The 144,179-nt window shown below is 37.8% G+C and overlaps 4 protein-coding genes and 2 pseudogenes across 9 annotated transcripts; 3 read left to right on the top strand and 3 right to left on the bottom strand.

The window, feature by feature from the left end:
* Window positions 1-1,618: 1,618 nt before the first annotated feature.
* LOC143691491 (large ribosomal subunit protein eL14 pseudogene) lies at window positions 1,619-2,301 on the top strand (annotated as a pseudogene).
* Window positions 2,302-12,873: 10,572 nt separating this feature from the next.
* GABARAPL1 (GABA type A receptor associated protein like 1) lies at window positions 12,874-21,616 on the bottom strand. Its single transcript, XM_077170016.1, has 4 exons — window positions 21,261-21,616; window positions 17,343-17,421; window positions 15,993-16,111; window positions 12,874-14,222 (listed from the first exon to the last, which is right to left on the bottom strand). Exons 1-4 carry the CDS (start codon window positions 21,348-21,350, stop codon window positions 14,157-14,159), a joined length of 354 nt encoding a protein of 117 aa, XP_077026131.1. The 5' UTR covers window positions 21,351-21,616; the 3' UTR covers window positions 12,874-14,156.
* A 14,539-nt stretch (window positions 21,617-36,155) lies between these two features.
* Window positions 36,156-41,072, bottom strand: TMEM52B (transmembrane protein 52B). Of its 2 annotated transcripts, XM_077167919.1 has the most exons (5): window positions 40,989-41,072; window positions 40,108-40,151; window positions 38,382-38,420; window positions 37,677-37,846; window positions 36,156-36,400 (listed from the first exon to the last, which is right to left on the bottom strand). In XM_077167919.1, exons 1-5 carry the CDS (start codon window positions 41,070-41,072, stop codon window positions 36,156-36,158), a joined length of 582 nt encoding a protein of 193 aa, XP_077024034.1. The 2 variants fall into 2 exon arrangements, with proteins under 2 accessions (XP_077024034.1, XP_077024036.1); XM_077167921.1 differs by lacking the exon at window positions 38,382-38,420 and having other exon boundaries at window positions 40,989-41,042.
* A 15,554-nt stretch (window positions 41,073-56,626) lies between these two features.
* On the top strand, window positions 56,627-108,409 carry OLR1 (oxidized low density lipoprotein receptor 1). Of its 3 annotated transcripts, none has more exons than XM_077170008.1 (6): window positions 56,627-56,739; window positions 59,238-59,336; window positions 60,495-60,740; window positions 64,237-64,376; window positions 104,769-104,884; window positions 105,121-108,409. In XM_077170008.1, the coding sequence occupies exons 1-6, from the start codon at window positions 56,652-56,654 to the stop codon at window positions 105,263-105,265; spliced, it is 834 nt and encodes a 277-aa protein (XP_077026123.1). In that variant the 5' UTR covers window positions 56,627-56,651; the 3' UTR covers window positions 105,266-108,409. The 3 variants fall into 3 exon arrangements, with proteins under 3 accessions (XP_077026123.1, XP_077026121.1, XP_077026124.1); XM_077170006.1 differs by lacking the exons at window positions 104,769-104,884; window positions 105,121-108,409 and adding exons at window positions 64,703-64,818; window positions 65,055-65,733; XM_077170009.1 differs by lacking the exons at window positions 56,627-56,739; window positions 59,238-59,336; window positions 60,495-60,740; window positions 64,237-64,376 and adding exons at window positions 98,582-98,739; window positions 100,812-100,910; window positions 101,804-101,962; window positions 104,288-104,445.
* LOC143691489 (small ribosomal subunit protein uS17m pseudogene) lies at window positions 107,262-107,654 on the bottom strand (annotated as a pseudogene).
* Window positions 108,410-133,239: 24,830 nt separating the features above from the next.
* On the top strand, window positions 133,240-143,905 carry CLEC7A (C-type lectin domain containing 7A). Of its 3 annotated transcripts, XM_077170010.1 has the most exons (6): window positions 133,240-133,536; window positions 135,627-135,722; window positions 136,811-136,960; window positions 138,059-138,210; window positions 139,523-139,641; window positions 142,570-143,905. In XM_077170010.1, exons 1-6 carry the CDS (start codon window positions 133,434-133,436, stop codon window positions 142,697-142,699), a joined length of 750 nt encoding a protein of 249 aa, XP_077026125.1. In that variant the 5' UTR covers window positions 133,240-133,433; the 3' UTR covers window positions 142,700-143,905. The 3 variants fall into 3 exon arrangements, with proteins under 3 accessions (XP_077026125.1, XP_077026127.1, XP_077026126.1); XM_077170011.1 differs by lacking the exon at window positions 136,811-136,960 and having other exon boundaries at window positions 133,288-133,536; XM_077170012.1 differs by lacking the exons at window positions 136,811-136,960; window positions 139,523-139,641 and having other exon boundaries at window positions 133,242-133,536; window positions 142,570-142,681.
* Window positions 143,906-144,179: the final 274 nt, after the last annotated feature.

Genomic DNA, 144,179 nt, shown 5'->3' with positions numbered 1-144,179 from the left:
AAAATTCTGGGAATAAAAGGAAGCATATTGGCATAAAGATTGTTAACCATTTGCCCAAAGACAAATATTAGGTATATGACAACAAACCATGAATTTTGCCAGCTATTCCCTCCTAGAACAAAGAAGATATCTAGTATTTGATGATTACTATGGAAACCTGCTACCTACAAAATTTTCCTATAAAACAAGCTGGCCCACTCCACTCAAAGTCTGTCCCTTTAAAATGTACTCTCTCTTTTAAATAAACTCTTTTTTTAGTTAACTTCACTACCTATTCCTACTGGCCCTCTTATTCTCTAAATTCTTTTAGATTCAAGACTCTTGAACCTGGATTGGGGCTCCACTGGCAACAGTCAGATGGGCACCAGTTACAGGAGTGGGGCCTTGACATCAGTATTTTTTTATTAGTTCACCACTGATATTAATATTTTTATTAATTCAGCCAGAATCAGAAACTACAACATAGTTTAACCCAGTTCATTAGATTGGATGATCAATTTAAACAGACTATAGCTATAAAGACACAAACTATTTTGTTCAAGAATAAACAAAATCCCCTTTATTATAGCAGTCATATGCAGATAATGAAAAACAATATTATCCAAGTTAAGAAAAATTATTAGAAGATCAAAAGAAAATGAAAATATTATTTTAAAAATGTTCCATTGATAGGCCCTGCTAAATCTGTTCTACAAAAAGTTATAACCCAATTGTGGGGTCTATGGACCTCATTCCTATTTAGGCCTAGCTATATTGTACTGTAGACTTATTTTTATACTGATTGCTATTTCTGTCACTTTTTTTGCAAGTTTATCAGCTTCCCTGCTGGTTCTCAAGATTCCATCTGCATACATAAAACCTTGTTTCAAATAAAAGTTTCTCTGTCCTCAGAAATTCACATTTAGTAAGTCTGGGGTGGGCAGTAGAAATCTCCCTTATTTAATAAGCAATCTCAATGAATCTGATGCAGGTGGTTTAATGCATCTCATTTTGAGAGACACCGCTAAGTCATATTGCTGCTTGATAATTCACTTTGAGTTATAGGGAGATATTGGGTAAGGGCTGTTCTAATATTTATTTGCGGCTACTGTGGTTTTTGAAATATGATTCCTAGATCAGCAGCAGCAGCAATAGCAGCAGCACTTTTACTGAATAAAAGAGGTGGGTTCTCTGCAAATTGTTCAAATGACTAATTCCTGAGACACTGGTGTTTCAAAGAGAGAAAGAATTTATTACTGGGCATGAAGCAGATCAGACAGCCTATGGGCCTAAATATCTGTCTCTCCAAGCCTAAGGGGCTCAAAATTTTTATGGATTTAGGCAAGGGGAGATGGAGTTGTTACCAAATCAATAACACAAGTATAAGCAGCTACAATTTACAAATATAAGGGAGTGAAGATAGGCTAGAACTAAGCTAACCATTGCAAGAACAAGTCAGTGGTTAGTTTTTAGCTGATTTAAGTCCCTTCATTAACATTAGGGGTTGCCTTTTGTTTGTTAAAACTCTAGAGTTGAAAAACCCCATAAAGGGGTGTCAGTCACAAGGTTTTACAATCACAAGGTCACAAGAAAAACAATCACTATCAAAGATCAAGGCTTCTTGCTGGACGTCGCCAACATGGTGTTCAGGAGCTTTGTGGAGGTTGGCCAGGTGGCCTATGTCTCCTTTGGGCCTCATGCCAGGCAGCTAGTCGCGATTGTAGATGTGATTGATCTGAACAGGGCTTTAGTCGATGGACCTTGCACTCAAGTAAGGAGACAGGCCATGCCTTTCAAATGCATGCAGCTAACTGACTTCATCCTCAAGTTCCCACACAGTGCCCGCCAGAAGTATGTCCGACAAGCCTGGCAGAAGGCAGATAGTAGTACAAAATGGGCAGCCACAAGATGGGCCAAGAAGATTGAAGCCAGAGAAAGGAAAGCCAAGATGACAGACTTTGATCGTTTTAAAGTCATGAAGGCAAAGAAAATGAGAAACAGAATAATTAAGCATGAAGTTAAGAAGCTTCAGAAGGCAGCTCTCTTGAAAGCCTCTCTGAAAAAAGCAGCTGCTGCTAAGGGAACTGCGGCACCTGCAGCAGCTGCTGCTAAAGTTCCAGCAAAAAAGCTGACTACTGTGGGCAAGAAGGCTTCAGCCCAGAAAGTTCCTGCTCAAAAAGCCTCAGGCCAGAAGGCAGGGGCTCCAAAAGCTCAGAAGGGTCTGAAAGCTCCAGCTCAGAAAGCACCTGCTCCAAAAAGCATCCGGCAAGAAAGCATAAGAGGCTGTTATAACAGTAATAAAGATTGTTTTTGACAAAAAAAAAAAAAGATCAAGGCAACTGGATTATAGTTCAACACAGGTATTTCCTTCTGGCTATTCTAATACACTAGAAAGTTTAAAGAAGTATCTATAAGATACCGTAATCATAATAATTTATATTCTAACTTCTCTATTACAGCATCACCTAGGAACTTTGAATTCTGCTCCCCAGACTGCAGTAGTTTTACAGAATCAAAAGATGGACAGGTTTTAGGATAAAGAGCACAGTGGCCCCAGATGATGTGATCAGAGGTGATTTAATTATTGAACATGTGCAGGTTGATTACATGCTTAATCACAGAATGCATGTAAGAAAATGGCGGCCTTAATAAAATGATGAACGTGATTTTTAGTGTTTTAAGCTACGGTGCATGTCAGATGGTCCTGTTTTGATTAAAACCAGCTTCAGTTATCAAGATAACTTTGGACTTGGGATGGGTTAGTTCTGGATTGAACCAGGACCCTTCATTAATTAGGGTCTGTCTTTAGTGATCACAGCTCTAAAGTCAAAAAAATGGATAAAGGGGTACAAGTGAAGGTTAGTCACACGGTTTTTACAGTCACAAGGACACACAAGATAAAGGCTATACACCCATTATCAGAAATGAAGACAGCTGGATTACAATTCAAAGATTTAGGGTGTTCTTTAAATGATTATAATCATATAATGATTCAGTAATTAAAATCATCCCTTAAATCCTAATTTCTCAGTTACTTGGGTGGATTTCCACATCTGCCACTTGCTAAGAAAAAAAATCATGTGTGAATATTTTCACCCTCTTCGCCTGTTTCCTCATTTAAAACGAGAAATCGTCAGTATCTAGGTCAAGAATTTTGCTTAAGTTTTCTATTGTCCCATCCCATCCGATCACTACCATCTCCCTGGGGTTGGCATTACTTATGGTTTACAGTTGAGAAGACAGACACAGGGAAGACTCAGAATGGTGAAGAAGCTCTGCTGACCCTGATGAATTGGGCACAAACTCTTTGACAGTTTTTCCTTATCTGCAAAGTGAAGACAATAGCTCTACGAATTTGTTGAGATTAAATAAGGCTATGGAGTTTAAACCGTAATCACTGTTTGCATTTATTTATTGTCTTAGGGGTCTGGTGGGTTGTTTGGAATCAGCACCCACAAAACTGCAGCTGAGGAAAATCAGCTGGTGAGGGAAGAAAAGGCTCCTTTCCAGCGATTTGATAACTACAGAGATCCCCACCCCGCTCCCTCTGGAGGGGGCCTAGGTGAGCCAGGGTGGAGTGGGTGCGCTCTGCCGGCCAAAGGGCATGCGCAGAGGCTTCCGTCCCTGGAGAGGAGCACAAAGACACACGGTTTCTAGTGCCTGAGGGACGGGCTTCAATTACCAGTACTTAAAAGGAAGGCTTTGAATTTCCAGATCAGCCATGCTGATAAAAATCCTACAGCCCTTTACTGGAAAAAAGAGAGAGAGCAGGTTCTGCTACCCCTTCAGCTGAATTCCCGGGGGCAATTCTGAGAAGCTGGAGCAGACGTCACTCAGCTCTGCAAGTCTTGCCTGATGTGTGACTTCTGCGGCCCTACGGCCGCCGCGACAGCGACCACAGCGCTGGGAGCAGCGCCTGCAGACGTGGCTCGCCAGATCAGCCAAACAGCGTCTCCTGCGGTCTAGGAGAAACTGCTCAGCCGCGCAGGTTACTTCCTGAAATAGGTGTTCTATTGTAAATATAATGCTTTAAAAAAAAAAAAAAATCTCGTCTTTTCCCTCCCATTAGATATACCCAGATTTGATTCTCTTGCTAAATAATTGCATTTCTCTTTTATCAAAACGGGTTAAAAATTGTGTATGTTTCAAGAAAAGACGGGTGAGTAAAACCTGAAGATAGAACCATCCACTGCAAGTATTTGAACTGTTCCTCTTTGTCTATTTGGGACAAGTTATGAGGAATAATAGACAGAGTAGGCACTTATAGCTTATAAAGAAATTATGTATGTGGAGTAAATGTCATGCGTGGGTAATGTTCTTTTTTACATAAACTAGTTAGATGAATTTTCAAACTATATATTTTCACGTTAATTTTTCTATATTAAGGCATTAATATAAGGCATTCTCAATACATTAAATATTAAGGCAGTTTTCTGAAATACTAAGGTTACACGTCAATATTCACAAAAATAAGGGAGTAGTTCTGTTGAAAAAGATAAAAATTAAAATTGAAAACTTGCATCTGAATTATGAGATAGATTATGGCTCTAGAATTCTTTGTCCATGAAACAATTACTAGACCAAATTTATATTAATGGTTAATTGGGGGATTAAAAATAAAACAGTAAACAAACCAAATAGGGCCATGCTAGAAATTGAACATGGTTTCTGAAAATTCTTCATGAAGACCACCCTTATTATCAGAATTTAAGATGGACTGTGGGTGACAAATGGTGGTGTCAGGTCCTCTTACTTGAAGGTTAGCTATCTTGAGATCTTGTGTGTAATGGGTTGTATATACTTGATGATATAGACGAGTGAGATTTTTCTGGTTTTTTTGATCTCTTGAGTGGACTGCCTGTGTACTAATACATTCTACTTATTCAGTAATAAAACTGTTCTCTTACTCTTCTACACTTGAAGACAGGTTGTCTGGATTGGGAGAAGATTTTCATTTTCATTAAATTTCTTCAACAAATATAGAAAGAGTCATTTAAAAAATGACTTTTTTTAGTATATATATATTTTTTTATGAAAATTAACATATATGCAAGAGGCAATACATTTCAAAGCACAGAGCAATTAGTTTTTACATCTAGCTGCTCTAAGATACTGGAGACTAAAAGAAATATCAATATAATGATTCAGCAATCATACTCATTTGTTAAACCCTACCTTCTCTATATAACTCCACCATCGCCTTTGATCTTTATCCCACTCTTTAGGGGTATCTGGGCTATGCCCATTTTAATTTTTCATGTTGGAAGGGACTATCGATAATATGAGATAGGGGCATGGAACTAGCTGATGTTCTGGAGAGGCTGGGTCCTCTGCATTTCAGGACTTATCTGGTCCAGGGACCCATCTGGAGATTGTAGGTTTCTGGAAAGTTACCTTAGTGCATGGAACCTTTGTAGACTCTTATATAGTGCCCTAGGTGTTCTTTAGGATTCAAATCCCTTGTATAAAAAAAAAGTATCATAATAGATATTCAAAGTACCAATTCCACCCATCTTGATTCTTTTTTTAACCAAAGTGGGCGGCGGGGAGGGGAGCAGTGCAATTAGCCTTAAAACTCATGAAAATGACTCAGTCTCTTTTATTATTCTAATAATAAATTTACCATGGTTAATTTTTGTTTTTGTATGCTATATGGCAGGAGTCACATTTCATTCTTTTTCCATGTGGGTATCCCATTATTGCAGTAGTGGTTTTGGTTGGGATTTAGCCAGTTATGGTAGGTAGCAATGTCTAACTGAAGCTTGCGTAAGTGTGATCTCCAGAGTAGCCTCTTGACTCTATTTGAATTCTCTTAGCCACTAATAACTTATTTCTTACACTTCTTTTCCCCCTTTTGGTCTGGATGGCTTTGTTGATCCCAGTGTCAGGGCCAGAGTCATCCCTGAGAGTCATCTCCCATGCTGCCAGGGAGACTTTAACCCCTGGATGTCATGTCCCACGTAGAGGGGAGAAGAATTTCACTTGCAGAGTTGAGCTTCGAGAGAGAGGCCACATCTGAGCAACAAAAGAGGTCCTCCGGAAGTAGGCTAAGTAAAAAGAACTGCTGTGAATGTGTTCACAAAGAATAAATATACCAAAATAGGTTGAAAATTATTAAAACTGGAAGCATTATGCAAGTCATTTGACCTGTTTCAAATCCCTTATATAAAAGAAAAGTATCATAATAGATATTCAAAGCACCAATTCCAGCCATCTTATGCTTTCTTTTTTTAACCAAAGTGGGGGAGGGGAGCAGTGCAATTAGCCTAAAAATTCATGAAAATAACTCAGTCTCTTTTATTATTCTAATAATAAATTTACCATGGTAATTTTTGTTTGTTTCTGTATGCTATATGGCAAGAGTCACATTTCATTATTTTTCCATGTGGGTATACCATTATTGCAGCACCATTTGTTGAATTTTTGTTTGGTTTTTTTGTTTGTTTGTTTTTTGGGGGAGGTGAATGGGCTGGTACCATGGTAATTTAAGAATAGTAATGCTGTTTATTCTAAGAAACCACATATAAACATTTATTTATAATTGTATTACAATGATTCCACATTTTAAACTCATTTTATGGTGTTTCCCCTATACTTTAATGAAAATCATTTCACTGATGACAGAGGGATTCCTTCCAGCCAGAATAATTTATATTAAGTTGAAGAGCTGAGGAGAAATATTTGAGTTAGAAGTAAATCTCATCTTTTAGTACCAGGCATCCATATACTTATTTACTCATTCCTTCATTGAACAATTAGCTTCTAGGCTCCTGCTGGCTACTGAAACAAATGAGGTAGACCTTGCCCTCAAGAAACCAAAATACAATTTGGCACTAAAGATATGTTAAAAACATAATACAAAAAAACAAAACAAAACAAAACAAAAAAGGGCACAATAAAATATGGATGTTTTAACAGAAGTGATACAGGATACAGTAGGTGTACAATTATGTTGTTAAATTTGTATGAATGTTGGAAGAAATATTAGTAAATGGGTCATATAAGGAGCATCCATTATCCCTTGCATCCACAGTAACAACAATTTCAACCAGGCATAATGGCCACCCAGAATAAAGGCTAGATTATCCAGCACCACTTCTAGCTAGATGTGGCCATGTTACTAAGATCTGGCCCAGAAATAAGTGTAAGTCTTGAGTGGCTTCAGGGAATCTTCCTTAAAAGACGGCTGATCTGCACCCTTTGCCTTCTTCTCCTTGACTTCTTCATTGCAGGGAACAGAGATGTTTGCCTTTTACCATGAGGATGAGGGCCATGTCCAGTTGATAGGGAGCAGAGAGCAGGAGAAGCCTAGGTCTCAAGGGGCAGAGCTGTCATACCAAAACTGGACTTTTACATGGCAGTGTAATCAACTATCTTGTTTAAGACACTGATATTTTAAGGGTTTTTTGCTTTTTTTTTCTTTTTGTCACTTGCAGTCAAAGCCCAAATGATGTGCTTCTGGGGAGAGCTCACTAGGCAGGGAGGATAGTGAAGGGAATTTCAGATACAGAGAGCAATGTAAGCAGAGACCCTGAGGTGTAGCATAACCTGATGCATTCAGTAAACAGCAAAGAGAAGCAACCCTAAATCATAATCAGTGATAGAACAAAGAAATATCACAAACCAAAATTGAAATGATACAGGTTCCATCATTTCTCCCATTAAAAATATATGGAATCATGGGTGGGCCATGGTGGCTGAGCAGGCAGAGTTCTTACCTGCCATGCCCAAGATCTGGGTTTGACTCCTGGTGCCTGCCCATGCAAAAAAAAAAACACACACACACACACACACACACACACACACACACACACACACATTTAATATATATAGAACCATTTGAAGGCCCTACTTTGCTTTGACCATTGTGAGAACACATGCATGAGATTGGGAAAAGAACCTGAGTTTGTATCTAGCTGCATAGCTCTACATTATTAGCTATCTGATCTTCAAAAAAATTATTCTCCCTCATACTGCAATCAAACCGAATTAACATATTCACCCTACAGTATATTTTTTAAAGATTCAGAGAGAACATTTAAATATCTGGCACAGAGATTTACCCATAATTGGCCAATAAAAGGCTTGTGCCCTTTCTCCTTTAATTTCTCTTTTGCTCACTAGTGGGTAATTAAGAATAATGGGCCCTTGAAGGATTTGGCCATGTAGGGATTATAAAGTTGATTAAAAGAGGACAAAAAGAAAGGACTGATTCATAAATTGCCATTCCATAACAAGCTCAGCTCATTCCCCAGCACTGGGCAGCACGCAGGGCAAAGTGCTTTTAGAGCCCTAGGGAAGCAGCTCCAGGCTGCAGAGGACACTAGAACCACAGGTATCTCTTTGGAAGTCAGCAATTTATACAGCCATTCTGCTCTGGTAATATAAAAATGAAGGGAAAGGAGGTGGTTTTATCTGTTAATGTGTGAACAGTGGGATGAATATTTGTCTAGATGTTTTATAATTAGCACCTCCAAAATGTCAAAGTATGGTAAAAAAAAAAAAAAAGATTTGTGGTCTTGATTCCGCCTGATAGGACTAAAGTGTTCTGTCAACATGTGTCCCATGTCTAGGTTTTACCTACTGCTGTGGAAAAGGACACATATAGTACCATCTTTGCAGATAGATGGTAGCTATAGCCATCTAGAGACAATCAGTTGCAAAGGAGATGGTTTGACCGGACCTCACTACTGAACGTAATGTCAATGCCTGAGCTCTGGCTTTTGGGGCATCAGTTCAGCATGTTCCAGGGTGCATACTGTGTCCTGCATTTGCTATTACCAATGAATAAAAGAAAACAGCCTGAAATAAGATTCCTGATAGCTAGCCTGTTATTTGCCATTTTAGTTTTAAAGGAAATGTATTCTTAACATGGAATAATGCTGTTTAATTGTTGGCTAAGGATAGTAATATTCACAACAACCTGGGATAGAATTATATTTTAACAGGAAGGGAATTCAGAATTTGTACAGAAAATGCTTCCAGTTGTACAGAGAGTAAATTCCAGGTCACAGAGCTGGTTGGTAGAACTGAAATTTGAGCTCTATTTCCAGCCTTCACATTTTCTTTCCACTGAGATCCTTGGTGTTTCCTGAAGTTCTTATTCAGTCCACCTCCCCCTTTGTAGTTTGTGATTATCTGGAAAGTTTAATTTTTACCCAAAATACCTCTTCCTTGAACTGAAAGCTTCAGTTCTCAGCAGAAGCTATTATTCTTTCAATATTTTGGGAGCACCAACTATGTCAGGTACAGTTCTGGCCAGTTTGCATAAATCAAAACGGTTTCTGCTTTTATGGAGCTTACACTTTAGTGGCAGCAGACAGACAATAAAAGTATTAATAAATGTATTTTGCTAAGCAAAACAGTACAGTGGAGCAGGGCAAGGATGGTTGAGGAGGCTGGGAGTGGGTAGAGGTTGCTGAATTAAAGAGAGTGCCAGAGCAGAAGTCACTGAGATGACACCTCAGCAAATGCTTGGATGTTAGGAGTTAGCCAATGATAGGACATAAAATATGGCTTATTGTTACTTTTGTCTTTGTGTACCACGTCTATCTTGCTTAAATCATGCAGTAAGCAATCTACATGCCTTAACTTAATGTGAGGTGCCTCTGAATCTCCAAATAATCTAGCAACTGAAAATGTGTTTCAACCCCCCATCCAAGGGTTCAGGATCACTTTACAGTTTTACCTGCTAAGCCACTTAAGTCACTAGGGTCTTAAACACAGTCATGTTGAGAAAACAACTGCCAAAATGGTTGGTCAACGTTGCAGAACACAGGCCAGAGTGGCTTAAGCCTTTTGCTAGGCACTGCTGAAATATATACATACCTGTACAATGGCATGTTGAAAGGGTGGCCGTTTCCTGCTAACTGCAAACTTTGAAAATAATCTAGCCCACATCTATGTTCAAAATGTCGGACAGAGTGCTCATAACCATAAGAATAAAAGAAAATTAAGAAGGGAAAAAATGCAGGCTATGGCACTCAGACACAACAGGACAACTGAGTGGACACCATAACATTTCCTCGCAAGTTGTGGGACAGGGACTCCAAATTTGCGTCTTCTATTTGTTTTGAGTGGTGTGTGTAAATAGATGAGAAAAACAAGCGCCTAAGCCCTGCATCACCCACAGGATAGTAAGTCATAGGCTGCCACTCACTGACTGAATCTCATACTGCAAAATGCAAAGGGGTGGGGTGGGGAGGTGGGTCAGCAAGCAGAGCCAGGGAAGGAAACACTTGATCACTATGGGCTGCGTAGAGGCGGCAGCCTGAACACAGGGCCACTCAAGAACAAAATGACCAGTTTCTGGAAGTATTTAGAGGTTTCATGAAACTTAAAAAAAATAAATAAATAAAAAAAAAAAAAGACGTGCTTGGAGCTTGTTCAAATGTCAGTTAAAAAAATAAAGTAGGGTGCACAGATGGTTCAGTGGTAGAATGCTCGCCTTCCACGCAGAGACCTGGGTTTGATTCCCGGACCACGCACCCACCCCACCCTCCTAAAAAAGAAAACAATAATAATAATAATAAAAATAAAAAAAGCAAACAGCCAGAAATAGTTGATTACAAGGTTTTGTCTAGAGTAAAAACTAGATCAAATGAATTTGTCAACTAGTTGGTTTTCCAGGAATGACTGAGATTTCTCCTTATTACACTGTATCAGCAGCCAAGCGGACATGTATGTGTCTACACGTTCACATACACGCAATCTTGTCATTTCATACCTATATTTGATGGTTAATGACCCAAATATTGTGTCAAATTTCTAAGTTTAGTTACTGTAACATTTCTCAGGCAATTGGCAACAGCTAACAATGGTGTCCAAAAGACCACTGCAGCAGCATTTAGACAGAGCACCAAACAGCTCCCTGGAATTTACTATTTACATTATGCTATGATCTGAATGGGGACCGCTGGAGTTGTTCAAGACAATGGACCTGTCTGCCTAGTTAACACTGTACATTAGTTTACTTTCATTTGTTTTGTTCTTTCGGAATCTTGTATCTAATTTCACAATATGATTTTTTAAGTGTACATGTTTCAAGGAAGAAAAGCAATTCAACATGGGGGTGGGGGGATGGAATAAAGTAGAAGAGCCTTTTTTTCATCTAGACCCAGAGTAAGAAACATCTTGGGGGATGCTGGATCCAGATGGCTCAAACATTGCATATCTCTTGATGAAGGGAGCCACCTTCAATTTTTATACTAAATGAATGTAGTGTGACCAAGCCTAAATATATGTCCACCCTATATATAAATATGTGAGTTCTTTCTTAGACTTGCTTAAGTCAGATATTGATGCATACTGGCCTCCAAGGGAGAGAATGAGCTGATTTGATACATTCAAACTTGTTCCAGAAATAAGCATGGAGGTAAACTGGTTTATCTTACATGGGAAATGGGACCCAGATCAGCCAAAGGACATTTCCTAAGCTGCTTGCAGTTCAAGACATACCTCATAATGGCCTGAATATAAAAATAAATTGTAAAGGGCTAGCAGGAAATAGGAGGGTGATACTGAGACAGCCCCATCCCAACTCTACTGTAGAGTTAAGGAAAGAGCACTGTAGCCAAATCAAATCATTGTGATTCCTGCCTTGCCTTTTACTCTGAATTTAGTTAAGTTACTTAAACTTTACAGATCTGTAAAATCCAAGCGCTGGTCTAATGGATAAAATTTTTCCACCAGGAAAGCCCAGAAGAGAAAAAATAAATAAATAAGCAAAGATTTTTAGTTAAAAAACTAAAAAAATGGGCTATTTCAGATGTGTACAGAGGGCTGGGATCTGCCATGTTCGTTTTTTTATCATTCAATCTCATTCCTAGGTAGTGGGTTAGTCTGTTTCAGGATACAGTTCAAATCTTAACAATTCACTATTACCTTCCATTTGGTTTTATCAGGTAACAGCAGCCCGCCATCTTTCTGTCTGACAGTTGCTCATTTTTAATGCTTCCTGACACCATCAAAGGTCCTTGGGGTTTTCACAGTTTTCTGCTTCTGGTGCTGGCAGGCTTGAGCGTCTTTCTTTCCTCTCAATTCTGTCTTAGCGTTTTCAGTTGCTAAACTGGGCATGGTTTAGTGGCTGGCAGAAGATGTATGTACTTCCTTTTTGTTGACTCTATATTTTATAAAACCTTACAGAGGAAGATATCACTTGAGGATGTAGCTGCCCAGGATTAAAGAGGATTAGAGATGGGTTTTAAGGTTCTCTAAGAATGGAGTTTCAATAATCTTCTTTTCACAATCTAAAATAACTTGTGCCCCCACCATACACCCACATATTAGCTCCTGACTGACTTTTTTATGGTGAGAAGACACCAAGCTTGTCTGCCCCCAGAAGCCTTACCTAGGTGCCATTTCCTTCTTTGGGATATAGTAGCCTCATACTAACCAAGATGTAGCAGACAGAAAAAGCATGGTTGAGACATGCAAAACCAGCTGTACCGAGCAGTGATCTCAAACTTCAGTGTTAAGCAGAATCACACTGTTAAAAATGCAGACACCTACGCTGAGATTCTGAGTCAGCTAAATCTGGGACAAGGCTTAGGTGTCTCCATTTTTAATAAGCATCCTCCCCTTTCTCCATCTCAGATATTCTAACGTGGGCATCCTTCCATCTTCAGCTTTGAGAAATACATAAAGCAGTGACAGAGCATTTTATCTGAAAAGGAGAAAACCACACATACCACCAATGCACCAGCTCCACAGCATTCACCTTCGGATAGTAACTCCTGCTCATAAAAGAGCTGAGGAAATATGCATGCATCTGACCATATGTGAGCATTCACTGCTAACAACCACCTCTACTCAAAATTCTCTTGCTTCAGAGAAGACACATGCTATCTACTTTAATACATACTAAATAAAGGCAACATTTCTGAACCCATGGTGGATTTTCAGGTATACAATTATTTTATTTCCTTGGCCTGACAGCATACACTTCATTATACAAGAACCTGCAGCTGACAGAACTGACACAGATTTCCCCTTTTCATTAGCTGAGATGAATTGAAATGTTTAAGTACAATTCTGGCTCCCCAACCCCACCCCACACAATAAACCCTAAAGTGAAAAATAATCATTATCAATAAAATCCCATAAATTACTAAAGCCAATCCTCCCAAACTTGTCAAACTAGCAGCTGCAGTGGATGAAACCCTAAGGAGGGAAGTCGTTGGCCATAGCTTAGCATTCATGTGTGTGTGTGACTGGAGGGACAGTAGATTAGCAAGCAGTAGGGAGCAAGAATTCTGTATGAGTGGGAGGTGTAGATAATCTATTTCACCTCATACCTGCCCCTTTCATACATAAGACATCTCTGACCCTATAAGTGGAAGAAGTTTGGAAAATGCTAGAGGGGTAGTTTCAGCCTGTGACTGGAAATGGCTCAGGCTCTAAGGTAGTCTAAGGTAGACATGGTGGCATCAGAGAAAGAGCAGGTTAGACAGAGATGCTCAATGCACAGTCAATTCCAGTTTAATGCTATCAATTCTATCTTGGTAATCATAACCACCTCATGTCTGATCTGTTTTCCAAAAGAGAGCTCCATTTACAATTCTGTATCTGGTGTCCATCATCACCACCAGCATGTCCTGTAATATTCGTGTCTGAGATTATGATTGAGATGAGAGGGAGAAGGTGTGGAGATATGACAGCAATCAGCAGTCACAATGCTTTAATTACAGTGGATATTTCTTTTGGTCCCCAGGCATGGTCCACTATCATGGTCCTAAAACATTCCTGATCCACTTTCCCCACCTATCTTGTGCAAATATCAAAAACAGAATCTCCACCACAAGAGAAGGAAGAACAGGAAGTTGCTACTGGATTGAAGTTATCTCTGGCCCCAACTTGCCTACTTCCTGACCCTTGGGTGAATTTGTACATAAAAATCCCCAGCGATGCTGTGAAATTATGCCATTCCAAATACTCTATCGAAGCCAATCCAACAGCTCTGCCCTGACATGCTTTCTCCCTAGGCCAAGGAAGCAGCAAAAAACATCAATTGAACACGTGAAAATATGATGAAAATGTGTGCAGTAGAGTGTTTCCAGATGTCTTCCCCTTCTTTCTCCTCCATGGTGGGAGCCCTCCCTCTTTTACTCAAAGTCCCCCACATACCCCTCCCCCTAGTCCCCAAGTCCAGGTGCTCCCATCTGCTGGGCTGCCACCACTCACTTCCCATAGACACTCTCATCACTGTAGGCCACATATAGAAAATAGTCTTCCTCATGGTTGTCCTAGGGGAAGAGATAAGATGACAGTTTAGAAAACACATTCCCATTAATTATCTCTAGGACTCTGAGCTTCACATAAACTTGTAATAGGTCTAAAATGTCTCTTTAGTCCCAATTAAAAAGGGGGACAAAGAATAAGTGTAAGCACTTAGAATTAAAGTTTGCACTGAGTTCACAAACAGAAAACCTCACAGAACCTAATACACATAGGTACCACGGATGTGAGAAACTATCCTAGGGCATACATAGTCCTTAACGACAAGAGGCTCATTCCAGCAAGGAGAACAAAGATACAACAAAACAGAGATTCTGAATCATACATGTTTAGGGAATAGATGCTACTAGGGAAACACATGCTATGGAATAAAAGTTAGCTGAGAGATTATTCGAAGTTTATATAGCTCACTAACAGTGCACTATGGGAAGGCAACATCTTATACAAAATCCCTTAAGAAATAATTGTTAGTCTCAGGTTAGAATTATAGCATGATAAGTCTTTTACTATATAGCCTTATATTAAATTCCAACAAGTTACTAATTAAACCAAATAAAATCATATAAATTATTCTCTCTGAGCTTCTCTATTAAAACAAATGAATCAATTCTACAGACTTTGCCTTAATTTTAAATTTTGTTTCATATGATTCACTAGTGCGCAGATGATGGGGAATCTGCATCAGTCTTAGTTCTGTCTTTAGAAAAAAATATACCTTTGTTTGAGTATACATAGTTGTTTTTAAGCCTAAACCTCAGTTTACAGAGGGAACTAAATTTTAAGCCAAATCTCTAGTTAGAAGAGGTTAGCTTCAGAATTAGAAGGAACTAGTTTTACTATTTTGGGGGGAATAAAAAAATGATTTGGGATATCAATAAGTTTGTTTATAAATTATGTTACCAATAAGAATGAGAGAAACTGCAGTGGAAAGTGCCTTCACGTTTTTTGTAAGAATCATTTCCTGTTTCAGTAAAGGTGATTGTGCCAGTTTGAATCTGTTGTGAACCTCAGAAAAGCCAAGTTACTTAATCCTCCTTCAGTATTGCCGGATGGGAGCTTTTTGATTGTTTCAATGGGGATCGGACCCACCCAATTGTGGGTAGTAACTTTTGATTAGACTGGTTCCATGGAGATGTGTCTCCACCTATTCAAGGTGGGGCTGCTTACTGGAGCCCTATAAGAGGGAACCGTTTTAGAAAAAGCGTTAGAGCGCATACAGTCAGAGACCTTTGGAGATGAAGAAGGAAAACACCCTTGGGGGAGCTTCATAAAATAAGAAGCCTGGAGAAAAAGCTAGCAGATGTAGCCATGTACTTTTCTAGTTGAGAGAGTAACCCTGAACATCATCGGTCTTCTTGAACCAAGGTATCTTTCCCTGGATGCCCTAGATCGAACATTTCTATAGCTTTGCTTGAATTTAGACATTTTCACAGCCTCAGGACATGTAAACTTGCAACTTAATAAATTCCCCTTTTTAAAAGCCATTCCGTTTCTGGTATATCACACATTCTAGCAGCTTGCAAACTACAACAGTGATCCAAAATTAAAGCATCACAGTAAGGCAGGACTGAGAATTAAAAAGAACTGAACCTAGTTAGGTGCTCAATTCCTAGAGGACAACTGGTATTTAATCTCCCTGAGCCTTACACTGCCATGCATAAGAGGATCCTGATAAAAAACACCTCTTGCCCCACTTCCCAGGTGTGTCATCAACACACACTGAAACAAAAGCTAGAGGACACCAGACCACATGGTTTAGTGGTGACTGAGACCATTACCTCATACAGCTGGCCCATGGTAGCACTAGTGGGAGGGATAGTGTTGTTGACAAAGAAGAATAAGGCGTCCTCAGGTCGCAGGTGAATCCTCTTCCGGATTAAGAAGTAGAACTGGCCAACTAGATGAAGGAAGTAGGTTTTAGAAAAGTAAAGCAAGAAGGGAAGACAACGGATTAATAGAAGGGTAAATCCCAGAAAAAAATTCTATTGTACCTACTACCTTTGGCATTAAGTACTACTCTTATAAACGATCTAAGTAGAGTCAAATACTTTTCTAGAGCTTTAGAAATCAAACTCAAACTGGCCTGTGCTTTCTCTTACTTGCCATCACGGAGTTTACTCTTCAGTTCTTTTCTCCCATCAATGTATTTCACACCTAATGTAAGCAAGTCACTGAAGTCTGAGTACTACTTTGAGGGGATACCAGGCCAAAACATCGCCATCATTGTTGAAATCTGACCTGAAATACACCTCTATCACTGCCTCCATCCCTTAAGATAAATTGCAAAGATGGAAAGAGGTCCATTGGCTCTCAGCAGTCTTAACATAGGGCATTTATCCCAGTGTCAGTGCAATGAGTTGGGCTCAATGCTTTATCTTTTCTTGGGAATATTGAAAAATTTGCTGAAGTTTGAAAGTCAAATCCCATAACCCTATAGGAAACATATCTACAAAGTCTCCTGGATGCTGTGGGTATTCCAAAGAATTCAAGATGAAGTATGAACAAATATTCTTCAAGAATCTTTAAAATGTGATCATCCCAAGAAACCAGTCTGGTTTTCCTTTGAATAAACTGCTATCACAATAACAAAGCTGAGTTTTAAAAGTGATTTAAAAAAAGGATACCTGGTATTAAGTGTTCAAGTATGATATATACAACCTACACTCAAGTGTTCATAAAATGGATTGATAGACAGGGACAGCCAGTCAGATGGATTGACAGACTGATAGCTGGATACTTTGAATGATATGGCAAATGTGGCAAAATGTTAAAATGCGGGGTGGGGTGAATAGGGGTAAGTTGAAGTTCTCTGTATGGGGTTTGTATTATTTTTTAACTTTCCTGTAAGTAGGAAAGTATTTCAAAATAAAAGTATAAAAAAATAAAATGAAAATCTGACTTTTTCTTTTAACTTTGCAGTAGCCAAAACAAAACACTGTACAGGAAATGCTTAAGGGAACTGGTGGTGGGAGAAGAACTGCCATTTATTTTTAAATCAGCTCTCTGGAGAATCCCAATCACTTTCTTCAACTCTGCACTTTCTCTCAATCTCAAAACCTTAGGCATGAAATAAGGACTGAAAATGTGTCACCATGGAAGGAAGGGCCAGGGGAGGAGGAGAGCATTACCAGTGAGGTCAGACGGCACTAGGTACTTCCTCTTGTCCAGATCAGGCACCCTGGCTTTAGGAGCCTTCTCCACAATTACCTGGGAGAAGAGAAGAAAAGAGAGGGAATGAGAGCTACAGAATCCAATATCGTATTTTAACTTCCATATTTTACAATTACCCTATTTGAAGTAACGAGGCCTGGTATGACTTTTCCATTTCCCGTTCCCCCAACTCCTTACAAAATGTATAGGAAGACAAGACTTCTTTATGAGGTCATTGTTTCATTTCTGGAGTTAAGAGGATAGAGAAAGTTGTGATGAAAAGTAAAGATAACCTTGATTTTAAGAATTGCAAGTTACCCGTAAGGTATACTATAGGACAGATACCTTCACGTATTTAGTGTTATGAAGAGTGTCTGCATGTTCTTAGGTGATCCTGAATACCTCCTAGTTTTATTTTTTCTTATAAATGCTATTTATATATTAAAGGTACAGAAAACATGGCTTACATATTTTTCAAACTTTCTGAGAATGAGTTCCAAAGAAATATGTTCAAGATACTACTGTCTTAAGTGAGATAAAGCAAGAACTATAACAGTTCATTATAGTATAACATTTTATAAATAGTGTCAGCACAACAACCTATATACCAATGTTGATTCTGTTAGGTCTTTGTAAGGGATTTTCAATGTCTACATTCAAGATTTCTATAATACTTTGAGTTTTATAGACATCATATATTTCTGTAAAAGAGAAAAAATGAAGGTGTATAAACATTTAAAACACTTAAATGCAAATTTATAAAATAGGAAAGTATGCACTATAAAATCATGAGCTTTAGATTTTTAGCTTAGAAAGTATGATCACTATAGTAAACAATATTGGGAGTTAAATGAAGAAGCAGAAACAAATGTTGGGCAAGAACCTCTATTAGCTGTGTGATCTTCCACAGGCCACAAACTCTCAGCTTCGGCATTCCAATGAGCAAAAGGAAGATGAAAACGCTCCAGTACATCTTTTACAAAGTCATGGAATAGATATCTATTCTGTAATCCTCAAAACTTTATGTGAAAATGGATTTGGAAATTATTGAAAAATTATATAAACATGAAGATTAACTGGGAGGGAGGGATTTGAAGCTTTTAAATTAAATGGACAGATTAAAATAGTGAGAAACTTATTTTATGCTTAGAGAAATATAGAATCCTGTACTAGGAATATCCAAAGGACATAATTATACTTTATATTTAAATATTTTGGAGAATGTTGTGAGTCCAAAATTAAAAGGAAAAAGTAGGAACAGCTTCATGGAGAGATCAGTGAAAGGCCAACAAATGAGATGGACATAAGACAGCAGAGTTAATAAAATCAAAGGGGGACAGCGAGACTGGTATTGTGTCTCCCCCAAACTCTTGAGCTCCTATCAATAAGAGGTGACCACAAAGGAAGGAAGGCAAAAAAATAGAGCAGCCTGCAAAGGCAGGGCAGGAAATCATTAAGGCCTTGATTTAGAGTAAAAGAGTTTAGGTTTGCAGGAATCCCAACTTATTTCTCACTTACAGTGGACCCTCAGGCTTAGAAGCTTTGCTTCTTTAGCCTCATCTATTAAAGATAGCTAATATTCCATTGGGTTGTTAACAAATTAAAAAAAGACACATTCTGCAGGCTCTTAGTTTCCTGTTGTCACAGGTTTGCAATACACTGTAGCTATAAAGGCAATTTCAAGATCCCATGAGCTCCTTCCTTCCAAGGTATAAGCACACCTATTCTTCTCAATGGTAGCTATAAAAAGATAGTGACCGGGTCTAAATCCAGGTTATGCGAGCAGCCAGGGAATGAGATTACTCGAGTAACACCTATGGTCCAGCTGGGAAGGGCTTTAGAAATCATTTACTGGAACCCTACTTTCCCATAAATAGGGTCACTTGAGCACAGTGAGATTTAGGGTGTTGACTGAGAATACAGGGAATTCCTGTAAAGCCAGAACTACAACCCAAATCACAGTATTAAGAAAGCATATAGCTCTTCTCCCTGCGTCACAACTGCAGGAAAGAGGGCCATCCACTGAACCGGTAACAAGCGGTAGAGGTCTGGCACCGGTTAAAACATAACTAGAAGAAGCCAGAGAGCTGAGCCAGGTCCATGGTGACTTATTTATTATCACAAAGTAAAACATTTACAGAATAAGAACAGGTGATCATATGAAACATGAGGGGTAGATGATTGAAATGGGGAGGGCTTAATTTTGAAAAATTATAGGGGGATTTTAACTAGCTTTAGGAAAAGGTACATTTTAGAGTTTGTAACTTAGGCAAAACTATTGGCATAGAGCCTCGTATTTAGTGACCCCTGAAAAATTGGCATTCTGTTTACCGGCTTACTTTACCAGCACCATACTACCTTGTGAGCTCTGGAAGGTACAATGTGAGACACACAGTGTGCACTTAATTCTAGTTAACAGAACTGTATTAGAAATTGAGAAACAATTGGAATGGAATCCTGACCAGTAACAGACCAGCAATTTGCAAGCTTCCTAAGTTACTTCATTTCTCTGATTGATCTGTAGAATGGTGGTTATACCACTGTGAGGACTAACTGAATATAGAGAGCACTTAGAAGACAGCCGGGTAAGAGATAAGCCATCAATAAAGGTGAACTGTCATTTTTTAATACTTCTATCAAAGACGGAGATTAGAATTAGGAGAAGCTTTTAAAACAGTCCCCCCAAGGTCCAGACAGCAGGAAAGTGATTTGTGAAGGACTCTTTCCTGAGTTATTACTCAGTAGCACCCAATTTCTGGGAATGGAAAGGCCTTAAGGGCGCCTCTTCCTGATAGGAAAAGGACTACCAGGGGTTTCTACTGTTGGGCTAGCTAAGGCCCAACTCACCTCTGGTAACTGTAAAACAATGAAATTGAGGTTAGGACTGTAGACTAGGTTTAAGGAGAACATGCAGGTCAAGAAAGGACATCAGATAATTGCAATTCCTTTACTTATACATTACATGTAAAACGTCTCCCACTGTCCCTGCCTGAAGGTGGCAGGTAAAGAGCACAACCTTAAGGTCGCTGCTCCTCCATCTCCAAAATCTACCACTCTTCTTCCTCCTTCCATTCCGGCTGCGCAGCCTGTATTCGAGAAAAAAAAAACAGGCAAGTGGGCGGGGGAGGGGGGAAACGGGAAAAACACCCGGATGCTGAGGGATGCCTTAGTATTTCTCTTCCTCCTCACCGATCGCATTACTTTTAACTCCACATGCCAGGTTCCGCAACAGAGAAAAAGAGGCTTCGGTCCCGCTTTGTTGTGTCCAGGTACAGTCTGATCAGAATTAAGTAGCGGAGGGAAGGCTGGCCTTTCCCCACACAAGCCCCTGGAGCCAAGAATAATGAAGCAAGAGGGCTGCTGCGCAGAGAACGTGACCTTGTTTTCCCCGCCACGTCCGCCTGGTGGTGCGCTCCCCTTACCGCCCCCTTTCCTAATGATAAAACACAAGAAAGAATCCACTGGCTTCCCATTCTTTCCTTCCCAAGCCGGATAAAACGAAGGTTAAAGCCAACTTCGCTGCTCCCGTAACAATATCCCTGCGCTTCTAAAGGCTGGAAATCAAGGGCCCCAACCTAATCACTCTCGCATACAGGACCATATTTTGTGCACATGTCGGCCTTCGTATCTGAATAATGCTGAGTCACTCGAGACGTAGGCTCGGCTCCAAAGATGCGATCAGCTGTAAAGATGGAAACGGGCCCTGGGGATATAGGTTTTAAAAGGTCGGCAGTCTGAGTGTCCACTGGCTCCGAGACCAGCGAACGGCGTCGAGGGTTAGTGATTTACAGGGACCTCGCGTCTCCCTCCTCGGCCTGGGGCAGCGACGCTTCACCACAGCCACGCTCGCCCCGGGAGCTTCCCAGTCCCCTCCCCCCCGCTCCCATGACACTCACTGGGACCCTGTCCGGATATTTCTTCCGGATCTTTTCGCCTTCCTTTTTCCGATACTCGAAGGGATGGTCCTCCTTATACTGGAACTTCATGATGGACCGCAGGGTTTCTGAGATCCCCGCTCGGGCCCTGCCTCCCTGGCTGATGGTCGCGTCTCTCGAGAATCGTTTCCCTGTGCCAAATTTCACTATAAATCAGGATCGCTTCGGAGACGCCAGCTCCCGCCGCAACACTTGGCAGAGCGATCGGAAGGGATCTATGCTCCCTTCGCCTGGAGCTAGGGGACCGCCAGAACAGAAATCCCGGCGGCTTTCCCGAAGGGCACGGGACGCAAAACAACTCTGCGGCGCGTCGGTATTGCGACGTCACGAAGTCCCGCCTCTCACCCCGCCCCAGCGTCCCGGACCTCCAGGAATAGGGGTGGACATAAGAATTGTCTGTTTTAGTGTATTTTTTTCCATCTAAATTTTTCCTATCTGGATTACATAGCGTAGCTAAGACAGTTTTTCTTATTGTTTTATTGTGACTCTCATACTGACCGTCGTTTTAAGACGAAACGAAAAGTGTGTTCTAAAGATGACTTCTTCCCTTCCCCCCGCTGCCTCTTGGTAGGGCCCCAAAACGAATAGAAAGGGCTAAAATCCAGCCTTTTCCAGCGAGCTGGAGTCAGGAAAAAGAGGGAGGGAGGGCCTGGCATCCCATTGGCCAGTGCAGATGTGTCCCGGGTTTGCCTTTTGCCCTTTGCCCATTTAATTGGACCTGCCTGCGTGCTAGGTTGGCTTCCTCCCACCAGGGCCTCTCCTCCCTCAGGTTCGCTTCAGTTTTGATTGGATGAATGCCACAACTTGCTCCTAGAGTGGCGACAGAAACAGAGCGTGACTCAGGAATTTGAGATGTGTAAGATGAAGGGCATGAAGTACAACCTAAATCCAGGGAAGAGGTGATGCCGGCAATAACTACTAAGGGCTGCACGCATGCCCCAATACAAAAGTGATGCACTTTCTCTTACAACCCAGAATTGGGCCCGGCTTCAAGAAAAGAAAATTTCAGCCAATTTAAATTATTCGTTTAGTGGCTCTCGAACATTTCTTTTTTCCTTCTGCGAAAATTCATTTAAAGGATAGTACGGGTTATTTGTGTTTCAGGGGAATAGGATGAGACAGGAGGAAGGATGGTGGAAGACTGGGCTGTGAGGCAGATGCGAGTGGCGTCTCCAGAGGGAGAACCAAAGGCCTAAGACTTTTCCACCTGCTAGTGAAGGCGGCTATTCCTGGGATCCGTCGCACCGGTGGGGGGGTGGAGGAAGGCGGTGGTACTTGCAAAAGATAAGGAGTGAGGAAAGTATGCTTTTCTCTGAAAGAGTCTAATGAGTTATATTTTTAAAGTTATTTACAACGGCAGTGTAAGGAAGAAGTTAAGGTGAGAGCATGACTGATTACTGAATCATTATATAGATATTCCTTTTTACTTGCTAGTGTATTAGAATAGACAAAGGGAAATACCTGAAATCTCTGAACTGTAATCCAATTGCCTTAATTTCTGATAACGATTTATTTTATGACTAAAAACCTTGTGACTGACCTTCCCTTATACACCCTTATCCTGTGTTTCAACTTTAGAGCCTTATGATCACTAAAGATAGCCCCTAATGTTTATCAGTGGAACTAACCCGCCCAATTCCAAGGCTGTCTTGATAAATAGAGCTGAATCTAAGCAGCCTATACCTCAGAATACTAAAAATCACACCCATCAACGTATTAAGGCAGCCATTTTCTTACATAAATTCTGTGACTAAGCATGTAAGCAATCTGTGCATGCTCTATAACTAGATCATCTCCAGTCACGTGCTCATTATCTTAAAACCAGCTCATCATTTGACACTATAAAACGATCAGAATTACTGCAGCTCAGGGAGACCAAGTTTTTAGGCCCCCAGCCCATCTGATCTCCTGCTTCCTGCCTAGCAATAAACCCTCTCTTTGAAACTCAGGACTTGGTCATTTGAGTGCTTGGGGCAGAGAACTCACTGCTTTTGATGGCTTTATCATCTATATTCTGTTATCAGGGTTCCAATGTCTCTGATTTTAAAAAACAAACAAAACTAAATTTTATCATAGAAACAAGGAAAATGAATTGGAGCCCTGTAATTAAAAATTTAGGATTTAAGGAATGATTTTGACTACTGAATGGTTACATAGATATTCCCTTTTGGGGGGGGAGGGGGTGCTTCAGAACAATTGGAAAAGGTCTTTGCTTTTTTTCCTAGAGGCAGCCCTTTGGCAATTTTCTGGGGCCTTAGGGAAATTCCAAGGGCGGTTTCTTTCAGATGGCCAGGTTTGCTTATAGTAATTACAAAACTAAGATTTTGAATTTTGCAGTTCAGAGAATTTTTTCTCCTTATTTACTGTTTTTTTCTTTCTACTTCAGAAGAGTATTGATTTATATAAAATATGTTTAAAAACTACTTATTTCTTAAGCATTTCCAGTAGAGCTTTCTTAAAAAAAAAGTTTTGTTACTTTTTTTTTACATTTCAAGTTATAAAATAATGCAATGAACAGGCAGACAGACACAAATAGAAAATTAGTTACACAAGAAACAGAAACACAGAAATACATTTGAGAAGGCCAAATAAAGACAAGATAGAGCAAAGAAAGCAGGGTTAAAGCTTGCTATACCTTCAGAATTCTAAGGAAAATGAATTCCAGCCTAGAATTTCATACCAAGATATATTATCATTTAAGTGTGAGAGTAGCATAATGCATTTTTAGCCTTGCAAGCTCTCCTAAAATTTACTTCTTGTGTGCATATTTTCAGTAAGCATGTCCAAAATGAGGGAAAAAAACAAGGAGAAGACACAAGGTATATGAAACAGGATTTAACAGAAGATAGGTCAAGGTAATCAACAAGATAAAAATGGTTACCACTTATTAAATACTACATGCTTTACATACGTATGTGTTAGCGCCCATAATCCTCAATAATATGAGATAGATGTACTCATTTTACAGATGAGAAAATTGAGGCACAGACTAAATCAAGATTGGAAAGATAATATGGGGCAGAGCCATTCTTTTAAGCCATAAAGCCTTATTTCAAACTCTTGTTAGTGCCCTCTTTCCTGCTTCCCATAATACTAATATAATCAAAATTATGATGTAACTATATTTAGAAGCTGGAAAAGGGGAACAAGAAATGCTCAGAAGTTTGATGGTAACAAAGGTGAGGTGGTGGTGATAAAAAAAAATTAAAAGGCTGAATTCTCAACTTTTAACAATGGAATGTCAATAGTTTATGCCCCAAATAACTGAAAATAAAAATCTAGAATTGAAACATATGCATAGAATCTGTAGAAGTGTCCATTAAATAAATCAGCTAAAAAGTAGGGGGCAGAAAATATGTGTGTGTGGTGAGAAAGTGCTATTTTTCTTCACAAGCCATATAGAGCTACTTAACTTTATAAAATCACACATTTGATTAAAAAGAATAAAAATTAAATTGACTGAGAAAAACCCTAGAATGAGCTGAGAATTAACATCAAGGGATTGAGAGAACCTTCTCGGCCAAAAGGGGGAAGAATGAAATGAGACTAAGTATCAATGGCTGAGAGATTCCAAGCAGAGTCCAGAGGTTATCCTGGAGGTTATTCTTACGCATTAAGTAGATACCACCTTGTTGTTCAAGATGTAGTGGAGAGGCTGGAGGGAACTGCCTGAAAATGTAGAGCTGGTTCCAGTAGCCATGTTTCTTGATGATGATTGAACAATGATATAGCTTTCACAATGTGACTGTGATTGTGAAAACCTTGTGTCTGATGTTCCTTTTATCTAGCATATCAGCAGAAGAGTAGAACATATGGAATAAAAATAAATAATAGAAGGAACAAATGTTAAAATAAATTTAGTTTGAAATGCTAGTGGTAAATGAAAGTGAGGGGTAAGGGGTATGGTATGTATAATCTTTTTTTTCTGTTACCATTTTATTTCTTTTTCTGTCTTTTTATTTCTTTTTCTAAATTGATGCAAATGTTCTAAGAAATGATGAATATGCAACTATGTGATGATATTAAGAATTATTGATTATATTTGTAGAATGGAATGATATCTTAATGTTTTGTTTGTTGTTAATTTTTTAATTAATAAAAAAATGAAAAAAATTAAATTGAAAAATAAAAGGGTTTTTCAGTTTGGTGTTTGAGGTGAGGAAATTGACTTTAGAACGTAGCCCAGTCACTCAGCTCTGGGCAGGTTATATTACTTCCTTGAAGCTCGGGGAACAGAGTTTGCAGAATTAAATTAGGTAATATACCAGATGCATAGTAGCCATTCAAAAGGTTGTGATTACTCATCCATTATTTGAATCTTGATGAGCTTTCATCCTCTTTGAATTGATCTGCTTTGGTATTTACTGAGGAAAACATAATCAGTTGAAAGGTGACTACACAGATGCTGAAATACATGCTTTAAATTTAGTCTGCCTTATTTCGTAATGTTGCCTAGAACTGGGTTTTTATCCTAAACATTATAGAATTGTTGTCAGAGGGGATGGTTCAGTAACTCTAATGGTCTCGCTGTCTGCTGTCTTTTTCTCCTTTTATTCATCTAGTGATATCCAAGGTATTTTTCAAGATACATCACATCATCTCCTTTCCCCCTTGAAACACTTGCAGTGCTTTAATTGAATGTAGGATAAAGTCCAAACTACTTAATCTTACACATAAGCCCTTCCATAAAAATACACCAACCTATATTTCCATGTTCATTCCTATTATATCACTCTTGGAATTTTTACCCTTCTCCATGAGGCGCATTGTCTTTTTTCCCTATCTTCACTCATAGAAAGAATACCCTTTTATTGTGTCTTTGGCTTTTAAAAGTCCATCATCCTTTAGGGTTCAATTCCAACATTGACCATTTTCATGACAATGTGTCCAAAATATTAAAGTTATAAAGAATTTTGAGGTGGGAAATAGTGCGACTCTGGGTTAACCAAGGTGAAGGAGCCAAGGGAATATTGGCCAAGGTTACTCAGAGAGAGAATGTCAAATATTTTCCACAGTTGAAATCCCAGTGCATCTTGGACAATCCATAAATCACTGAAATTGTTTTCCAGTCAGTCTGCTCAAGGGCAGACTGCCCATCCTGGTCTTTTATTACCTTTCAGCCAATCTGCTTACCCAAGGGAAAGAGAGCAAACCTCCTTGTTCCCAGACTTTGCAGTGTTTCTCCTCCTGCCTTTTCATTAGGAAAAAAAAAAGAAAGAAATCCTACTTTTGCTCTATTTCCAAGTTCTCATAAACAAGGAAACTCTTAGCATGCTAATTAATCAGAATGTCTAGTAAGGATCTTATAATCACACCTATAAGGCCAATCAATAAGAATTTATGCTGCAGTTCCTGACCTAGAACTGAAACGGAAACAGGGGACACTGTACTGTTCTATTTGCCTCAGAACCACAGATGGAACCAGTCATCACAGCTCAATCAACCTTCTTTCACATCCTGCTTTCACTCCCAAAGAGAGCCTGCTTTGTACTTGTGTCAATTAAAATATGCTTATCTTTCAGGTCTCCACTACAAATTAGGAGCTGACCAGGGTCATTTCCTCCTGTCATTGCACATAGTACTGAACACTTGTCCATTTGCCTCCACACCTCCTTTCAGATATTGGCATCACACTAGGCACAGCCCTGATTGTTTCCAGAAGCTTTAGATTTGGCAAGCGAGAACAATGGAGATTGTGGGTTTTTTTTTTTTTTTGCCCAGTGCAATCACCTCAGGAAACCAGTGTTGAAGATGGGAGCACACCTTCACTGCCAGGCTGCAAGGGAATAGTCATATTTTTGCTTTCTAGGTATGAGACAGAGGTGCCTACTTAAAATCAGAGGAAAGGCGTAGTGAACATTTGTCCTCTAACCACTTGCGTTTGAGCACAGCTTAGATTTCTGCAACATGGATCGAATGGTGGCCCTTCCAAGACGTGTCCACATCCCAGTCCCTGGACCTGTAAATGTTACATACTTGGAAAAAGTGTCCTAGTAGATGGAATTATGTTCAAGATCTTGTGATAATGAGCTCATGCTAGACAATTTCGATGGAACTTAAATCCTGTAGCATGTCTCCTTTCAGTAGAGGGAGATTGGAGACAGAAAAGAGGACATATACACAAAGATCAAAAGGTGACATGAAGACCCAGGCAAATAAAGAACTGATGTGGCCATAAGCCAAGGAAGCTGGTCATAATGTGACTATAGACTAGGCCATGAGCATGTTCTGTCCTAGGCCCTTCTGATCTCCACAGGTGATAATGATAATGAAGAATAGATAATGTCTTTCTATTATTTCACACCACTGGGTTCATGCTGATTTGTTACTGCAGCCCCAGTAAACTGATACCTTCAGTCAAAGACTTTTCCACAGGACTCAAAACTTTTACTGCACAAACCTGTCTGACCTACTCAAAATAATCTTCAACCTGTTTAGGCCGAACATCCCGACACACTGAAAGACCCAGACACAAGTCCACCCTCCCTGGAAGCATTGAATGCATTTCAAAATGGACATTTTACACCCCGTAAACTACTCCTTTTGATTCCTTGATGTTCCCAGATAATACACCAGAGACTGGGGCCTCTTAATGGCCTTCTGCTATGCACAACATCATTGTTTCATCCCGATTTGGAAGGAGTTCGGAAATACAGCAACAGGGTGACAGTGGAGGCCAAATTACCCCTTTCCTTTTTGGAAACCTTGGCTCAGAAACTTACATTCCTGTGACAGTCCAGGTGTCATAACTGAACCCTGGAAATGGTCAGATTTAAGAACTAGCAATTCACAAGTAGTGTGAAATAATAGAAAGACATTATCTATTCTTCATTATCATTATCACCTGTGGAGATCAGAAGGGCCTAGGACAGAACATGCTCATGGCCTAGTCTATAGTCACATTATGACCAGCTTCCTTGGCTTATGGCCACATCAGTTCATTATTTGCCTGGGTCTTCATGTCACCTTTTGATCTTTGTGTCTATGTCCTCTTTTCTGTCTCCAATCTCCCTCTACTGAAAGGAGACATGCTACAGGATTTAAGTTCCATCGAAATTGTCTAGCATGAGCTCATTATCACAAGATCTTGAACATAATTCCATCTACTAGGATGCTTTTTCCAAGTATGTAACATTTACAGGTCCAGGGACTGGGATGTGGACACGTCTTGGAAGGGCCACCATTCGATCCATGTTGCTAGCGCATCGACACTGGCCGATGACTGCGTGTGTTTCCATGTGTTGACTTCCTGATGGGTCGAGTAAGTACTTCTATACTCCCTCTCAAATGGGCATCGCTGTTTGAGTTGCTTGGTAAAAACACTGAAAGCATGACAGCCCTAGGAATTCACTTGTTGAGCATACATATCTGTCTGTCTAAGTGAATTTCTTCTCTGAAATGTGTGCTCTTTGAAACTACCCTAGGCTCTGCAGGCAGGGAAAATGAACAAACTTCTCTCTACACAATGTTTCCTTGGCACTTTGTACTTCCATATACTAAAATGCAATTTCAAACAAATATATATGAAAGGGAAAATGCTAACTATCTACTAGCATTATAGTAGAGGTCAGAGAAAGAAAAAGGAGGAGAACAAGAACAGGGACCAGGTCATCTTATTTATGCCCACCTGTGTATAAATTTTAAATTAATGACTTCCAAATTTATATCCCCCAATCCGGACCCCAGAGTCCCGGATGGGCGTGTATCAGATAGTCTCTGTGCCATCTCCAGTGCATGTCTTATAAACATTGTCAATTTTGAAGGTGCAGTATGGAACTTCTTTTTCTTTTCTTTTTTTTACAATTTGAAGGTTTTCTTACTCAATCTCAAGGAAACTCACTTCTCTCATTGGCACATCTGAGTTTTTCTTGCTGTTTAATGCAGTAGGCCTTGTTGTAGATTAACTTGGTATCTGTTTCATCATCAAATGTCTTTTCTCCTCTTTTAGAAATCACCGTCTTAAATTTCCCCTTTGTCTGGTCTTCCCTTAGTCTTCACTATCCTAAATTAGTGACATCACTTTCCATATGTTGGCTGAAGTCAGTGTTCTAAGAGTCATTCTTGTACCTTTCCTTTGTTTTTCCCTAATCAATCCATCAACAAGTCCTGGAAATTCTACTAATATATATCTCAAATCCCTATATTTATATCTATTTCCACCTCTGTTTTCACTATCCTAGCTCTACCTACGATTGTCTCTTTTGTCCTATTCTTCAGTAGCCTCCCACCTGGTCCTCGGGCTTTCCCAGTCCATTCGCCATGTAACATTAAGAGTCATTATCTTAAAATTCAAGGTATATCAACTCACTCACTGTTTAAAATCTTTCAGTTGCTTGCCAATGCATATGAACTATAACCTAGACTCTTTATCCTAAAGCCCCTTCTTCCTCTCTGATCACATTTCCTGAAGTTTTCCCCTTTGCTTCACTGGTCTTTTTTCAGTTCTTCCAATTAACCAAACCTTTTCCATCTTTCAAAATGTGTTTTCCTCTCTTAGTCTTTCCTATTCTCCACCCAACCACCTGCTGTTCTCTGTCTTAACCTTTGTCTGTTTTCTTGAACTTTCTTTTTAGTAGGATTTTTTTTACAGTAGGTTTAGGTTTACAGAAAGCTTATGCAGGGAATAGAGAGTTCTCATCTATTATCCCCACCCTAACCTCATATAGTTTCCCCTATTATTAATATATTGCATTAATGTGGTATTTTTGTTACAATTGGTGAACCCATATTGATGCATTAATATAAACTAAAGTACATAGCTTGTATCAGGGTTCACTGACTGTCTTGTACAGTTCTGTAGGTTTTGACACATGGTTAATGTCATGTACCTACCATTACAGTATCATGCAGAATAGTTTTGCTGCCTGTTTTGTTTTGCTAATGCTGCTGGAATGGAATGTATCAGGGATGGAATGCTTTTAAAAAGGGAATTTATTAAGTTACAAGTTTACAGTTCTAAGGCCATTAAAATATCTAAACTAAGGCATCCAGGAAAAATACCTAGAATCAAGAAAGACTAATGGGTCCAGAATACCTCTGTCAGCTGAGAAGGCATGTGGCTGGCATCTGCTGGTCCGTTTTGGCTTCTGGTTTTAAACAGCTCCCCTGTTTTCTTTCTGCATCACCAAATGTCTGTTTATATGTTGGCTCTCTCTGTCAGCTCTGTTGCTTTAGAGCTCTCTCCTAAATGTTTCCCCGTTTAAAGAATTCCAGTAAACTCATGAAGACCCACCTTAAATGGGCAGAGTCACATTTGCATCTAATCAAAGGATCACACCCACAATTCGGTGTGTCACAATTTGTGGAAACAATCCAAAGTTTCCCACCCTAAACAATAATTCTAGCCCCACAAGATTGAATCAGGACTAAAACATGGCTTTTCTGGGGTACATAATAGTTTTAAACCAGCACACTGCCCTAAAAAGGTCCTTCCTTCCACCTATTCCTCTCTCCTCTCCCTCTCCGTGGCAACCACTGATTTTTATACTGTCTCATTATTTTTGCCTTTTCCATAATGTCATATTGTTGGAATCATATAGTATTCAGCCTTTCAGCCTGCATTTTTTTCACTTAGATATATCCATTTAAGGTTCCTCAGTGTCTTTTCATGACCTGATAGCTCATTTCTTTTTTTATAACTGAATAATATTCCATTGCATGGATGTACCATTGTTTATCCATTTGTCTATTGAAGGATGTTTTGTTTGCTTCCAGTTGTTGGCAATGATGAATAAAGCTGCTATAATATTTATATACAGTTTTTTTTCTTTTGTGGACATCCAATTTCAATTGATTTGAACAAAATACCTACGAGTTTGCATGGCAGGCCTATGTTTAATTTTGTAAGAAATGCCAACTTTCTTCCAAAGTGGTGGTACCATTTTGCATTCCCACCAGCAATGAACAAGAGTTCTGTTGTTCCATATCCTTCCCAGTGCTTAATGTCATTACTGTTTTGGATTTTAGCCATTCTAAGAGGATTGCAACAGTATATTATTTTAATTTTAATTTGAAATTCCCTAATGACATGTAACATTGACCACATTTTCATATATTTATTTTCCTTCTGTGTATCTTTTTTGGTGAGATGTCTGTACAGATCTTTTGGTCATTTGGATTGTTTGTGTTCTTATTCTGTTTTAGGAGTTCTTTGTATATTTTGGACACCACAAATCTTTTATCAGATATTTGTTTTGCCAGTAGTCTCTCCTAATCTGTGACTTGACTTTTCATTCTCTTTAAAGTCTCTCTTACAAAGCACAAGTTTTTAATTTTAATGAAGCTAAACTTATCAATTTTGTCTTTCATAGACCATGATTTCGATGTTGGATATAAAACATCATCATGAAACCCACGATTCCTTAGATTTTCTCCAATAAAATTGTGCTGGATTGAAACTATTATGTACCCCAGAAGAGTCATGTTTTAATCTTGATTCAATCTTATGGGGGCAGCCATTTCTTTTAACCCTAATTCAATGTTGTTGGGCAGAAACTTTAGATTAGATGATATTCAGGGAGTCCAATTGTGGGTATGGCCTTTTGATTAGATGGAGATGTGACTTCATCCATTCAATGTGAGTCTTGATTAGTTTGCTGGAGTCCTTTAAAAAAGGGAAATATTCTGAAGAAACCTCAGATGCAGACTCTTGGAAAACAGCTGCTTCAGAGCTGACAGAGACACAGATGTTTGGAGTGCTGACAAAGACAGCAGACACCTAGACACAGGGAGAAACCAGCAAACCTCACCATGTTCCTTCCCAAGGACGCTTAAAGAGGAAACCACTGGCATCAGAAGCTGGAAGCAACGGAACTGGGAACCAAGACCAGTAGACACTAGCCACATGCCTTCTCATGTGACAGACATTGGCCTTTCTTGAGTCAAGTATCTTTTCCTGGATGCTTTAATTTATGTGTTTTTCTGGCCTTACAACTATAAAGTTGTACTAAATTTCCTTTATAAAAGCCATTCCATTTTTGGTGTGTTGCATTTCCAACAGCTTCAGTAAACCAAAAAATTATCTTCTGGAAATTTTATAGTTTTATGTTTTACATTTGGGTCTTTGATCCGTTTTCAGTTAATATTTGTGAAAACATAAGGCCTGTACTTAAATTCTTTTTTTTTTTTTTGACTTGTGGGTGTCCAGTTGCTACAGTACCATTAGTTGAAAAGACTCCTTTCTCCATGTCTCCTTTGTCAAATTTCAGTTGACTATACTTGTTTGGGCTTTCTATTTTGCCCCATTGATCTATTTGTCTACTCTTTCAGCAACACCGCATTGTCTTGATCATTGTAGCTTTATAGTAAGTCTTGAAGTTAAGTGGTATTGGTTCTTCACCTTTTTCCTCCTGAGTATTATGCTGGCTGTTCTAGGTCTTTTGCTTTTCCATATGAACTTTAAAATCAGTTTGTTGATATCCATAAAATAACTTGATGGGCTTTTGATTGGGATTGTGTTGAATCTATAGATAAAATTGGGAAGAACTGATCTCTTAATAATACTGAGTCTTCCTATCAATGAACGTGGAACATCTTCTCACTTATTTAGAGCTTCCTCGATTTCTTTCATCAGAATTATGTAGTTCTCCTTATAGAGAGCTTGTTAGATTCATACCCAATATTTCTTTCTTTTTTTTTTTTTGGTGCTAATGTAAATGGTGTTATGCTTTTCATCTCAAATTCCAATTGTTCATCACTGGTATATAGAAAAGTAATTGACCTTTGTATATTAGTCATGTGCCCCTCAACTTTTTCATAGTTGTTTTTTATTTTCAGGAGTGTTTTCCTTGATTCTTAGTAACTTTATATACCAATTTTTAATTTTTATTTATTTATTTGTTTTTGCATGAGCAGGCACCAGGAATCAAACCCAGGTCTATGGAATGGCAGGCACGAACGCTGCCTGCTGAGCTACCTTGGCCCGCCTTATATACCAATTTTAATACTATCCATGAACAAAGTTTTATTTCTTCCTTCCCAATATGTATACCTTTTTATTTTTCTTTTATCTTATTGCATTAGCTAGACCTTCCATTAAAATATTGATTAAGAGTTGTGAAATATCTTTGCACTTTTATCATTTTATTTTTGTTGTCATTTCATTTTTGCTTTTCCCTAATCTTTTTTACCCTAATTTCAATGGAATCTCTATGAATGCAGAAAGTCATAGACCCTGTTTGTTCTGCATACATTTGTCCCAGCTTTCCCTGCAGTACCCTTGGTGCATAATTTCTTAAAGAATATTTGTGGAACAAAGAAACTATTGAATCAATGTAATGCAAAGCACAATTAGAAGTATTATTATTGAGAATTGAGAGTGACATCTATTGCAATGAGACAACACAGAAGAAGGAAAGATAGGTACAGACCTCTAGAGGTCTACAACCTTTGGGCAGGAAGTTCTCTGAAGGCTTTGATTTACTCTCTACACTAAAAGGCCCGCTCCCCTGGCAGGATTAATGAGCAGATGATAGAGTGTGACATTTGAAGAGAGATCTTGAAATTTGCATATGAGGTAAAAGGATTAGAAAAATTATTAGGGGAAATCTAGAAACAATGCTGAACATTTCAACTGTTTTTGAAGTCCATGAACTTGTAATGACCTCAATCAGTGGAGCTGAGAGTTTTTCTCTAGCACTGCTCAGCAGTGTAGGTGTTGAGAAGAAATGAGTTAACTTCAATGAACTAGTATTTAAAGTTTGAAGGATAGATGTGAGGAAAGTTAAAAAGTTTTAAAAATGTTGATAGCAATAGCAAAAGCAACTGAAGTGCTTAACAGATATCTTAGATTGCATAGGGAAAGAATTGAAGCCAGATCGATGTCCATAGCTTGTTACAAAATGAGAGGGTTAAAAAAGGGGAAGACTTGAGAAGGCCATGTAATAATACTAAGATTGTACACATGAAGTGGATCATGACACGATTCACTGAACATTGAAGATGTAGGAGAGAATGCTAGATGGATGAATGTGTTAAAATGGATGAACCTGTTTCCATATTTTAAATAAGGAGCAGGATGGGTGGAGATCTCTTTCAAATAAAATCCTTATGGACAGGATTAATCTTTTCAAGATCTTTCTATGCTTTTCAACATTTTAACTTCTTCAAGACTGTGGCGTCTTGGTGGATGAAATATCCTAGACTATTTTATGGTATGTATGATGATGAAGTGATTCATCTGGCAATGGTAAAAAAAGGCCACCTTGGGTGCTGTTAAAAATTCATGCATCTCAACAATTTCCAGAGGCATTTGATAAATGACTCAGGATAAATGCACATCACCAGCAGGTTGTACTCAGAGCCATTTTCTCCTCTAGGCTGAGTGAGCATCCCAGGAATATGTTTAATGGAGTGTTGCACTAATCACCCACTCCCTATGTCTGAATTGCCTTACAAAGTATTGGAATTAATTGCCTAACAAACAACACATTCTCTTAAATATTCCTTACTGCTATGCAGAACATAATTAAAGGAATCATCACATATCTTTAGTTAAGCTCAATCAACAAATATTTATTGATGAAATAACACCACATCAGGTGTGACTTGGAAACAACATACAAGCTAGCAAAAGGACAGGTCATTATGTAGTTGTCAGGAGAATTATAGCAGGCAGGTGAAAACTAGATGTCGGTAATAAGAATAACTAGTACATGTGCCTAATTTCTTAAAAATCATGTCACGTATGTATAGCTTATTTGATTCTCACAAGAACCCATCAAAGTGTTAATTTCTTTTACACATGAGAAAACAGTTTTAAAGATTTTGGTGACTTATATAAAAGTTTGAGTTACTACCCATCTTTTTATGTGGAACAATGTTTAGATGCCATCCTAAACCTTTTGAAAGTTTTTAGATAAGTAGCTTTTCCTCCAATACACCTCACCTCCTCAGTTTTCCAATAACAGTACTTTGAGGTAGGAGCATTTTATGTGGACTACTTAGTACTGCATAGTAAGATGGCGTCAAGGGAATGAGCCAATGTTCAGTTAGTGCTCCAAGAATTGGAGAGGTGTGCATTTGTCAAAGGGGAGAGTGAAGTTTCCACATATGACCACTAGGTGGCAGTAAGGGCCACCACTAGAGACTAACGTGTATTACTGTGGACATCTTGTGGTTTTAAGTGGTCAAGCAGGAAGGAGGAAAGAAGCAAAGCCACGCTATTCTTTTAGAGTTGTCATATAATTAAGTTAGAAAAAGGTGTGCATGTGTGTGTGTGTTTGTTTGCAGGGCAGAGGAGCTGAAAACCTAACAGAACTCTTATTGTCTTCTATGCAGTTTCTTGCACTGCTTGGGGGTAGAGTCAGAGTGAAAGAGCTTGATATTTCATACTGTGTTCCCTTAACCCACACTGGCCATCCCAAAATTGGATTCTCAATGTCTAGTTGGGTATTATATAATGGCTAAGATGATCATTCTCATTCAGTACAAAATTGAATGTTCTCTAAGGAGGAAGGATGTGTGGGTTTGCTGCATTGATATTCATGTTTGAATTCATCTTCCAGAGAGAAAAGCACTTTGCAGTATTATATGGGTAAAGGAATGTTATATGCACTCAATAATTGAAGGCATGAGACACCTTGGATGTTTTCCTGGTGAGTAGCAATCAGCACGTCTAACGGTTAGCTGCCAATTTTTGCCATTATATAAAGAACAAGAGTTCCTGTTCAGAGCACTCCATATCAGAAAATATATGTGACTGGGAGCGAAGAGTTACTACCCATTTTTTCTATGGAGCAATGTTTAGATGCCATCCTAAACATTTTGAAAGATAGAAAAGGAAATGTTCCATATGTCCGTGGATCTCTTTGGAATCTGGGAACACCTCTTACCCCATTTATATTATCAGCATTCCCATCAATTTGAAGAGTGTTCTATTCGAGGAGACCCCTTCTCCTTTGGAGGCAGCTGCTTTTCTTCTGGCACCGGAGGTAGGTCAGGTGCTTTCTGCCCACACCTTGCTACGGTGAAGCGACTCATGTGAAGAGCTTCTTCATACCCTGGGAGGGTGTCCAAAGAGGAGGGAAATTGGCTGAGGTTGCTGTGGGAGTGAGCCACAGCCAGGATTCTTCGAGCTGCGGGGCCAAATACTGATTGCAGGGCTGGCGGAGAAAGAAGGAATAGAGTGAAAGTAAACCTGGCATCCTTGGAAATTAGACACATTGCACTAATGTCTCTTTGTTTTTAACAAGTATCCAAACTCATTTTCACTCTGCTACAAATTTTATGAAAATTCTCTGGAGCTTGTTTAGAAACCAGTTTCACTCTCTGCTAGAAGACCCATCTACTACAGTATCCTCAAATAGTCTAAATTTCATTTCAGTAACTCTGTATCCACTTAAAACCTGATGGTATTGTAGATTCCTCAGGAATATTTATTTATGCTTTTTATTTTCTCCAAGAAAGCAATGAGAAAAGTGGGAGAGAAAAGATGAACTATAGTTATATTATTCTTTCTTCAAAAGAAATATTAAGAATATATTGGTAACTGATGCTCTGCCTGGTATTTATTCCCCACATTTTAGGAAGGAATAAAAGAGAAAAAGAACGTGTCTTGTGATCAAGAGGATATTGGGAATAAAATTTAGTGTATCAATACTTGAATAATAAAATACTAGAAGTACACACCACTAATTTCTCTAAAGATCTAAAATAGTATAAAATATGCTATAGGTATAAAATAGAATATCTAATTGAATACTTTCAGAATATACTGTTCAAAGAATGAAATAGGGCATATTGGTTTTCACAAAATCCAAGACATTTTGGAAAAGAGATAGGCTCAGGGCTTAAAATAATTTCAGCAAAACAATGTATAAACTGGACAATTCATGTACAGAACTCACTATCCCAGATGTAGCAAGAAATCTTAAAAATTCATAATAGGTTCAAAAAGATCATGATAGTACAATGATTAAAAAATGGTAGAACTGTTGCGATTTCAGGTTATAAGATTAATCTTTATAGGCTGATTTAAATGAGAAGAATCATTATTATAGAGAACATTTTAGGGTAAACAAGCCACAATTTGAGCTTCACTTATAAAACATTTCCAGAAATATTGTGTTGCCGTGCTCAGAGCCCTATCTCCATGTAAACCTTTTGCTCCTCTTCACTTCCACACACAGACCCTTGCCTAAGATTCCAGCTGATGAACTGCAACTTGTCTCCAGTGTTTCCCTTCTTTTGCTCACTCTATCATCATCATCCAGATAAATGACTGAGATAAGAATACAGTATGAGCTAAGATCACTGTGCAGTTAAGCTTCTGGAAACCAAAACTACCCAGATTTCTCGAGTTGCTAATACAATTAAGCCAATCTTTCTAGTCTTTGTACCCTCCTAGACCTTCCCTTGCTGGGACATCTGTGCACTCACAAGTGATAGTGCTCTGGAGAGTGCTGTCATGTTCGAAGGCAATGACTGTGACTTCATAGGGTGGTGGGCCTCCATCTTCCCCATTTTGCTGGTGACCGAGACAGCAGCACCGGAAGCACATGGATGCCAGGCCGCACAGGAGAAGCAGCCCTCCAATTGCCACGAGCAACCTGCAAGGAGTCCAGGGAGCAAGTGAGAGCTCTGTGATTTGACTTGTTACCCAACTCTGTCATAATCAGTCTTAAAGGGGTGCATTTTGAATTCTTGTTTGAATGTTTTACAGAGAGATCATAAGATTTTAATTCTAAGGCTGGCACTTCACGTTTATACCTCTATACTGATGAGAACTATTGATAAGATACTTGAAGGTGATTTGCAGGGGCTGTTTTTTCACTTCATTGAAGTAATCTCTTCCCTTCTAGTAAAGAAATTGCTACAACAGACTCTGACGGAAGGAAAGAATAATCTTTTGATATTGGCCAAGGAGATGGTATTGAAATAGGAAATCCTGGCATATTGTCACATAGCTTAGTGATGAGGAAAAGAAACTTTATGAGATGCTATGTAAGTAGACAGGATGTCTCAAATATTTTCTTTATGCTGACAAAGTATTTAAAAAGTTAAAAAAAAAAAGAAATAGCAGCTCTAAGAAAATAGAGTACCTTTTGAGTCCTCTAGGTACTGGATGTTAGAGCTGAAGCTTACCATATATACCAGAGGTGCACCCAGTCTGTGGTTAGGCAACTAGGAAGAAAAAATGAAGTTTTTTTTAACAATAAAAATTCAGTCAATGAATTCCAGAATTCCAGAAATAATATGACACTTTGTTATCAGAAAAGCATGTACTCTTCATCATAGTTTATAGTATTTAAGCTTCACTGTAACCAGCTGACTCTATTATGAAATAGGATTTCTTAAACAATACTTTTACACTGTAAACAGCATTGTGCCAATCCTTTTGTGAATCACTGTAAGACAAACTAATGACTATTAACATAGTGTTAATAGTCAAAATGTAACCATGATGATTATAAATAGTTATGATGGTAATTATCAAGAAAGACCTTGGAATGCAATTTTAGAAAGAGTGGCTTTGAAAATGGATATGAAAGCTAAGTTTTGTATATATCTGCATTAAAAAAAGAAGTAAAGAAAATTTCAGTTATAAGCATGAAATCTATGCATTTAAGTTTGTAATTCATGTTTTGCAAGCTGTTGCGACACTCCCACCATAAAAAGGGCCCTAAACTTTCACATCCAGGATTAAAACTGATGTGCATACCTCCAGAGACCGAGTCAGAAGGGGTAGGGTGGGGGTAGAAACCAACTTCACCTGGATGAAAGATAACTAAATATTCTGAATTAATTATGGCAAGTATAAAAAATTTTTCTCTGTAGGGATGAAAAAAATAGAGAAGGAGTACCTGTTTAGAACAGAGGCTGGAGGGGAAGGGGAAAGGAGCTATTTGTGTATCTTTGAAGATGAGAAGATTTTGTCATTCAGTAACACTTTCTGATACATAGAGCTACTGAAATTTATTGAAATCTGTTTCTACTTTCTACGAGCACATGCTCGTAGAAAATATAGTTTGCTTTTTCACTGAACAATATCACCTCCAGGTATTTTCCTAATCCTCATTAGTTCAAGGCCTCTTCTAGTTCCACAATTTTAGGATTCTGATTCTATAGGAGAGAACCCTTTCTGTGGTGAAAGGCGGCTAAAACCTCAGCATGTGTTAAGTAACTAAGGCCCAATGTGCACGTGACAGGTAACCAAGGCCATCACCATTTCCCCTGGGTTTAACAGACTTGTCTATTGGGAAACCCTTCCCATGGCTAAATATGTCTTTTCCTTCAGCCAGAACAAGTCTATTATTCAAACTGTCTGTCACTGCTCTTTTTATAGTTTGCCTCCAAGTGGAATGAATCTCCTGCCCTTTATGTCCTTTTGGTTCTGCATAAAATGTAGGTTAGGGGATAACTACATCAAAGTGATAGCTAAGTCAAGTGTGCAATAAAAATTACCATGCTCTAAAAACTGTAACATGCCTTTTGGGCTTGAAGTGGTGAAGCTACTTTGGAAATCATCCAGATATGGATGTGACTAGATATTGAATCCAGCCTGTCTTGATGAGTCACAGAGAAGCATGGGTAAGAAAGTCTTTTCACAAGTTTCGCTGACTATGTAAATAGAGACTAATTCTGTCACTTCCATGGGAAGGTTGACTTTGAGAAAAATGCTGTCAGCAGTGTTATTTTGAATAGCTAGGATGACACAATTAGAGGTCTTTATTTGGGGGTAACCCGTCTGTGATATTAGTAGGTTGATATCCGTTTAAGTAAAAATGAATAAAGGGCAGTGGCAGATATTGGATATTGATGTTTTTTGTCTGTCTTTCCCTCCTCCCGGCTGGGATTCTAGCATACTTACTGTTCAGTGTTGACACAGTTTTCTTCACATCTTGCCCCAGGAAGCTGTAGGAAGGGAAACAGGCTCAGACAGGGAAATAGTCTGATCTGCTGTGCTCAGCAGCCCATCAGTCATCTGTTGTGGTTGGGTTTGTTACGTGAGTTGGTGAGAGCAGCGTAGAGATGAGGGCAAGGTCACAGAGTCAGTCCATGTTTCAGACTGTTTGTTTTCACCCCTCCCATGCTTGCCCACTATAGTACCTGAGGGAGAAGGACATGGAAAAAACATCCAACTCATGTGTTTTTGGTGGTGAACGAGCAACATCACATTTGTGAATAAAGGGCAGCCATAAATATCACTTTGTCCTAGAAATTTCCTGATCTGTGCCTCAGGATATTGTTATTGACTGGCAATTCCAGCCCCATTGCAAATTAAATTCTATCCCCTTGCCCCTTTCATTCCTTCAGCATCACATCATTAATTCATCATATAAGAGAAGAAGTGGAAAGGGAAACACAAAACAATTTATGCATAGAATACCTACTACTTTCCAGTTAGACTGCTAAGTATTTTAAATATTTTATAACATTGAATCATGATAACCTTGTAAGTGGGTCTAGGGTATATTTAGTTGGATACATTGAGCCATATTTTTAAAGGTTAAGGGATTAGGGCCCAGATGTTTAAGTAACTTGACCAAATCCACACACCTGTAGATGTAGCCAGAATTCAAATCAAACTCTATCATAAATTAGTATACATGCATCAGTGTAATCCCATAATATTAAGGACACATTCTGCTTATTCATCTCCCCACTTACCCCTTAAATGTCTCTCCATCTCACCCCATTTACCACCACATTCTTAAAAGCTTTGTCCAGTCTTTTCACAATTGAACTTACCAGGATGAAAAACACAAGGACAGAGGTGGTCAAGGCATGGGGTTGGACTCCCATTGGGCTGAACTCCTGTTTCTCCAGGATCATACACCGAGGTTTTCTTGCTTCTTTTCCATGTTCTGTGCCATGTCTGACTTCTTGACCTAGAGGACTTAAGGAAGAAATTTTCTTAGTAATAAATCAGCTTTTCCTTTCTCTTTTTCTCCCTCTCTGTCTCCCTTACTCCTTTTAGCTTTTATTTTCTGTGGTCTTTCTCTCCTCTTTCCTCCTTGTTTCCTTCTCTACTTCTATTTATTTTTTTATGGTATCCTCCATATTTGCTTCCATTTGCTTTCTTTCCTTCCCTTCCATTATTCCTTCTTTTTGTATTTCTTTGGTTTTCTTTTTCTCACTGCCCCCAAAAGGAAGACACTCAGGAAAGTCACATCTGTCCTCTGAACTGGTTGTCTTTCTAGGCAGCAATGAGGAATCTGGCTTTGAAGAGGTCAAACGCAGATGACTGGGGACCACGTATTCGCTTTCCCGTTAGAGAATGAATAGATTTCTTGGACCTTCACCACAGCACTCTTAGGTGACTGTTGAAGGCTGAACGTCACCCTGCCAGTCTCCACTCACCCGCACCCCCACCCCATGCTATTAGCCCCCCTCTCTTGCTCTGTGTAATCTAGACCCTCCCCTTTGCTATGTTGTTAATCAACTCCCCTGGTTCTGGGTCATTTCTTTCTAGCCATTGTGGGAGGGCTGACAGGTTGTCAAATGAACTGGAAAGCCATTCCATTTTTGGAGAAAACAGTATTGAAGTTTAGAATTTCCAGATGCTCTTGATGACATCCCCCTTAAGGCTGACTTCAATTCCCATTGAAACAGACAAGTCAGAGACGCAATATATTGCTTGTTTTTGTTTTAAAATTGGGTTCCAAGATCTACTGTTGTCTTTCTTTCTTCCTTCCTTCCTTTCTCCTCTCACCTACCTTCTTTCTTTATTTCCTTCTTTCCTTTCCAGTAAAGTGTCTTTGCTATTGAGAAATACATCTTGTCACCCAAGAAAATGAAGCCTAAGGTGGGAGTAAAAGTTCACATGGAAAGAGTATCAAATATTTGGAAAGAAATATAATCTACAGAGGCAAATGAGTACTGTATAAATGCTTGCATGTAAGAAGGTAATCTGTTACTTAATGCAAAGTATTTCATGAGAAAATTTTAACGACTGATCATAAAATGGATATCAGCTATCATAGCACTTTGCACAAAGGCTAGTTTGAGCTTGTCAAAGGTGATACTTTACAGGGATGTAGCTGTCTCATAATTATTGAACAAAACCATCTTTCAGATAATTTCTCACTCTGAAAGTCTAAAAACACCAGTGATTTTTAAGGGGAGATGTGTAGAATGGATCCCACTCTAAGCATCCTTGCACAGATGAAAATATGATGTGAGAAGGGAGAATATGAAATTTTTATTTTCTCAATTAAGGAAATCAAATAGTAGGAGAGTAGCCTGTTAGGATTCTGGTGATTCAAACTCTGTCAGCTACACAACTAGATAAGTGCTTGTATTCTTCTCAAAAAAGTAAAGTAGTTAGGGTTAGGGTAAAGAGTGTTTTACAAATTTTAGCAGAGAGCTTGATAAAATGGAAGATATTTAAAGGACAAGAAGAGCAGAACTCTAGTCTTGGTCCACCATTAAATTATTATAGAAGCACTCCAGCCCTAAAATTTCCCATTCATAAAACAGGAGCAGGAAATACCCCTTGACCTGCCTTTGATGTTGTTTTGAAGAGAAAATACAATCAGAGGCTTGGAAGTGCTTTGAATAGAATGTTTCTATTCAGAATTCTATGTACATAAGAAGCATCATTAATTTTTCCTTTCTCTTTCTCTTTCTCTTCTCAACCAGATAGTAGACCATCAAGTCCAAGACTAGCTAGGTTGCCTGGGTTTAAATACCTTCTTTGTCACTTAACTCTGTGATCTTGAGTAAGATATTACATTTCTTTGTTGGCTCAATTTCATCTTATATAATATGGGGTGTAAATATTCAATAAGTTAATATGTGTGAAAAAGCATATCATTTCCCTGATATTATAGCAAGTACTTTTTAAGTGTTAGATTATCCTGATTTCCACTCAATTTTACCAGTGACCTTCACCTCCAATATGCTTCATAACAGATGGCCCTTGACATGTTGGTTTTATACCAATGCCCCCTCCAGATATTTTAGTTTTCCAATATTCCAACTCTTGAATATTTTCCCATGCTAGCCTGGATTTTTCTCTCAGTCAAGCCAGCCCTTACCTGCACGAACAGGTTTGCCAATTAACAAGAGTTCATTTTCTTCATTGCATTTCCCTGTCTTGTGATCACCATCATTGTTTGCTCTCCAGCTTCCTGAAAGGTTTGAACAAAATAAAATTCTTTCACTGACCTCTTTGTGATTTCTTTATTAAAGAATTAGTATTTTCACATTCCCCCCCCCCCCACCAGATTATTCTCTTGGGAAATGAAGGCTAGGGTAATGTAACTTCTTTTCCTAATGGAAGTGAGTATGTCTTGTGGCAGTTTGCATTCAAGCTCAGTTCCTATCAAAGCCTCCATGTAGGATATAATGAGACAGGAAAGAAGATTCCAGTGGAAAGACTGAGGAGGGTCTACCATTTAGCTCATGGACAGATGGTAGAAATGGGCAGGTAGTAGGGTAGTGGGGAAGGATCTCATTATAATCCTACACAATTCTGTTGCAATTCCATTAAACTTGTGAATCATTAGCTTACACCCAGGTTGTTAAGGACTTGGAGTGGAACGGATGGAAGTGCATGTACACAGACCTTTTCACCTATAGCTTCAGGGAATTGTTATACAACAGCTATAACAAGGTTAAATAATTGCTTATTTTTGGTTCCTTTGATTATCCTCTTTTTGACCTTGCATAGGTCATGTGACCCACCTTGGTTTTCCTTCCTCTCTGCATCTCAATGAAATAAAGGTCAAGATATTATCACTCTGAGGCATCAAGTTCCAGCTTCAAAGAGCTAAGCAAGTAAGGTGGGCCACAATTATGGCTTCAAAAATAGAAAACATGGTGAAAGAAGCTAGATCCATCTTGCAACTACTGGAAATGTCTCTGTCTTATGAACCAAGTAGTGGCAACTGCAGAGTCATTGAAAGTACAGTAAGATGATTTGATTTAAGGAATTTTTATAAGACAAGGGGATTAAGTTTAATCACAGGGCTATTTATATACTGTATATATATATATACAGTATATATATATATATATATATATATATATACTATATATATATATACTATATATACTATATAAAAAAATACCTGTGGCCATATAAGGCAACACATATTAATTATTTCACAGTTTCTGTGGATCAGGAATCTGGGCACAGCTTAATTAGGATCTGATGATCCCTTGCTTAGGATCTGATGAGGTTTCACCTAAGGTGTCTGCTGGGCTGCATTTCACCTGATGACTCAACTGGGGAAAGATCTGCTTCTAAGCTGCCACAGGTTGTTAGCACAAAGAATCCATTTCTTTGTGGCTACAGGATCATTACAGCTTGCTTCTTTAAAGCCAGCAAGAGATAGAGAAAGAGAGAGAGATTCTGACAAGATGGGTGCTGCATCCTTATGTAATCACATTTATGTGATCACATACATTTCACCAGCTTTCTCAGATAACACTGGTTAGCAGCACATCACAGATCCCGTGCACACTTAACAGGAGAAGGTTACACAAAACTGTGAGACAAGGATGATGGAAGCAATGCAATGATTATAGAAACCATGCCCATGCATCTTTAAAAACAGGAGCAGGAACCCATGTGCTTCTATTAGGTTTGGCTAGAGAAAGGCAGAAAATGTCAATGCTGAGGGGCTAGTCACACAGAAGATGGTGATTTCTCTGGCTTCCAAACTCTCCATTCTGTGGTTCCTAAATATGAACTTCTGTTTTGAGGAAAAGTGAAGATGAAATTTAAGGGTAGTCCTGATGTGGGTGTTCTCTGCCTCACTTTGTACTTTTAAAGTCTATTATGAAGTGAATACTCTCCACCTTGGTGATCCACGAAGTCTCTCATTGAATCCTTTACAGAGAGACTCATTACTGCAATTAAAATATCTCTTAGAAGATGCTACCTATGTTTTTTATTATAACTGAGTTCATGTCTGGCACCAGATAGAAAAACGATGGTCAGCAAACCCCTTAAATATTTCAGGCTCTTGTTCCACTTTCTCAAAATGAAAGATAAGATAAAGTGTCCTTAAATTTCTTTGTATTTTAAAAATTGAATGTAGACTGTAAGGTGATGTCATCATAGCCAAGAAACTCAAGTATCATAAGAGATTACTGTTTGTAGAGTATTACACTATTTATATGGTAGGGCACGGTTGGTAGGAAAAAGCCTCATCAGATCCTTTTTAGAAGGAGATACATCCTTTTCTTTTTCTTTATATGCTGTATGCTGGGGGTCACATTTCATCTTTTATCCATGTGACCATCCTGTTATTGCAGAACCGTTTGTTGAATTTTTGGCGGGGGAAGTGAATGGGCCAGGAGTGGAACCTTGGGTCTCCTACATGGTGGGTGAGAATTCTACCATTGAACTACCCTCACACCCCATCCTTATTTTTAAGTGTTTTTTTAATCTAGTTGAATTGCAAAACAACAATTTGCACTGTTAAAGTATGTAAATGAAGAGCAGAAGAAAAAAATGATGGCAATCCTAGGTGTAGATGTTGAGTAGAAAGGAGTTTTTTAAGGAAAAATAAAAAAGAACTATATTTGAAGAGAATGGGGGGATAGTTAGGGCTCATCATCACATTTTGGATCGCTTAGTGAGCATTCTGTGCTCCAAAGGACAATGGATGATCCTGCTCTCTTTGGTCTCTTGAGTGAATGGGAGGTAGGTTTCAGAAGTCTGAGAAATCTAGCTTAAATTGTAAGCCTTATCTAAAGAGTGCAGTTCTTTCTGGTGCTGTCTATATATTTGGTGTGTTTTAACTATATAGTCACGTATAACCTTCTCAGGCACTTCTTCCTACAACAAACTGAAAAAGATACTAGGATGTGACATGCTCACATGAAATATATACCATGTCCATTTCATCAGTTGTATCTAAATGTCTCATCTTTAAAAATTTTTTTTGTTAGAGAGGTTGTAGTATTGCAGAAAAATCATCCAGAAAATACAGTTATCACATACCCTCCACCCCCCACCCCATAAGGGTCTCATCTTAATCCACTGGAATATTGAGGTCTGTGGTAGTTATATTCAGTTGTCAACTTGGCTAGGTGGTGGTACCTAGTTCTGTTGCTGTGGACATGAGTCAATGGTATGTGAACCTCATCTGCTCATTACATCTGCAGTCAGCTAAGAGGTGTGCTTGCTGTAATGAATGATGTTTGATTTAATTGGCTAATGCTTAAATGAGAGAGAGCAACGTAGCACAGCCCAGGCAGCTCAGCATACCTCATCTCAACACTGGCAGCTCAGCCCAGGCCTTTGGAGATGCAGAAAGGAATCACCCCGGGGAAAGTTGTTGGAACCCAGAGACCTGGAGAGAAGGCCAGCAGAGATTACCCTGTGCCTTCCTACATAAGAAAGAACCTCAGTTGAAAGTTAGCTGCCTTTCCTCTGAAGAACTAATGAAATAAATCCCCTTTTATTAAAAGCCAATCCATCTCTGGTGTGTTGTATTCTGGCAGCTAGCAAACTAGAACGGGGTCTGAAATAACAGCATCACTGTGGGAGATTTTGGGGTGTCATTTTCATTAATGACATTAATTTGATATTAATTCAGTATTTGTATCAAAATATAAGTTTTGATATTAATTCAGTATTCATTGTTGAAATGATTTTATGAGATCTAATTTCTGTGCAGAAATACAGGTCACTGTGCAGAATACAGAAATGTATCCAAACAAGTTCATGCTTCTCACAATTAGGGGAGGTAGGTGGGACTTGAGCAATTAAAGTGACACTGATTTGCTACAAGCTGATTTGACTAGGATATTTGCTCTAGATTGCCTGGTTTCTATTTCTTTGTTTTAACTATGTGATTGGAATAAAATTTTAAATGTCAGAAAGACTATTTCCAGTTTGTTCTTAGATAACCTACACAGAAGATAAGAACACAGGAAACAGGGAGGAAGAGGGAAATGAAATCCTAATCAAACTGTCAATATTGGTGACTTTTTTCTAATAGTTTCTTAGATATTTTATTTATTTTAATTTTTCAGTCCCATTTCCAGCTTTATTTTTGTAGTAGTTTAAAGTAAATCGCAGAATCATATCATTTTACCTATAGCTACTTCAGCAGGTATTGCTAACAGATAAGGATTAAAAGGAAAAAAAAAGTTTAACTGCAAAGAGACATTTCTTTTCTGTTTAAAAGAGTGTGGAGATGGTGAAGGGAAAATAGGTGAGGATTCTGTCAGTAAATACATATAGATATACTCATGGGAACCTCTAGAAGAGACTTTGTGATTTCAGACAATCATAGATTAGGACTTAAATGTATGCTTTGTTGGGCAATTTAATTGCATTGTATATAAGTACTGCCAACAGTAATAACTATTACTTGTTGAGTTTTTATGACATTTTGGCTATTGTTACTGGACAAAGATGGTGGATTCTTTTGCCTGTGCACTCAAAAGATCAATTCCTGAGACACCAGGGTTTCAAAGAGAGAAAGGGTTTATTGCTAGGCATGAAAGGAGATCACATGGGCTATTAGCCCCAAATCTGTCCCCTTGAACTGCAGTAATTCTAATAGCTTTATAGCATTGAAAGATGGGCAGGTTTTAGCATAATAAGCACAATGGCCCCAGATGATGCAATTACAGGTGTTTAATTATTGAGCATGCACAGATTGATTATACGCTTAATTACAGAACATATCTAAGAAAATGGGGGCCTTAATATGATGATGGGCATGATTTTTAATGTATAATGAGGCATAAGTGACTTGTAGGTTAAAGTTTAAGCCACTGTGCATGTCAGGCAGGCCCATTTGGGTTAGATTCAGCTTCAGTTATCAAGATGACCTTGAACTTGGGATGGAGGGTTAGTTTTGGGCTGACCCCAAGACCCTTCATTAATAAACATTAGGGGCTGTCTTTAGTGATCACAAGACTCTAAAACACTGGATAAATGGGCACAAATGAAGGTCAGCCACAAGATTTTTATAATCACAACGGCACAAGATAAAGGTTATACTATCATCAAAGATCAGGGCAACCAGATTATAGTGGATTAAATGGATATAGATGAGGGTTAGTCGTAAGGTTTTGCAATTACAAGGACACAAGATAAATATCATATAATCATTATCAGAGATCAAAGCAGCTGGGTTACAGGTCAGACACTTCATGTATTTCACTCTGTCTATTATTTTAATACACTTTAGAAAGTAAAAGGAAATGTCTATATAATGATTTAATAATCATAATCATTGTTAATTCCTAACTTCTCAGTTTCAACTCCTCCCTATCATTTGACCATCCCCCAATCTTGTGAATATCTTGGATAGGGACCACTGTGGCTACTTCCAGCTGACAGAGGAGTATCAACCCTAAGGGTTGGGGGAATGGAACTTCTTAGATTGCAGTTGCACTAATTCTTTAATTTCATGCTTTTTTTCTGGAGTATTAAGGCTTTTCCTATATTTCAATTATGGCAGGACTGGGATAAGAGACAGAGACATGTTTTAAAGATCAGCATGCTTGCAATTTTTAGTAGTATCATTAGTCCTGCTCATAATACCAAACAAAACCAGGATCCTATTCTTGAAGGAAGTCAGCTAAATAAATCAAATATGCTGAAGGAGGTGGAGCTAGTGTCTATGGCATTAATTTGATTTTTTGTATGTTTTAACACTTTAGTTACATTATCAGATTCATCAGGTATATAGGTACACATTTAGTTTTTATTATAGCACATACCCCTCCTTGCAAAGCTGTCAAGACATCTAAAGCCGTTTAATTTTGTAGTACTGCTTTATGCATTAGGGTCACTTCAATATTTAAAAGAAATAAACTGTTGAGGCTGTCATTCAAGGCTTGTGCAAATTATTCAGTGCCTCTATCCCAAGTATAACAACTTCTGTGCCTAGCGAAGGCAGAAATATAGCAGCTAGGTGAGCATGTTGATGAAATACTGATCAGGCCCATCGAGCTTTTTATAATGATAGATTTGCTCTTGATGGTAGAGATTTATGAATACCTCCTTGAACCCAGGTTAATCCTAAACTGCATCTGCCTACCCAACCGGGAGGCAACCATTGAGTGCTTGGAGCTACTCAGCAAACATCAGGCCTGTTAACCCAATCTGTCCCAAACCGGTCACCTTCTGTAGTATTTGGTTTGGAAACATTGCTCTGGAGCCAACCATCCCATTTTCCTTGTACTGAAAGGATTGTGTTGTAAGTAGCTCTGCTGTAACTAACAGAGTGGGGCTCTCTGCCTTAATCTACCATACCTAGCATTAAGATGGAATCACAGAAGCTGCTTAGGAGTGTGCCCATTGTAAGAAAATAATGTTTGATAATATATCAGCTCCTTGGGCTATGCTGTAGCATAGATAAAAAAACAGGGATATGCCAAAAGTACATGTCAGGAGAAATCTGATGATTCTGTATAGTAATCTATCTATTTGGCTATAAAAGAAGATGTTTTGGGCAGGCCACAGTGACTCAGCAGGCAGAGTTCTCGCCCGCCATGCTGGGGACCTGGGTTCAATTTCCAGTGCCTAAACAAAACAAACAAACAAACAAACAAAAAGAAGATGTTTTATCCTTTCGGCAGCACACACATTTATAAAGTTTTTTTAATATACTTCCTAGTGCTCAGATGAAAATCAATATGTTAATATTTATAATTTCTTATCTGTTTTTCTGAAGATGTATTTTAAGTCTTCTAGGGCTATGTATTGATTTCTGCCTCCCAGAAATTTGTCAGTTTCCTCTCCTTCTTCAGGATTCTCAGCAGTCTTTTTCTCAATAGTTGCCCTGTGAGAGAGGCCAGGAGAGAAAAACTTGTTAGAGGGTGCTATTTTTATCCTACCATGATGTACCCATGGTTTCACTCCATCAATTTGACAGAAGAAGAAGTTGTAAATATGATTTCATAGAGACCTTCCCATTATGGTTCCAATTGGTCTTGATATACAGGAACATTTATAGGAAAAGAGAGCTGATTTCAGGCATAGCAGTGAATCGCTTTTAATCAGTCCAGGTGCACACACCACCTTGTTTTAGGCATGGTCTCCAGAATACTATTTCATATGGGCTCAAAAGGAGCCTGCTTCTGGGTGCTACCCTCACCCACATCAGAGCTACTGGGAGTACCTTGTCCCATGAGAGATTAGTCTCTTTGCAGAGTTTTATTACCATGTCCTTCAGGATATGATTCATCTTCTGTATTTTCCCAGTAGATTGTAGTCTCTAAGACATGTGTAATTTCCAAAGTATGCAGTCCTTCTGACAGTTCCTGTGAAATTTTTGATGTAAAAGCAACCCCCCTGCTCTGCCTTATCATGTTGTTTTAAAAATGGGAGTCAACCATGGGATTATTTCCTTCAGGAGTGCCTTAGTCATTTTTGAGGCTCATTCTGTCCTGCATGGAAAGGCCTCTATCACCCTGTAAATGTATCTACAAAAACATGAAGATATGGAGGCCCAGGTTTAGGACTGTTTTTAGTGCAAGTTAAGCAGTTTTTTCCTATTTTCTGAAAATTTTTTTTTTGTTGCATCTTTGATTCTATACTACAATTTTTTAGCCACTTGATGCATGACATCCTTCCAGAGTAAGTGCTTTGATGTAAATAAGTAAGAACTCTTTCCATTAAGTGTTTGGAAATAAGAATTATTCCATATTCATTATAAATCCATCCTTCCTCTGTTCTTTTGTGTGGGATGTTTCATTGAGAATTAGCATTTATTTCTTTATAGTCAAAGCCCCACACTTTTGCTCTCAACAAATTGTGGGCTGAATACTGAGGAGAAAAGATTTTTAGCTTCATATATCTGGTATCAGAGAAAGTACCAACAATGAGGATGGAGGTTTTAATTTGCCTGCTGCTCTTGTTTCAGAATCCTGCCATCAATTGCCTCTTACAGAGTCCGTGTCTCCTTTCTGATAACTCGCAATGTATTATGGCAACCTCTTTAGGCATCATCACTGCTTCTAATAATGCTAAGATCATGTCTGCATGTTTAATTTTTTTTTTAACTAGATGTTAAGAGTCCTCTTTCCTTCCAGATGGCTCCATGAGCATGAACTGTATGAAAAGCATGCTTAGAATCTATGTATATGTTTATCTGCTGTCCCTTTCCCACATGTAGAGCTCGGGTGAGTGCAATAAGTCCTGCCCATTCTGCAGACATACCTGGTGAAAGGGTCCCTCTCTCTAGAACCGTTTGTAGAGTTACCTCCGCAAACCTGGCTTTTCAAAGTCCTCTTTCCATGAAGCTGCTTCCATCAATGTACATCTCAATGTCTGTATGATCTAAAGGTTGATTACTAAATCCGGGTGGCTGGAATAGACTTCATCAATTATTTACAAGCAATCATGCATCGATTCCCCTTCTTATTTTGAAGTAAGGTAGCTAGGCATAAATTTTATGAAGATTTTAGTTTGATATTAGGATTATGTAGTAGAATTGCTTGGTATTTACCTAACTGTCCAGTGGTGAGCCAATATCGACCTTTCTGTTCTAACAATGACAATACATATATGGTGTATGCACAGTGATGGGTTGCCCTAAAGTGAATTTTTCAGCTTCTTTGAGAATGTCATAGGTGGCTGCTATAGCCCTTAGCCAGACTGGCCATCCTTGGATAGTACTGTCTAACTGTTTAGAAAAATAGGCCACAGGACATCTGTCTAGCATTAGGAAATACTGGAGCAAGCTGCTAATTTTGAGTAAGCACTCCTAATCTAATCCTTTAACGTATGAAAAGGTCAAAGTATTTTCTTGGGTCTTGGAGGCCTAGAGCTGGGGCTGTTGTAAGTTCTCTTTTTATTTTCTGGAAGGCATTTTTACATTCAGCAGTCCAATTTAGAGGTTCTTGCTCAGATCCTGTCAAGGATTTAAAAGGGTTTCGTTAGGAGTCCAGAATTAGGTATCTAGATTCTACAGAATCCTGTCTTCCCTAAGACCCCTTGAAGCTGCTTTTTTGCAAGTGGCTGGGCTTCTCAGGCTAAGGCTTCTCTCTGTTCTGGCAACAGATTTCTTTGTCCTCGGGATAATTCAAAACCTAAATATTTCACTGATTCTTGTGAAAATTAGGCTTTTCTCTTTGAGGCTTTGCAACCTTGATCTGCTAAGAAATTCAGAATTTGAATAGTGTTCTTATCTGATGCCTTTTGGGGATGACTTGCAATTGATATCATCTATATAGTGTAGTAATGCTCCTTCTTGTAAGTGTAATTCCTTAAAACTTGAACACTTCTCCAAATATTGTGGGAACATTTTTAAACACTTGTTGGAGAAGAGTGCAACAATATTGTTGTTTTATATTAATAATGCAATCTTCCTATTCAAAAGCAAAAAGTTCTTGAGATTCTGGATCAAGGGGTCTGCAGTAAAAGACACTTTTCAAACCTGAGGCAGTGAACCAACAGAGCTCTCCAGATAATGTAGTAAGTAAGGTGTGTGGATTTGGCATCACAGGGTCAGTGTTTTCTGCAATGTGATTAATAGCATGGAGATCTTGCACAAACCAGTATTCATTTAGGATGCCTGGTGTGGGAGCCCAGGGGCCAAGCAGTTACCTTAGTCTTTGCGAAACTCTAAAGCATGCAGCTACGTGCATGACCTGGGTCAGTTAATATTTAAGCTAACCTTCTTACAAAGGAAGAATGTACAGATGATCAATGTATGCAAGAAACCAGATCCTTCTCTGCGTAAAAATGTTAATCTATACCCTACTCTCCCTTCCTGGAATCATGCTCTCTGTTAATTTATAATCTCTCTTTGTCTTGTGCCCCTATAACTGGCCCTGTTGATTCCTGCCTAATTGTGGAACACTTTCACCCTGGCCTCTGTATTGGTCACCACCATCAGAGCAGTTTGATTCCCTGACTGACTTCCTTCTTTCACTTAAGTAAATTCTTATAATAAAGTTCATGTCTCAGTCCATACCTGTGCTTTCTTTGGTCTAGTTGCATTTACGTGGGGAGGACAACAATGGACATTCACTATGCTACCTCAGAGGTACCTTCACACAGTTCCACTGTTTGCCATGGACTTGTGGCACAAGATCTAAAAGCATGGAACACCCCCCCCCAAAAAATGTGACCCTGTTTCATTACATTAATGATGTCATGCTAACCATTAATTCTCTTCCAGAACTAGAAACTGCCTCTAGCACAGTGGTGACCCACCTTGAAAGCTGGGGATGGGCAGCAAACGGAGACAAATTACAGGGGCCTGGATGCTCTGTCAAATTGTTGGGTGTTGTCTGGTCGGGTAAGACTAAAGCTATTCCTTCTTCTGTGGCTGACAAAGTACAGAATTATCCCACCACCTATACTCACAAACAATTAATGGCATTCCTGGGTTTGTTAGATTATTGGAGACTGTTCATACCACACTTAGTACAATACAGAAAAAATTCTCTGGTGTGGAGAATGGGGTATGCACATGCATACATCTTCTTGGGCCTCCTGTTTGTCTACTCCAGAGGGATAGAAGTTTTTCCCAGAGCTCTGCTGCTGATTTTAGAGAGCAGCCCCAGCTGAATTGACTACTCTGACAGGTATGGGAGGGGAAGGCTGTTTCTATTCCAGGCTCTTTTCCCTCTAAGTAAGGGAGATACTGAAGAGGATGAGGAAGAGATAGGAGATCTTCCTCCTTTCCTGATCTGTTGGTCCCTTTGTTATACCGTGGACGTGGAACAGATGATGGAGTTAATAAAGCTTCTTGTGACTCCTCCAGACTTGAATCAGGGAGAACATTTTTCTTTTCTCCACTTACCTTTACAGATAAAATGTTACCTTTTCCCATCAACATCAATTGCTGGGAGAGACAAATAAAGGATTGAACATACACCATCTCACCCCATTTCTTATCTCTTTTGCAGAGCAGCTCTAACTGTAATATAATACTCTTTTCTATGGAGCCATTCTCAGGTCATTTCTCTCCTGATTCTAAATTAAATTGGGGCCAGACTGTGTTACAGAAATAAACTAAGTTTTGTTTTTTTCATAGGCTTATAACTAAAATGTCCCCAATTATTCAAGTTGCAGTCCAGAAGGCTATACTCAGGAATGCTATTAGAATTATAACTTCCCATTTTAAAGAGCTTTCATAGTCAATAACCAGTTAGAACATTTGGGTAGTGTAAATGTGATAGCACACCAATTTACACTTGCTATATTTGAGTAACACACACCAAACACGTTAATTAATAAACAGACATTAAATGCTTAAAACACTGATTAACAACTAAACAAGCATTAAACACTCACTATACCTAAGTAACACACCAGCTAGCACTTAAACAGGTGCACTTAATTTCATTAAATACCAATTAATTGTTGGATTACTATTTTCTAGGAGTGTACTAAACAGACAAATTTAGAAAAGGGCTTCAAACTGCGTACAGCATAGTACCTAGAAAACAGAAAGGTATAGAGGTCAGAGTAAAGGTGGAAAAAAAATTTGGAAGGAGGATTGGACCTTAAAGCCAGGTCCAGGGGACTCAAACCACCCAGTTAATACTCCAGTCCACTTCTACCTTGATGACCCAGTCACCTAGTCAGATGTCCAGACATGGAACTAGAAGCCATTTCTCTCTTCGATGCTTCTCAAGGTCCCAGCAGAGTGTGGAATGCTGGCAGAACAGAGAAAACCTGGCTGCTGAGCATCCAGACTAACAGCCACGAAAGGCTTGGTCTCTGCACTTACCTGTTCTTCCAGGGCCTGAGAGCCTCAGACATAAGGCTTTCTTGCTTCTGAGGACCTTTTGGTCCCACCGAGTTGTCACATTGTTTTTAGACAAAGGCAGTGGATTCTTTTGTCTGTGCACTCAAATGACCAGTCAAGACACCAGGATTTCAAAGAGAGGGAAAAGTTTATTGCTGGGCATGAGCAGGAGATCAGATAGGCTACTGGCCCCAAATCTGTCCCCTGCAAACTGCAGTAGTTCTGAAAGTTTTATAGCATTGAAAGATGGGCAGGTTTTAGGATAATGAACCCAATGGCTCCAGATGATGTGATTAGAGATGATTTAATGATTAAACATGGATAGATTGATTATATGCCTAGTCACAGAAAGTATGTAAGAAAATGGTGGCCTTAATACTATGATGGGCATAATTTTTAATATTTTGGTGAGGTACAGGTGACTTGTAGGTTACAGTCTAAACTACTGCACATGTCAGGCGGCCCATTTGGGTTAGCTTCAGCTTCAGTTATCAAGATAACTTTGAACTTGGGGGGTGGTTAGTTTTGGGCTGACCTTCATTAATAAACATAAGGGGCTGTCTTCACTGATCACAAGACTCTAAGGTCCTAAAAGTCTTAAAATTAGATAAATGGGTACAAATGAGGGTCAGCCACAAGGTTTTTATAATCACAAGGGCACAAGATAAAGGCTATACCAATCATTATCAGAGATCAAGGCAGATGAAATACAGTTCAGAGATTTCAGGTATTTCCCTGTCCATTTTAATACACTTAGAAAGTAAAAGGAAATGTCTATATAATAATTTAATAGTCATAATCATTTGTTAATTCCCAACTTCTTAGTTACAATATGGTGCTAATCTTATTTTATGGTCAATATTTCTTTTGAATTCCCATAGGGACATTATCAAGTGGGCATTATTCCCAATTTTATAGACAAGAACATAGGCTCAGAGTGTTTACTAGTCCCCCCAAATTATAGGTGAAGGGAATAACAAAGGAAAGATTTAAAACTAGCTCTATTTGGCTGCAAAATGTTCTCTGCTCCTATATTAATAGTACCACCAACTAAGTTTTAAATTATCAACATGTTATGGCTGGAAATAAGAGTCATATGTGACTCACCCCAAATTTCCTAAGTCTATTGATGATTATTCCAGTCAAAACAAATTTTTAGGGTGGGCCACGGTGGCTCAGCAGACAGAGTTCTTGCCTACCATGCCAGAGACCCGGGTTCGATTCCCGGTGCCTGCCCATGCGAAAAAATAAATAAATAAAAAATAAAAATTAAAAAAAATTTTTTTTTAAATGTGTGACTCATGGAAGACATCATATCAAGACAGTCTTTTCTATAGTGAAACAAATAAACACTGGCATTATAAAATCTATCTAGTCTACCGGCACTCTTCCACCTATTTGAATGACTATGATTTATTCTCTTTGAATTTATGTTTCCTTATGTAAAGAGTGGGTAAAATATCTCTCATCTCATTGTTATAGAAAATACTTTCCCTTTCATAAATTGCTTAGTGAAATATCCTGAAATACTCAGAAGCACCACTTTCCTCACCTGCAACAGACAAGAATTTGTGTCAGCTAGTTTCCCAGTATGAAGCAAAACCTCCCCTTCCTCATACCAATGACTGAGTCATTCTTCTAGATAACAGCGACTATTGAAATACTCCAGCTGAAGCTCACACATTGCTAGTTTGTTGAAGTCCTTGACTGCTTCACTTTCCTTGGCATGAATTTGGAAATGACTTGTGATGATTGCAAGATCAAGACCATGAAGGATCAGCCTGATCAGAAGCTGGATGGAGAGAAATCTAAAGGTATTTACAGGTAGATAAATGTGTACAGGGAAAGAATCCCATTGGTAGCTTAAGCATGTAAATTCATTTAATAATGGGATTAAAAGGCCTAAAGAGGGCGGGCAGCGGTGGCTCAGCGGCAGCGTTCTCAGCTGCCATGCCGGAGACCCGGTTTTGATTCCCGGAGACTGCCCATGCAAAAAAAAAAAAGACCTAAAGACCTAAGAATGGGAAAATGTTATAGAATTAATAACCTTTACTTAAAAGAAACATAAGTAGAATATAATGACGATGATGATGAATGGATTAACTTGATATGATTGATGATGTTAGAGATGATGAAGATTAACTTTTATTGAGAATTTGGTTGAGGCTACGCTCTTTGCTTTTCACTTTATAAGCGTTATCTCTGTGAATGTTCACAATAACATTTTGAAATCTGTACTATTATTATATCCTTTTTATAAAGAGAAGACTGAGGAGCAGGAGGATTAATTTAATTACCCAATGTCATGCAGCTAGTAAGTGATGGAGCTACAATTGCACCACAAACTCCGGTCCATCCAGAATCCAATCCACCCAAGTCTCAGTAAAACTTGAATCCACCCAGTGTATAATGATACTTTTTAGAATAGAGGTCTATGAGGCATTTCAAAAACCTGAAATATCATTTGAATTATGCAAAGCAGAGTAAGTGATATTCAGAATGGTTTAGCAAAAATTATACTTCATTGTGTGCCATTTCCCTGAAAAATAAAATAATTTCTGCTTTACGTATATAACTTAAACTGCCTGAGTATAAATTATAATGCTAATTCCACAGGCAATTTTAATAAATTGCCTTTTGTGATATATCCATTCTCAGAAAAAGGAGCAAAACACAAGAAGGGGAAGACAGACGTCTATTGTCAGGAATTTGTATAAAAGAATTCCAGACTATGTTTCCTTAAACAAGAAAGAAATTTCTCTCCTTAGGGAAAATAAATGTGAGCATCATATGATTTAACATTTGAGCTGATGAACTAAGGTGAGATGAAAACAGTGTTGGCATTTATAGGGCTGCAAGTTGACACTGGCCATTTGGCTAGTCATTCTTCATTCATGCAGTAAATATTGAGGACCAGATTTTTACTTCACATATGAAATTTTCCCTCAGAGCCCTGGTTGAATCAGTTACCTATTGCAAAGTATGTGATTGCTTTCTTATTAGACAAACATTAATGGGAGTGAGGGGGTCAGTTGGATTAATGGTCTCTGTCTAGCAAGGAGACAGAACAAACAACAGCCTGTAAAAAACAGGAACAGGGACCTTCCCTCCCCAGGTGTGGGTCCTGTAGGTTTCTTCTAAAGATTTAGGAGTTTCATAACTCAAGAGTGGCAGGCATATCTAGTCTTTTCTATTGCAGGATGAATACTGTCCAGAGGGAAATATTGTTAAAAGATTTATACAGTGACCTTTGTCCCCAAGGCCAGGATTAAATAATTATTAGCAAAAGATACAACTATAGCTCTATTTCTGTACCAACTTTAGGAGTTCAATAACTTTCTTGAATCCGAACTTCATTCACATTGGGAATTTTCTGAGGCAATGTTCCAAATTATGCAGTTTCTGATAATTGGGTCTAAGTCTTGGGTTTGGATGTTAGCTCTCATGTCATCTTAGGCAAGTCACTGAACCATTCAGTGTCTTCCTTTACATCAGAAGGATAACAGCATCAACACCTTACTTTGCTTTTCTCACAAGAAGGGGAGTCTAAATACATTGGATGAGGTGTTTTCTACTGACCCAGTGGTATCTAGGCTTTTTAAGTGGTGGGACACATAATTAGATATTCATATACCTGTGAGCTATATGATTTATTTGTTTTTATAACAATGGTGACATTATCTGTTCTTTTTGTAGCAGCAAGGTCAAAGTTGGTGTGAAACTATCTCTATGGTCAATAATCCCTGTTACAAGATGCAATTTTAGTGAATAAAAACTGAGTAACACATAATTATATTTATGATTTTTTAAGGCAATTTCAGTTGATTAACTAGCTAAAATTTACTTACCTGACATCTGACATTAGTTTATGGTATCTTATTTATAAAACACAAGAAGTGTGTGTGTGTGTGTGTGTGTATGCATGTGGTATGTACTAAACACAGTAGACTCTACACTCTGGATGAAGTTGACCCAGACAAGCTGGATTGAGCATTTCTTAAAGAATAATTATAATGAAAGCAAAGTACATGTTTTAGAATCAGTTATTTAGAGCCAGGTATCTAATATTGAGTCCAGGTTCTTAAATTTAGCAGTTGTGTGGCTTTGGGCAAATTACTTAAATTCTTTAGCTGTCCATATTTTTCACCTGTAAAAGCGGACAATGAATTATTTGCAGAGCCATTGGGAGGACGAGAGGAAAGGAATGCAAATCACAAATTACAGGCAGGATCCAAAGAATCGTTTGATGAATAGAGGAAATCTTTTATTCCATCTTTTGCTGTCTTTCTGACTCTATCCTCTGTCACTCTAGGTTATCATCTTCCTTCTCGGTTCTGGCACCCTGCAGCTGTGTTTCTAGGGATCATTTGCTTGGCATTATTGACCACCGTTGTATTGATGGGAGTGCGATGTAAGTGCTGAAATAGACAAACGACTGGAACAAGCATGAGGGTTTATAAATGTGGTTGATAAGTTGGTTTCATAATAACTATAAATTTATAATATGGCTGGTTAGGAAAAGGGGGAATATTAAAAGTGAAAGGAGAGGTGCAAAGAAGGACAAGATGGTGTTATCATCCTTCTCATTTGGCTATATATTTAGGTTACAGATATGAGTTATTTCAGCTGTACAGGACCCAGGTTATTAAGGCTTTGGAGTGTCATTTAGCTTCTCAATTGTTGTTCAAGGTTACAAACCTTTTTTTTTTTCTTTAATAGGCAAACACCTAAGATCTTTCCTAATGATTGGGAGAAATACCTTCACCTCAGGTAGTTTTTAGAATAGGCCTGGATCAGCTTTCAACAGGGTCACATTTAATCTTCAAGCTATGAGACTGCTTTATACTGTCTCATCAAGTGTCTAGAACTGAGATATTAGACCCTTAAAATTTTTTGCTTCCCTGATTTCACAACCTTTATTTCAACTCCACCCTTCCTAAAATGTGCTGTGGCAAAAAAAAAAAAAAAAGCTTGAGACTCTTGTGACACAGCCACTTACAATATTTCTGTGGGTGGGTTTCTCACAAAAGGGGAAAGTGTCACAGTTCTCAAATAAAATTAGGAAGTCTGAGGAGGAGAGATGAAAGAGGAATTAAGACATGAAGAGAGACCGAATCACTAATGATAATTCCTATTAATAATTACTGGGTCTGTTTGATTTCTATTTTAGATTATCTATAATTTATTTATGCCCCAGATATACTACTTATATTGTGATTACTTTTTTTTTCACTTTTCTAGGGTACATAAATCCTTTCAAACTGGCACATTCCACCCTATTGTGATTACTTTTAAAACTGGTGTGTAACTCTCAATAAAAAAAGTAAAATCCTGGAATTTACTTTTTAGATCACAAGCATATGTGAAGTTCCTGATATGAAAAGAAAAATATTGCAGTAATGTTGAATAACTTTCAAAATTCTCATTTCTGAGAAAATTAAGTCAATGTCCAGGCAGTTGGTCTGTTGTCATAACAGATGATTTGATTCTGTTCTTTGATTTCCTCACATTTCAACGGGGAGACTTTTATTGGAGATTTGAATGGAATTTTGATTCAGTTCTGATTTAGGGTCCCAGGTATCTGCACTCCTAAAGCAACAGCGAACCAACCTTACTCACCAGGAAGACGTAGTGGAGGGACAGCTCTCAGCCCAGCGGCAGGTGGGAGAAGCTTCCCAGGAGTCACAGAGGGAACTTGAGGAAATGATAGAAATCCTTGCCAAGAGGCTGGAGGAGAACTCCGAGAAGCAAATGGAGCTTCAACAGCAGAACCTGAATCTCCGAGAAGCGCTGAAGAGAGCAGCAAACTTTTCAGGTACAGCAGGAAGGTTGTAGAATGTCAAATGTCTAAAGGCACAAAATTGGCATATTGATATCCATATCATTATTCATTCATCATGTTCTATACCAGCAGTACTTAATCTCTGCCTGCCCCATTCCACACCCCCCTACTCCAAATCCTTAAGATAAATGATTTTATTAAGTGCACATTTAGGTGGCTTTTATTTAAGTTTTTCTTCCTCAGTTTCTTTCTTTTTCACATTCTAGTTTTGAGATTTTTCTAAAGGAACCCTCCTACCCTCAACACTGGCCACAAGCCCTTAACCCTTTCTACTCCAACATATCTTAAACTTTGGATTTATTTTCCTAAGGGGTCTCCTTTATCCTTGGGAGTCTCTACCTCTGCCTCCATCATTTGCTTTGTTCTGCGATACTATTTTCCTTAAGTATGCTCCTACATCAATTTATATTGAATCAATGGAAGTCGACTAGCTTGAAAGGGGTAGGTCTGTCCTTCAGTTTAGACAACAATGTGGTGGTCCAGGAAGTCAATTTATGTGAGAAGAATTGGGCTGGTCTCAGCTGTGTAAGTGGAACCAGAATCTAGGAGGCAGGCAGAAATGGTAGAATCTGTAAGAAGGAGATGACAATACGAATTCTGATATTATTAAGAAATCTATTTCTATTATTTAGTTGTATCTATAGTGTATATTTGAGTCAGGTATATACTTTTAGCTATAGGGAGGGTGGGAGAGTGTGAGATGGAATTACAATACTAATATTCACTTTCAGAGGGACGTTCCTTCCTTGGAGGTGCCAGGATGAATGACCAATTCTCAGCATTATTAACTGCCATTAAGAAGCAGAAATTTCTCCAGCTTCTTTGCTTGTACAGTTCACTTACTCTCAATTATTTGTCTCTTTGAAAAAATATAAAATTTCACAAGTACCGTCCTTTCATTTATCATTTTATAGATGAAAAATTTGAGATCTAGGTAAGTTAAATAATAATTATAGGTAGTTTTGTTTTGTATAAAGTTTTGCAGCTTATAAATCCTTTCAATATTCATAGGGCCTTTTGCATTTCCAAAAGAACCAGAACTTTTTAGACTAATTTTTAGCACCTGAACATATATTTAATCTCTTTAAGGAGGGAGTTAGCAAGGAACTAAAAGAATATACCATTTTAAAGAACACTAAAAGGAAGGACACATATTCCCAAGGACGAGAATATTTATATAAGCAGACATGGCTATATACCAAACTGTGGTTTATTTCACAGGCAGAGCTGTAAAACAATTATGTCTTTATTTATTATATGAACTTAAATCTACATCATGACCATTCAGAGCCATCTCACGGAGATGCCAGGTGTAGATAACTAATAAAAAATAATAAGCAATATGTCTGTTGCTGAAGCATGTACCAGGAAATGTGTTCCATTCTTTGATAGTATCAGATGAAGGCCAGTTAGCAAAGAAAACAAATAAAGTTCTGTTTTTCATCTAGCTGCTTAGAGAAGAGTATCAAAAAAACCCCTCAATTATAATAAAATTATATATGGCCAATATATGCCAATAAATGCCAATATTCCAAAGTTTGAGACATATTTTATCTTTCTTGTAACAGGTCTGTTGCCCTCAATGTATAGATATGAAGAAAGAATCTCCGAGAAGTTACCATGTGTGGTTTGCTTAAGGTCATCCAGCTAGTAAGATGTGAGGTGTTCACAGTAACCCATTGTACGTTTAGTGCTGGAATTAGTGGCTCTCGACCTTTAGAGTACATTGATATCACCCAAGTAGCTTAAAGTAGCTGGTTCCAGACTAAGTCCAAGATTCTTAATCAAACTGTCCAGAGGAGCACAGAGAAATCTGCCTTTTAAACATTTTCCTCAAATGCCTTTAACTTAGCACTCTGAGAGGTAGAGTGACTGGGTGCAAATTCCCAATTCCTCTGTCAAATGCAAAATAAAAAATAATGAAACATCTTACAGGATTGTTATGAAGATTAGATGAGTTAATATGTGTTTAAAGCACTTAAAACAGTTCCTGGCTCATAGTAAACAATTACAAAAAAACACAATAACAATTAATGCAGATAATTTGAATACCACATTTTGAGATGTGTCTTTCTTGCTTTGTCATAGTTTGGAAAACCTGCCTAGACTCTCCTTTTAGTCCAAGAAAATGTATATATATTTTCTATTTACATAATGTCATAGGTCTAGGCAGATTAAGAAGTAGCTTGCATTCAGTACATTCAACCAAGCCTCTGTATCCCTTTGATCATTCATTTCTTTCATGGTTCAGTGTCCTCCTACTTTCTTCCCTGTGATAAAACCTACACTTATAAAAGTATATAATTGTTTTACACCACAATTATAATTGAAATTAAAATGTAGCCTTTTAAAGGATTTTCACCTTTTAGTCACAGTGTATAGACTAAAGGGCTTTGTTTCCCAATAAAGAGATTCCAAGTGTGACTAGCACATGGAAGAAATGCTGATGGTGTTGATGATGATGATGATGATGATATAATGATTTGGGGGGTGTTATAAGACATCTGTAAACATATGGACCTTGGCACATTTTGCCCATTGCCTAAGCCCAGATTTGGGTTTATTGAACTTCTTGTGAATTTTCCTTGCAAAAATTTCTCACTATTTTTCTGAATTCTTATAGAAACAGTGATCCTTACTTAGTATCACTATATTGTTCTCCCTAGAACAATGAAAGAAAATATAATATGAGCCACATACGTAATGATACATATTTTTAAATGATAACCCCATTTAAAAAGGGTAAGGGAACAGGTGAAATTAAAATTAATAAATTTCATTTAAGTGAATATACTCCAAATATTATTTCAACACTGTAACCAGTATGAAGTTATCAATAGGATGCTTTACACTCCTTTTTTGAGTTACATTATATTTTTCACAATAAGTTTTCAGCATATCTCAATGTAGAGCCACATGTAAAGTGCTTGAGAGCTACACGTGGCTCTTGACAACCAGATTGGACAATGCGCATCTAGAAGCAGGAGTCTTAGTATTTAAGCCTAAAGTCCATTATTCAAAGATCTTGAAATTTTTAAATGCACCAGCATCACATTTGATAATAGAATGGTTATTAAATATCCATTCACTAAAATCTTGCTTCTACTAATATAAACATAACTTTAAGAAATAGATCAGATTCTAAAATTACTTTCCAGCTCTAGTCCTGCTTTTCATCAGGGGAAGTGAAAATAATAAATGAGAAGTAAGTTTAGTTACAAAAATCAGAGTGCTTTATTTGCTTTTCTTCAAACAATGCAGAAATAAAGACTCTGAGACTTTATTTAGGCATTGGATTTAATTTTAATTTAATTATTGGGTCTAATTCTTATTTAGATATTGGGTCCAATTCTAATTAAGGAGAGATGGTATGCATATGAGAGGATGAGAGAAGAATTGATTTAAGAATAGCAGATTTTCTTTTTTAGCTCAGACATAACTTACTTATTAGATATGTTTCACTTCCTAGTTCCTTGTCCCCAAGACTGGATCTGGCACGAAGAAAACTGTTACCAGTTTTCCTCTGGCCCATTCGACTGGGAAAAGAGCCAAGAACACTGCAGATCTTTGGATGCCCAGTTGCTGAAAATAAGTAGCTCAGCTGATCTGGTGAGTTTATTTTTTGGATCTGGGTTTGGCTAGAGTATTGGTTTATAAGGAAATAAATCTGGTTTAGACCCTCGGTGGAGGAGCACTCATTTGAGAGTGAGAATACCTGTTTTCTAGTCTAGCCTTGCACTAACTGTGTGCATAACCTTGGATGACAGTTTATATAGTATATTTGAGCCTCAGTAAATCTTTCTGTAAAACCATCTTCAGGATACCCCAAATCCCTTTTGGTTCTTTAGTTTTGTAAATCTAATGCTAACCAACCTTCAGAATCTGAATTCACTACATTGGCTCTACTAACAGTTTAGACATGTTATTCCCCATAGGAATTCATCCAGCAAGCCAGTGCCCATTCCAGTTTCCCATTCTGGATGGGGCTGTCTCTGAGGAAACCCAACGACTCATGGCTCTGGGAGGATGGTTCTCCTTGGAAGCCCAGCTTGTAAGTTTCCAATTCTCTGTGAAACCTACCAATGAAGCTACTGCCATATTCCATACCATGTCCTTTTTCAGTAGAGCATTTCCTCACCCTTCTTACTCAGGGATATTCCCACTTACTTATTCAGAGCTTCTCTTGAATTTTCCTTCCTTCGTGTATTACTGATTTGAAGTTTTAAGGTAAGGATAAGCTCCTGGCACAGAGCTGCAGTAAATTTAACCTTTTTCTTCCACTGGCAGGTTTAGACTCCGGGGAGCTGTTACCCAGACGTACCCTACAGGCACCTGTGCATATATACAAAAGAGCATCGCTTTTGCTGAGAACTGCATTTTAGCTGCATTCAGTATTTGTCAGAAGAAGGCGAATCTTTTGAGAGTACAGTGAAGCTAAAGGTGCTGGAGAAAGAGGAGGAGAAGGTCTTAAATTCCATCTGGGATGTAAGCTATTCCTTGTCAGTCAGGCATAAATCACAAGAGTCCTTGTAACTAGTGTCTGTTTTCGCTGGTTGCCGAGCTCTTTAGCAGAGACTGGGGCTCCACCTGCCTGACACCTGTGTATTACCTAGCATTTTTCACCTAGTGTTTCCTAAGTTTTGATGACAGGCTTCAATTCCTCATTCCTTTTCTATTTTAAAATTCAACTCCTCTCCAAGTCATTCAAACCCTCTGAACTCAATCCATTCTACCTCACTGCTATCATCCCCTCATCCTCCTAAAATTGCCTAGGAGAGAGAAGATGAACAACTTGCCCAACTATAGGAAGAGTGTAAAAAAGGGGATATACATACAGAAAAAAGTGCACATGAAGAAATAGAAGATAGGAAAGGTCACACTGAAATCAAGAAATCCATGCTGTCATATTTAAAAGCCACCTCTTGTTGGTTTTTCTAATTGTTGCCTATCTCCAAACTCCAACACACACACAATTCATATTTTGTTGACAATTGGGGAGTTCTAGGAAGTGCTTGGATGATCTTTTCTGTGAACTAGTCTACAACCCATTATCAGTTCTTGAATCAACTATTATTTCTTCATTTTTTTTCTGTATCAAATAACAGCTTGGCACTATGTGTGTTTGTACCTGGAATGATATAGCATTGTTATTTTAATTTGCATTTACCAGATGACAGTGCTCTTGAGCCTATTTTCATGTGTTTACCACCTGTATATTTTCTTTGATAAAGTATATGTTTATATCATCTGGCATTTTTTAATTGAGTTATTTGTTTTCTTGAGTTTCGGGAATTCCTTATATATTCTGGATAAAAGTACTGTACCAGGTAAATGTTCTGAGAACAAGTTATTTCAATCTGTGGACTATTTTTCCAATTCCTGAAAGGTATCTTCAGAAAAGCAGAAGTTTAAAATTTTTATTAGGTGATTAAATCCATTTCTATGTTTTTATTGTCATTTCTAAGAAGTCTTTGCTTAACCCAAGGTCATGAAAATTTTCTGTTTTCTTTTCAAGTGTTACTTGAGGCCTATGCTTATTTTGGTTTTACTTTTTGCATATAATTATCAGTGCAGATTAAAGTTGTTCTTGTTTTACACAGTGATATCCAATTGTTTTAATATCATTCTTTAAAGGCTATTATTCTTTCTTGCATTGTTTTTACTTTTATAAATACATATATATGGAGAATTGTGTATGTGTGGGTCTCTTTCTGGACTCTCTGTTCTGTTCCATTGATCTATTTGACTGTTTTTATACCACCACTACACTATTTTGGATATTGTAGTTTTTTAAAACATCTTGTTATCAGTAATGTTATGCCTTTGACTTTATTTTTATTTTTAAAAATTGTTTTGACTACTCTATGCCTTTGCATTTATGCATTAGCTTTAGCATCAGCTTCTCAGTTTTTATAAAGAATCCCTGTTGCGCCATTGATTGTAATTGCATTGAATCTATTGGTCAATTTGGGAAAAATTGACATCTTAAAAATATTGCTGCCTGACACATGTGCAATATATATCTCTCCACTAAGTTAACTTAATTTAATTTTTGCCGCAATGCATTGCAGTTTTCTGTGTACAGGTATTTTACATCTTTTGCTATGTTATCATAGAATATTTCATGCTACTGTAAATATATTATCTATTTTTAATTTTATCTCCAAATGTTTATTGCTAATATGGAGAATTGTAATTGACTTTTTTATATCGACCTTCTAACCTGCAACCTCACTAAACTCATTTATTCTAGTAAAGTTGTGTAGATTCTTTTGAATTTTCTATGTAGATAACCATGTCATATACTAAAATAGACAGTTTTACTACTTCCTTTCCAGTTTGGATTTCCTTCTTTTTCTTTTTTTTTTTTGCTTTTAAAATTTCCTTTACTGGCCTGATTTCACAGAATAATGAGAGTGTTTATCAAGAATAGATGTTGGGGGCCGTGTGACGGTGGCTCAGTGGCAGGGTCCTCACCTGCCATGCTGAAGACCCGCATTTGATTCCAGGTACCTGCTCATGCAAAAGCAAAAAAAGAATAGACGTTCGATTTTGTCTAATACTTTTTCTACATCTATTGAGAGAGTTATATAGTTTTCCTCTTTTAAATTTTTTAATATGATGAATTGCATTGATTACAGAAGGTTAAACCAACCTTGCATCCCTGGGGTTAATATATCAGCAGATTAGATATTCTTAATTTGAATTAGAATGTTTTTATCTGTGTTTATAAAGGTTATTAACATGTGGTTTTCTTTTCTTGTAATAGCCTTGCCTAATTTAGTCACCAGGGTAATGCTGGACTCATAAAATGAGTTGGAAAATATGCCCTTTTCTCAATTTTCTGGAACAGTGTGCTTATCAGTGGTAGTCTTTGTTTCTTAAATGTTTGGTACAATTTGCCCTTTGAAAGTCACCTGGGAATCAGGTTTACTTTGTGGCAAGGTTTTAAAACTACAGATTCTTTGATAGATATGGTGCTATTCAAATGGTTCCTCCCTGTATAAGCTTTGGTGGTTCATGACTTTCAAGGAATTTGTCCACTTCATTTAAGTTGTAAGCTGTTTAATTTATTGGCATAAAGTTATTCTTTATATGTGTTACTATCTTTAAATATCTGTAAAATCTATAGTGACAGAATTTATCTTCTTCCTGATACTGATAATTTGTGTCTTCTCTTTTTTCCTGCTTACTCTGCAAGGTCAGTTTCATTGATGTTCTCAAAGCACTTTTCTGTTTCATTGAATTTACCTATTGTTTCTATTTCATTAACTTAGTTTTGATCATTATTATTCCCTTTCTTCTGCTTAGTTTTGTTTTAATTTCTTCTTTTTTTAGTTTTTAAAGGTGGAAGTTAAGTTTCTGATTAAAGAATTTTTTTTTTGTCTTTGAATGCGGCCAAACAGTGGTATAAAATTTCCCCAAATACAGCTTTTGGAGCATCCAACAAATTCCCATATATATTTTTTCATATTTATTCATTCAAAATATAATTTCCTTTTTAATTTCTTCTTAGTCCTGGGTTATTTATAAGCATTTATTTGATTCAAAATATTTGGTGATTTTACAAAAATAATTATGCTACTGGTTTCTAGTTTAATTTCATCATTGTCATAAAGCATACTTTTAAAAATAACAGCTTTATTGAGATAAAATTCATGAACTGTTCAATCTACCCATTCAAATATACAATTCAATGATTTTTAGTATATTCATAGAGTTGTATAAATAATACTTTTTAACAATCTGAATATTTTAAATCTGTTGAAACTTATTACATAACTTACAGTATGGTCCATTTTGGTAAATATTCCATGTACACCCAGGAAGAGTTTGCATTCTGTTGTTGTTGGGTGATGTGTTCTAAAAATGTCCATCAATTAAGTTGGTTGATAATTTGGTACAAGTTTAATAGGTTGACAGATTTTCTTTCTGTACTTTGGAGACATGCCACTCTCTTCTTGCTTGAATTATTATTATTATTATTTGAGAAATCTGCTGTCACCCTTATCTTTGTTTCTCTATATATGACTTTTTGCTTCTAGAGGTTTTATAACTTCCTATTTATCACAGATTTTGTGCACTTTTGATTATGGCTTGCATTAGTGTAGTTTTCTTCCTGTTACCTGTATTTAGAGTTTTTTTAACTCCTCGGATCTTTTGATTAATGCTTTTAATAACATTTGGAAATTTGGGGGTCATTATCTCTTCAAAAATTTTTCTAACCACCTCCCCTCAAACTATTCAGGGTCTTCAAGTACATATACATAAAGCCACTCAATGTTATCCGACAGTACCCAAAGCTTTTCTCCCTTCCTCCCTCCCTCTGTCCTTCCTTCCTTCCTTCCTTCCTTCCTTCCTTCCTTCCTTCCTTCCTTCTTTCCTCTCTTTCTTTCTCTTCACCCCTCTCTCTTTCCTTCTGTTTTTAATTCTTATCCCTCAGTGTTTCCTTTTCAATAATTTCTGTCATGTCTCCAACTACACTAATCCTTTCTTCTACAGTATCTAATCTGCCAATAATACCATACTTAGTATTTTTCATCTTGCACATTATAGTTTTCATCTCTTCATCTCTAGATGTGCACTTCTAAAAACTTCTATGTCTCTACTTCACTTTTTAAATAAATGAACATGTTTTGAATATATTAAGTATTTTAATGTCCATGTCTTCTAGTGCTAACCTCTGTGTCAGTTATGAGTCAGATTTGATTGATTATGCTCCTCATTATGGGTCTTATTTTTATGACTGTCAATCTTTGAATACAAGGCATTAGTTTCACTTTGGTTGATGCTAAATATTTTTGTATTCCTATATATTCCTAAGCTTTATTATGGGACATACTTAAATTGCTTAGAAATGGCTTGATGTCTTTGGTTATTGTTCCTATGCTGGTTAGTGGTACCAAAGAAGTGCTAGGTCTAAAACTAATTATCTTCCCCCTTATGAGTCAAAATTTCGTGAGCATTCTGTACAATGCCCCATTAATTTTGAGCTGTTCTGGTTTGTGGTTGGGAAAAGGCACTGTTCAAAGCCATTTGCGACTACTGGGTATTGTTTCTTTTATTCCTCTGAGATAGTTTTTTCTCTGGTCTCTCTGGTCTCTCTGGTAGTTTCCTTATACTCATGTTCTGATCTGTATTCTTCTGAATACTTAAGGAGGACCCACTGCAGGTATCTGAGGATCTCTATCCATGCAGCTCTGGGACTTTTCTGTGAACTCTTGATGCCTTTGTATCTCCAGACTCTCACCTCTATTTCTCCAATCCAGGAAGTTTGTTGATCTCCTCCTCAGTTCCCCCTCACTGCACCATGGTCTGAATCTCTCCAAACATGGTAAGCTGTGACAATCATGGAGTGAGCCTTATTTGTTTCTTATCTTTCAGGTGTCACTGTCCTTTGTTTTCTGACATCCCATGTTCTTAACACTGGTTTTTATGCGTGGCCTGTGCCGACCCTATTTCTCCATCTTGTTTTAGGCACATTTCAAGATAAGTGTTTTTGTAATTAATAAGTTCTTAAGACTCTCTTTCTTTGGAGCTACTGATATCATTGAACAAAGAAATGGTGAGCTGAAAGGATCCCTGGAGAAAATCTAGTCCAAGACTGGAAGGTGAATTTCTTGCCTCTGTGCCTGGCACACTATAGATTTCAAGGCTTCTGACAAGCTTCTTGGTTATCTTCTTTAACCAAGCAAACTGGAAGAGCTTGTGAGGCATTGCCCATTCACACTGATTATCATTGTTTCCAGTCCTTACAGACATTGATGTGTTATCTCTTTAAACCTTAAATTTAGAGGCAATTACACTAATCTGATTTATCTGAGGGAAATCTTTATTTGTTTAAAAAAGAGGTTCTTACTCCCAAAACATACATCCTCCTGTCCTTGTCATAATTTAAATCAGGGCCACAACCACAGTTCTTGGCTTGTAGCCTGCTTTTATAAGTCCTATAAGACAGGTTTATACACTTTTAACAAGTTATACTAAAACATGTGCAACAGAGACTATGCAATATTTACTCTCTTGTTCAAAAAGTTTGCTGACACCTTGTGCATATTTCTTTAATGAGAAATAAGCACGGTGGTTTTGCATGAGTAGTTGAAGTATATGAGTTCAAATCCATTTATGTCACATTCTCAGTGATCTGAGGTGTTCTAGTTTGCTAGCTACTGGAATGCAACACACCAGAGTCAGACTGGCTGTTAATAAAAGGGAATTAATTTCATTAGTTCTTCAGAAGAAAGGCAGCTAACTTTCATATGAGGTTCTTTCTTACATGGGAAGGCTCAGGGTAATCTCTGCTGGCCTTCTCTCCAGGCCTCTGGGTTCCAACAACTTTCCCCCGGGGTGATTCCTTTCTGTATCTCCAAAGGCCTGGGCTGAGTTGCACATGCTGAGATGATGTATGCCAAGCTGCTTGGGCTGTGCTACATTGTACTTTCTCATTTAGGCACCAGCCAATTAAATCAAACATCATTCATTGCAGCAGGCACACCTCCTAGCCGACTGCAGATGTAATCAGCAAAAGATGAGGTTCACGTTCCATTGGCTCATGTCCACAACAACAGAACTAGGTACCTTCACCCGGCCAAGTTGACAACTGAATCTAACTACCACATAAGGCAAATTAGCTAACCTCTCCATACCTTGAATCCCTTAACTGTAACAAAGGAATAACAATGCCAACCACTTCATAGGTAATTGAGGATTTATATAGTACTTCACATTGCATCTTAAAATTTGAAAAGAGTTCAATAAATATTCACACTATTAATATTACTAGTTCACTTTTTTATTTTTATAAGTCCCTGCAAGTGCATCTGTTTTATACGGTAGGTTTTTAAGCTCTTTCAGCATATACATCAAATAATCCAAGGACTTCTTAATTATGTTCATTTGTGTTTATTGAAACTATTACTTACAATTATTCTTGCTTTGAAATAGTGTGTTAAAGAACATATCCTGACCTGCCTCTGATTTACCTAACTATAGAATGTGAAGCATTCTTCATTTTTTCAGTGTCTTCTTTAACCTAAAGGCCTTCTAAATTTGCATTTAATTGTATGTGCAAACTCTGGTTAAAATTCTTTTTCTGTTGAAATAGTATGGTTAGAACATACCCTGACTTGGCCTTTATTTCCCTAATCATAAAGAGTGACACATTCTGCATTTCTTTAGCTTCTCTACAAGGTATTTGCGTTAAAGTGAGAATAGATGGTGTGTAAGTGAATTTTACTTCCCATGTTTGATTACCTTAGAATGTTCCATACAGCAGTGCTTAGGATGTTCTGATTTGCCAACATGAGCAGAATATTTTTGTTTTCTGAACCTATTATTCAACTTTCTAAAGCTTAGCTGTAAAACAAGTACATTTATAATATCCAGTTTTTATATAACTCCAAATGTACTCCCTTTGCACCTGTATTAATTGCCCAATTCCTCTCAATCTCTGCCCTCTACAATTATCATCATCCCATGGGAGCCAAGGTTTTAACCTGAGGATACCATGAATCAGAAAATTGATGGACCTCATGTTTCTTAGGGGTAAATTTAAAATGAAGAGTAAGGAGTTCCAAGTATCTACACAGTAGGAAACTCTGAGAACTAAGTAGAAATACTACTCATCTAACTTGTACCTGGACTACAAGAAAATCTGAAGTTTTTGAAAGTAATTAAGCTGGCCCTTGGTTAGGACCCATTTTTTGTAAAAAATTTATTGATAAAGCATCACACAAGCACGTAAATTTTTAGCAAACAAACATTCCATTCATGGTGTACAATAGTGGCTCACAATATCATCACATAATTGTATGTTCATTTACCGTGATCATTTTTAAGAATATTTGCATCTCTTCAAAAAAGAAATAAAAAAAAAAAGAAAAAAAACTCAAACATACCATACCCTTTACCCCTCCCTCTCATTGACCACAAGTATTTCCATCTACTCAGTATATATACTTTTAATTTTAACATTTGTTCCTCCTATTATTTATTTATCTTTAATCCATATGTTATATTCATCTGTCCATACTGTAGATAAAAGGAGCTTCAGACACAAGGTTTTCACAATTGCCAGTCACATTACAAAAGCTATTCATTATATAATCATCTTCAAGAAACATGGCTACTAGAATACAGCTGTACAGTTTCGGGCACATCCCTCTAACCGCTCTAATACACCTTAAACTAAAAAGGGGATAGCTATGTAATGCATAAAAGTAATCTCCAGGATAACCTCTCAACTCTGTTTGAAATCTCTCAGCCACTGACACTTTATTTTGTCTCATTTCTCTCTTTCCCCTTTCAGTTGAGAAGGTTTTCTCAATCCCTTAATGCTGAGTCCCAGATCAGTCTCAGATTTCTGTCCCACATTGCCAGGGAAGTTTATGCCCCTGGGAGTCATGTTCCATATAGAGAGGGAGAGGGTGGTGAGTTTCCTTGCCGTGTTGGCTGAGAGAGAGAGGCCATATCTGAGCAACAAAAGAGGTTCTCTGGGGGTGACTCTTAGGCCTAATTTTAAGTAGGCTTAGTCTATCCTTTGCAGGGATAATTTTCATGGGAACAAACCCCAGCCTATTTGGTTGTCCCCACTGCCTGTGAGAATATCAGGAATTCGCCAAATGGGAAAGTTGAATTTTCCCTCTCTCACCATTCCTCCCAAGGGGACTTTGCAAATACTTCTTTATGGATCAATTGGGGGCATCACACTGGACAAACCTATAAAATCGCATACCCTATTCAAGTTTCCTTTTACATATGGTATTCAATTAATCTGTCCATATAAGTTATATTAGGAAATGCACTAGACAAAATATAAATTTTGTACCAAATAAACATTTTTTTGCTTTAGTCTCACACAGAAGTTAAAACTTTAAAATATGAATGACCGTCTATTTTCAACACCCTGCAATATTGACATTCCTTTGTTCTTCCTCATGCAAAAATATTTTTTAATTTGTACATTTAGTCACTATTCTTGTATGCTCTAGGCTTTCCTAAGTTATACCATCTCAGTCTTTATCATCTATCTTACCTTCAGGTTTCATTTGTGCCCCCAGCCCTTTTACCTTTATCATTGTCACATTCAGCTTCATTCAGTGTACTTAACATTATAGTGCTACAATTAAGTAGTATTGTGCTATCCGTTTCAAAATTTTTACACTCAGTCCTGTTGCACAATCTGTATTCAGTTCTAATTACCAAATATCTACCTTATTTCAATCTCCTGATGACCTCTGTTCTTAACTGAAATCCTCCAAGTTCATTCATTAGTATGAGTTCATATCAGTGAGACCATATAGTATTTGTCCTTTTTTTTCTGACTAATCTCACTCAGCATAATGTCCTCAAGGTCCATCCATGTTGTTACATGCTTCATGACTCTATTCTGTCTTACAGCTGCATAATATTCTATCATTTTATATTCCATAGCTTGTTTAGCCACTCGTGGTTGATGGACATTTGGGCTGTTTCCACCTCTTGGCAATTGTAAACAATGTTGCTATAAACATTGGTGTGTAAGTGTCCATTTGTGTCCTTGCCCTCATGTCCTCTGAATAGATACTGTGCTGGTTTGAAAGGATATATGTACCCTAGAAAAGCCATGTTTTAATCCTAATCCCATTTTGAAAAGGCAGCCATTTCTTCTAATCCCTATTCAGCATGGTATGCTTGAAACTGTAATTAGATCATCTCCCCAGAGGTGTGATTTAATCAAGAGTGGTTGTTAAACTGGATTAGGTGAAGGCATGTCTCCACCCATTTGGGTGGGTCTTGATTAGTTTCTGGAGTCCTATAAAAGAGGAAACATTTTGGAGAATGAAGGAGATTCAGAGAGAGCAGAGAATGCTGCAGCACCACGAAGCAGAGTCCACTAGCCAGTGACCTTTGGAAATGAAGAAGGAAAACACCTCCTGGGGAGCTTCATGAAACAGGAAGCCAGGAGAGAAAGCTAGCAGATGACACCATCTTTGCTACATGCCTTCCCAGATGAGAAAGAAACCCTGACTGTGTCTGCCATGTGCCTAGTCACTTGAGAGAGAAATCCTGAACTTCATTGGCCTTCTTGAATCAAGGTATCTTTCCCTATATGCCTTAGATTGGACATTTCTATAGACTTGGTTTAATTGGGACATGTTCTTGACCTTAGAACTGTAAACTAGCAACTTATTAAACTCCCTTTTTAAAAGCCATTCCATTTCTGGTATATTGCATTCTGGCAGCTAGCAAACTAGAACAGATACCTAGCAATGGAACTGCTGGATCATATGACAATTCTGTACTTAGCTTCCTGAGGAACCACCAAACTGCCTTCCACAGCGGTTGTACCATTTCACATTCCCACCAACAGTGGATAAGTGTGCCTCTTTCTCCACATCCAATTCCAGCACTTGTCATTTTCTTCTTTATTGATGATGGCCATTCTGGTGGATGTGAGATAATATCTCTTTGTGGTTTGATTCGTATTTTCCTAATAGCCAGGGAAGGTGAGCATCTTTCCTGTGCCTTTTAGCCATTTGTATTTCCTCTTCTGAGAAGTGTCTGTTCATGTCCTTTGTCCATTTTGTAATTGTTGTGCTTTTATTTTTGCTGTTGAGTTGAACGGTCTCTTTATATATTCTCGATACTAGACCCTTATCTAATATATCATTTCCAAATATTGTCTCCAATTGTGTAGACTGTCTTTTTACTTTCTTGACAAAGTTCTTTGATGCACAAAAGTGTTTAATTTTGAGGAGTTCCAATTTAACTATTTCTTTCTTCAATGCTTGTGCTTTGGGTGTAAGATCTAGGAAACCACCTCCTATTATAAGATTTATAAGGTATTTCCCTACATTTTCTTCTAAAAGCTTTATGGTCTTAGATCTAATGTTTAGGTCTTTGATCCATTTTGAGTTAACTTTTGTACAGGGTATAAGATATGGATCCTCTTTCATTCTTTTGCATGTGGATATTCAGTTCTCTAGGCACCATTTATTGAAGAGACTTTTCTGTCTCAGGTGAGTTGGCTTGACTGCCTTATCAAAGATCAATTGTCAATAGATGAGAGGGTCTGTATCTGAACACTCTATTTGATTCCATTGGTCAATATATATATTTTTTATGCCAGTACCATGCTGTTTTGACCTCTGTAGCTTTGTAATACACCTTAAAGTCAGGTAGTGTGAAACCTCCTATTTATTTTTCTTTTGCAGGATATTTTTAGCTATTTGGGGCACCCTGTCCTTCCAGATAGATTTGGTTATCAGTTTTCCTATTTCTGCAAAGTAAGTTTTTTGAATTTTAATTGGTATTGCATTGAATCTATAAATCAATTTAAGTAGAATTAACATCTTAAGTATATTTAGTCTTTCAATCCATGAACATGGGTTGCCCTTCCATTTATTTAGGTCTTCTGTGATTTCTTTTAGCAATTTCTTGTAGTTTTCCTTGTATAGTCTTTTGTATCCTTAGTTAAATTTATTCCTTAATATTTTATTCTTTTGGTTACAATTGTAAATGGAATTTTTTTCCTGATTTTCCCCTCAGATTGCTCATTACTAGTGTATAGAAACACTGCACATTTTTGAGTGTTGATCTTGTAACCTGCCATTTTGCTGTACTCATTTATTAGTTCTAGTAGTTTTGCTGGGGATTTTTCAGGGTTTTCAACATATAGTATCATATCAACTGCAAACAATGAGAGTTTTACTTCTTTCTTTCCAATTTTGATGCCTTGTATTTCTTTTTCTTGTCTAATTGTTCTGACTAGAACATCCAACACAATGCTGAATAACAATGGTGACAGTGGACATCCTTGTATTGTTCCTGATCTTAGGGGAAAAGTTTTCAGTTTTTCCCCATTGAGAATGATGTTAGCTGTTTTTCATATATTCCCTTTATCATGTTAAGGAAGTTCCCTTCTATTCCTATCCTTTGAAGTGTTTTCAACAGAAAGGATGTTGAATTTTGTCAAATGCCTTTTCTGCATCAATTGAGATGATCAGGTGGTTTTTCTGCTTTGATTTGTTGATATGGTGTATTACATTAATTGATTTTCTTATGTTGAGCCATCCTTACATATCTGGGATGAATCCTACTCGATCATGGTGTATAATTCTTTTAATGTGCTGCTGGATTCAATTTGCAAGAATTTTGTTGAGGATTTTGCATCTATGTTCATTAGAGAGATTGGTCTGTAATTTTCTTTTCTTGTAATATCTCTGTCTGGCTTTGCTATGAGGGTGATGTTGGCTTCATAGAATAAGTTAGGTAGACTCCCCTCCTCTTCAATTTTTTTGAAGAGTTTGAGCATTATTGGTACTAATTCTTTCTTGAATGTTTGGTAGAAGTCACATGTGTGAAGTCATCTGGTCCTGAACTTTTATTTTTAGGAGCTTCTTAATGACTGATTCAATTACTTTACTTGTGATTGGTTTGTTGAGGTCATCATTTCTTCTCAAGTCACTGTTGACTGTTCATGCCTTTCAAGGAACTTGTTCATTTCATCTATGCTGTATAGTTTATTAGCATAAAGTTGTTCAAGTATCCTCTCATTACCTCCTCTATTTCTGTGGGTCAGTGGTTCTGTCTACTCTTCCATTTCTGATTTTATTTATTTGCATCCTCTCTCTCTCTTCTTTTTGTCAACCTTGCTAAGGGTCCATAAATCTTATTGATTTTCTCATAGAACCAGTTTCTGTTTTTTTTTTTTTTTTTAATTCTTGATTGTTTTCATGCTCTCACTTTCATTTATTTCTGCTTTCATCTTTGTTATTTCTTTCCTTTTGCTTACTTTGGGGTTAGTTTGCTCTTCTTTCTCTAGTTCTTCCAAGTGAATAGTTAATTCCTCGATTTTTTTTCTTTTTTTTTGATATGGGTATTTAGGGCAATAAGTTTTCCTCTTAGCACTGCCTTTACTGCACTCCATAAATTTTGATATGTTGCATTTTCATTTTCATTTGCCTCGATATATTCACTGGTTTCTCTTATAATTTTTTCCTTGACCCACTGGTTGTTTAAGAGTGTGGCGTTGAGCCTCCATATATTTGTGAATTTTCTGGCACTCTGCTTATTATTGATTTCCATTTATGGAAATCTGAGAAAGTGTTTTATATGATATCAATCTTTTTAAATTTATCAAGACTTGCTTTGTGATTGAGGATACAGTTTATCCTTGAGAATGATCCATGAACACTTGACAAAATGGTGTATCTACTGTTTTGGGCCTTAATTTTCTATGAATGTCTGTTAAGTCTAGTTCATTTATTGTATTATTCAAATTCTCAGTTTCTTTATTGATCCTCTGTTTAGGTGTTCTGTCCATTGATGAGAGTGGGGAATTGATGTCTCCAACTATTATGGTAGATATGTCCATTTCTCTTTTTAGTCTTTGCCCTAAAAATGTATTTTGGAGCACTCTGGCTTGGTGCATAGATATTTATGATTTTATGTCTTCTCCTTTTTTTTTTTATTTTTACATGGGCAGGCACCAGGAATCGAACCAGGGTCCTCTGGCATGGCAGGCAAGCATCCCTGCCTGCTGAGTCACCGTGACCACCCCTTTGTTTTTAAATATGAACACATTTGTTTTGTTATATCTTCTTGTTGAATTGTTCCTTTTATTAATACATAGTGGCCTTCTTTGTCTCTTTTATTTTACATTTGAAGTCTAAATTGTTGGATATTAGTATAGCTACTCCTATTTTTCTTTTCTAATTGTTTTTTGCATGAAATATCTTTTCCTAACTTTTCACTTTCAACCTGTGTTTATCCTTGGGTCTAAAATGTGTCTCCTATAGACAGCATATAGATGGAACCTGTTTTTTAATCCATTGTGCCAGCCTGTGTCATTTGATTGGGTAGTTTAATCCATTAACATTTAGTGTTATTATTGTAAGGGCAGTACTTTCTTCTACCATTTTGCCTTTTGCATTTCATATGTCATATCTAATTTTTCTTCTTTTAACCTTTACTGATAGTCTTCATTTCTACACTCTTCTCCACACCTCTCTCTCCTGTCTTTTCCTGTCTATCTCTAGTTCTCCCTTTAGTATTTCATGCAGAGCCAGTCTCTTGGTCACAAATTCCTTCTGTGATTTTTCATGTGAAAATGTATTAATTTCCATTTTCCATTTTGAAGGACAATTTTGCTGGATATAAAATTCTTGGTTGGCAGTTTTTTTCTTTTAGTATCTTAAATATGTCATACCACTGTCTTCTTGCTTCCATGCCGTGCTGGTTTGAAAGGATGTATGTACCCTAGAAAAGCCATGTTTTAATCCTAATTCCATTTTGTAAAGGCACCCATTTCTTCTAATCCCTATTCAGTGTGTAATTAGATCATCTGCCTGGAGATGTGACTCAATCAAGAGTGGTTGTTCAACTGGATTAGGTGAAGACATGTCTCCACCCATTTGGGTGGATCCTGATTAGTTTACTGAACTCCTATAATAGAGGAAACATTTTGGAGAAAGCTAGAGATTCTGAGAGAGCAGAGAATGACATAACCACAAGAATCAGGGAGTCCACCAGCCAGTGACCTTTGGAGATGAAGAAGGAAAATACCTTCTGGGGAACTTCATGAAATAGGAAGCCAGGAGAGAAAGATAGCAGATGATGCTGTGTTCTCCATGTGCCCTTCCAGCCAAGAGAAAAACCCTGACCATGTTCACTATGTGCCTTTCCACTTGAGAGAGAAACCCTGGACTTCATAGGCCTTCTTGAAGCAAGGTATCTCTCCCTGGATGCCTTAGATTGGACATTTCTATAGACTTGCTTTAATTGGTACATTTTTTCAGCCTTAGAACTGTAAACTAGCAACTTATTAAATTCCCCTTTATTAAAAGCCATTCTGTTTCTGGTATATTGCATTCAGGCAGCTAGCAAACTAGAACATATGCTTTCTGCTGAGAAATCTACACATAATCTTATTGGGCTTCCCTTGTGTGTGATGGATTGCTTTTCCCTTGCTGCTTTCAAAATTCTCTCTTTCTTCTTTGACATCTAACATTCTGATTAGTAAGTGTCTTGGAGTATGTCTACTTGGATCAATTCTGCTTGGGGTATGCTGAATTTCTTGGATCTGTAATTTTAAGTCTTTCATAAGAGTTGGGAACTTTTCAGTGATAATTTCTTCCATTAGTTTTTCTTCTCCTTTTCCCTTCTCTTCTCCTTCTGGGACACCCACAACATGCATGTGCATGTGCTTCATGTTGTCATTCAATTCCCTGAGTCCCTGCTCATATTTTTCCATTCTTTTCTCTCTATATTTTTTGCTTATCAAATTTCAGATGTCCCATCCTCTGGTTCACTAATCCTGTCTTGTCGCTCTTGAAATCTAACACTGTAGGTTTCCATTTTTTTTTATCTCTTCTACTGTGTCTTTCATTCCCATAAATTCTGCAATTTGTTTTTTCAGACTTTTGATTTCTTCTGTTTACTTGTCCCTTGCCTTCTTTATATCCTCCCCCAATTTATTAATTTGATTTTTGATGAGATTTTCCATGTCTGTTCAAACATCCTGAATTCATTGTTTCAAGTCCTGTATCTCATTTGAACTGTCAGTTTGTTCCTTTGACTATCTGCATATCTTCAATTTTCCTAGTATGATTCATTATTTTTTGCTGACATCTAGACACTTAATTTCCTTAATTAGTTTATTCTGGTGATTGTTTTCACTTTTCTACCTAGGATTTTCTTGCTGGATGACTTTGGTGTCTGTCTGTTCTTTGACATTCAGTTCAGCTCATTCTAGACCTCTAGTTTAGGCTTTGTTTAACAGATCAGAATTTTTCAGTTCTTATTTTCTTGTTGCTTGCTTTGCCTGTATGGTGCCTTTTTACCCACTTAGGAGGGTTTACTTAGGTATTATAGACCTCAGTCAGATTTCCTCAGACCAGTCTGGCATCCTCTCTGGAGGAAAGAGTCTCCTGCCTTAGTTTTCCCTGAGGTTGTGACCCAGCAGGTTGAAAAACTTTCCTAGAAAGCCTCTAGACTCTGTGTTTTTTCTATCCTGCCCAGTATGCAGTGCTTGTCTGCCTGTGAGTACCACCAGCATAAAATGATGCAGTACCTTTAACTTCAGCAGACTCTTCCTGCTGGGGACATGGTTAAGACAGAGGAGAGGTTGTAGGCTGGCTTTAATCACTTCAGTTTTCCAGACCCTGGGGTTTGAATTCCTTGAGGGAGGGATTCCACCTAAGCTGGGTCCCACCCCTTTCCTAGGGAAGGTATAGCCTCCAGACAAGCTCTCAGAAAAGCTTAATTCCACCCTTGCCTGGGGCAGTTGGAGCCTGAGAAGCCTTGCTGTTGTATCCAAAGAGCAGTCAAGCTATAGAAACACAGCCAAAGAAAAGAAAAAAAAAACCTTTTTAGAGCAGGAACCCCATTCCTCCTGTTTGTCAATGAAAAGCTTAGGTTTGTACGTTGTTCTCGGTATCTCCAGGTCCTATGTGTCCCCTCCTTTCCTTCAGGGCCCAGATCCTTTCAAATATTTTGTGCTATCAGATCCAAAAATATCTGTTTCTTTTTTTCTTCTTTTTCCTTCAGCCCTGTCCCTTCTGCACTGGGACAAAAACTAGTAACTTTAGCTTTTATTTGAGGTTTAGCTGAGCTTGGGACCTATTTTCAGTAGTCAGAATTTGTTAATTAATTCCAGAATTGGAGTTTGGTTGAGCTCAGTCCCTTGCTTTTGGTAAAATCTCTTTCTTTTCCCTTCTGGGAACCAGCCTGTGGGGGTGGCGCCGATCTCCATGGCTTGGGGGACTCCCAGTTCTGGGTGGGATGGCAGCTGGTCCAGGTTGTCCAGACTGGTGTACACTGTGTACCCAATCTCTGATGTGGCCCCAGGAGTTTTTCTGTAATATTCCTGGTTATTTACTAGCAGCTCTGGAAGAGAAACTACATTCCACACCTCACTAAGCCGCCATCTTGGACTCTCTGGTTAGGACCCATTTAAACTAAATGGCCTATGTCCAGCAAACAGTCATGTGCCTTCACTCTTCCCTTTTACACTCAAAGCCTCTGATTTCATTTGCTAATGCTGCTGGAAACCCAATATACCAGTAATGAAATGGTTTTTAAAAAGGAAATTTAGTATGTTTCAAGTTTACCATTCTAAGGTCATAAAAATGACCAAACTAAAGCATCCAGATAAAGATATCTTGACTCAAGAAAGGCCAATGTAAAGAACAATAACAAAAAAAAACAAAAAACAAAGAAAGGCCAATGTCTGTCACATTGCTGCCATCTGCTGGTCCTTGTTCCCAGTTCCATTGATTCCAGTTTCTAATGCCAGTGGTTTCTTCTCTAAGCATTTGTGGTCTTTTAGTTACTACTGTGAGGCAAAATTCTAGGTTCTGGTTTGCTTAACATCTCACGGGAAGGCACATGGTGGGGTCTGCTCTCAGTTGGCACGCTAAGCTTTCCAAATGTTTGCATTTCTCTCAGCTCTGAAACAACTGTTCTCCAAGTGTGTACATGTGAGGTTTCTCCAAAATGTTTCCCCCTTTAAAAAGGCTCTAGTAAACTAATTAAGACTCACCTCAAATGGGTGGAGTCACATCTCCATCTAATCAAAAGGTTACACCAAAAATTGGGCATGCCACACCTCTGTGGAGATAAGCTAATCAAAACTCCACAACCATGATTGATTGGACCAATCTCCTTGGAAATAATCTAATCAAAGGTTCCAACCTAAAACAGCAGATCTGGCCCCACAATATTGGATTATGGTAAGAACATGGCTTTTCTGGGGAACAAAACAGCTTCAAAATGACACACCATGTCTAACAGATAATTCATAATTCAACTCTCAGAGTATGAGTGATTCAATAGTAATATAAATAATTGAAGTAAAAAGACAATCTATAAGGCTGACAGTAGGAATCTAATTCAATAAATTTATAAAAACATCAAATCATCTGTTTTTGCAAAGCTGTCTTCTGAAATATGTCTACATGGCACTAAATTTTAATTTATTTACAAAAATACGCAAATGTTAAAAAAAGAATATTAAAATGGCAAGCTTTTAAAATGTTGTATGCCTGTCTTACTAAGCATGTGTGTTATAATTTGGAAATTATAATTATAGGATGCCTGATATGTGACTAAAAATTCTGATTACATGGTTTAGCAATTTAGATATCAAAATAATAGTCCCAGGATATTTTGTTTTTTCCAAAGTGAGACATTAGAAACATTTTCTTAATTTTTTTTTTTTTGGTGGATTCATTCATTCATTTCACAACTATCTGTTTAATGCCTTCTATCTTTAGTGCCGGCAGGGTAGACAGTGATGACTATACACAGAGCCTATTCTTGTGGTGCTTACTGCATATTGTGGAGGAAAAAAACTTAACTAAAAATGTAAAATAGCTATGTAATACAATTTTATGCATTTATTAAATACAATATAAGCACTAGACTAAGTGCTTGGAATTAGTGTAAAAGATGAAGAAATCCCCTGCTCTCCTGGAACTTAAATTCTGATGACAGAAATAAAAATGAAAATAAATATACATGGTAATTAGATTTGAAATACAATAGTAACTTCTTAAATATAATCTTAAAATTGCAAAATTGTAATAGTAGCCTTAACACATAACCTTTAAAACAGACTTTAAATGTAACTCTAAAGCTGAAATCGAGCTGTGAATATGAGTACTTAGTCCCACAAAAGAACAATATGTAAATGTAAAGTCTGTACCCTGACGTGAATAAGCTTTCACCTATTGCCCCAAACCTCTCAGATATGAATAAAGCTTTTCATCTATCTTCCTAGACGGGAAAGCACCTTTCCTGGTTGTCATAGAGGATGTAAATACTGAAGAAAGTAGGATAGAAATTCTCCAGACTTCTGTTAACTGTTAACTAAGATGATTGGCCCTGACCTGCATAAAAGAAACATCACTCCAGGGAGACAGATTTGGGAACCCCCCTAGTCCTCCTGACTTAAGTAAATAAACCCTTTTTTCCTCCTCTGTCCCATTCAGTATGACTTTTACTGGCAGCTCTGAGCAAGGAACCCAGATTTAGCAGTGCCCTTTTCTACAGTATTAATCATGAAGGAAGCCAAAAAATGTTCATATAAAAGAATAATATCTAACAACCATCATTACTTAGCAATGAAGAAATAAAAAAGTCTTTAAGAAGAGTGAGAAGTCACATTTTTAGTATCAGTCAGGTGGAGACTGCAAAAGTTCTTCAACTTGACTTCCAAGTGAATGAAATGATTCACTTCCTCAAACTCCCTCAAACTTGCTCAATTTCCTCAACTTCCTCAAACTTGCCTTCAAATTCCCAAAACAAAGCAGCAGATGGCAGCAGCATCTCATTTGCTCCTGCCCAAGTTTTCTAAACCTTTTTGATTAATTCAAACCAGTTTAGCTAAGATCCCACACTGCAAGGAGTCCACTTCCACTTATCAGTTATTTTGCACCTCTCGTCTTCACCAAACAAGGATCGTGTTCCAACCCAGCTTTTGAACAGCACAGGTCGGTACAGCTCCAAGACCAAAGAACATGTCAGGCACAGAGCCAGACATGACTTTTATTAGGACTTATGAACAGGAGAAGATTCTTCCTGATGACGGTCATTTGGGAAATGGAAATCAGTGCCCTGCAAAGGCATCAGGTGCAAGGGACAGCATATAAAGGTTTTGGACAAGGATGTTTCATAAGGAAACACAGTTTCAGCAGAGTCTTATGACACAGGTGTTTGGAGGTTTGTTATCAACCTACCAGGGAAGAGGAGATTCAGTGCTTTACAAGATAAGTAGTTTGTGATACTGCATATTTTTCCTCCTTGAAGAGGTCAGTTGACCTTTAACTTCATTCCTGGTCATGTAGGCAACTATATGCAATAACTTACTCTCAATATGGAGGGGGAGCCTGGGCTCTGGGTCTCCACAATCCACCCCCACACAGCAGACTACATGGATCACAGGACAGACATTGCATCCATGTTCCACAACAACAGTATAAGAGAAACAGAACAGTAGGAATCTCCTACAAGAGATGCTGCCATAGCCAAAAAAGGGAATTAAATCATTTAGACAAGCAATTTACTGATAATTGAACAATATTATATATGTGCACTTTCATATGATTTAAAACTTGTGAAACATTGTGTGAATGATCAGGAAAACACACACACAGCACTGTACATACATACAGGTGCCATATTGTACTGCAGTGAGAATGTCTAAGGCCATTCTATTTTGTAAAACTATTTTTCTAAGCTGTGTTATTTCTCCATTTAGCAAGAATATAGCTATTTTGGAATCACTAAATTCTTGGACAGTGTGATTGGCTAAGGCTGCCACATGTTTTTCAGTTACTATTGTGGCTCCACTTGGTACAGAAATGGTTAGAGGATAATAGCACCAGGGAGTGCATTTTATTCTACATCAGGCTTTAACCATTTCCCAGTTACTATGAGTATGAGTTAAAGAGTCATATAAGGTAATAGGCTGTCCCCATGTACAACTTCCTGCCCAGTTATAGGGTAAATAGGGCCAACCATATCACTCACAGTTCCATAGCCATCCCTTAGAGGAAGATTATGCCCCATGTTGGTTGGAGATAATTTGCCAGTGAAAAAGACTATTGTTTTGCAGCTTAAAGTAAAATTACACAATTTTGGGGGTAGCCATTCCCTGTCATGAATTCCTTCACATTGTTCCATACAGAAAGGGGCAGCATGGCCTTCTGTCACAGCTTCTGCTGCCAGCCACCCCAGACCATCATACACAGCATACCCCAGTACAGGTTTGGGGTTTATTCATCTGTCCCATACAAGGGAGAAGTTCTAAGCCCTGGTTTTATCATAGGACTGTAGTTGGATTTCAGTCTTAAGTAAGATTTTTTTCCAGATTTTCTGATGCACTGGATTCTGCCAGACCAAGCTGGGTATTGCACTCAGCCTGATTCACAGAGGTCACAGTCCGAAGGAGACTGGTAGTGCCTGAAGGTGGCAAGTCCATGCAGACCCAACATGGGGTCTGGTTATGGTCATGAGTTCTGCTGAAGCCCGCTGTAGGAAGGTATTTGCAAGGCCATTATAGGCAAAAAGAAAGATGTGTATGAGGACCAATAAGGGGTAAGTCCTGTTAATCTAACAATACACATGCTAAGATTCCATTGGTTGATATAAGATACCAAGCAGAAGAGTGTTATGGGGAGGTTTTAAGTATTCTCTGCCTGAAAACCTTGAGAATCCTCTACCATTACATCAATTGTTAATGTGAGCATAAGAAGGGTCCACATAATTATGCATAAGGTTCCTGTGGCAATAGGAGGCCCTGGATTGGTAATAAAGACTTTAATAGGCATTTTTTTGTATAAATGATGATCAGATTACAATATTTGGGGTGACTCTTATTACTGATGGGCTTAAGATTCCCAACCAGTGCAGCTGCAGAGGCCAGCAACAAGGCCAAAGAATCTCATTCTTCCCCATTTGTATAGCCTGCGGTATAGGCAGCAACGAACTATTATTATTCCCCCTTTTAGACTTTAAGGTGACTGGCCCTTTAATTTGTATTTTCAGTGCCTGCATTGGTCCTGTAGTCAAAACATTTCAATAGGAGCAAGTGCAACAGCCTAATATGTCACATTCAAGTGGACTATGGCCTGGTAGAGTGTTTTAGTCACTGTTGCAAGGAGCTTTTGTTATCTTTCAACTGTTCCTTTAAGAAGCCATTCATTCTCTCTATAAGGCCTATACTCATGGGATTATAAGGTAGATGAACTGCCCACAATGACATTTTGATTCATGGCCCATGATGGGGTTATTTGCCCAGGGAAAGGGGTCCCCCAATCACTGTCTGTTTGTGTGGGCACTCCATAAGACCACTCACTTTCTCCAAACGTTGGATGGTGGCCCATTGGTTAATGTTCTCCATGGGGAAATCTAACAACAGTCCTGTAGCCACGTCCACAGCAGTAAAAGCATACTTCACCCCTTCCAAGAGTGGAAGGGGTTCAATGTTATCCACTTGCCACTAGGTCACTGGGATTTGTGACTGACCTACGTGTTTTGTCTGGTGTGCTAGCTTATGTGGTCAATTCATGGAGCATGAAAGTCACTCTTTAGTGATGTCAACTAGCTGCTGGTTGTGATTGGCAGCTGGAACTGCTGGGTCAGACACCACAGGGTTTGATACTCTCCGTGTCTGCTTTTCTGATGAAGTCATTTCACTGCTTCTCTGGTGTTTTAGTTTGCTAAAGTTGCCAGAATGCGATACACCAGAGATGGATTAGCTTTTTGATTTTTAGATATTTTTTATTGACAAATATTCGCACATGTACAGTCTGTACATGGTGTACAAACAATGGCTCACATAATCATCACATGGTTGTTTATTCCTCACCATGATAACTTTTTTAGAACCTTTGCATCACTCCAGAAAAAGAAATAAAAAGAAAAAAGAAAAAACTCATGCATCCCATACCTCTTACCCCTCCCTCTCATTGATCACTAGTATTCCCATCTACCCAGTTTGTTTTACCCTTTATCCTCCCTAGTATTTATTTATTTTTATCCATATTTTTTACTCATCCATCCATACCGTGGATCAAAGGAGCATCAGACACAATGTTTTCATAATCACACAGTCACATTGTAAAAGTTATGTCTTTATACAATCATCTTCAAGAATCAAGGCTACTGGAACACAGCTCAACAGTTTCAGGTACTTCCTTCTAGCCACTCCAATACACCATAAACTAAAAAGGGATACCTATATAATGCAGAAGAATAACTTTCAAGATAACCTCTCGACTCTGTTTGAAATCTCTTAGCCACTGAAATTTTATTTTGTCTCATTTCTTTCTTCCCCTTTTTTGTCAAGAAGGTTTTCACAATCCAGTGATGCTGGATCCTGGCTCATCCCAGGATTTCTGTCCCACTTTGCCAGGGATTTACATCCCTGGGAGTCATGTCCCATTTAGGTGGGAAGGGCAGTGAGTTCACCTGCTGAGTTGGCTTAGAGAGAGAGGCAACATCTGAGCAACAAAAGAGGCTCTCTGGGGGTGACTCTTAGACATAATTTTGAATAGGCTTAGCTTATCCTTCGCAGGAATAAGTTTTATAGGGGTAAACCCCAAGATTGAGGGTTCAGCCTATTGATTTGGTTGTCCCCACTGCTTGTAAGAATATGAGAAATTCTCAAAATGGATAAGTTTAATATTTCCTCCTTTCTCCCCACTCTTCCAAGGGGACTTTGCAAATACTTCTTTATCCACTGCCCAGATTACTCGGGAATATATAGGGACATCACACTAACCTGTGCAAATCAACAAAATTTCACACACTATTCAAGATTCCATGTACTTATGGGGTTCAACTGACCATACAGGTTAAATTAGGTAATACACTACCTAAAATAAATATTTCACACTAATAAACATCTCTCCTTTTGGTGTCATACAGAAGTTGAAGTTTTAAAATATGAATGAGAGATGAATCAGCTTTTAATAAGGGGATTTATTTAGTTACAAATTTACAATTCCTTGGAGGAAAGGCAACTAGCTTTCACCTGAGTTTTTCTGTTACATAGAAGGCAGATGATGATGTCTGCTGGCCTTCTCTCCTGGCTTCTGGATTCCAGTGGCTTTCCCCAGGGCTTGTCCTTTCTGCGTCTCCAAATGTCCGTGTCTGAACTGCTGAGCTCTCTTGTGAACTCTCTCTTTTATGCTTCCAGCTAATTAAGTTAAACGTCACTCTCTATACTGGTTTGAAAGGATGTATGTCCCCTAGAAAAGCCATGTTTTAATCTAAATCCCATTTCATAAAAGGCAGAATAATCCTTATTCAATACTCTATGCTTGAAACTGTAATCAGCTCATCTCCCTGGAGATGTGATTTAATCAAGAGTGATTGTTAAATTGGATTAGGTGATGACGTGTCTCCACCCATTTGGGTGGGTCTTGGTAAGCTTCTGGAGTCCTATGAAAGAGGAAACATTTTGGAGAATAAAAGTGATTCAGAGATTTGGAGAGAGCAGAATAACATAGTCACGAGAAGCAGAGTCCACCAGCCAGAGACCTTTGGAGATGAAGAAGGAAAATGTCTCCCAGGGAGCTTCATGAAACAGGAAGCCAGGAGAAGAAGCTTGCAGATGATGCTGTGTTTACCATGCGCCCTTCCAGATGAGAGAGGAACCCTGACTGTGTTCACCATGGGCCTTTCCACTTGAGAGAGAAACCTGGAACTTCATCGGCCTTCTTGAACCCAGGTATCTTTCCCTGGATGCCTTAGATTGGACATTTCTATAGAGTTGTTGAATTTGGGACATTTTCTCGGTCTTAGAACTGTAAACTAGCAACTAATTAAACTTCCCCTTTTAAAAGCCATTTCATTTCTGGTATATTGCATTCCAGCAGCTAGCAAACTAGAACATTCCCCTTAGCCAAATGCCTATGTAATCAGTCCTAGATGAATTTCACATGCTGTTGATTTAAGTTCACACCAATAGAACAACTGGGCACCATCACCTGGCCAAGTTGACACTTGAACCTAACTACTACAGGGTCCACCTCTTTCAACTTGACAATTAATACACATCACTTAAACCATACTTAATCTCTACATAGAAAACAACACAGACATTTTTTTCTTATAATGCTCATTTGTCCTGCACACAATGCACTAAATCTTTTCATATACAAAATACATTCATTTCATCACAGTATCACAAAAGCCTTAACTAGTTTCAGTAACGACACAAATACAATACCAACTCAAAAACAATGTGAAATCTCATCAAAGTCAGTTACAGGCATGGTCTGTCCCAAAGCAAAATTCTCCCCTGGCTGTGGAGCCATGAAACTTAGAATAAATTATCTGTTTCTAATAAACATAGAAGGAACAGTGATAGGATAAATGATCCCATTGCCATAGGGAGAAATTGGAAGGAAAACAGGATCAGCAGAGTTAAACAATTCTGAAAGCCTGCCTGGTAAACGTCATGAGATTTCAAAGCCTGAGAGTTCTTCATCCTTGGGGCTTTAGAAAGCAGCAGTCACACCCTTTCCAACAGCCTATGCAGCAGCCCTGCTTCCTCCAAACACTGGGATGAGGGTTGCAACATTGAGGAACATTTGGGAGAACACCTTGTTCTTGGCCCCATCCCCTCAACATCAATAGTCTCTTTAAAGCAGTCTAGGCTTTCTCTGTCAAGCTCCTCGCAATTCTTCCAGAATCCTCCCCATATCCATTTAAAAAGCTGTTTCAACATATTTGGTATTTGCAAACACAGCAGCTCCCCTTTCCTCTGATACCAAAATAAGTTCTGGTTTGCTAAAGCTGCTGGAATGCAACACACCATAGATGGATCAGCTTTTTTTTTTTTTTTCTTTTCTTGTACTCTCTCTTTTTTTTTTTTAACTTTTTTTATTTATGATATAGCATATATACAAAGTAAAGAAAGAAAAAGGCAAGTTTTTCAAAGCATTCTTCAAGAAGTGGTAACAGAACAGATCCTGGAGTTTGTCATGAGCTACTATATGATCCTCTCAGATTTTTCCTTCTAGCTGCTCCAGATTATAGGAGGCTAGAAGGCATAAAATTTTTTTTATCATCATGATTGACTTTTTTCTTTTTGTGTGTGTGTGTGAAAAATAACATATATACAAAAAAAAAGCAATAAATTTCAAAGCACAGCATGACAATTAGTTGTAGAACAGATTTCAGAGTTTGGCATGGGTTACCATTCCACAATTTTAGGTTTTTACTTCTAGCTGCTCTAAGATACTGGAGACTAAAAGAGATATCGATTTAATGATTCAGCAATCATATTCATTCGTTAAATTCTATCTTCTCTGTATAACTCCACCATCACCTTTGATCTTTCTATCCCTCTCATTAAGGGTGTTTGGGCTATGGCCATTCTAACTTTTTCATGTTGGAAGGGTCTGTCACTAATATGGGGTAGGGAGATGGAACTATCTGATGTTCTGGAGAGGCTGGGGCCTCTAGATTTCAGGACTTATCTGGAGGTTGTAGGTTTCTGAAAAGTTACTCTAGTGCATGGAACCCTTCTGGAATCTTATATATTACCTAGAAGTTCTTTAGAATTGGCTGAAATGGTCCTGGTTGGGGTTTGGCAGGTTATGATAGTTAGCAATACCTAACTGAAGCATGCATAAGAGTGACCTTCAGACTAGCCTCTCAACTCTATTTGAACTCTCTCTGCCACTGATACTTTATGTATAGTTATACTTCTTTTCCCCCTTTTGATCAGGATAGAGTTGTTGGATGAAAGGGAATTTATTCAGTTCCAAATTTACAGTTCCTCAGAGGAAAGGTAGCTTAGCTTTCATCTGAGTTTCTCCATCACATGGGGAGGCACATGGTGATGTTTGCTGGCCTTCTGTTTTGGCTTCTGGGTCCCAATGGCTTTCCCTGGGGAATAGCCTTTCTGTATCTCCACATGTCTGTGTTTGAGCTGCTGAGCTCTCTTCTGACCTCTCTCTTTTTAGCTTCCAGCTAGTTATTAAATGCCACATTGCAGAATTCACTTCCCTTAGCTAATTGCTTATATAATCAGCCCCAGATGAATTTCACATGCTGATGATTTAAGTCCACAGCAACAGAGCAACTGGACACCATCACTTGGTCAAGTTGATAACTTAGCTTAACAGCTACTCCTGGTTTCAGCTGTGCCTATTTCAAGAGGAGGGACTGATGCGAAGATGTTCAGTCACCTTGAAAATAGCCATCCTTATTCAGTGATGTATAACTGACATAGCTTTTAAGCCATGCTCTAGCAGTGCCCAACTGAGCACACTGACTAAATGAAAAGCCTACTGCTACCATGCAGCATTTATAATACCAGCCCTCTGAGTGCAGAAATGCACAGGATTCTCAGGCCAGTGTCCTATATGGAAGTTTCAATGGCTAAAACTGCGGCATCTGAAATAGCTGTTCAAGTGTTCGCTATAGAAAGCATGGGTTCTATTCCCAAGTCTGTTTGGTACACTGATGGATCTGCTAGCAGGCAACCTCCCACATGGAGAGCTGTGGTAGTACAACCCAGTACTGATATTATATGATGGAAGACTGGTACTATGTAAAGCATCCAATGGGCTGAGTTAAGAGCAGTATGGCTGGTAATAGTACATGAACCAGGAGATGTACTAACTATCTGTACTGATAGTTGGGCTCTTTACAAAGACTTATGACCAGCTGCCAGGATGGCAACCTGGAAGCATGAGCAATGGACACCATAGGTCACCCCTTCTGGGGACATTAATTGTAGAAAGACATCTGGGACACCTGCCAATGTGAAAGGTGACTGTATAATGCCCCTGTCCATACTCCCAACATGTTACCTGGGAATGTGTAAGCAAGTGCATTTGTACTTACACATTCTGAGGTACCTATCTCCCACCATACAGTACCAGTAAAAGCTTCTGTGTCAGGACCTTCAAAAGCCATAGCATAAATGGCATGTTTCATTCCCAGCCCCTTAAAATGTTTTGTAGCTCCTCTATATTTTGCCAATGGAGGGTGTTGTGCAGTATATCCTCTTCATTAGGCCTTGCAGCCTTACACCCATCAATCAGCCATACCAATAAGGAGGTAGTTTTTGTATCAGTTGAGGTACCATAGAAGCATTGTTGTAGCAAAGAGTGGGTAGTAATAGATGCCAATTTACTCATGTCCACTCCATAAATACTAGCCCCTTTGCTCCAGGGTCCCATAACTTCTGAAGCCAATTAGGTAAGGACTTCCTAGCCCTGTTCTAAATCACTCAACTTGGCAGCAGTTTAATCTCTCAAAGTAACATGTACTTTCTGTTCAGGAGGTTGGAACTTCTGAATCCCAGGGGGTTGATTTTGTGACACCTTCCATTTCTGCTGTATTATGGGGTGCACCTGTCAAGGATCTTCATCCTTCTCCACCTCCCATTCTGCCTCCTCTTCCTCTTTTGAGGAGAAGTCTGTGTGGCTCCATGCTTTGGGGTCACATCTCAGAGTAGCTAGAATCTTCCGGACTCAAGTCCAAGGCAATTTACAGCTTCTGACTTGGGCATACCTGCATGCCAGTGTCTCTAAACTGCCCGAGTACTTGGCACAGGCAATCAGTCAGAGAGTCCTTCATTTCCACCTTGGCAAAGTCCATATCTCTTTCTAGTTTTAATTCTTTCTCTAGATGGGGCTGTTGCTTTTGCCACCTGTTATGCCTCTGGTCATATGTAAAGATCCAAAAGGGGCTAGGCTATAGCTGTCCCTATTTGGCATACCTCTTCATTTTTGCTAAAATTTAGTTTTCCTGCTATCTGTCGCAAAACAGTTAGCAACCCTGCCGGAGTTTTCAGGGTATCTCCATACTTTTGTGGTGGTCCCCATTCATTGAGGAGGGCAGGAACCTCTCCCTACATAAATGATATAGGCTAATTTGGGATTTCCCCCACAAATTCTCCCTTCCCAGGACTCATGCCTGTTATAGTGGTGGCTCTTTGGTCTCCTGGCTGACTTGCCAATTTTTCCAACCCAGTGCTTGAAGAACATGGCTTGGTGCAGTCCCAAGACCAAAGAACGTATCAGGTACAGAGCTAGACATGAATTTTATTAGGTCTTACAAATAAAAGAAGATTTTTCTCAATGATGGCCATTCGGGAAATGGAAGTCAATACCCTGCAAAGGGGGTGGGGTGCAGTGAAAGGACAGCTTTTAAGGGTATAGGACAAGGATAGTCCATAAGGTATGGGACAGAGTTTCAACAGGGCCTCATGACACAGGGGTTTGCAGCTTTGTTATCAACCTATCAGGGAAGAGGAGTTTCACTGCTTCACAAGATAAGTGGTTTGTGATATCATCTGTACATTCTTTCCTCCCTGAGGAGGCTGGTTGACTCTAACTTCTGTCCTGGTCATGTATTTGGCTACATGCAATAACTTACTCTCAATATGGAAGGGGAGTCCAGGCCTTGGGTCTCCACAGATCCCAACAGAGATTTTTACCCATAAAAAATAAACACAGAGGGTATATATGTATATTTGTTTGTATACACACACAAGCTATTTTCATAATGACGCTACAAAGTATTTTTTCCGATTTTTTTTTTTCAAATGAGAAAGTTGAGTCTCTTCAAGTTTAAATCATTTTCTGAGGTCATGGGACAAAGTGACAAATTGGTGAAGTCACCCAAGTGTCTCTAACTCCAAAACTAATGATCTGTTTGTTTTTGCTTTGTTTCTCTGTAACACGAACTCTAATATCAGGCAAAGAGAGTTCCTCCATCAATCTTGGAAGGTTTTATGGAGCTAACAGAACTTCAGGAGCTTTTTTTTTTTTTTTTTAATAAAGTTGACTTCAAATGTTTGTATTTTAATTCTGACTTTTCTTCTAGTGACACAGAAGGTGACTCTTGAGGCATTTATAGGCACTTCAAACTCTACACATCGAGCTGAATTTTGCTTCCTACATCTGTTTTCTTGACAGTGCCCCTCCCAAAATAGTAAATGGGGACCTAAAAATTTAGTATTTGTACTTTTACATTCCTTTTTCTTAAGAAGACCCCCAAATTGTATAGTGTCAGGCCTCCCAAATTATGTGAGCTTCCATATCCCCCAAACCTGGGTCTGTTTTATCACAACACTTTGTGAAACCTCATTTAATGATTCCTGTCTTGCTGTACTCAATGTTTTGTTAATGTGTCCTTCACAGAAAGATGACCTCAAATTTGCATTCCATGTAAGTACTTTGCCTTGCAATTGCTTTTTTTGTTCCACTATATCTCTATTTTTTACCTAAAAGGGGGCTGTCTATTTTTGTTTGTTTAAATGAATATTTTTATCGAAAAATCTTCACACATATACAGTCTATACATAGTGTACTTGTCAATGGCTCATCACATAGTTGTGTATTCATCACCATGATCATTTTTAAAAATATTTTTATTATAAACAATGAACAAACATATACCATTTATTGTACTTGTCATGGTTTTATATACAAAACTCAGTAAAAATTATTTTCACTGTCTATATTTGTTTTCCAGCCATTATTATTTATTGCATTTCATAATTACTGCTAATAATTTTGCTGCATAGAGGAGGTGGGGGGGAGTAAAAAGGAATAAGCTGCTTTAGATGCAAATATAACAGAACTCAAGGAGCAGTGAGGAAAGAGGATTGTAAGCACCTAAGAACAAGAAAGCGCCACACAAACACCATCTCTTCCTGGGGAGCATGGGAAAATTCAAATACAAGTTCCATTTGAATGTGATGTGTGTGTGTGTGTGTACATTTTCTCCCACATTATAAATGGAATGAAGGGGGTTCAAGGCAGGAGGGATCTGCAAGAGTATATAAAGAATGTGAAAAATATAGAAAACTGAAATCACTGGAATAGCAGTGATACCGCAAATGCAGCTCTTTCCAACAGAAAGACCTGCCTGACCCCACACTACAAAGGGGAAACATGTCTCTCACTGTGAAGGCAATTTATTGCAAACGCACTTTGCAAGGAACTGGAGGAATCTCTCCAAAACCAGGGTGAAGTGGGAATGTGGGGTAGGGTTTTTACTGGTAAAAGAAAGGGGGTAGGGGATTAGACACTTAGTAACGTCTACATGATTCATTCTCCTCAGGTCGGTGAGGACGTGGCTCTCCATGAGGATGGCATGGAACATTTCTCAATCCTGCATTGTCTCAAGTACGTGTTTTCGTTCCACCTCCAGTGATTAGATCTAGATATGGATGTGCGAGCTCTGATGTGCAGGGTTCTCATGATTCTTTCTTAGCTGATGGCTCAAAAATGTCTTTTGGGGAGGGAGCCACTGATTCACTAGGCCACATGGTGCTCTGGATGGCATTCTGTTATCTTGTTCCTATAAGCAGAACTGAGAAGGTCTGGTTACTGTCCTTCTGCGAACCAAGTACAAAGAGCAGACCGCTCAGCTCAGCTAGGGTAAGCATATTCCAGTTATCAATAGGGAGGCAGCAACATAAACAGAGTAAGGAAAGAGATAAGATGGTGAAGAGCACATTTTTCACTATGGAAGATTGATGGATTTTATTATAAAGAGGTGTTTTGATTTAATCTTATTTTTTTTAGGCATTCTAAAACAGAGTCTTATGCCAATTACTCTGTTTGTAAAAAGCATATTTTATGGTCTGCACCAACCAAGGGATATTTAAATTATTTAAATAATTTTTACATGTCTTTCTCTGCCAAATATAATGTGAACCCAATTGGAATGGAGCTTAGGTCTCATCCCTCTTTGTACCCAGGCTTCTGAGAATATTGTAAATGTTCAGTAGTTGTTCAATTGCTTAAAGGATAGAGGCAGGAATTAGGAAGGAGGAATGGAGGAAGAAAGAAATGAAGAAAAGAAGGAATGCAACCACTGTGTTTGCATCAAATTGGAGGTGAAATTTGATTATGTTTTGGAAATTTGTGAGCATGAGTGGGGAAGGTACTTTGGAATGTTGCTATTTCCTGAGGACTTACTTGTTTTTCAACAACAGTTAAGTGAGTGAGGTGGGCCACGGTGGCTCAGCAGGTAAGAATGCTTGCCTGCCATGCCCGAGGACCCGGGTTCGATTCCTGGTGCCTGCTCATGTAAAAAAAAAAAGGAAAAAAAAAACAGTTAAGTGAGTGCTTATTTTATTCATTTAAACATTCAAGTTTTCTACCTAATCCATTTACCCATTTTACCCATTTATTTCTGTATATTAATATACACATTCATTTCTATTTTCATATTTATTAGTGTAAAGTTTCCAAAAAGTCACGGTGGACTTGCATACCTCAGGCTCTCATCTGGTGTATTTTCCTGACATAACGTTCATTCTAGCAAACTTACAAAATAGATTTTTATTTACTTTGATATTAGTTTTGAGACCGAGTTCTGGGAGCAGCTTGACATACATAGAAATGAGTGAATGACCGGGAAGACTCTGGATGCAGTTGTTTCAGTTCTTTCACTAATGCAGCATTTAATTTGATTCTCCAATCAGTTAATTAAATGTTACATTTGCAAAATGTGTATTTCACGTCGAAGAAATCGCTTCTCTTCTCAGATGACTAATTTTCTTGGATGATCACTCTTGTGTAATGAAACACAATGTTTCATCATATCTCACCGTAAAGATGAATCAGATCATTGTTGTTTGCCTATTCGGTTTTAGGTTAGGTTTGTTTGCTTCTCTCCTCTTCCTTACATTCATGTTTATCCAGGTATACATTTTTCTGAATGTTCAGACATTTCTCTCCACATCCTCCTTGAAGTGCTGAGGATTCCCCTGCCCCACTCCTCAAGAGTGTCAGCCTGGTGGTTGTTAACAAGTAAATGTTCACTTATTTTTGGTCCCAGACAAAAGAAGATTAAAGTTTCTGCTTATTAAACACTTTCTTTGGCACCTTAGACAATTATTTTGTGGGTTTGTGATTAAATAGAAGATAGCCATGGAGAGCAAAAATCATTACATCGGAAAGACTTCCGTTAGGGGCTTGAATTGACAGTATAAAGTCAACTGCTCCAATTACTTCCAGGGAGGTGCATCCTTCATCATTGTTCTCTGGTTTTATTTACTAGGCTGACCCTTCTTCCTTGAGCCAAGTCAATCTGTCTGTGACAAATATTATGGTATTCCCTGCTTTCCAAGGGCTGCCTCACAGAACTGGAAGGGTATAAAATATTGAGATTAGATCTGCACTACCACTTTGCAACATATCTACAAAATATTAGTACAACTTTTGTGGCAGATTGAATAAGGAGGGGACAGCCAAGGCAGTCAGATGTCTCCTACATCCTGCTCCTTTCAAAGTTTGGTAAATGGAGCGGGCACCACTCTAGTTTCCAGCAGTGATAAGTGTTTTCCATGAATCATTGATTTGGTCATGATTATGAAAATTTGAAGAGAGTAAAAAATCACATTGAGCATTATATTTCAGACCCAGAACTCTCCATAAGCCATTAATTGCAACAGAAATGAACAGAAAGACGAAGGAGGCAGGATTGCAAAACAAAAAAGCGCATGGGATTTCCAGGAAGAGTACACCTTGGTTTGTTCCTTATTCTACTTTCTAATTAGCTTTTTAAAGCTGAACAAGGGACTAAATTTTCTATGTCTTATTTTCCTCATTTGAAAATAGGAATAATAATACCTATTTACATGGGCTTGTCGGAAAACAGATTAAATGAGAAAATGTGTGCAATATGCAAGACTAGCACATAATAATTGTTCAATAACTGATTACTACTTTGTATTATTATTCCCTGACAAATCTCAAAGATATTTGAGATTCCTTTCCTTTCTCTGTTGTTGCAACAATATACTTCCTTATGGCACCCTTCCCAGACCTGCCTGTGGGCTTCCCTTATTAGGCAAACAGCTCCTTCCTAAGTATTTATTATTTATCCCCAACTCCTAGCAACTGAAAAGGGATACATTGAATAAGTATTTACCAAATGAACATACATGTAAATGAATGTTTAACTATAATGAAGCAATAGTGAACTCAAGGAACCAAAATTGTTAAATAGTTTACATATGATTAAGTCATTTAATGACATAAAATACATTATGAGAATTTTGGGAGAGTCATGGGAACAGCATCAGACATTCATCTATATATTTTTCTTATATCTGGTCTGAAACAAAGAACTATCTACTATGCTACCTTGTACTTTTCTTAGAGGCAAGAGTCTCAGAAACAAGGTCTAAAAGCACAAATGGGAAATTACAACAGCATAGTTTTCATTTCCTGCTTTGTATATCTAGTCGGGATGCTTAAGTTCAACTTTTTACGCCCAAGTGTCCATCCCACATGATGTGACTCATAGATACTCTCTTGTGCATGGGCAGTAGTTTTAAAAGGAAAGAGGAAAGAGCTCTCAGATGCTGGGTCTGTCCAGGAATTTAGGAACATAATGCAATGCCATTCTGGTTTCGAAAATTTGAATGAAGATGGATATACACAATTATATTTCAACATTCAAGGCGTCACCAGGAGACCTCTGGTTTCAAAGAAAGGTAATTTTTTTAAATGCCCTCAACACACATTTTGTCAGCATCAAAAAATACTTAAGAGGAGAGAAATTCTGAGAGATTCATCTTTTGCAATTTGTAAGGCTTTTATTAATATATTGAAAAGTCATCTTTGCAAAAGTCACTGAAAGTAATTTGAATGTGCACTAAGATTTTTATCATTGCAACCTAGATAATAGCATTCAGTAGCTAGTTATTATTTTTTAAATTAATTAGGTACGATGGCAGAAAGACTTCAGCAGTAAAGAACTGGTACTAAGTGAAATCACAGGCATAGATGAAGGAGTTTCTATGAGGGTGACCCGTAGCTTGTTTGATAGAAAAGTATAGATTGTAGAATGTATATAATGTTGTAAATGAGCAATATATCAGGAGATAAGAAAGATAAGAATGAAAATATGGAAAATAGATGAGGGATGCAACTGAGGGCAAAAGAACTTATAATTTATGGTGAAAGGCCATAGGCAAGTCAGATGTTATAGTGTTTATAATCCTCAATCTGATATGATTTATGTGGTGAGAGGTTGATTTGTATGTATGTGTACGGATATATACATATATATATATATTTATATTCAAAAAAGGGGAGTTATTGGGATACAAGTGATGAAAAATATATATGTTAAAGGAAATAATCCCTTTAGCAGGACATGGGTGTTAAATAAAATGTAAGGATTGAAATATGGAGAAGGGTAATAAAAGAGATCTGTCTCTTCATAGAATGACTGATTGAGTCACTTCTATGGGTCTCTTATTTGACAATTCTATAAAATGTTCTTACTACTTTATTCTATTAAAGGCAGAAATATATGTTCTTGATGTGGTGAAGTTAACATAAAATTGGTTTTCTGTTATCATCAAGGGAGAGAATACGCCTAGGTTTTGAGATGAGAATTTTCTCCTGGTTCACATTGCACAATTATTTCTGTCTCACCTCTTGTGTAATTCTTATCTTGGGCAACCAGTGGGCAGAGTGGAAAACATGGTGAGGCAAGAGGTAGGGAGGTATTTGTGTGTTTATGCCTATGTGCAGACAAACACTGAGTTAATTAAAATCTGTTGGTAATCTTTTTACAAAAATCATTTAAGGTATTATTATTATTAAAGTTTTCACAAAGAAAAGTAACAAACAGAGGGAGTAATTTGTCCATAGTCACCAAAAAATAAGTGAAAAAAGTATGCTCCATGTTTGGATTTTGCCACCTTCAGTAACCAGTGCTCTTTCCCCAACATGGGGCTCTTTCCCCATGTCCTCTGAGAAGGAATGGGATTTCAGGGTTCCTGGTAGTGTCAAGGCTTAGAGGCATCAAATGTAAAACTGAAATTTAGAGGGCATAGATACCAAGGCACTGTACTCAACTTAGAGTTGCAGGAAAAAGCTCAGACTAATCCTACATGTCTAGTTTATCTGGGAAACAGTGACTCATGGTTCTTCTTGGAATTTGTCAGATTTGGATGAGCGATAGAACTAAAGAGTGCCAGTGTTCTGGTCTGCTAAAGCTGACAAAATGCAATATACCAGAAATGGGTTGGCTTTTAACAATGGGGCTTTATTACCTTTCAATTTACTGTTCTTAGGCCATGAAAATGTCCAACTCAAGGCAACAACAGATGATACCTGTTCTCTAAAGAAAGACTGCCAGATCTGGGACACCTCTGTCACATGGGAAGGCACACGGCCTCTGCCTGCTGGTCCTTCTCTCCTAAGATTCATTGCTTTTAGCTTCAGGCTTCAGTGGCTTCCTCTATCAGCTTCTGCGGGTGTGTCTTTGTCTCTCAGCTTCTCTGGGGCTTGTTTGAGCTCTCTAGGCTTTTCTCTGTGTGTCCTTTATCGTCTTAATAAGGACTCCATTCAAAGGATTAAGACCCTTGAATGAGGCAGGTCACATATCAATCAAAATAACCTACTCAAAAGTTTCCACTTACAACAGGTCTGCACCTACAGGAATGGATGAAAAGAACATGTCTTTTGTGGGGTACATAACACCTTCAAACACAACAGTCATAATACATCATCCTGTTTCTTCACTCAATGTCTGCTCCCTCTGTCTCCTCAGGAACTTGTGCCACATCTCCTTGTTGGCGTTGCATTGCTGTGACCCTGGGACTCCTAGGCCTGGTAATACTGGTGATAGCTGCAGTCCTGGGCACTATGGGTGAGTGTCTGTGGGGATAATTAACAATTAAATAGCAAACGTTCAATGAGCATTTATTATGCACCAGGCACTTTTTAAGGGCTTTTCATGCATAACCCCATTTAATCCTTACATTAATTTTAATGAATTGGTGCTATTAATTTCCATTTTTCTTAGAAGTTAGAGACTTGGAGGTTATTTTACTATTTCAGGGTATATGTTAGTTAGGAAATAGAATATAAATTTCTATTTCCACAAATAGAAATTTAGGCACTCTGTCTAAAAACTCACCTTTTACACATACTACTCTTTTATGTCCCTTGAATGGTTGATTTCAAATGTGCGGAATTTCCAGGAAAAATTAATAGAAGGAAACCAGTGGAGTTTAAGAAGGATGTACAATATGGCACTATTTTCCTTCTGACATATATTCACTAATGGGACTAAAAGCTATTTTTATGAGTCTTGTGATTTGAGAAAATTAATTTATAACTCATTTTAGTCTAAAATCCTCTGAACATACCAAGAATTTCCTGTAGCACTTGCAAAGGCTAAATAACAGAATACAGAGAGAAGAATTGTTACTCTTTCACATCTATCTTGACTTATTTTGACTCCTATTAATTTCTTCCCTCTTTCTCCTCCTCCTCATCCTGCTTTTCTTTTTGCTTAATTTTACTCCTTTCTCGCTGCACTCTTTTATGGTAGCTAGTTAGCCTTTCCTTCCACCTAATCTACCCTAATCTAATCTAATCTACCTATCTATTAGCTATCTATCATCCTTACATCTCCATTATCTACTTATCATTAATTTGCATCCTTTGATATTTCAACAAAAATATGGGTTTGGGGATTTTAATTTTCAGACAGAGTGACATGATTTTTTTTTTCTGCGTCACTACTATTGCTGTCAGGATATGAAGTTATTTGGAGATCTAATTCAGAGAGCAACCTACTGGAGAATGGCAACTTTACGTCAAGCAATAAAGAGAACCACAGCCAAACCACACAATCAATTTTAGAAGAGAGTGTGGTTCCTGTTACAAAACCTACTAAGGCTCCCACAACCACAGGTAAGAGCACACGTATGCCATTTTGAAGAGGGGTTAAAAGAAGAAGGTTTATATTCCCAAGAACAGGAATGTTTATATAAGGAAACATGGCTATGTATCAAACAGTGATTTATTTCACAGGCACAGCGATCAGACAATTATGTCCTTTATCTGTTGTATGGGCTTAAATCTATGTGATGACCTTTCAGAGCCATCTCACAGAGATGCCAGGTATAGACAACTAATAAAAAATAATAAGCAATATGTCTGTGGCTGACACATGTATCCAGTAACATGTTCCATTCCTTGATAGTATCAGATAAAGGCCGATTAGGAGAGGAAACAAATAAAATTCTGTTTTTCATCTAGCTGCTTTGAGAAGAGTCTCAATTATAATAAAATTATATATGACCAGCACATGCCAGTATTCTCAAGGTTGAGACCAATTTTGTCTTTCTTATAACAGGTTTGTTGTTCTTGATGCATAGATGAGGGGGAAGAGTCTCTGAGAACCTACCACGTGTGGTTTGCTTAAGTTCATCCATCTAGTAAGATGCCAGGTGTTTACAGTAACTCACTGTATGTTTAGCACTGGAATTAGTAGCTCTCAACCTTTAGAGTACATCAATATCACCCAAGTAGCTTAAAATAGCAGGGTCTAGAGTAAGTCCAAGATCTGAATCAAACTGTCTACAGGAGCACAGAGAAATCTGCCTTTTTAACATTTTCCTCAAATGCCTTTAACTTAGCACTCTGAGAGGTAGCATGGAGCAGTGACTAAAACACAGAGACCGCAAGAGTGACCGATTCAAATTCCCAACTTCTCGATCTGTCAAATGCAAAATAAAAAATAATGAAACATCTCACAGGATTGTTATGAAGATTAGGTGAATTAATGTATGCAAAACCCTTAGAACAGTTCCTGGCTCATAGTAAGCAACTACAAAAAAAAAAAACCATAAAAATTAATGCAGATAATTTGAACACCACATTTTGAGATGTGTCTTTCTTGTTTTGTCATAGCTTGGAAAACCTGCCTAGATTGTCCACTTAGTCCAAGAAAACGTGTATGTATTTCCTATTCACATAACATCATGGGCCTCGGCAGGTTAAGAAGCTTGCATTCGGTGCTTTCACCAAACCCCTGTATTCCTTTGATCATTCACTTCTTTCACAGCTCAGTGCCTTCCTACTTTCTCCCCTGTGATAAAAGCTATTCTCATGAAAGTACCTAAGGTTTTTCCCCACAGTGAAAATTGAAATTGAAATATGGCCTTTTCAAGGATTTTCATTTTTTTCATCTTTTAGTCACAGTGTATAGCAGTGTATAGACTAAAGGGCTTTGTTTCCTAATAAAGATACTCCAAGTGTGACTAACATGTGGGAGAAATAATGACAGCATTAGTGATGATGATGATGATGATGCTATGATTTGAGGGTCATTTAAAACATCTGTAAACATATAGACTTTGACACATTTTACCCCTTGCAGGATTTGGGTTTATTGAACTCCCTGGGAATTTTGCTAGTGAAAATTTCTATTTCTCTGAATTCTTGTTGAAACTGAGATCCTTGTTTTGTATCAATATACTGCTCATCCTAGAACAATGAAAGAAAATATAATGAGTTACATATGTAATAATACATATTCTAATAACCCCATTTAAAAAGGATAAGGAAACAAGTGAAATTAAAATTAATACATTTTATTTAACTCAATATACACAAATAATATTTCATCGCTGTAATCGGTATGAAATTATCAATGGGATGTTTTACATTTTTAAAATTTTGAGTTACATTCTTCGTTTTTTTTCATAATAAGTTTTCAGCACATCTCAGTGCAAGTGAGCCACATTTAAAATGCTTGAGAGCCACACGTGGCTTGTGGCAACCAGATTGGACAATGCACATCTAGAAAAGGAGCCTTAGCACTTAAGCCTAAAGTCCATCATTCAAAGACCTTGAAATTTTTAAATACACCAGCATAGCATTTTGATAGCAGGATGGTTATTAAATACCCATTTACTCAAATCTTACTTCCATTAAAATAAACATAATTAAAAAAACAGATCAGATGCAAAAATTACCTCCCAGCTCCAGTCCTGTGGGAAGTGAAAATAATAAATGAGAAGTAAATTTCATTCAATAAAATCAGAATGCTTTTTTTTTTGCTTTTCTTCAAAAAATGCAGACACAAAAGACTCTGAGACTATTTAGGTATTTGCAGACACTGGTTCTAATTCTAATTAAGAAGATAAGGTATGTATGTGAGAAGATTGATGGAAGACTTGATGTAACAATAGCAGATCTTTGTTTTTACTCAGACAAAACTCATTTTTTTAGATGTGCTGCACTTCCTAGTTCCTTGCCCCCAAGACTGGATCTGGCATGAAGAAAACTGTTACCAGTTTTCCTCTGGCTTACTCAGCTGGGAAAAGAGTCAAGAACACTGCAGATCTTTGGATGCCCAGTTGCTGAAAATCAATAGCTCAGCTGATCTGGTGAGTTTTTTTGGATCTGGGTTGGGCTAGAGTATTGGTTTATAATGAAATAAATCTGGTTTAGGCCCTTGGTGGAGGAGCACTCATTTGAGAGTGAGAATACCTGTTTTCTAGTCTAGCCTTGCACTAATCATGTGCATGACCTTGGATGACAGGTTATGTCGAATATTTGAGCCTCAGTAAACATTTCTGTAAAACCATCTTGAGGAGACCTCAAATCTCTTTTGGTTCCTTAAATTTGTGAATCTAATACTAATCAACTTCCAGAATCTGAGTTTACTACATTGGCTCTACCAACAGCTCAGACATGTTATTCCCCATAGGAATTCATCCAGCAAGCCAGTGCCCACTCCAGTTCCCCATTCTGGATGGGGCTGTCTCTGAGGAAACCCAACGACTCATGGCTCTGGGAGGATGGTTCTCCTTGGAAGCCCAGCTTGTAAGTTTCCAATTCTCTGTGAAACCTACCAATGAAGCTACTGCCATATTCCATACCATGTCCTTTTTCAGCAGAGCATTTCCTCACCCTTCTTACTCAGGGATATTCCCACTTACTTATTCAGAGCTTCTCTTGAATTTTCCTTCCTTCGTGTATTACTGATTTGAAGTTTTAAGGTAAGGATACGCTCCTGGCACAGAGCTGCAGTAAATTTAACCTTTTTCTTCCACTGGCAGGTTTAGACTCCGGGGAGCTGTTACCCAGACGTACCCTACAGGCACCTGTGCATATATACAAAAGAGCACCGCTTTTGCTGAGAACTGCATTTTAGCTGCATTCAGTATTTGTCAGAAGAAGGCGAATCTTTTGAGAGTACAGTGAAGCTAAAGGTGCTGGAGAAAGAGGAGGAGAAGGTCTTAAATTCCATCTGGGATGTAAGCTATTCCTCATAAGTCAAATGGAATTCACAAAAGTTGTGGGAATTAGTTCCTGTTTTTAGCTGGCTGCAGAGTTCTTTAGCAGAGACTGGGGCTCCACCTGCCTGACTCCTGCGTATCACCTAGCATTTTTTTCACCTAGCGCTTCCCAAGCCTCCCTGCCAGGCTTCAATTCCTCATCCCTTTCTATTTTAAATTTTACTTCTCTCCAAGTCTTTGGAACCCTCTGTACTCAGTTCTCTCTACCTCAGTGCCGTCTTTCCCTCACCCTCCTAAAATTGCCTAGGAGATGGAAGATGAATAACTTACCCAACTATAGGCAGAGTGCAAAAAATGGGGACACATGCATGGGAAATAGCGCACATGAAGAAGTAGAAAAGGGAAAGGCCACACTGAAATCAAGAAATTCATATTCTCAAATTTAAAAATCATCTCTTGTTGGTCTTTCTAATAGTGGTTCATCTCCAAGCTCCAAAACACATACACATAGACATAAACGCTGCATATTTAGGTGACAATTGGGGTGTTCTAGGATGTAAGCAGATGTTCTCTGTGAACTAGTCTACAACCCATTATCGGTTCCTGAATCAGTAATTATATCTTCAGTTTTTCTCCACCACACAACAGCTTGGCACCGTGTGTATGTGTGTGTGTAGTGATATAGCATTGTCGTTTTAATTTGCATTTACCTAATGACAAATGCTCTTGAGCTTATTTTTCGTGTGTTTACTTACTGTCTGTATATTTTCTTTGTTAAACTACATGTTCAAATTTTTCAGCATTTTTTTTTTAACATGGGCAGGCACCGGGAATCTAACTCGGGTCTGTGGCGTGGCAGGCAAGAATTCTGCCACTGTGCCACCATCGCACTTTTTCTGCATTAAAAAAAATTTTTTTATTTTCTTGTTGTTGAGTTTGGGGAGTTCTTTATATATTCTGATAAAATTCCTGTGTTAGATAATATGTTTTGAGAACAAGTTATGTCAATCTGTGGCCTGTTTTTCCATTTTCTGAATGGTATTCTCAGGAAACCAGAGACTTTAATTTTTGATTAAGTGAGCAAAATCCATTTCTCTGTTTTTGTTGTCATTTCTAAGATGTCTTTGCCTTACCCAAATCATGAAAGTTTTCTTCTATGTTTTCTTTTTAAGTGTTACAATGAGGCCTATACTATTTTGGTTTACTCTTTGTATATGTTTTTGGTGTGGATTGAAGCGGTTGTTCTTGTTGTTTTGCATATTGGTATCCACTTGTTTTAGTGTCATTTTTTGACTTTTTTTTTTTTGCATGTGCAGGCACTGGGATTTGAACCCGGGTCTCCGAAATGGCAGGGGAGAACTCTGCCTGTTGAGTCACCATTGACCACCCAGTGTCATTTTTTTAAAGGCTATTATTCCATCTTTTTTTTTTTGACAGATAATTTTTACTTTTGATTTTCTATATGCTGACATCTTTTTAAATACAGCTTAATCTGACAAAGTCTGACCACAAGCATGCTGATTCTTTTCCTCTGAAATTGTTAAAATCAGAAAAAAATTTATTTTGAATATATACCATTAAAAAACGAAAACTCTCTAAATGTAGTCTTATCTGTTCATGATATCCAAAATTTTTCTTTTCCCAAAATAAATGTCTTGTGATAAATTCAAAATTCCTTAGAATGTAAAAACAGTATGCTTTCTAAAGCAATGAGCTTGCAAAATGATGCAGCAAACTTCTAGGTCCATTAAGTAACATGAACTTAATGTTAACTGAAAAAGGAAACATGATCATAAATCTTTATCATATTTATAACAAACGCTTTACTTAATTTACTTTTAGCGACTTCATAAATATCAGAAGAGCAATTGTAAGTAGTTTCAGGTGAAAGTTAGCAAAATTTCTTTTTCCATAAAGCAAACTTATAAGTTTTTCCCTTGGCACCTTTTTCTAATCCTCCTTTACTTTGTTGAAGAGATACTGAGTTCTTTCAGATTTTTGCTTAGGTGGGTGGTTTCCAAACTGACAGGACACTCCAGGAACTTTATTCCTGCACAGGATTTTCCAGTCCCTGGATCTATGAGTTTTCCCATTTTGAAAATGATCTCAGCTAGTTCTTGCTTCACATGATTCGTTTGTGGATCAGGTAATGCTTTGAGAAGCACAATATCCCCAACTGTGCACTGCTGGAGCCCATCGTGAGCAAAGTAGGTTTTGGGCTTATTAAAATACTTTAGTAAATAGGTATCCAAAACAATCCTGGCCACTCTCACTTTAGTAGTTTTTTGCATTGCTGTCCCAGTCATATTCCCCATGATCCATTTGGCATGGATGGATGAACGAGCTGTTGACATTATGTGTCTTTAGTCACTTGGAGTTTGAGATCTGTCCGGCTGCACTCCTGGGAAGTGCAGACTGGAGCATGATGGCACAGGACCCTCCACCCCAGACCTTATTATTTCTTCTTGCATTGTTTTTGTACCTTGTCACCAATCAGTTCCCATACAAGCATGGGTTTATTTCTGGACTCTGTTCTGTTCTGTTGATCTATATGACTGTTTTTATACCACTGCCACACTATTTTGGATATTGTCATTTTTTAAAAATGTCTTGTAATCAGTAGCAGTAGCCCTTTGACTTTATTCTTATTTTTCAAACTATTTTTTGACTATTCTATGTCCTTGCATTTCTGCACTATAGAATCAGCTTGTCGATGTCTATAAAAGTCCCTATTGCATTATTGATTGTGATTATATTGAATCTATAGATCAATTTTGGGAAAATTGACATCTTAAAAATATTGATTTGTCTGATATTTGTACAAGGTATATCTTTCCATTAATTTAATTTTATTTTTTTTTCTCAGCCATGCTATACAGTTTTCAGTGTGCAGGTATTTCACATCTTCTGTTATATTATCCTAGAATATTCCATAGTTTTGATGATACTATAAATAATATTATCTATTTTTAATTTTCATTTCAAAATGTTTATTGCTAATATAGAGAATTGCAACTGACTTTTTTATATTGACCTTTTATCCTGCAACCTTGTTAAACTCATTTATTCTAGTAAAGCTGTGTAAATTCTTTTAGATTTTCTATGTAGATAATCCTGTCATCTACTAATAAAGACAGTTTTACTCCTTCCTTTCCAGTTTGATTGTCATTTATTTCTTTTTCTGGCCTGATTTTACGGAGCATTTAGAGTGTTTATCAGGAATAGATGTTGGATTTTGTCTAATGCTTTTTCTACATCTGTTGAGATGATTATATAGATTTTTAAGAAAATTTCTTAACTTAGTGAATTACATTGATTATAGAAGGTCAAACCAACCTTGCATTCCTGGGGTACATTCTCATTTTAATATATCAGCAGATTAGAGATGCTTAATTTGAATATAAATGTTTTTTATCTGTGTTTATGAAGCTTAGTAATTTGTCATTTCTTTTTCTGATTTGATCATCAGAGTAATGCTGGACTTATAAAATGAGTTGGAAAATATGCAATTTTCTCAATTTTCTGTAAGATTGCACTTATCATTGATAATATTTGTTCCCTAAATATTTGGTTCAATTTGCCATTGAAGTAATTTGGGCATGGGGTTTACTTTGTAGGAAACTGTTTAGCTATAGATTCAGTTTCTTTAATAGATATGTGCTATTCAAATGATTCCTCCTTGTATGAGTTTTGGTAGTCCATGTCTTTCAAGGAATTTGTCCACTTCATTTAAGTTGTAAACTGTTTAATTTACTGGCATAAAGTTGTTCTTTGTATTTGTTACTATCTATAAATATCTGTAAAATTTGTACTGATGTAACTTCTCTCCATCCTGATATTGCTAATTTGTGTCTTCTCTATTTTTTCCTAGTTACTCTGGAAGGTCAATTTCATAAAGCAGCTTTTTGTTTCATTGAATTTATCTATTGTTTCTATTTTATTACCTTAGTTTTGATCATTATTGTTCCCTTTCTTCTGCTGAATGTGATTTTAATTCTCTCTCTCTTTTTTTCTAGTTTCTTAAAATGGAAGTTAAGTTTTTGATTAAAATTTTTTTCATTTTGAATGTAGCTATACAGTGGTATAAAATTTCCCCAAACACAACTTTTGCAGCATCCAACAAATGTCCATATTTTTTCATATTTGTTCAGTTCAAAATATAATTTCTCCTTAATCATGGATTATTTAGAAGTATTTAATTCAAAATATTTGCAGATTTTAAGAATTAATTATGCTATTGGTTTCTAATTTAATTCCATTGTCACTATAGACATACTTTTGAAATAACAGCTTTATTAAGATAAGATTCACACACCATCACATTTACCAATTTAAAAGTATACAATTCAATGATCTTTAGTAGATTCACAGAGGTTCATAACTATTACATTTTATGACTTGAATTTTTAAATTATTGATACTTGTTACATAGCCTAGAATATGATCTACTATGGTAAATTTTCCATGCACATCTGAGAAGAGTACACATTCTGCTGTTGTTGGGTGGTGGGTTCTAAATATGCCCATCAATCAATATTGGTTGATAATTTGGTACTAGTTTACTAGGCTGATGATTTTTCTTTAGGTACTTTGGAGACTTTCCATTGTCTTCTTGCTTGTATTATTTTTTATGAGAAATCTGCTATCATCCTTATCTTTGTTTCACTGTAAATAACTTCATATGGCATGCATTAGTACAGCTTTCTCCATGTTTCTTGTATTTAGGGTTTGTTGCACCCTTGGATCTTTTGGTTTATACTTTTAATAAAATTTGGAAATTTTGGGGCCATTATCTCTTCAAATATTTTTCTACTCCCCACCCCACCTGAACACTTTTCACAGACTCTTATTACATGTACATTAAGTTATCTGACAATACCCAATGCTTTTCTCCCTTTCTCGCTCTCTCTCTCTTTCTCTCTTCACCCCCTCTCCTTCCTTCTCTCACTGTTTCCTTTTTAACAATTTCTGTTATGTCTCCCAGTAAACTAATCTTTTGTTCCATAGTGTCTATTCTGCCATTAATATCATACTGAGCACTTTTCATCTCATATGTTGTAATTTTCATCTTTTCATCTTCAGTACTGTAGTTTTTTTTTAAAATCCATGTCTCTACTTAATTTTTTTAATATATGAACATATTTTGAACAAATTAAGTATTGTAATGTCCATGTCTTCTAATGTGAACCTCTTTGTCAGTTCTGAGTCATGTTAGATTGATTATTCTCCTTGTTATGCATCATGTCAATCTTAGCATGCCAGGCATTAATTTTATCCTTGGTGGATGCTTAATATTTTTGTATTCCTAAAAATATAGGTATACCTTATTCTGGAATATACTGAAGTTACTTGGAAATTATTTGATGCCTCTATTTAATGTTTCTATGCCTGTTAGGTGGTAGCAAAAAAGTGCTTAGTGTGGGTTTAATTATTCCCCCACAGCAGAGGCAAGGTTTCATGAATATTCTACTCAATGCTCCATTAGTTGTGAGCTGTTCCAGTCTGTTTTTTGGAAAAGGCACTGTTTAAAGCCATTTGTTAGTACTGGGTATTGTTTCTTTTATTCCTTTGAAATAGTTATTTCTCTGGTAGTTTCCTTATACTCATGCTCTGATCTATATTATTCTGAATACTTAAGGAGGAACCACTGAAGGTATTTGAAGATCTCTATCCATGCAGTTCTGGGGCTCTCCTGTGAACTCTTGATTCCTTTATCTCCCCAGAGTCATATCTTCATTTCTTCAATACAGGGAGATTACCAATCTCTTCCTTAGATTCCCCTCACTGCGCCATGGTCTTGAATCTCTCCAAACATGGTAAGCTGTGACAAACTTGGAGTGCACCTTGTTTGTGTTGTATTTTTCAAAGGTCATTGTCCTTTGTTTTCTGACATCTCATCTCCTAACACTGCTTTTTTATATGGGTTATCTGTACTGATTTGTTTCAGACAAAAGGTAAATGCAGGCTCCATTTCTCTCTCTTGCTTTAGGCACATTCCAAGATAAGTGTTTTTGTAATTAATAAGTTCTTAAGGTTCTCTTTCATTGGAGCTACAGATATCATTGAATAAAGAAATGGTGAGCTAATAGGATCCCCAGAAAAAAATCTAGTCCAAGCCTGGAATATGAATTCCTTGCCTCCGTGTCTGGCACACTATAAATTTCAAGGCTGTTGACAGAACAATCTTCTCTAACCAAGCGAGCTAGGAGTGCTTGTGAGGCATTGACCATTCATATGGATTATTTTTGTTCCAGTCCTTACAGATATTGGTGTGTTATCTCTCTACACTTTAAATTTAGTGGCAATTACCCTAATCTGATCTATTCATGAGAAATCTTGATTAACTAATTTATCAGGCTGTTGTTCCTAAAACATTTAGCCTCTTGTCCTTGTTATAGTTTAAATCAGGGCTAAAACTACAGTTCTTGGTTTGCAGCCTGTTTTTGCAAGCACTACAAAAGAAGGTTATACATTTTTAAACATGTTAAACTAAAATATGTGCAGCAGAGACTGTATGTATCCCACAAGTCCAAAATATTTACTCTCTTGTCAGAAAAGTTTGCAGACCTCTGTTGAAAGTAATTAACTGTTTATGCACAACTTCCTTTAACGAGAAATAAGCATGGTGGTTTCACATAAGCAGTTGGACTACAGAAGTCCAAATCCCTTTCTGCCACTGACTATTTTAGTCATCTAAGGCAAATTACTTAACTTCTCTATGCTTTGATTTCCTTAACTGTAATAAAAGAATAGCAATTCTTGCTACCTCATAGATATCTGAGGATTTATATAGTACATCACATCATACCTTAAAATTTGGTAAGAGTTCAAAAAAATCTTCCTACTATTAATACTGTAGTTCCCTTTTCTATCTTTATAAGGCCCTACAAATGTCTCTGTTTTATACAGAAGGTTTTTAAACTCTCCCAGCATATTGATCAAATGACCTAAAGAGTTTATGTTCAACTGTGTTTGCAAATACTGCTTACAGTTCTTTAAGTGTTGACCTGTGCCTAATTTACTTAAGTGTAAAATGTGAAGCATTTATCATTTTTTCAGTGTCTTCTTTAACTTAAAGGCTTTCTAAATCTACATTTAATTATGTTTGCAAACCCTGCTTGGAATTTTTTTTTCTGTTGAAATCGTATGGTGTGGAACTTACACTGACCTGGGCCTTTACTTCCCTAAGCATAAAGAATGACACGTTCTGCATTTCTTCAGCTTCTTCTGCATGAAGATATTTCAGAGTTTACCAGGGCTTTTCAAGGCATTTGGGTAAGGTGGGAATAGATGGTGTATAGGTGAATATTACTTCACATAACTGATTACATTAGAGCATTTCATACAACCAAGCTTAGGATGTTCTGGTTTGGCAACATAAGTAGAATGTTTATGTTTTTCTGACTCTATTATTCAAGTTTCTAAATCCTAGCAAGTAAAATGAGAAAAAACATAATATCCAATATTTCTGTATTTATAACTCCAAATATACTTCCTTTCCAGCTGCATTCATTGCCCAAATCCTCTTGCATCCTGCTCCTCCTCAATCATCCTCATCCCATTGTAGGCAAGGTTTTAACCTGCAAAGGATACTATGAATCAGAAAATTGATGAACTATGTTTCTTTGGGGGGTGGGGGCAGGGAATTTAAAATGAAGTGTGAGTAGTTCCAAGCATCTACACAGTAGGAAACTCAGAATCTGCTTAGAAGTGCTACCCATTTAACTTGTACCTGGACTACTAGAAAATTGAGAGTTTTGAAAATAATTAAATTGGCCTTTGGTTAAGACCCATTTAAGTTTAGTGGCCCATGTCCAGCAAGCAGTCATGTGCCTCAGCTCTTCCTTGGTTCTTTTATCCTAAAAGCATGTCTAACAATTCATTCATAATTTCACTCTCAGGGCATAAATGATTCGATAGTAATATAAACAGTTGAAGTAATATAATCTATAACACTGACAGTAAGAATTTACTTCAATAAATTTATAAAAACATCAAATCATCTGCTTTTGCTAAGCTGGATTCTGAAATCTGCTTACATGACACTAGGCTTTAATTTGTTTACAAAAATACACAAATGTTAAAAAAAGAAATATTAAAATGATAAACTTTAAAAACGTTGTATGCCCATCTTATTAAGCATGTGTGTTATAATTCTGAAATAATAGGGGATGTCTAATATGTAACTAAAAAGCCTGATTGCTTACTTTGGCAATTCAGATATACCAAAATAATAGTCTGAAGGTATTTTGTTTTCTCCAAAGAGAGACATTAGAAACTTTTTTTTAAAAAAATTTTTTGGTGCATTCATTCATTCTTTCAACTATCTATTCAATGTTTTCTATCTTTAGTGCCAGCAGGGTAGACAGTGATGGCTATGCACAGAGCGTATTCTCATGGTGCTTACTGCATATTGTGGAGGAAGAGAATAAAAAAAAAAAATAGCTACATAACATAAAATTTATCCTTTCATTTAACACAATATAAGCATTAGACTAGGTGCTAATAATAGTAAAAGATGCAAGTGTAAAAGATGAAGAAGTTCCCTGCTCTCCTGGAGCCTAAATTCTGGTGATAGAAATAAAATCCAAAATAAACATGCATGGTAATTAGATTGTATTAAACATTATGAAGGAATCTGAAAAAAGCTCATATAAGAGAGTAACTCTTGAAAATCGTCATTACTTAGGAATAAAGAAATAAAAAACGCCTTTCAAAAGGGTGAAAGGTCACATTTTTATTATCAGTCGGGTGCAGCCTGCCGAAGTGCTTCCACCTGGCTTCCTGTAACTCCTGCAAACTTGCTTAGAAATTCCTAAGGCAAAACAGCAGATGGCAGCAGCATCTCATTTACCCCTGCCCAATTTTGATACACCTTTCTGATGATTCAAACTAGCTTAGCTCAGAGCCTACACTGCAGAGAATCTATTTCCATTTTCAGCTATCCAGCAGCTCTATAATTCACTGAACAAGGATCCCAGCAGAGATTTTGTTCATAAGAAAACAAGCAGAGAGTATATATTTGTATATCTGTTTGTATAAACACATACGAACTATTTTCATAATGACCCTATGAAGTATTTTTTCCAATTTTTTTTTCAAATGAAGAAATTGAGTTTCAGGAGAGTTTAAATCGGTTTCTTAGGTCACAAGGCAAAGTGACAAAGCGGTGAATTCACCAAGTGTCTCTGAGTCCAAAATTAATGATCTGTTTTTGTTTTGTTTTTCAATAACACACACTCAACATCAAGCAGAGAGAGTGCCTCCATCAATCTTGGAAGGTTTTGTGGCGCTAACAGAATTTCAGGAGCTGTAGTGTATGAAGTTGACTTCGAATATTTGTATTTTAAGTCTGATTTTTCTTCTGGTGACCCAGATGGTGAATCTTGATTCGCTTATAGGCACTTCAAACTCCTTGATTCATTTATAGGCACTTCAGACTCCAAACACTTGAGCTGGATTTTGCTGCTTACATCAATATTTTCTTGACAGTGCCTCTCATTTGTACAAGCCCATTCCAAGGCGCTGGGTGGGGCCCTAACAATTTTGTTTTTGAGCTTTTATATTCCTTTTTTTTTAAAGAAGACCCCCAAAATCTATATATTTCAGGCCTCCCAAATTATGTGAGCTTCCACATCCTCCAAGCCTGGGCCTGTCCTATCACAGCACTCATTTATGGCTCATGTCTTGCTGTATTTAATTATTTGCTAACGGGTCCTTCACGGAAAGACCACACCCTATTCAAATCTGAATTCCATGTGAGCATTTTACCTCGCAATTACTTTTTTTGTTTCACTATATCTCCATTTTTTTACCTAAAAGGGGACCAGTCTGTTTCAAGACAGATGCCACCCCAATGCCACTGCCCAAGATTCTACTGAAACTCACATCACTTCCAGTTAAAACAAAAACAGCCAGTTCGAGACTCAGTATCCTTTGGGCTTGACTTGCCTTTTCCCTGCCTCTTGAGTCTTTCTCATTGAATTCCGGGACTGTTGCTTCAGCAAGTAACGCTTTGTAACCCTTATAAAGTTTTCTGTTTCTACTACTGCTTTAATGTATTATTTCTTCTTCTCCCTCCTTTTCTCCTGATCATTTAAAAAGCTATTTCCTTTATAAGGGCACAAGTTGGGGGAAAGATTTGATTAAACAAATTTTCAGGGTCATCCCAAACCTGACTTTTTATATTTCTAAAAATTTAATATTTACTTTAATTGATTTTTTTCCTGTTTCTTTCACAACATTATTTCTCATTTTCCTACTGATGTCATCAGGAACACCACCTATGTCTCTTGCATTGCTTCCCTTATTTAACCCACACAACACATCTCTTATTGTACATATTTATTCTTTCCTTCTCTGTTCTACCCTGATCAAAATCCCTTCTTCAATCTCTTTCTGAATCTGGTTTTTTTTTTGACCGTTAATTTAGATCCTCATTACAATCTGACTTCCCCCCCAAAAAGGAAATGTCGGGGTATTTTTCCCTCCACTTAAACTAACTTCCGAGGAAGCTCTGTAGCCATGAGTTAAAGGGACGTGAAGCTCTTTTATGGCAATGTTCCACCTAAGCTACTTTGTTTGATTTTAAAATTTATTTTATTTTATTTATTTTTCCTTTATAGCTCTCCTTGTGGCATTGGCCATTAATTTATAGCATGTCACTATAGTTCCAGTCCATAATTTCAAACTTGAGAGGTTAGTGAAGGAAAGATGAAATCCCCTTTGGGGAAGAAAACAAAGAACAAATGCCCTGAGCCTGGGCAGTGATCTCTGAGCCCTTAAGTAAGTGGTGTCCACCCACTCAGTCGCAGCTTCTGCTCCAGATTCCAGGACAAATATGCCTCTGCCCCAGGCTTCCAGGCTCAGTTGTGGGAGAATCCTACAGGATTGTGGAGAGGAAACAGAGAAAGCATGGGGGCAGGCTGTTCATAAGTATACTATATATCAACAAACCATTTTTTTTACATAAATTAAAACTTTTCCCTGTATGTACTTGTGGGTCTTCTTTGCCCTCCTCCCACCCTATTGTATTATTGAAGATCAAACACAGTTTTGATTTCTCCTTAAATAACAACAGCAACAACAGTATCACAGGAAAAGTCTCCTAAATTTATCAGGACTTGAATCCCTAAAGGAAGATTTACTGAATTTCATCTGCTGAACCCCCTTTCCATGAGAATTGTGAAGGCCAAGGTCAAAGTCATAGGAAATGAAAAACACTGTCTCTTCTCTGATAAAGTAAAACTGTAGTCTACATTTGTTTACAAGGGAACAGCTTCCAGTTATTACCCAACCTGAAAGGTCCATCAGGAAAGTAAACACCAAAGTTGGTATTTGGTGAAAATCCGGGTTCTGATTTCCAATTTAGGAAACTTTGTTCTCTTTCTTTATTCCTTGTGACTCCAGGGACTCTGTCTAACATCTTTATTACTGTAACGCTGCCATGTACCTTTAGTCTTTTCTTTTTCTACTTCTCCAAGGGCCATTTGCTCAGTAAACAAATGTTTATGAGGTACCTATGATTGTTCCAGAAACTGTTGCAAACAACTGTTTACTCCATATTTTTCTTCTCTGTTTCTCTGGAACCATGCATAGAGCTTCTTACTTTTAAAGGTTTTATTTCTATTCACTATAGAAACCTCTGTCTAGTCTGGCTGACATCACAGCAAACCATCAGTTGTTAATCTGAGTTAAGTACTCCTATCTTAGAAAGCCCTACTTTTCTTTTTCACCCACAATGTAATCATTAAATGCCTGAGAACTATCAGTGGAGACACATAGATGAACAAGACACTCTCACTCATTGCTTCTTTCATTTAATTTTATATGTATTAATCGGCTACTATGTTCCAATGTGTTATATGTTAAATGGGCTGGGTACACTAGTGAGTAATTAAGATACAGTCCATGCTTTCAGGGACAGTGGCTCAAATGGGGCAGCACAAGCAGTCAGCAAGGAATAAGGAGGCAGTGCATTGTCTGTAGAGAATTAAAAAAAAAACTTTACTAAAAGTCAGTTTGCTTTTTTGTTATAACCATGTAGCAGCAATTCTAAACAACATCAGTGACAAATTACTCTCTGGCAATAGCTTTGGCTGTTCAAAGTTATACACAATTATTGTGGTTACTATTGAGTTACAGCAAGTATATGATATATATTGTAATATATGTTCAAATTAGCACATTTATTATAATTACTTAAAATTTTTTTTTTTTTTTGCATAGGCAGGCACCGGGAATTGAACCTGGGCAGCCAGCATAGCAGGCCAGAATTCTGCCTGCTGAGCTACAGTGGCCTGCCCTTAACTTATTTTTTGTTAAACACTGTATTCTACATGGAAGATAATTCACAGAATACCTGGTTAACAGGCACAAATGGATTCAGCTACTTGCATTCCTTTTGGAATCAGTTGCAATGGTTTGGAATTGCTCAGATTTACTCAAGAGGACCACTTACTCCATTCACACTATTTGTAACTATCACTTTTGGAGCTACGCATTTGTGTGTTTGAACAGTACATTTGAAATAAGCAATGATATTACGCAAACTGATTTTATAAAGACAAAGAAACAATACTTGAGCCACCTCAATTGCCATTTTATGTGACTATTTGGAATTCCTATCTGTATTGTATAAAGTTTTTCAACTTGCAGAGATAGTTGAAAGCTTCTAGAATTGGTGCTGAAGAAACATTCATGGCAATATCGCAATTCCTGGAATAGCTGTGAAACTGGGCTTTTATAAATCTCTGCCACATATATTCTTATGTATAAATCTTTTTCCTGTTTATATATCTGTTACTTCAGTGAAACGCTCTTCAAAATTAGAGGAGAGTTCCTCCTCCAGAGCAACTACTAGGTGAACAGAAACAGTGCAGAACAGCTCCCGGGGCCACGGCAGGGAATGGACACACAGCGTACCCCAGTCTGGACTGGTTAGACTGACTGCGAGACTCTGCTGCGGTGAGATCCCCGAGTGGCGCGTGGTACCCCAAGCCGCGGCAACTGGCGGCCGGAGCTCCTCCTTCCCTCCTTCCCGGGCCGGCTGAGAGTCTCGGAGAGGCAAGTTTCCCAAGCCGCGGTGGCCGGTGCCGCTCTTTTGTGGGCGGCTTCCTGAACCGGCTACGAGTCTCGGATCAGAGGGCTACCCAAGCCGCAGTGGCCGGCAACCGGCGCCCCTCCCCCGCGGGCGGCTTCCTGGTCCGGTGGCGAATTCCCCAGGCCGCGGCGGCTGGCGACCGGCACCCCTCCAGGGAGAGGAGGGAATTTCCGACAATGGCAGGGACTGGGTCCAACCAAACACCAATAGGGGCATTAATAAAGGACCCACAGCGTCCCCTCAAGCCGCGGCGGCTGGCGCCCCCACCTCGCGCGGCCCCCGGACCAACTGAGAGAATTGGATCGGAAATCCTCAGGCTGTGGAGAATGGTAATGGGGGGGATCCCTTCCAGACACGTGAGACAAACGTGTGCCATGAGCGCCACCTACTGGGCAGGATAAGAAAAACAGAACCCAGAGATTTCACAGAAAAATCTTCCAAACTGTTGAGTCCAACACCCAGGGAAATCTGACTAAATGCCCAGACACCAGCAGAAGATAACGGACCATGCTCAGAAGATTGAAAACATGGCCCAGTCAAAGGAACAAACCAATAGTTCAAATGAGATACAGGAGCTGAGACAACTAATGCTGAATATACGAACAGAAATGGAAAACCTCCTCAAAAACGAAATCGATAAATTGAGGCAGGACATGAAGAAGACATGGGCTGAACAAAAAGAAGAAATAGAAAAACTGAAAAAACAAATCACAGAAATTATGGAAGTGAAGGATAAAGTGGAAAACATGGAAAAAACAATGGATACCTACAATGATAGATTTAAAGAGACAGAAGATAGAATTAGTGATTTGGAGGATGGAACATCTGAATTCCAAAAAGAAACAGAAAGTATTGGGAAAAGAATGGAAAAATTTGAACAGGGTATCAGGGAACTCAAGGACAATATGAACCGCACAAATATACGTGTTGTGGGTGTCCCAGAAGGAGAAGAGAAGGGAAAAGGAGGAGAAAACTAATGGAAGAAATTATCACTGAAAATTTCCCAACTCTTATGAGAGACCTAAAATTACAGATCCAAGAAGTGCAGTGCACCCCAAAGAGAATAGACCCAAATAGGCATTCTCCAAGACACTTACTAGTTAGAATGTCAGAGGTCAAAGAGAAAGAGAGGATCTTGAAAGCAGCAAGAGAAAAACAATCCATCACATACAAGGGAAATCCAATAAGACTGTGTGTAGATTTCTCAGCAGAAACCATGGAAGCTAGAAGACAGTGGGATGATATATTTAAATTACTAAAAGAGAAAAACTGCCAACCAAGACTCCTATATCCAGCAAAATTGTCCTTCAAAAATGAGGGAGAAATTAAAACATTCTCAGACAAAACGTCACGGAGAGAATCTGTGACCAAGAGACCAGTTCTGCAAGAAATACTAAAGGGAGCACTAGAGTCAGATATGAAAAGACAGAAGAGAGAGGTATGGAGAAGAGTGTAGGTAGAAGGAAAATCAGATATGATATATATAATACAAAAGGCAAAATGTTAGAGGAAAATATTATTCAAACAGTAATAACACTAAATGTTAATGGACTGAATTCCCCAATCAAAAGATATAGATTGGCAGAATGGATTAAAAAACAGGATCCTTCTATATGCTGTCTACAGGAAACACATCTTAGACCCAAAGATAAACATAGGTTGAAAGTGAAAGGTTTGGAAAAGATATTTCATGCAAATAACAACCAGAAAAGAGCAGGAGTGGCTATACTAATATCCAACAAATTAGACTTCAAATGTAAAACAGTTAAAAGAGACAAAGAAGGACACTATCTACTAATAAAAGGAACAATTAAACAAGAAGACATAACAATCATAAATATTTATGCACCGAACCAGAATGCCCCAAAATATGTGAGGAATACACTGCAAACACTGAAAAGGGAAATAGACTCATATATCATAACAGTTGGAGACTTCAATTCACCACTTTCATCAATGGACAGAACATCTAGACAGAGGATCAATAAAGAAATAGAGAATCTGAATATTACTATAAATGAGCTAGACTTAACAGACATTTATAGGACATTACATCCCACAACAGCAGGATACACCTTTTTCTCAAGTGCTCATGGATCATTCTCAAAGATAGACCATATGCTGGGTCACAAAGCAAGTCTCAACAAATTTAAAAAGATTGAAATCATACACAACACTTTCTCGGATCATAAAGGAATGAAGTTGGAAATCAATAATAGGCTGAGTGCCAGAAAATTCACAAATACATGGAGGCTCAACAACACACTCTTAAACAACGAGTGGGTCAAAGAAGAAATTGCAAGAGAAATTAGCAAATACCTCGAGGCGAATGAAAATGAAAACACAACATATCAAAACTTATGGGATGCAGCAAAGGCAGTGCTAAGAGGGAAATTTATTGCCCTAAATGCCTATATCAGAAAAGAAGAAAAGGCAAAAATGCAGGAATTAACTGTCCACTTGGAAGAACTGGAGAAAGAACAGCAAACTAACCCCAAAGCAAGCAAAAGGAAAGAAATAACAAAGATTAGAGCAGAAATAAATGAAATTGAAAACATGAAAACAATAGAGAAAATCAATAAGACCAGAAGTTGGTTCTATAAGAAAATCAATAAGATTGATGGACCCTTAGCAAGATTTACAAAAAGAAGAAGAGAGAGGATGCAAATAAATAAGATCAGAAATGGAAGAGGAGACATAACTACTGACCTCACAGAAATAAAGGAGGTAATAACAAATAAAGGAGGTAATAACAGGATACTATGAACAACTTTACGCTAATAAATACAACAATTTAGATGAAATGGATGGGTTCCTGGAAAGACATGAACAACCAACTTTGACTCAAGAAGACATAGATGACCTCAACAAACCAATCACAAGTAAAGAAATTGAATTAGTCATTCAAAAGCTTCCTAAAAAGAAAAGTCCAGGACCAGACAGCTTCACATGTGAATTCTATCAAACATTCCAGAAAGAATTAGTACCAACTCTCCTCAAACTCTTCAAAAAAATTGAAGTGGAGGGAAAACTACCTAATTCATTCTATGAAGCCAACATCACCCTCATACCAAAACCAAGCAAAGATATTACAAAAAAAGAAAACTACAGACCAATCTCTCTAATGAATACAGATGCAAAAATCCTCAATAAAATTCTAGCAAATCGTATCCAACAACACATTAAAAGAATTATACATCATGACCAAGTAGGATTCATCCCAGGTATGCAAGGATGGTTCAACATAAGAAAATCAATTAATGTAATACACCATATCAACAAATCAAAGCAGAAAAATCACATGATCATCTCAATTGATGCAGAGAAGGCATTTGACAAGATTCAACATCCTTTCCTGTTGAAAACACTTCAAAAGATAGGAATACAAGGAAACTTCCTTAAAATGATAGAGGGAATATATGAAAAACCCACAGGTAATATCATCCTCAATGGGGAAAAATTGAAAACTTTCCCCCTAAGATCGGGAACAAGACAAGGATGTCCACTATCACCACTATTATTCAACATTGTGTTGGAGGTTCTAGCCAGAGCAATTAGACAAGAAAAAGAAATACAAGGTGTCATGGTTATGGACAGGTGTCAACTTGGCCAAGTTGTGGTACCTGTTCACCTGATTGGGCAAGCGCTGGCCTGTCTGTTGCAATGAGGACATTTCATAGGATTAGGTCATGATCACATCAGCTACATCCACAGCTGATTCCATTTGTAATCAGCCAAAGGGGAGTGTCTTCTGCAATTAGTGATGCTAAATGCAATCATGGGAAGCCTTTTAAGGAGGACTCAGAGGAGACAGGTTCCATTCCTGCTTTGCCTGGTGAGCCTCTCCTGTGGAGTTCATCCAGGCCATCCATTGGAGTCATTGGCTTTGCAGCCTGCCCTGTGGATTTTGGACTCTGCATTCCTACGATCACGTGAGACACTTTCATAAATTTTATATTTGCAAGTGTTCCCTGTTGATTCTGTTTCTCTAGAGAACCCTAACTAATACATCTTAGTACCAGGAGTGGTTCTTAAGGAACAGAATCTTAAAAATGGGTTTTTATGAATGGTTTTCTACTCTGACTGGCCTCAGAGACACTAAGGACTATGCACCTTTTACCAGAACAGTGAGAAATAAGTTTGTGAGACTAGCACCATCATCCCTCAAGAACTCTGTGGTTGCACTTCTCTGTAGTTCAGATATTACTGTAGGAACTGCTGTCACTGAGCTGGAATCCTTAAACACAATGGGGATGACAGGATCCCGAGTTGGCAGAAGCCAGGTGGCAGCACTTAATCACCAAAGACAGGGTAGACGCGGCTATTATAATAGACAACAAACTCAAAGGAGGCATCAAAATTATATGACACGCAGAGATTTGTGGCATTGGCTAGTAAATCATGGGGTGCCTAGAAATACAATAGAAGGACAGTCTACTAAATTCTTGTTGGAGCTGTATAAACAAAAGAGTTCTAGGTCAAGGGAACAGAAGTCTAACCTGAATTACAAAAACACAGAGTCACGGCCCCTTAACCAATTTCCAGACTTGAAACAGTTTACAGACCCAGAGCCCCTTGAATGAAGGGGAGGCCAGGTCCCTATGGGGGAGAAACCTGTTACACTGCCACAAATTTATACTGTTAACCTTCCTCTAAGTCTTCCCCAAGGAGACCGATGGCCTTTTACCAGGGTAACTGTGCATTGGGGAAAAGGAAATGATCAGATATTTCAGGGATTATTAGACACTGGTTCAGAAGTGACATTAATTCCAGGGGACCCAAACCGTCACTCTGAACCACCAGTCAGAGTGGGGGCTTATGGAGGCCAGGTGATCAATGGAGTTTTAGCTCAGGTCTGTCTCACAGTGGGTCCAGTGGGCCCCCAGACCCATCCTGTAGTTATTTCCCCAGTTCTGGAATGTATAATTGGCATAGACATACTGAGTAACTGGCAGAATCCCCACGTTGGTTCTCTAACTCGTGCAGTGAGGGCTATTATGGTGGGAAAGGCCAAGTGGAAGCCACTAGAACTGCCCCTACCAAGCAAAATAGTAAATCAAAAGCAATACCGTATTCCTGGAGGGATTGCAGAGATTACTGCCACTCTTAAGGACTTGAAAGATGCAGGGGTGGTGATTCCCACCACATCCCCGTTCAACTCTCCTACTTGGCCTGTGCAGAAAACAGATGGGTCTTGGAGAATGACAGTAGATTATCGTAAACTCAACCAGGTGGTAACTCCAATTGCATCTGCTGTTCCAGATGTAGTATCATTGCTTGAGCAAATCAATACATCCCCTGGTACCTGGTATGCAGCTATTGATCTGGCAAATGCTTTTTTCTCAATAGCTATTAGTAAGGACCACCAGAAACAGTTTGCTTTCAGCTGGCAAGGTCAGCAATATACTTTCACTGTCCTACCTCAGGGGTATATCAACTCTCCAGCCCTATGTCATAATCTTGTTCGCAGAGACCTTGATCGTTTCTCCCTCCCACAAGACATCACACTGGTCCATTATATTGATGATATCATGTTGATTGGACCTAGTGAGCAAGAAGTAGCAACTACTCTAGATTTACTGGTAAGGCATTTGCGTGTCAGAGGATGGGAGATAAACCCAACAAAAATACAGGGGCCTTCCACCTCAGTAAAATTTCTAGGTGTCCAGTGGTGTGGGGCATGTTGAGATATCCCTTCTAAGGTGAAGGATAAATTGCTGCATCTGGCCCCTCCCACAACCAAAAAAGAGGCACAACGCCTAGTTGGTCTTTTTGGATTTTGGCGACAACATATTCCTCATTTGGGTGTGCTACTCCAGCCCATTTATCGAGTGACCAGAAAAGCTGCTAATTTTGAGTGGGGACCTGAACAAGAGGAGGCTCTGCGACAGGTCCAGGCTGCTGTGCAAGCTGCTCTGCCACTTGGGCCATATGATCCAGCAGCTCCAATGGTGCTGGAAGTGTCAGTAGCAAATAGAGAAGTTGTCTGGAGCCTTTGGCAGGCCCCTATAGGCGAATCACAATGCAGACCCTTAGAATTTTGGAGCAAAGCCTTACCATCTGCTGCAGATAACTACTCTCCTTTTGAGAAACAGCTTTTGGCCTGCTACTGGGCCTTAGTAGAGACTGAACGCTTAACCATGGGCCACCAAGTTACCATGAGACCTGAGTTGCCTATCATGAGTTGGGTGTTGTCTGACCCACCAAGCCATAAAGTTGGGCGTGCACAGCAGCACTCTATTGCAAAGTGGAAATGGTATATACGAGATAGAGCCAGAGCAGGTCCTGACGGCACAAGTAAGTTACATGAAGAAGTGGCACAAATGCCCATGCTTTCCACTCTTGCTGCCACATTACCTTCTCGTTCCCAGACCAGAGCCATGGCCTCTTGGGGAGTTCCTTACAGTGAATTGACTGAGGAAGAGAAAACTCAGGCCTGGTTTACAGATGGTTCAGCACGATATGAAGGTACCACCCAAAAGTGGACAGCTGCAGCATTACAACCCCTTTCGGGGTGTCCTTGAAGGACAGTGGTGAGGGGAAATCCTCCCAGTGGGCAGAACTTCGAGCAGTGCACCTGGTTGTTCATTTTGCTTGGAAGGAAAACTGGCCAGAGGTGCATTTGTATACTGACTCATGGGCTGTTGCTAATGGTTTGGCTGGATGGTCAGGGACTTGGAAAGACCATAATTGGAAAATTGGTGACAGAGAGGTCTGGGGAAGAAGTATGTGGATAGACCTTTCTGAGTGGGCTAAAAACATAAAGATATTTGTGTCCCACGTGAATGCACACCAGAGGGTGACTTCAGCAGAGGAAGATTTTAATAATCAAGTGGATAAGATGACCCATTCTATGGATACCAGTCAGCCTCTTTCCCCAGCAACTCCTGTTATTGCCCAATGGGCTCATGAATAAAGTGGTCATGGTGGTAGGGATGGAGGTTATGCATGGGCTCAGCAACATGGACTTCCACTCACCAAGGCTGACCTGGCTACAGCCACTGCTGAGTGCCCAATCTGCCAGCAGCAGAGACCCACACTAGCCCCCGATATGGCACCATTCCCCGAGGTGATCAGCCAGCTACATGGTGGCAGATTGATTACATTGGACCACTCCCTTCATGGAAGGGGCAGCGATTTGTTCTAACTGGAATAGACACATACTCTGGATATGGGTTTGCTTTCCCTGCACGCAATGCTTCTGCCAAAACTACTATCCATGGGCTTACAGAATGCCTTATCCATCGTCATGGTATTCCACATAGCATTGCTTCAGATCAAGGAACACACTTCACAGCAAATGAAGTGTGGGAATGGGCACATGCTCATGGAATTCTCTGGTCTTACCATGTTCCCCATCATCCAGAAGCAGCTGGATTGATAGAATGCTGGAATGGCCTTTTGAAAACTCAATTACGGTGCCAACTAGGTGGCAAAAACTTGAAAGGCTAGGGTAATGTTCTCCAGGAAGCTGTGTATGCTCTGAATCAGCGTCTGCTGTATGGTGCTGTTTCTCCCATAGCCAGGATCCATGGGTCCAGGAACCAAGGGGTGGAAATGGGTGTGGTGCCACTCACTATTACTCCTAGTGATCCACTAGGAAAATTTTTGCTTCCTGTCCCTGCTACCCTGAGTTCTGCTGGTCTACAGGTTTTAGTTCCAAAACGGGGTGTGCTTTCTGCAGGAGAAACAACAGTGATACCACTGAACTGGAAGTTAAGATTGCCACCTGGCCACTTTGGGCTACTTATGCCTCTGGATCAACACACCAAGAAGGGGATTATTGTCTGGGGCAATTGACCCTGACTATCAGAAGGAAGTAAGACTGCAACTACATAATGGAGGTAAAGAAGAGTTTTCTTGGAATATAAGGGATCCCCTGGGGCGTCTATTAGTACTACCATGCCCTGTGATTAAAATCAATGGAAAACTGCAACAACACAATCCAGGCAGGACCACTAATGGCTCTGAGACTTCAGGAATGAAGGTTTGGGTTACCCCACCAGGCAAAGAACCACAGCCAGCTGAAGTGCTTCCTGAGGGTGAAGGGAACATGGAATGGGTAGTGGAAGAAGGTAGTGATAAATATGAACTTCGACCACGTGATCAGTTACAGAAACGAGGACTGTAATGCTGTTTTGTTTGTGTTATACTATTTAATTAGTAAGATATCAAGTTTAAGAATGAATGCTGCCCAAGGATTTGCACCCTAATCTGGAGAGATTTAATGTGTTTCCAGTTATATGCAGGATAGTTGAGTATTGTCAGGTAAAAGAAAAAATGTGTACTTATTTGTTTTCATTTGGAAATTAAGTATGGTCTAAGGTGATACATATTTTATATGCCAAGTTGACAAGGGGTGGACAGTCATGGTTAGGGACAGGTGTCAACTTGGCCAAGTTGTGGTACCTGTTCATCTGATTGGGCAAGCGCTGGCCTGTCTGTTGCAATGAGGACATTTCATAGGATTAGGTCATGATCATGTCAACTACATCCACAGCTGATTCCATTTGCAATCAGCCGAAGGGGAGTGTCTTCTGCAATTAGTGATGCTAAATGCAATCATGGGAAGCCTTTTAAGGAGGACTCAGAGGAGACAGGTTCCATTCCTGCTTTGACTGGTGAGCCTCTCCTGTGGAGTTCATCCAGGCCATCCATTGGAGTCATCGGCTTTGCAGCCTGCCCTGTGGATTTTGGACTCTGCGTTCCTATGGTCACGTGAGACGCTTTCATAAATTTTATATTTGCAAGTATTCCCTGTTGATTCTGTTTCTCTAGAGAACCCTAACTAACACACAAGGCATCAAAATTGGAAAGGAAGAAGTAAAACTATCACTGTTTGCAGACAATATGATACTATACGTCGAAAACCCGGAAAAATCCACAACAAAACTACTAGAGCTAATAAATGAGTACAGCAAAGTAGCAGGTTACAAGATCAACATTCAAAAATCTGTAGCATTTCTATACACTAGTAATGAACAAGCTGAGGGGGAAATCATGAAACGAATCCCATTTACAATTGCAACTAAAAGAATGAAATACCTAGGAATAAATTCAACTAAAGAGACAAAAAGCCTATACAAAGAAAACTACAAAAAACTGTTAAAAGAAATCACAGAAGACCTAAATAGATGGAAGGGTATACTGTGTTCATGGATTGGAAGACTAAATATAGTTAAAATGTCAATCCTACCTAAATTGATTTACAGATTCAATGCAATACCAATCAAAATCCCAACAACTTATTTTTCAGAAATAGAAAGACCAATAAGCAAATTTATCTGGAAGGGCAGGGTGCCCCGAATTGCTAAAAACATCTTGAGGAAAAAAACAAAGCTGGAGGTCTCGTGCTGCCTGACTTTAAGGCATATTATGAAGCCACAGTGGTCAAAACAGCATGGTACTGGCATAAAGATAGATATATCGACCAATGGAATCGAATAGAGTGCTCAGATATAGACCCTCTCATCTATGGACATTTGATCTTTGATAAGGCAGTCAAGCCAACTCACCTGGGACAGAACAGTCTCTTCAATAAATGGTGCCTAGAGAACTGGATATCCATATGCGAAAGAATGAAAGAAGACCCATATCTCACACCCTATACAAAAGTTAACTCAAAATGGATCAAAGATCTAAACATTAGGTCTAAGATCATAAAACAGTTTGAGGAAAATGTAGGGAGATATCTTATGAAACTTACAATTGGAGGCGGTTTTATGGACCTTAAACCTAAAGCAAGAGCACTGAAGAAGGAAATAAATAAATGGGAACTCCTCAAAATTAAACACTTTCGTGCATCAAAGAACTTCATCAAGAAAGTAGAAAGACAGCCTACACAATGGGAGACAATATTTGGAAATGACATATCAGATAAAGGTCTAGTATCCAGAATTCATAAAGAGATTGTTCATCTCAACAACAAAAAGACAGCCAACCCAATTACAAAATGGGAAAAAGACTTGAATAGACACCTCTCAGAAGAGGAAATACAAATGGCCAAAAGGCACATGAAGAGATGCTCAATGTCTCTGGCCATTAGAGAAATGCAAATCAAAACCACAATGAGATAACATCTCACACCCACCAGAATGGCCATTATCAACAAAACAGAAAATGACAAGTGCTGGAGAGGATGCGGAGAAAGAGGCACACTTATCCACTGTTGGTGGGAATGTCAAATGGTGCAACCACTGTGGAAGGCAGTTTGGCGGTTCCTCAAAAAGCTGAATATAGAATTGCCATACGACCCAGCAATACCATTGCTGGGAATCTACTCAAAGGACTTAAGGGCAAAGACACAAGCAGACATCTGCACACCAATGTTTATAGCAGCGTTATTTACAATTGCAAAGAGATGGAAACAGCCAAAATGTCCATCAACAGACGAGTGGCTAAAAAAACTGTGGTATATACATATGATGGAATATTATGCAGCTTTAAGACAGGATAAACTTATGAAGCGTGTAATAACATGGATGGACCTAGAGAACATTATGCTGAGTGAGTCTAGCCAAAAACTAAAAGACAAATACTGTATGGTCCCACTGATGTGAACCGACATTCAAGAATAAACTTGGAATATGTCATTGGTAACAGAGTCCAGCAGGAGTTAGAAACAGGGTAAGATAATGGGTAATTGGCACTGAAGGGATACAGACTGTGCAACAGGACTAGATACAAAAACTCAAAAATGGACAGCACAATAATACCTAATTGTAAAGTAATCATGTTAAAACACTGAATGAAGCTGCATCTGAGCTATAGGTTTTTGGTTTTTTTTTTTTTTACTATTATTACTTTTATTTTTTTTCTCTATATTAACATTCTATATCTTTTTCTGTTGTGTTGCTAGTTCTTCTAAACCGATGCAAATGTACTAAGAAACGATGATCATGCGTCTATGTGATGATGTTAAGAATTACTGATTGCATATGTAGAATGGTATGATTTCTAAATGTTGGGTTAATTTCTTTTTTTCCGTTAATTAATAAAAAAATAAAATAAAAAAATTAGAGGAAATAAGCTTTCTTCAATCAGTCATGAGTAAATGGATGTATAAAAAATAATTTTATTGAAATCACTGACAAATTTGGAGATGATTGGGTCTAAAACAGAAATTATAATGTTGCTATTTATTGTTGTGGCAAATCAATATATGGTTACAAGTACTTTTGCTCTTTTCAAAAATATATAAATATAATTCAAAAGGTTTTACTCATGTAATTGAAAGTATTTTGTGTGGTAAAATCTATTTTAATAGTATTGTATCTATTGCATGTTCTTGTTTATTTTTGTTGTCATATTTTTTATATAAAGCTCAATAAGAATACTTTTCATTGTCTACATTTGTTTTCTGGCCATTTTTATTTATTCCATTTTCGTAATTATTACTGAAAATCATTTTGCTATCTAGAGGAGAGGGCAGTAAAAAAGAAATGATCTGCTTTAGGTTTAAATGAAAAGAAATTCAGTGACTGGTGAAGACACAGAGTTACAAGCACCTAAAAACAAGAAAATTCCACACATGTACCATTTCTACTTGAGAAACATGGGAAGATTCAAATACAAGGCCCATTTGAGTGTGGTTTCTATCTATATAGATATATATAGATATGTACACATACATACACACACATACATTTTCTCTCATATTATAAATGAAAGAAAAGGGGAACAAGGCAGGAGGAATCTTCAAGAGTATGTATAGAATGTGAAAAAAGTAGCAAACTGAAATTACTGAAATAGTAGGGAGGCAGGAGAGTAAATAGATCTAGGAAAGAAGAGTTGAAATAAGATAAGATGGTGAAGGGTACATTTTTCACTATGGAAGATTGATTGATTTTTTAATAGAGATATTTTGATTTAATTGTATTTTTTAAGGCATTCTAAGAAAGGGTTCTATGACAATTAGTTTACTTGTAATAAGCAAATACATCAATTTTGTGGTCTGCACCAACCAAAGGATATTAAAGTAATTTTTATTTGTCTTTTTCTGCCAAGTATAATGTGAACCCAACTGAAATGGGCTTAGGTCCTCATATTTCTTTGTACCCAAGCTTCTGAGAATGTTGTAAATATTCAGCAGCTATTTAATTGCTTAAAGGATGGATGGAGGCAGGAATTGAGAGATGAAGAAATGAAGAAAGGAAGGAATGAGACCCACATGTGAGAATTCAAATTGGAGGTGAAATTTGATTATTTGTTGGAAATTTGTGAGCATGAGCAGGGAAGGTACTTATGTTGCTATTTCCTGAGGACGTACTTGTTTTTTTTCTGCAATGGTTCTTACATGAATGCTTAGTTTATTTTCTTTCAATGTTTTTGTTTTCCACCTAATCCATTTACCCATTTATTTCTGTTTTTTTCTATTTTTATAAGTATAAAATTTCAAAAAATTACATTGGACTGACATACTTCAGACTCTTGTCTCGTGCATTTTCCTGACATGCTACTCATTCTAGTAAACCTACAAAATAGACTTTTATTTACTTTGACATTAGTTTTGAGACTCAGTTCTGGGAGGAGCTTGACATACATAAAAATGAGTGAGTGACCAGGAAGACTCTGGATGCAGTTGCTTCAGTTCTTTCATTTATGTGATATTCAATTAGATTCTTCATTCAGTTAATTAAATTTTAAATCTATAAAATGAGTTTTCCACTTCAAAGAACTCACTTTTCTTCTCCGCTGCCTCATTTTTCTTGGAAGATCACTCTTGCATAATGAATACAATGTTTCATCATATCTCCTCATGAAGATGGATTGGATCATTGTCCCTTGCCTATTTGGTTTTAGGTTAGGTTTGTTTGTGTCTCTCCTCTTTCTTATATTCACGTTTATCCAGGTATATATTTTTGTAATGCTCAGACTGTCTCCTTTCACCTCCTCCTTGCGGTGCTGAGCGTCCCTCACCCCCACCCCAGGTTGTCAATTTAGTTGTCAGCCTTGTGGTTGTAATAAATACATGTTCACTTATTTTGGTCCCAGATAAAAGAAAACTAAAGTTTCTGTTTATTGAACATTTTCTTTGGCACCTTAACCAATTATTTTGTTGGATTGTGATCAAATGGAAGACAGTCATTGTGCCGGTTTGAAGCTATTATATACCCCAGAAAAGCAATGTCCTTTAATCCTCATTCAGTATTGCTGGACAGGATCTTTTTTATTATTTCCATGGAGATGTGACCCACCCAATGGTGGGTGGTGACTTTTGATTAAATGGCTTCCATGGAATTGTGTCTCTATCCACTCAAGGTGGGATTCCTTACTGGAGCCCTTCAGGAGGGAAACATTTTTGAAAAAGGTTAAGAGCCCACACAGCCAAAGATCTTTATAGATGCAGAAGGAGAATGCCCCTGTGGAAGCCTTATGAAATGAAAAGAGAAAGCTAGCAGATGTCACCATGTGCCTTTCCAGCTGAGAGATGTGCTTTGGACCCACTGGCCTTTCTTGAATCAAAGTTTCTTTCCCTGATGCTTTAATTTTGATATTTTCATGGACTTAGAATTGTAAACTTTCAACTTAATGAATTTAAAAGCCATTCCGTTTCTGCATTCTGGCAGATTTGCAAACTAAAACAGTCATGGAGAACAAAAGTCTTGTCATCAGAAAGACTTCGGTTAAGAGCTTGAATTGACAGTATAAAGTCAACTTCGCCAGTTACTTCCAGGGAGATGCGTCCTTCATCATTGTTTTCTGGTTTTGTTTACTAGACTGACCCTTCTTCTTTGAGCCAAGTCAATCTCTCTGTGACAAATATTATGGTATTCCCTGCTTTCCAAGGACTGGATTATAGAACTGGAAGGTTAAAATTATTGAGATTAGATCTACACTACCACTTTGCAACGTATCTACAAATTATTAGTAGAACTTTTGTGGTACATTAAATAAGGAGGGGACAGCCATTTATTTACTCTCCAGTGAAGTCTCATCCATTTTGATACACCTTAGACAGATGTCTCCTGCATTCTGCTCCCTTCAAAGTTTGGTAAATGGATTGAACACCACTCTAGTTTCCAGCAGTGATAAGTGTTTTCCATATATCATTGATTTGGTCATGATTATGAAAATTCAAAGAAAGAACTCTCCATAAACTGTTAATTGCAACAGAAATGAACAGAATGGTGAAGGAGGCAGGGTAAGAAAACAGAAAAGAGCATGAGATTTGCAAGAAGAGTAAACCTTGGTTTATTCTTTACTCCATTTTTAAATTAGCTTTTTAAAGTTGAATAAGGACTGAATTTTCTATGTCACGCTGTCACCATTTGAATATAGGAATAATAATACCTGTGCGCATGGGCTTGCTGGAAAACCGATTAAATGAGAAAATGTGCAACATGCAGTACTAGCACATAATAATTGTTCAATAACTGATTACTACTTTGTATTACTATTCCCTGACAAATCCCAAAGATATTTAATTCCTCTCTCTGTTGTTGTAATAATGCATCTCTTACTATATCCCTCCCAAAACTGCCTGTGGATTTCCCCTATTAGGCAAAGAGCTCCTTCACAGGTATCATTTATTCTTTTATCCCCAACTCCTAGCAATTGAAAAGATGAATAATTAATAGGAGTTTACTGAATGAATGAATACAAAAATAAAAGAATGTTTAAGTATGATGAAGCAATACTGAATTCAAAGAATCAAAATTGCTTAATAGTTTACATATGGCTAAGTCATTAGTGATGTAAAATTCAGTTGTAGAGTCGTGAGAACAGCATCAGACACCCATCTATATATTCTTATTTATTTGGTTTGAAACAAAGAACTACCTACTATGCTGCTGTATACTTTTCTTAAAGTCAAAAGTCTCAAAAACAAGATCTAAAAGCACAAATGGGAAATTACAACAGCATAGTTTTCATTTCCTGCTTTTGTGTATCTGGTTGGACTACTTAAATTCAACTTGTCCATCCCACATGATTTGACTCATAGATACTGTCTTGTGCATGGGCAGTTAAGTTGGAAGGAAAGAGGAAAGAGTTCCCAAATGCTGGGTCTGTTCAGGGATTCAATACAATAATGCAAAGCAATACTGGTTTTGAAAATTTGGATGAAGATGGATATACACAGTTAAATTTCACATCTCAAGGCATCACCAGGAGACCTTTGGTTTCAAAGAAAGGTAATTTTTGTTTTATGCTCTTAACACGGATTTTGTCATCATCTAAAAGTATGTAAGTGGTGAAAATTTGAGAGAATTGTCATTTGTCATATGTAGGGATTTTATTAACATATTTAAAGTTTAGCTTTCCAAAAGTCACTGAAGTGACTTTTGGTCACTTGAATGACCAAAGTAATTTGAATGTACACTAAAATTTTTATCATTGTAACCTAGATAATAGCATTTGGTAGCTAGTTATAGGTTTTTAAATTAATTATGATGATGGCAGTAATACTTCAGCAGTAAAAAACTAGTACTAAGTGAAATCATAGGTAAAGATGAAGGAATTCCTTTAAGAGTGGCTTGTAGCTTGTTTGCTAGAATGGTATAGTTTGTAGAAATATATATAATGTTGCAAATGAGCAATAACAACAGATAAGAAAGAGAAGAATGAAAAGATGAAAAATAGGTGAGGGATGAAACGAAGAGCAAAAGAACTTGTAATGTATGATTAAAGGCCACAGGCCTATCAGAAATCATAGGGTGTAGAATCCTCAATGATTTGTGTGATGAGAGGTTGATTTATGTGTATTTTTGTATCCCAAAAACTAAAGGAAGTTATTGGGATACAAATGATGAAAAATATATATGTTAAATGAAATGATCCCATTAGCAGGACATGGGTCTTAAACAAAATGTAAGTACTGAAATATGGAGTAGGGTAGTAAAAAGATTTGTTTCTTCATAGAATGAGTGATTTAGTTTCCTCTGTGAGTCTCCAACTTGGCAATTCTATGAAATGTTCTTATTACCTATTCTCAGTTAAAAACAGAAATGCATTCTTGAAGTGGTGAAGTTAGCACAATTTCGTTTCCTGTTATTATCAAGGGAGAGACTATTCCTAAGTTTTGACATGAGAAGTCTCTCTCTTCTGCTTTCTGCTGGTTCACATTGCACAACTATTTCCATCTCACCCTGCTTGTATAATTATTTTCTTGGGCAACCACTGGGCAGAGTGGAAAACTCGGTGAGGCAAGAGGTGGGGAGGTGTTTGTGTATTTATGCTTATGTGTGGACAAACACTGAGTACCAAAAATCTGCTGGTAGTCCCTAAACTAACTCCTTTATACAAGGGTTAGTACATTTAATCCCCACAAAAATCACTTGAGGTATTATTATTCAGCTTTCCACAAAGAAAAATAACAAATGATAGGGAGTAATTTGCCCATGGTCATGCAATAAATAAGTGAAAAAGAGATGCTTCATGTTTTGATTTTGCCACCCTCAGTAACCAGTACTCTTTCCCCTACATAAAGCTGTGTCCTCTGAGAAGGAATGGGATTTCAGGGTTCCTGGTAGTGACAAGGCTTAGAGGCATCAAATGTGAAACTGAAATTTAGAGTGCATAGACACCAAGGCTCTGTGCGCAAATTAGAGTTCCAGAAAGAAATTCAGACTAATCCTACATGTCTAGTTTATCTGGGCAGCAGTGACTCATGGTTTTCCTTAGAATTTGTCATATTTTGATGACCTGTAGAAGTAAGAGTGCCAGTGTTCTGGTTTGCTAAAGCTGACAAAATGCAATATATGAGAAATGGGTTGGCATTTAGTAATGGGGATTTATTAATTTACAATTTACTGTTCTTAGGCCATGAAAATGTCCAACTGAAGGCATCAACAGGACGATATCTGCATTCTAAAGAAAGACTGCCAGCATCTGGGATGCTTCTGTGTCCTGCTGGTCCTTCTCTCCTAAAATTCATTGCTTTTAACTTCAGGCTTCAGTGGCTTCCTCCATCAGCTTCTGTGGGTGTGTCTTTGTCGCTCAGATTTTGTGAGTCTTCTCTGAAACTCTAGGCTTTTTCTCTGTGTGTCCTTTAACCTTTAATAAAGGACTCCATTCAAAGTGCTAAGACCCACCTTGAATGAGGCAGATCACATCTCAATTGAAATAACCTACTCAAAAGTTTTCACCTACAACAGGTCTGTAACAACAGGAATGGATGAAAAGAACATGACCTTTTGTGGGGTACATAACACCTTCAAACCACCACAGCCATGATACTTCATCCTGCTTCTTCACTCAATGTCTGCTTCCTTTGTTTCTTTAGGAACTTGTGCCACATCTTGTTGGTGTCCCATTGCTGTGACCCTGGGACTCCTATTTCTGGTAATACTGGTGATTGCTGTGGTCCTGGGCACTATGGGTGAGTGTCTGTGGGAATGGTTAACAACAACAGCAAACATTTAATGAGCATTTATTATGTATCAGACACTTTTTAAAGAGCTTTTCTTACATAATCCCAGTTAATACTTACAATAACCTACTGAATTGGTGCTATTAATTTCCATTTTTCTTAGAGGTTAAAGACTTGGATGTTATTTTACATTTTCAGGGTCATAGGTTATTTAAAGGTGGACACACAAATTAAAATTTAGTCAATCTATCTAGAAAACTAATCTTTGTAACTATACTGGTCTTTTGCCTCCCTTGGATAAGTTGGTTTCAAATGTGTGGAATTCCCAGGGTAAATTTGTACAAGGAAACCACTGGAGTTCAACAACAATGTACAATATGGCACTATTTACATAATGACATAAATTCATTAATGGGATTAAAAGCTATTCTCACAAATTCTGTGATTTAAGGAAATTGTTTTGTAACTTATTTTAGTCTAAAGTCCTCTGAATGTACCAGGTATTTCCTACAGCACTTACAGAGTACTAAGCAGGTATTTTCTGATGGATAAAAGTTCCCTTAGATTTCGTATCTCATGAATTCTGTTGTTAAAGTATTATTATGCCTCTACAGAGTCCTCATTAGATTCCTTATTAGTCAAACCTCTACTGAGTGCATTCCAAATTATTGGCACTCAGTAGGTTCTCAGGGAGACAGAAAGCATGTAGAAGAATTGTTACTATTTCACATCTACCATGGCTCCTTTTTTACTTTATGTCATTTGCCTACTGCTGCCTCCATCTTTGATCTCCTCTGTCCTTTTTGTTCCTATCCTCCTCCTTCTTTTCTTACTTTATTTTACTTCTTTCTCACTATACTCTTTTACAGAAGTTATTTAGCCTTTCCACCTATCTAGTCTAGTCTAGCCTGATCTAATCTAATCTATATCTATCTAATCTAATCTATGTATCTATCTATCTTTACTTCACCATCATCTACTTATCATTAATTTGCATCCCTTTAAATCTCAACAAAAATATGGGTTTGAGAATTTTAATTTGGAGACAGAGTGACATGACTTCTTTCTGTCACCATTATTGCTGTTGGTACATGAAGCTATTTGGAGATCTAATTCAGAGAGCAATCCACTGGAAAATGACAACTTTACATCAAGAAATAAAGAGAACCACAGCCAAACCACACAATCATCTTCAGATGACAATGTGGTTCCTATTATGAAGGCTACTAAAGCTCCCACAACCACAGGTAAGAGCAGAGTTGAAGGATTAATGGAATCCTTAATTCCAGGAGATCAATTCTTGGTGCTAAATTTTCAGGCAGCAGGGTGAAGAGAGTTCACTTTCATCCAAAGATGGTGCAGTCTCAACTAAGGCATATTTATCTGTATTGCCTCAGTCTTATTTGTCCCTGGCATATATACAATCAAGTGATACCAAATCTCCTATAAACTTGGCTGAATAGCTATAACTAAAATAGATAAATATTTTCAAATCAATAAGCAATTTATCACTGATTATATGCAGAGACTTACAGGAGATTTTACAATTTGATGCGAAGGAAAGATGTGTGCCCTCTTCCCTTGGGGAATTGACACTTTAAAGTGATACAGTTAGAGAGGAAATAGGGCATTGAAGAGTGAAAGGGAGGGGAAAATATTGCACAGAAATAGGTTAAAATAAAAACAGACCAAACGTGTGTTAAATTTATTTTTACAGTTAGTCATACAATTTCACCAATTTGCCTTATAATTTTTCTATACTCTTGGATTTTATTTCTGATTTCATCATAATTGACTGTGACAATATTTTAACTTCAATTTTCCATTCCTGGACCCACAACTCCTCATTATTTTTATCACGTAGATAATGATGCATAACAGAGTTACCTTATAAAGGTAATAACTGCCTTTAAACTTTTCTTATTTGGAAAGTGCTGTTCCAAAATGGATCTCACATCTCTGAAGTTCATTAGGTAACATAAAAGTTCTCTGTTTACCTCAGTGCCTGATTTTGAGTGGATTTACTTTAGGGAGTTATCCCAAGGAAAGAGAATTCTGGACTTAATTTGAAGGAGTGGAAGATAAGGCAAGGATAAGAATAGGATTGACTGTCTTAAGTACTGTTTGTGGATACTCAATTCACATAATTTTTTTTTTATTTTTAGTGATTGTGGGTGTTGGAGGTGGTATTTTTTATAAAATTATATTCCTATAGCTTTAAGTAAAAATGAAACATATTGATAGCAACTCAGTGATATTTTAAGTGTCCTTGGTATCACTGGTGCTTGCACTGAAAGTGTGAATTAATATGATACAAACTTCATGGCACTTAATTTTGTTTCCAGGAGTTTCTCCCAGCTCTTGTCCCCCTAACTGGATCTCATTTGAGAAGAGCTGTTACCTACTTATGACATCATTGCATTCCTGGAATAGAAGTAAGAGTCAGTGTTCTCAAGTGGGCTCTAATCTTGTGAAGATAGACAGCTCAGAAGAACTGGTAAGTGTAGACTTCAGTTACTTTTATCTATGGTCTATATTAAGTAGGAATATGGGGAGATTCCAGGTAATGATAGTTTTTCTAAGACACAGTCATTTTTAACATTCTCCATCATTATAGTAATAGCATGTATTAAGCATGTAAAGTGTGAAATATTTTATTTTATTTTTAGTTATTAATTTTTAAAGCAACCACATTAAACTTTAAAACCTCTTTTTAGATGAATCCCACATTTGCATGACTCGCATAATTAGGCCACTACTCATTTTTGTGGGTTTGAATTTCAATTTTTAAATTGGCAGAGTAAAACAGATAATTTTCTCCTTTATAATCATCAAGAAAAATAGCAGGAATGACAGCATACATTTATAAATAATTTATTCTTTGCAAGGTAATCTTGCTGCTGCAATGTTTGCGTAATTTGTAAGAGAACAGGAGCTGCCCAACAGATGTCAAAAGCTAAGTATATCGTATTGACAACAAACGCCACAGGAGTCCAAAGAGAGATCCTTGTGGACACAAGAAATTTTACGGACAGTGTATCATGAATGATGGGTAGGATTTGGACGAGATATGGAAGGGGCTAATAGGAAACATTCCACACAATAAATCTAAACTAATCTAAAACTTCTGCATCTATTTTCGTCACCCTCATAGTTGTTTTGCTTGTTTGTTTCTGGCCTATATTACCCAACAATTGTAGTTAGTTTTTAAGTGAATGAAAGTAAATATATGGCAAAGATAGAGTCCTGGGCTAGAATGTCCCGTTGGGCTTTTAATCAATTTGTAGTTGCCACCAAATTGTCCAAAATTTGTCAACAATTCAAATATTACCATTGAATGCAAGATAGCTTATTCATGAAACACAAGGTGGAGCTAAATAATTTTTAAGTTTTCATCCAACTCTGAGAAGCATTTCTTGACAAAGGTAGTTGAAATTTATATTTTTCAAGGTGAGGGGGAGATAGTGACCTGTCATCCATGAAAATTGCTTAGAGGGAGTTTCATCTTTGGATTTTGCCAATTAGGTTGAACGGAGGCAATATAATATGGACATCCTGAATTTATTCTTTCTTAGAAAATTAAGCCATAATGAATTTAAAGAAATGAAATATGCCTTCTAGACATTCAATGACATTAAGAAATTGACACCTCTCAAGGTTGATACATTCCTCTATCCCAAAGTATTCAATCAGTTGTTTTCCTTCTCAATGTTTATGAGTTTCTTTCTCTCTCTGTCTTTTGTGTGTGTGTGTGTGTGTGTGTGTGTGTGTGTGTGCATTTGTGTGTTTGCATCTGTGTTTCCCTACAGGAATTCATAGTAAGGCTAATGTCTTCCCAACCTGATAAGTCATTTTGGATAGGGCTTTCTCGCCCTCGGACTGAGGGACCATGGCTCTGGGAAGATGGCTCAACGTTCTCCTCTAACTTGTAAGTATCAGGAGAGACAAAACTTCATCCCCTTTCTCAGACAGGTAGAAGCCTATCAAATGGAATTTGAAGTTATATTCTTCTTTTAAATTCTAGTTATTGTTGTGAGTGTGTGTATGTGTAAGCCCACACCTCATAATTTTTTTTCATCCATCTCACCAGATCTTTTCAATTTAAGTAGTCACTTCAAAGAAACAACTTTTGGCTTTGTTAATTTTCTCTTCTTTTGTTACATTCTTCGATAAATTTTAGCTCTCATCTTTATTATTTCCTTCCATCCAGCTTTTTCAGGTTGAATTTGCTAATCTTTTTCTACATTCCTACAGTGGACTCTTGGTTCTTGAATTTCAGCCTTGCTTTTATTCAAGTACATAAAGCTATGATTTTAATGTGCTTTCGTTGCCATCCAGTTCAAAATACTTTATTATTTCTATTGAGGCATATTCTTTGACTTCCGGATTTCTTAGAAATACATTTTTTAGTGTATAAATATATGGGATTCTAGTTATCCATTTCTTTTAGTTTTTAGGCTTATTTTAATTGCAATTCTTTGATTTTTTTGTCTGCTTTTTCTTTCTGTACTGAAATAATTGTATTAAAATCTTCCACTTTGTGGATTTTTCTACTTTTGCTTATAGTTCTGTAAATGTTTTATTTAAATATTTTTAAGCCATGTCATTAGGCAAGTACAGATTTAGAATTGTCATATCTTTCTGGAATATGGCTCATTAAATGTTCCTTTTTCCACCCTTTCGTTCTTTCTTTTGGACTGATTTAGCATTTTTTATTATTCCATATTTTCTTCTGCTTGGAATTTACTTTTACTATTTTTTAAGTTGTCACTCTTGAGATTATAACATTCATTCTTCACTCAACAAAGTCTAATATTAATTGGCATGTTTATCTTTATCCTCTATAATATAAAACCCTTAAATATTCATTTTACTCTGGTTAAACCCTCCCGCATTTTAATGTTATAATTGTTGTGTACTTTAATTTAACACCTATATTTTACAAGTAGTATCTCTAAAACTGGGATATGTCTTTCAATTCATGGCTGCTACAATCATTAAGCTGAGTTCTGTTGAGAAGGGTTAATATTTGTTTCTTCTGGTTGGCTAGGAGCGTGGCAAATCTGAGATAACTTCGAATTAGTTAATTCACCTGGGATTCTTTGGACTACACTGGTGTTATGAATTAAGATAGAAATGCATGAATGCCAGCCTGTGGTTCAGATTCTCAGGGGATATAATTTTTTTCTCTCTCTCTCCACCTGGTGGCAAGATAGAGTCATGAATATTTCATGTTTTTTTCTGTTTGACACTTTTACTTTTCCCTTAAATACCAAAATAGCCCTTTGTTCTGCAGGGGCCACTATTAAATTGTCCATTTTGGATGAATGTATTTCACAGGTTAAATAGGCTAAATAATAGTATGTCTTAAAATCGATGGAATTTGGCTTCAGTTAAAACAAATGACTAGAAGATACTAGATTCATGGCTTTTTACAGCCAATATTCATCTAGATTTGCCCACATATTTCCGGTTTTGATAGTTTCTTATTCTACTATGCTTCTCCTTGCTTCCATTTGGAGTCCTTTGCCTTTTCTCTGAAAAATACTGCTTAATATTTCTTTTAGATTGGGTCTCTTGTACTTGAATCCCCTCAGTGTTTGTCTAAAAAGTTCATACTTCAGCTTTTCTTAATGACATTTTCACTGAGTATAGAAGTAGAGTTTCGTAGTGCTTTTTTTTCCTGTTAGGTTTCAATAATGTCATTCTACTGTTTTCTGTTGGTTTTTAATGCTGTTATTGAGAGGTGAGTTGTTTGTTTAAAGTAATTTATCTTTTTAATTTGGTTTTCTTCAGTTTTGGAAAACTCCTAGCCATAATTGCTTCAAACATTGCTTCTTCCCTATCCTGCCTCTTATGTTCTTCTCTGTATTTTTCGTTCTTTTTTCTCTCTTTGCTTTACACCAGATATGTACTTCTCACATATCTTCTAGCGCACCAATTTTTCCGCATCTGTAGCTAATCTGCTTTTAAAGCCATTCATTAAATTTTTAATTTTAGAATACCGCATTTTTCAGTGCTATAATTTTTACTTGGTTCTTTTTCAAATCTGCCATGTTAGTTTTTATAATTCCTACCTGTCTTTCAAAATTCTCAACATTGTCTTTTAATTCCTAGAACACGCTAAGAATAGTTAGCACCTGTGTTTGATAATTCCAAAGTCAAATATTCATGTATCTCTGTTTCTATGGTATTCGTTTCTGCTATTTTTCCTTACTGTTGATTGCTTTTTCTTCATATGCCTTATTATTATTATTATTATTATTTTTTTTTACATGGGCAGGCGCCAGGAATCGAACCTGAATCCTCTGGCATGGCAGGCAAGCATTCTTGCCTGCTGAGCCACTGTGGTCTGCCCTGCCTTATTATTTTTGATAGTGTGCTGAACATTGTATATAAACATGTTTGTAGAATTAATTTGAGGTTTATAGAGTAGTTTTTCATTTGCTTTTGAATCCATTTTGGCATTTTACTCTTATCCACTTTGTCTACTTATTAAATAAATATTTCACTAGTTTGTTGCTTGATTTTATTAATAAACTTTGGATAAGAGGCTTTAAAATAAGTACATAACCTTCTATTGAATATTCAATAGCTTTTATTTCTTGTCAGACCTTTATTTAATTTATCCAACTGGTAGGACTTCTTGAAAAAAATAGTGGGTTTTTCTGCTTTAATAAGGAAGATTATTGTCTTACCACTTAAGAACCAATACAGTATAAATTTAAGTTTCCTTTTTAATAATATTGACACTTCATAAATTCTTTTCTGAGGCCAATATCCTTACCAATTTTGATGCCAAGTAGAGACTATAACATATTTGTTCTAGTTACCTCATTGTATTTTATTTTTACAGGTTTGAGATCAGGAGCACAGAAACCCAAGAATATTCATCTCACAATTGTGTGTGGATTCATGCATCAATTATTTATGATCAGCTCTGTAGTTTGCTCTCATACAGCATTTGTGAGAAGTTATCAAAATAATGGGAATGTAGGAGGGTTGAGAGATGTGGGAGTAAGTAGGGAAGGTAGAAAACAGAAAATAGTGATAGTTGAAGTACAAAAAAATGCTGAAAATACTATGAAAGGCCAATAAATTGCCTTTTGCTGAGAAACAGAATGGAAAGGCTGGGATTTCTGCACGCATCATTACTATGGGAAGACCAGTATTACGTTCTCGCTAATAAAGCCCGAGATGGGAAGTCAGGGCAGCTGAGCTTGAATTTTTCTACACTATCATTGATGTGGTATTTACTTAAGATAAGCAGCATATTCTTTGTATTTCAAAAGAATCTAAATTCTGCTTCTACTAGAGTAGCATCCTAAGTTTTTACCTATTTTTGTCATCAAAAAGTGGTACTGGAATAAAAACTAGAGATTTGCATGATTTGTTCCTCAACTTCTAGCAGTACCTCAGAAATGTATTTCTGAATAGCTGAATGAAGAAATGGGAAAAAACTTCATTAAAATTAGAAAGTTTGTTATTTTCTTCCCCATTATGATCATTATCATCCAAAAGCGACCACCTCATCTGATTTTTTTCCTCAATTAAATATCTCAGAATTCATTTGTGCTGGTTTGAAAGGAAGTATGCCCCCTAAGAAAAGTCATGTTTTAATATAAATCCCATTTCTTAAAGGTAGAATAGTCTCTATTCAATGCTGTGTATTTGGGACTGTGATGGGATCATCTCCCTGGTTGATGAGATTTAGTTAAGAACGGTTGTTAAACTGGATTAGGGGGTGACATGTCTCCACCCATCTGAGTGGGTCTTGATTAGTTTCTGAAGTCCTATAAAAGAGGAAACATTTTGGAGAGAGAGACTCGGAGAGAGCAGAGAATGCTGCAGCACCACGATGCAGAGTCCACGAGCCAGCAACCTTTGGAGTTGAAGAAGGAAGGTGCCTCCCGGGGAGCTTCATGAAATAGGAAGCCAGGAGAGAAAGCTAGCAGATGATGCTGTATTTGCCATGTGCCCTTCCAGCTGAGAGAGGAGCCCTGACCGTGTTCACCATGTGCCTTTCCAGATGAGAGAGAGAAACCCTGAACTTCATCGGCCTTCTTGAACCAAGGTATCATTCCCTGGATGCCTTTGATTGGACATTACTATAGACTTGTTGTAATGGGGACATTTTCTCAGCTTTAGAACTGTAAACTAGCAACTCATTAAATCACCCCTTTTAAAAGCCATTCCGTTTCTGGTATATTGCATTCTGGCAGCTAGCAAACTAGAACATCATTTCTGCCACATCTTTAATAGGATCTTGTATAATATGGAGTTATAGGGCAAATGCCCTTCTAGGAAAGCTTTCTCCTTTTAAAATTGTATCAATAAAAAATAAATATATTCTGGTAATGAATATAAATAAATAACCAATCCCACTGACACTTTGCATTAGCATTTTAGAATCCCAAATGTTTTACTTCTTGCAGTAACCATAACTATGTTGCAATCTTTTCAAGT

This window comes from Tamandua tetradactyla, chromosome 7, assembly GCF_023851605.1.
Source record: "Tamandua tetradactyla isolate mTamTet1 chromosome 7, mTamTet1.pri, whole genome shotgun sequence".
NCBI lineage: Eukaryota > Metazoa > Chordata > Mammalia > Pilosa > Myrmecophagidae > Tamandua > Tamandua tetradactyla.
This window is presented reverse-complemented; position numbering and strand designations above follow the sequence as displayed.

Coding starts and splice junctions, on each gene's coding strand:
- OLR1 (XM_077170008.1), top strand. CDS start 56,652: ATGAATTTGGAAATGACTTGTGATGATTGCAAGATCAAGACCATGAAG. Junction 59,337..60,494: donor TGTATTGATGGGAGTGCGAT/GTAAGTGCTGAA, acceptor GTTCTGATTTAG/GGTCCCAGGTATCTGCACTC. Junction 60,741..64,236: donor GAGAGCAGCAAACTTTTCAG/GTACAGCAGGAA, acceptor TTCACTTCCTAG/TTCCTTGTCCCCAAGACTGG.
- GABARAPL1 (XM_077170016.1), bottom strand. CDS start 21,350: ATGAAGTTCCAGTATAAGGAGGACCATCCCTTCGAGTATCGGAAAAAG. Junction 17,422..21,260: donor AATATCCGGACAGGGTCCCA/GTGAGTGTCATG, acceptor CTCTTCTCCCAG/GTAATTGTGGAGAAGGCTCC. Junction 14,223..15,992: donor CCATGGGCCAGCTGTATGAG/GTAATGGTCTCA, acceptor CTCTTCCCCTAG/GACAACCATGAGGAAGACTA.
- CLEC7A (XM_077170010.1), top strand. CDS start 133,434: ATGCAAAGCAATACTGGTTTTGAAAATTTGGATGAAGATGGATATACA. Junction 138,211..139,522: donor TAGACAGCTCAGAAGAACTG/GTAAGTGTAGAC, acceptor GTTTCCCTACAG/GAATTCATAGTAAGGCTAAT. Junction 139,642..142,569: donor TCAACGTTCTCCTCTAACTT/GTAAGTATCAGG, acceptor TTATTTTTACAG/GTTTGAGATCAGGAGCACAG.
- TMEM52B (XM_077167919.1), bottom strand. CDS start 41,072: ATGATCCTGGAGAAACAGGAGTTCAGCCCAATGGGAGTCCAACCCCAT. Junction 38,421..40,107: donor AACTGTGTCAACACTGAACA/GTAAGTATGCTA, acceptor TTTTCTTCCTAG/TTGCCTAACCACAGACTGGG. Junction 37,847..38,381: donor GTGCACCTCTGGTATATATG/GTAAGCTTCAGC, acceptor GACTCCTTGCAG/GTTGCTCGTGGCAATTGGAG.